The sequence below is a fragment of the Amblyomma maculatum genome, chromosome 4, assembly GCF_055883805.1.
Source record: "Amblyomma maculatum isolate TAMU_Amacu chromosome 4, ASM5588380v1, whole genome shotgun sequence".
NCBI classification, from domain to species: domain Eukaryota; kingdom Metazoa; phylum Arthropoda; class Arachnida; order Ixodida; family Ixodidae; genus Amblyomma; species Amblyomma maculatum.
The window spans coordinates 179,444,080-179,585,177 of NC_139347.1; the positions used below are offsets into that span (position 1 = coordinate 179,444,080).

At 48.0% G+C, this 141,098-nt stretch overlaps 1 protein-coding gene, 28 non-coding genes and 3 pseudogenes across 29 annotated transcripts in view; 1 reads left to right on the plus strand and 31 right to left on the minus strand.

Annotated features, from left to right (window-relative positions):
• Positions 1-8,203: 8,203 nt before the first annotated feature.
• TRNAL-CAA (transfer RNA leucine (anticodon CAA)) lies at positions 8,204-8,324 on the plus strand. The gene is made up of 2 exons: positions 8,204-8,241; positions 8,279-8,324. It is a non-coding gene; the product is annotated as a tRNA-Leu (tRNA).
• A 15,293-nt stretch (positions 8,325-23,617) lies between these two features.
• On the minus strand, positions 23,618-24,813 carry LOC146193647 (uncharacterized; annotated as a pseudogene).
• A 128-nt stretch (positions 24,814-24,941) lies between these two features.
• Positions 24,942-25,062, minus strand: TRNAL-CAA (transfer RNA leucine (anticodon CAA)). The gene is made up of 2 exons: positions 25,025-25,062; positions 24,942-24,987 (listed from the first exon to the last, which is right to left on the minus strand). It is a non-coding gene; the product is annotated as a tRNA-Leu (tRNA).
• Positions 25,063-30,063: 5,001 nt separating this feature from the next.
• Positions 30,064-30,184, minus strand: TRNAL-CAA (transfer RNA leucine (anticodon CAA)). Its single transcript has 2 exons — positions 30,147-30,184; positions 30,064-30,109 (listed from the first exon to the last, which is right to left on the minus strand). It is a non-coding gene; the product is annotated as a tRNA-Leu (tRNA).
• A 5,098-nt stretch (positions 30,185-35,282) lies between these two features.
• TRNAL-CAA (transfer RNA leucine (anticodon CAA)) lies at positions 35,283-35,403 on the minus strand. Its single transcript has 2 exons — positions 35,366-35,403; positions 35,283-35,328 (listed from the first exon to the last, which is right to left on the minus strand). It is a non-coding gene; the product is annotated as a tRNA-Leu (tRNA).
• A 65-nt stretch (positions 35,404-35,468) lies between these two features.
• TRNAL-CAA (transfer RNA leucine (anticodon CAA)) lies at positions 35,469-35,589 on the minus strand. Its single transcript has 2 exons — positions 35,552-35,589; positions 35,469-35,514 (listed from the first exon to the last, which is right to left on the minus strand). It is a non-coding gene; the product is annotated as a tRNA-Leu (tRNA).
• Positions 35,590-35,654: 65 nt separating this feature from the next.
• TRNAL-CAA (transfer RNA leucine (anticodon CAA)) lies at positions 35,655-35,775 on the minus strand. The gene is made up of 2 exons: positions 35,738-35,775; positions 35,655-35,700 (listed from the first exon to the last, which is right to left on the minus strand). It is a non-coding gene; the product is annotated as a tRNA-Leu (tRNA).
• A 5,235-nt stretch (positions 35,776-41,010) lies between these two features.
• TRNAL-CAA (transfer RNA leucine (anticodon CAA)) lies at positions 41,011-41,131 on the minus strand. Its single transcript has 2 exons — positions 41,094-41,131; positions 41,011-41,056 (listed from the first exon to the last, which is right to left on the minus strand). It is a non-coding gene; the product is annotated as a tRNA-Leu (tRNA).
• Positions 41,132-44,908: 3,777 nt separating this feature from the next.
• LOC146193654 (uncharacterized) lies at positions 44,909-46,088 on the minus strand (annotated as a pseudogene).
• A 118-nt stretch (positions 46,089-46,206) lies between these two features.
• On the minus strand, positions 46,207-46,327 carry TRNAL-CAA (transfer RNA leucine (anticodon CAA)). The gene is made up of 2 exons: positions 46,290-46,327; positions 46,207-46,252 (listed from the first exon to the last, which is right to left on the minus strand). It is a non-coding gene; the product is annotated as a tRNA-Leu (tRNA).
• An 11,407-nt stretch (positions 46,328-57,734) lies between these two features.
• TRNAF-GAA (transfer RNA phenylalanine (anticodon GAA)) lies at positions 57,735-57,855 on the minus strand. The gene is made up of 2 exons: positions 57,818-57,855; positions 57,735-57,780 (listed from the first exon to the last, which is right to left on the minus strand). It is a non-coding gene; the product is annotated as a tRNA-Phe (tRNA).
• Positions 57,856-57,920: 65 nt separating this feature from the next.
• Positions 57,921-58,041, minus strand: TRNAL-CAA (transfer RNA leucine (anticodon CAA)). Its single transcript has 2 exons — positions 58,004-58,041; positions 57,921-57,966 (listed from the first exon to the last, which is right to left on the minus strand). It is a non-coding gene; the product is annotated as a tRNA-Leu (tRNA).
• Positions 58,042-58,106: 65 nt separating this feature from the next.
• Positions 58,107-58,227, minus strand: TRNAL-CAA (transfer RNA leucine (anticodon CAA)). Its single transcript has 2 exons — positions 58,190-58,227; positions 58,107-58,152 (listed from the first exon to the last, which is right to left on the minus strand). It is a non-coding gene; the product is annotated as a tRNA-Leu (tRNA).
• A 2,976-nt stretch (positions 58,228-61,203) lies between these two features.
• TRNAL-CAA (transfer RNA leucine (anticodon CAA)) lies at positions 61,204-61,324 on the minus strand. Its single transcript has 2 exons — positions 61,287-61,324; positions 61,204-61,249 (listed from the first exon to the last, which is right to left on the minus strand). It is a non-coding gene; the product is annotated as a tRNA-Leu (tRNA).
• Positions 61,325-66,643: 5,319 nt separating this feature from the next.
• Positions 66,644-66,764, minus strand: TRNAL-CAA (transfer RNA leucine (anticodon CAA)). The gene is made up of 2 exons: positions 66,727-66,764; positions 66,644-66,689 (listed from the first exon to the last, which is right to left on the minus strand). It is a non-coding gene; the product is annotated as a tRNA-Leu (tRNA).
• A 10,564-nt stretch (positions 66,765-77,328) lies between these two features.
• Positions 77,329-77,449, minus strand: TRNAL-CAA (transfer RNA leucine (anticodon CAA)). Its single transcript has 2 exons — positions 77,412-77,449; positions 77,329-77,374 (listed from the first exon to the last, which is right to left on the minus strand). It is a non-coding gene; the product is annotated as a tRNA-Leu (tRNA).
• Positions 77,450-77,514: 65 nt separating this feature from the next.
• TRNAL-CAA (transfer RNA leucine (anticodon CAA)) lies at positions 77,515-77,635 on the minus strand. Its single transcript has 2 exons — positions 77,598-77,635; positions 77,515-77,560 (listed from the first exon to the last, which is right to left on the minus strand). It is a non-coding gene; the product is annotated as a tRNA-Leu (tRNA).
• Positions 77,636-77,886: 251 nt separating this feature from the next.
• Positions 77,887-78,007, minus strand: TRNAL-CAA (transfer RNA leucine (anticodon CAA)). Its single transcript has 2 exons — positions 77,970-78,007; positions 77,887-77,932 (listed from the first exon to the last, which is right to left on the minus strand). It is a non-coding gene; the product is annotated as a tRNA-Leu (tRNA).
• A 65-nt stretch (positions 78,008-78,072) lies between these two features.
• Positions 78,073-78,193, minus strand: TRNAL-CAA (transfer RNA leucine (anticodon CAA)). The gene is made up of 2 exons: positions 78,156-78,193; positions 78,073-78,118 (listed from the first exon to the last, which is right to left on the minus strand). It is a non-coding gene; the product is annotated as a tRNA-Leu (tRNA).
• Positions 78,194-78,444: 251 nt separating this feature from the next.
• Positions 78,445-78,565, minus strand: TRNAL-CAA (transfer RNA leucine (anticodon CAA)). Its single transcript has 2 exons — positions 78,528-78,565; positions 78,445-78,490 (listed from the first exon to the last, which is right to left on the minus strand). It is a non-coding gene; the product is annotated as a tRNA-Leu (tRNA).
• A 12,558-nt stretch (positions 78,566-91,123) lies between these two features.
• Positions 91,124-91,244, minus strand: TRNAL-CAA (transfer RNA leucine (anticodon CAA)). The gene is made up of 2 exons: positions 91,207-91,244; positions 91,124-91,169 (listed from the first exon to the last, which is right to left on the minus strand). It is a non-coding gene; the product is annotated as a tRNA-Leu (tRNA).
• Positions 91,245-91,309: 65 nt separating this feature from the next.
• Positions 91,310-91,430, minus strand: TRNAL-CAA (transfer RNA leucine (anticodon CAA)). Its single transcript has 2 exons — positions 91,393-91,430; positions 91,310-91,355 (listed from the first exon to the last, which is right to left on the minus strand). It is a non-coding gene; the product is annotated as a tRNA-Leu (tRNA).
• Positions 91,431-91,495: 65 nt separating this feature from the next.
• Positions 91,496-91,616, minus strand: TRNAL-CAA (transfer RNA leucine (anticodon CAA)). The gene is made up of 2 exons: positions 91,579-91,616; positions 91,496-91,541 (listed from the first exon to the last, which is right to left on the minus strand). It is a non-coding gene; the product is annotated as a tRNA-Leu (tRNA).
• A 5,145-nt stretch (positions 91,617-96,761) lies between these two features.
• On the minus strand, positions 96,762-96,882 carry TRNAL-CAA (transfer RNA leucine (anticodon CAA)). Its single transcript has 2 exons — positions 96,845-96,882; positions 96,762-96,807 (listed from the first exon to the last, which is right to left on the minus strand). It is a non-coding gene; the product is annotated as a tRNA-Leu (tRNA).
• An 11,776-nt stretch (positions 96,883-108,658) lies between these two features.
• Positions 108,659-109,849, minus strand: LOC146193670 (uncharacterized; annotated as a pseudogene).
• A 15,630-nt stretch (positions 109,850-125,479) lies between these two features.
• Positions 125,480-125,600, minus strand: TRNAL-CAA (transfer RNA leucine (anticodon CAA)). The gene is made up of 2 exons: positions 125,563-125,600; positions 125,480-125,525 (listed from the first exon to the last, which is right to left on the minus strand). It is a non-coding gene; the product is annotated as a tRNA-Leu (tRNA).
• Positions 125,601-125,665: 65 nt separating this feature from the next.
• TRNAL-CAA (transfer RNA leucine (anticodon CAA)) lies at positions 125,666-125,786 on the minus strand. Its single transcript has 2 exons — positions 125,749-125,786; positions 125,666-125,711 (listed from the first exon to the last, which is right to left on the minus strand). It is a non-coding gene; the product is annotated as a tRNA-Leu (tRNA).
• Positions 125,787-129,045: 3,259 nt separating this feature from the next.
• Positions 129,046-130,308, minus strand: LOC146193673 (uncharacterized). The gene has a single exon (XM_084600589.1). It carries the CDS (start codon positions 130,279-130,281, stop codon positions 129,046-129,048), a length of 1,236 nt encoding a protein of 411 aa, XP_084456715.1. The 5' UTR covers positions 130,282-130,308.
• A 97-nt stretch (positions 130,309-130,405) lies between these two features.
• On the minus strand, positions 130,406-130,526 carry TRNAL-CAA (transfer RNA leucine (anticodon CAA)). The gene is made up of 2 exons: positions 130,489-130,526; positions 130,406-130,451 (listed from the first exon to the last, which is right to left on the minus strand). It is a non-coding gene; the product is annotated as a tRNA-Leu (tRNA).
• Positions 130,527-130,571: 45 nt separating this feature from the next.
• On the minus strand, positions 130,572-130,692 carry TRNAL-CAA (transfer RNA leucine (anticodon CAA)). Its single transcript has 2 exons — positions 130,655-130,692; positions 130,572-130,617 (listed from the first exon to the last, which is right to left on the minus strand). It is a non-coding gene; the product is annotated as a tRNA-Leu (tRNA).
• A 5,226-nt stretch (positions 130,693-135,918) lies between these two features.
• Positions 135,919-136,040, minus strand: TRNAL-CAA (transfer RNA leucine (anticodon CAA)). The gene is made up of 2 exons: positions 136,003-136,040; positions 135,919-135,964 (listed from the first exon to the last, which is right to left on the minus strand). It is a non-coding gene; the product is annotated as a tRNA-Leu (tRNA).
• Positions 136,041-141,024: 4,984 nt separating this feature from the next.
• TRNAL-CAA (transfer RNA leucine (anticodon CAA)) overlaps positions 141,025-141,098 on the minus strand; it is a 121-nt gene continuing 47 nt past the window's right edge. Inside the window, exon 2 of the tRNA in view lies at positions 141,025-141,070. This is a non-coding gene — a tRNA (tRNA-Leu). The remainder of the gene's footprint in view (positions 141,071-141,098) is intronic.

The window sequence follows — 141,098 nt, forward strand, 5'->3', positions numbered from 1 at the left end:
CGCTGGATTTGATTCCTTCATGCAATGAATACCGAGTTGTGCCTATGCCATTCACGTATTACTGTTTGGTGCAGTGCTTATTCGGCACCAAAAACGAAGCAATGCATTTAGCTGGGAGTTATGGAAATTGAACAATAAATTGCTTAAGGATGATGCCTTTAGACGCGTGGTATTGAATAAATTGATTAAAGTGAGGCCAGGGACTTTGCTCGAAATCTGGAAACAGTGGGAGTTGTGCAAAGAACGGATTAAAATTAAAGCCATTGACAGATCCAGTTGCCTGCTGTACGAGAAGAAAAACAGAAACCCATCTGAAGGCTTTGCTCGCAAAACTACACGAACAGGAATGTAAGGCGCCCGGCAGATGGATAGAGGATATTCGAAAAATAAAAGAACAGATTAACCTGATAGAAGACAGATACCGAGGAGCGTTAGTCCGTGCAAGAGCGGAAAATTGGGCCATGGGCGAGACGCCATCGAAAAGGGCACTGGGAATCGAAAAGGCTCATGCCGAGAAAAACCGCATTGATGAGATCGAATGGGGCGGCGTGCTATCGTCGGAAGACGATCATATCACGCATGGTTTCTTCCAATATTATCAGGAACTGTTCAGAAAAAATGTGGTCGACATGAAGGCTTTCAAACAAAAGTTTCTTGCAGCTATGCCGCGACTAGACGAGGATAAGAAGGAAAGATTGGAGATGCCAATCACAGAAATCGAGGTAGAAAAAGCGATCGATGGTTTAAATATGGGAAAGTCGCCTGGGCCAGACGGCCTAAGTGCGGCTTTTTATAAAGAATTTAAGAACGAAGTAGTTCCAATATTGACAGCGCTCTTCCATGAAGCCTGTGCAATGAATAGATTGCCGCAATTTTTCCGACTATCTCATACTATTATTATTCCCAAGACAAATGACGAGGAAAACCTGAAGCAAGTCACAGCATATAGGCCAATTGCTTTGACAAACGTAGATTACAAAGTATTGATGAAAGTGTTAGCTAGAAGATTGCAGTCAGTTATTACAAATATTGTTGGTCCTCATCAAACGTGTGGTATAAAGGGGAGGTCAATTATGACAAACATACACACGGCAAGATTGGTGCTCGAGTGTAGTGAATTAATGGATAAATGTGTAGCCATCCTCCAACTGGACCTCGAAAAGGCTTTCGACTGTGTAGCCCACAAAATATTGCTGTGTATTCTGGATCACGTGAACCTGGGTTCAGTAATCAGAGAGGGCCTGGCCATGGCGTACGGTGGATGCACTACTAGATTAATCATTAACAAGAGTCTGGGGGCCCCCATTCATGTGCAACGCTCGGTACGCCAGGGCTGCCCCCTCAGCCCACTTTTGTTTGCTATCTACATAGAGACACTATGTGTGAACATTATCCAAAACGAGGCAGTTAAAGGTTTTAAGTTGCAGGCAGCTGAAGTCAAGTTGCTCGCATACGCGGATGACCTAGCGGTCTGTGCTGTGGATCAGCATAATATACGCAAGGCAGTGCTGTGTGTCGACAGTTTCAGGAAGGCAACCGGAAGCAAAGTGAACTGGTCAAAGTGTCAGGGATTTTGGCATGCAATTGGCCATCGACCATGGCATCGGCCATGGCATGCAATTGGCCATCGAGCTTTTTGCAAATGTGCCCTGGGTAACAACCCCCACAAAATACTTAGGAGTTTCATTAAACAGCTACAGGGACAGTGATGCATACTGGAAAGGACAACTGAACGAAATACAGGAAAAAGCAGATAGATGGAAGGGGGCACAATTATCAATTATTGCAAGCGTGACGGTGTGCAATGTGTTCTTTTTAAGCAAACTCTGGTATGTCATGCAAGTGTTGCACTGTTCCCGGGTAAATGTACAGACGATACATCGTATTCTAGCTGTGTTTGTTTGGTCATCGAGCTGGGAACGGTGCAAGCGGACGAACTTGTTTCGGAGTGTTAAAGACAGTGGTCTCGGGCTGGGACATCTATTTCTCCGCCAGCTTGTCAATAGGTTTTTCTTCTTCCGAGATGTTAGTGACCCTTTCATAAGAACTGTGTGCCAACTAAGATTGAACCGTGCTTTGCCTGATTTTGTTGTGGGTACCAAGAGTTTACCAGGGAGAAACTTCGGTTATTTTAGAGAAGTAGCTGACAGCGTGAAATTTCTTACAGCGCCGTTTTCGACAGAATTCTTAAGTAAAGTGAAGCGGAAAAAGCTATACGGTGATCTGTGTGATGTTGTTTTTCCAGTGCCAGTGTACAGAGCCATGTACAATGGAGGCAACGGTGGGGACGTTTTGAAAAGAGTTAAAAGAATGCAAGTGCCGCCAGGAATAAAAACTTTCTTCTTCAAATTACATACACAAACACTACCAGTTAAAAAGTCCTTAGAGGGGAAAGGTTTATTTTTACCATGGGGTACGCATTGCCTAATATGTAAAGTGCCCGCAACAACTGATCATGTATTTCTTCACTGTTGGGAGGGGGGGTATCTTTGGGATGTTTTACAAAGAAGCATTAAAAAAGAGTATCCGCTTCATCCGTACGGCATCAGATTTTTGGCCATTCAAAATGAGGATGGTTTCCCGTTGGACCAAGTAACGCTCTGGGGCCTCCATAGTATATGGCGCTCCAGGATGGCGGGTTATTACTGTGACCCAGACGCGCGACCGGCCCGCATGTACTTTAAGGAGAATGTGCACAGATTCGTGCAAGTGGTGAGATCAAAATCATGTAACCCCGATTGGCTACCCAGGGTGGAAAATTTGGGCCTGCTCAAAGAATTTTAAACAAGACAAGGCCTGTCAAGCAGCTCTGGCAGGTTGCTGGTGTCAAGATGGAATGAAGTTTTTTTTTGAGTGTGTGCAGTGTTTGTCAAAGTATGGCAATAAAAAAATAAAAAAAGTCAGGATGGCCGTGTGGTCTAAGGCGCCACCCTACTGAAAAACCAAAAGTTCTACGGGGCAATAACCTCATAAAATCTCATTTAATCGCATAAAGTCTCATACGGTGCACATCATTATCATAAAATATCGTACATAATTTATAATAATGTACAAGAAACTATGAGAACTTATGCAATTATATGCGACTTGTACGTGATTTCTTATGTGAATTGAGTGAGATTGTGTGAGAAAATGTGACGTTATTGCCCCTTACAGTTTTTTCAGTAGGGAGACTCAAGGCTTATTACTTTGTTCGCTATGCGAACTAACCGAGGCTTCTGGTCCACGGATGTGGGCCTGGGTTCGAATCCCACTTCCGACACATTTATTTTTGCCATACTTCGAGAACGCAGTGTAGTGCAGCAACTAAAATTAGGCTAGAACAGTGTCAGGATGGCCGAGTGTTCATTCTACGTCCGGCTACCGTTCGGTGCGGACGCAGGATCACGGGCTCTACCGGAGCGCCGATAGCGGCCCAGGCTGGCCGCGGAAACAGATCCGACGCAAGTACTGATAGCGAGTATCAGATCGTTTTGCCTCAGCTGCCTACAGGACGTGTTGGGTTAAACACGATTCTTTTGCACGGAGATGTTAAAGCCCGAGTCGAGTCCCTTCCGAGTCGAGGATTTCCGCGATGCGCTCGCCGAGACGGACGCGCTCCCCGAGGTTGTCGCCTTGGGGGCGTATCATGTAAATCACGTATGGGCTGTCACTTTCAAGACCGCTGAAGCCACAAAGCGCATCTGTGCTTTGAAAGAGTTTAACGTTAAGAGGCGACAATGCATTATTTTCGACCCTCAAGACCAGCAAGTCCGCCTCCGACTTCACTGGATGCTCCACGGTGTCGCTGACGAAGATATTCGGACGGCTTTCGCCCCATTCGGCAACGTAACCGAAGTCACCCGTGAACGATGGCGCGTCTCGTGTGTAAACGAAAAAGGCTCCACAACACGGTCCGTACTCCTGAAGTTTAAGACAGGGATGAAATTGGATGACCTTCCCCATCAACTGAGGGTAGCAGGCGAGTTGGCCCTCGTCGTAGTGCCCGGAAGTCCTATGCAATGTCTACGTTGCCACGGCTTCGGACACGTGCCACGCGAGTGTAAAGTGCCGCGTTGCTCTCGATGCCGGCGCTTCGGACACGCGGAAGTGGAGTGTGTGCGCGCGTATGCGGCGGCAACGGTACCAGCTATGCGAGAGGAGACGCCCGAGGACATGATGGACGTTGCCGAGGCTGAAGAAGGAGCGAAGGGAACCCAAGACAACATGGGAGGTTCCGCCGTTCCAGATAATGTGGCGACATCGCATGGCACGGATAAAGAGGTGTGCGTGGACACCAGCACTCAAGAGCCAGCGTTGGCTGTATCGGAGTTGTCCTTGAAAGAGGACGTGTTCAGTCAAGGCGCCGCACAACAGGGACCAGCAATGAGTGTGAGTGCTATCACGGAAGTCGGAGCTCGGCCAACGGGCACCGCTTGAGCGCCAAAGCGTCCGCATGCCGAGGCCGGCAACTGTGCTGACAAAGGGAAGCCTAGCAACAACGAGGAGCCATCAGCGAAAGCGACACAGAGCCGACGACCATCAGGCCCAAACCTAATACCTCGGCAGACAGGAAAACCGCTGAAAAGCCTTCCCCGCAGCAAGTCGGGCCCACCACAAGTGATGGCGGTGGGACCTCTGGAACTGTCTAGCGGCATGCTAGACGTGAAAGGTAAGCGCCTTGCTCCCGGTGTCCTCCTTATGCATGAAAATGGCGATGAAACAGGCCCTGAGAGTAGCAACGCTTAACGTCCGTGGGTTGGCAGGGAGTCGAAAACAAATCCAAGTACACCGCCTTTTGACAGAGCTAGACATAGACGTGCTAGCGGTTCAAGAAACCAAAGTGGAAGGGGAGGAGGCGACTGGGAGCATGGTGCAGCGTTTCACGTCAAGGTATGACGTGGCTGTTAGTCACGCGGTGGATTCATCGGCTCGGTGCCTTCTGCTTGTTAGGCGGTTGCCAGGACTGACAGTGCAGGCCGTGACCTCATCCGCATCTGGAAGGCTCATTGTCTGCGACGTCGTTTTTCACAATAGCGAATGGCGCGTTCTGTGTGTGTATGCACCCAGTACTGTTGAAGAAAGGTTCAACTTCTTCACAAGCATGCAACGATATTTAAGTTCAGAGAGGAAACTCGTGGTGATGGGGGATTTTAACTGCGCGTTAAGCGCTAGAGATAAGACCTCAAACCGTGCCTACAAAGACGCAAGGACTGACTTTGTCCCAGATTGTTGAATTTTCGCTGGAAGACGTTGCGGAGTGTTTGGATGGTGCGCGCTGTGTGCTTTACACTCATTATCAGGGATCCAGTCATGCGCGACTCGATCGGATTTATGTATCGTTAGATGCGATACCAAACTGTCAAAATTATGCCGTTATCGCGATTTCGTTTTCCGATCACTGTCTTGTGAAGTGCAGTATTGTACCTAGAAATCAAAGCAAACATTTTCTCTGGGAACTCTGGAAGTTAAATTCTAAACTCTTAGATGACCAGATTTTACGTGATACTACATTAGAGAAGATAAAAGAAATAGAGAAGCGACCTAACAGTAACATTGGGGAGCAGTGGGAGCTATTTAAACAAGAAATAAAGATGAAAGCGATAGAAAGAGGTAGTTGCATTCGTCATAATGAAAAGCGAGAAGAGGCAGGACTAAGGTCAACACTAAACATGTTAGTTGCTCAGGAAAGCAAACAGCCGGGGGTGTATAAAGATGACATCAAAAATATTAAAAAGAAAATAGAGTTATTGGATGAGAAACGATATCGTGGAGCGATCGTTCGTGTAAGGTTTGAATGATTGAGAGCTGGCGAGGCCCCCACTAAGCGGGCCCTCCGTCTCGCAAAAGCACACGCTCGTCGAAACGAAATACTAGAAATAGAATGGAACGGCAGCCGTATGACGGATAAGGATGACATAGCACGTGCGTTCTATGATTACTATCAGCAGCTATTCGCAATAAGGGACATTGAGTTGCAGAAGTTTAAGGGGGTGTTTGTTTCTTCATTACCCCGACTGGACAACTGCACAAAAGAAAGACTACAGCAGGTAATTTCCGAGCAAGAAGTAGCACGAGCAATAGAAAACCTAAACCCAGGGAAGTCGCCTAGGCCGGACGGTTTGAGCGCAGCTTTCTACAAAGCATTTAAGGAAGAGCTATCCCCGCTTTTGGCAGAAGTTTTTAACGAAGGTTTCCACCTTAAAGTGTTGCCGCCTTCGTTTGCCACGTCACACACTGTGTTAATACCTAAATATAATGAAACGGAGAAATTAAGATTTGTGACATCATACAGGCCTATATCACTAAAAATGTTGATTACAAAATTCTAATGAAAGTTCTTGCGGCCAGGCTGCAGACAGTAATTCAAGAGATAGTCGGCACCCATCAGACTTGTGGCATCAATGGACGGTCCATAACTACTAATATACATAAGGCGAGGTGCGTGCTGGAGTGCTGCGACGCTGTTTGCGCTAGCGTCGCGGTTCTCCAGCTCGACTTGGAAAAGGCTTTTGATTGTGTTTCTCATGATGCATTGTTTTCAATTTTGGACTATATAAACGTAGGTTCTGTTATCACAGAGGGCGTGGCCCTGGCGTACCGAAATTGCACCACGAGATTGATTGTCAACAAGGAACTGGGCGATCCAATAAATGTGCAACGCTCGGTGCGCCAGGGCTGCCCCCTCAGCCCTCTTCTGTTCTGTATTTATATAGAAACTTTGTGCTTGTCTATTATACGAAGCGAATTTGTCCAGGGCTTCCAACTGCATATGTGCGAGGTGAAACTCTTGGCGTACGCAGAAGACGTAGCAGTTTTCTTCTTGGACAAAGAAAGTGTACTCAAGGCTGTTGAGATAGTGAAAGAATTCAGTGCGATCTCAGGAAGCCCAGTAAACTGGGGAAAGTGCTTAGGGTTCTGGCATGGGGAGTGGTCATCGACACCCAATGTTTTTGCCAACGTAACCTGGGTCACAACACCGGTGAAGTATTTGGGCGTACCTTTGGAATGCTATGAAGACAATGATTCATTCTGGCGTGCCCAAGCTCAAGAAATAAGCGAGAAAGTGGAAAGGGGCGCCGCATCTTCTTCGCACGAGCCGCTGTGTGCAATCTGTTTTTTGTCGCAAAGTTGTGGTATGTCATGCAGGTACTTCATTGTTCCAGGTTAAATGTACAAAAGCTTCATTGAGTTTTTTCAGTTCATATTTGGGCATCCAAATGGGAAAGGTGTAGCCGAGATAACTTGTTTCGCCGGGTTCGAGAAGGTGGGCTTGCTCATCTATTTGTACTCCAACTGGTTAATCGTTTTATTTTCCTCCGTGACGTCTGAGACCCTTTCTTACGTACTGCGTGCCAATAAGGCTCGTGCGGGCAGTGGCCGATTTTGTTGTCTCTACGAGAATTATTCCAGGACGAATTTCCAAGCTTTTTTTTAAGAAATTGTAAGCAGTGTCCGAATTTTAACTGCTCGGTTTTCGGTAGAATACTTGAGTACAGTCAAAAAGCAGAAACTGTTCAATGATATTTGTGACAACCTTTTTCCTCTTCCTATGTACAGAGCCTTGTACAGCGAGAGTCTAGGTCAAGACGTATTAAAACGGGTGAAAAGAATGCCAGTTTCTCCGGGGGTAAAGACGTTTTTTTTTAAGCTACATACAGGTACATTATCGGTGAAAACATTTTTCGAAGACAAGGGTTTTTACCTGCCTTGGGGTTCACAATGCCTAATATGTAAACAACCAGAGATAATAGACATGCTTTTCTGCACTGCTGAGAGGGAGTTTATTTTTGGGACATATTACAAAGAACCCTTAAAAAAGAATTACCTTTAGATCCACAAGGAATCAGGTTCCTGCCGACAGATAGTGAAGATGATGTACCCCTAGAAACCGTAATGTTGCTAGGATTACACAGTCTTTGGCGGTCCCGAATGGCGGGCTTCCACGTTGACCCTGAAGCTCGCCCTGCAAGGCTCTACTTTAGCGAGTGTATGTACACCTTTGTTGAAATGCACAAAGCGATGAGTGCAGTCCCAGCATGGGTGGTGAAAGTTGAACCATTGGTAGAGTTGAAAGAATTTTAACTCGACAACGTTAACCCCAATAGGGTCAACGGCTTTTTTTACCTGTGTCATATTTATGTGAACATCACGAGCTGGAGTGTTCAGTTCCATTTGTGTGTCAACCTTGGTTATGTGTATGACAGCCGCCAATAAAAAAAAAGTCAGGATGGCCGAGTGGTCTAAGGCGCCAGACTCAAGGTTTATTACTTTGTTCGCTATGCGAACTAACTGAGGCTTCTGGTCCACGGATGTGGGCGTGGGTTCGAATCCCACTTCTGACACATTTATTTTTGCCATACTTCGAGAATGCAGTGTAGTGCAGCAACTAAAATCAAACTAGAACAGTGTCAGGATGGCCGAGTGGTCTAAGGCGCCAGACTGAAGGTTTATTACTTTGTTCGCTATGCGAACTAACCGAGGCTTTATGTCCACGGATGTGGGCGTGGGTTCGAATTCCACTTGTGACACTGTACTGTGATAGTCATCGCCATCGACATGCACCTGTGCGTTGTGCGACGAAGAAGAAGTACGCTGGGCTCGCCGTTGCAAGGTCCTGTCCTCACAGCTCTCCACCTGAGCGTCAATAAACGCCCTATTACAATTGGTGGAGGTGCCGGAAACGATCCCACCCAAACTGGAACTGCGAAGCCGTACACTACCCTCTACGACCGCCATGCAAGACACTTCGACGCTGCCGGCCGTTCCACCCACGATCATGTGTGCTGGCGTCGTGCGCCAGCGTGACCCTTGCCTGTTCAGCGGCACGGCCGATCAAGATGTCGACGACTGGCTGTCATCCTATGAAAGAGTAAGCACCTACAACAAGTGGGATGACTCATACAAGCTCAGTAACGTCATATTCTATCTGACGGACGTGGCGAACCTCTGGTTTCGCAACCATGAGGCTGACCTGTCATCTTGGTCGACATTTAAAAAGAATTTCGCGGAAGTGTTCGGCCGCACGGCAGTGCGTAAGCTTCGTGCCGAACAACGTTTACACGATCGTGTTCAGCGCGCTGATGAGACCTTTACCAGCTACATAGAAGACGTCGTTGATCTCTGCAAACGAGTCGACCCGGCCATGCCGGAAGCAAACAAAATCCGCTACATCCTCGAGGGCATTTCTGAGGACGCCTTCCAGATGCTGGTAGCGAAAGATCCCACCAGCGTTAGTGAACTCGTGAAGCTTTGCCAGAGCTACGACGAGCTCCGCAAGCGGCGCGCTTCTAGGCGCCGCTCCAGTGTGTGCGACGAAGGCGTATCCGCATTAGCCCTGGGTGGTTCGCCAACTTCTGAAGGGAGCCCGCTGAATCAAAAGATCAAAGATTTTATTCGTGAAGAGGTCGCACGTCAAATCTCACTCCTTCCCCATTTTCAAGACTCGGGCCGCCTCGTTCCTGAACTGGCTCCATCTTTGGCCCCTGCTATACGCCGTGTCGTGCAAGAACACGTCGCTGATGCCTTGCCGTCCAACCCCGTGGTGCCGCCTGTGACGGCACCTCTCACGTATGCCCAAGTAACGGCTAGGCCACCACCTTCGCCCACGTCTGGCTCCTATGTGCAGGTCCCTGCCTACCGTTCACCGCCGCATGCTGAGCCTTCGTTTCAAGCCCCACCCTCAAGGTTCCGCCCACATCCTATGAAACCTTGGCGTACTACGGACAACCTTCCGATTTGCTATGCCTGCGGTCGGCCGGGCCATGTTGCGCGCCTTTGTCGCCAGCGCCTCCAACCTTCACAGCCTGACATTCGATTTTACCCGTACGATACCGACTCACGCTCGCAAATGATTCCGCCCGGTTCTCAATTTGTCCCACAAGATCGCCAAACCTATACCACTCGTCGATCACATTCTCCTCGGCGCCGATCGCTTTCTCCAATGCTGCGACGTTCTACCAGCACCGTTGAGGGAAACTAACAGTCGCAGTTCCGGGGGCAAGAACTGCGCTTGTTTCGAATTCCTCAAGTCCTCCATGCCGTCCCGCTAATGTTATCAAAGTTTCTGTAGAAGGCGCCACAGTTCTCGCTCTCGTCGATACCGGTGCAGCCGTCTCCGTCATCAGTGAAGCGCTCTGCCGTCGAATTCGCAAAGTGACCACTCCGATTTCCGACTTTTCGCTCCGCACCGCCTCATCACAGCACATTCACCCCTCCGCATCTTGCACAGCCCGTGTGCTCATTCAAGACGTCTTGTACCCCATCGAGTTTATTGTTCTGCCGAACTGCTCGCATGATATCATCCTCGGATACGATTTTCTATCGACTCATCAAGCCGTTATTGACTGTGCTCGTGCACAAATTGCCTTCGCCCCCCTCTGTGATGCCCCCTTCTGTGATACCCCTCCCCGCACTGCAAAACTTCTCGTCGCCCATGACACCGACATTCCTCCGTTCTCTGCTGCCCTCGTACCACTGTCTTGTGAGTGGGTAACTCCTTTGACTGCGATTTTTACACCTTCCGAAGCCACCTCCCGTCATCCCTGCCTCCTTTTTCCGTTCGCTGTTCTCGAAATTCAAGACGGCAAGAGTGCACTTTACGCCTCGAACCCATTTTCTTGCCCAGCAGTCCTGCTCCGTGGCGAATGCATTGGACGTCTTGAAGAGCTTGATCCCAGTCATATCACCACTCTTGCTGACTCAACCCCCTCCTTCGACGTTAGTCTGTGCTCTTGCGATGTTGCGACCGCTTCGACGCCCTCCGACGTTTTCCAACATGCTATTGATGCTGATCTTCCACTTGCGCAACGTGATCAACTTGTCGCCCTCTTGCAGAACTTCGCTTCTTCATTCGACTTTCCTCAAACTGACTTGGGCCGCACGTCTGTCGTAGAGCACACCATCGACACCGGTAAAACTGCACCTTTGCGCCAGCGCCCCTATCGCGTGTCGGCTTCGGAGCGCCAAGTAATTGCTGATCATGTGGACGACATGCTCCGTCGGGGTGTCATTCGGCCATCCCACAGTCCCTGGGCGTCTCCAGTTGTGTTGGTACCTAAGAAGGATGGCTCCTTCCGGTTTTGTGTCGACTACCGCCGGCTCAACAAGATCACGCGCAAGGACGTCTATCCTCTGCCACGCATCGATGACGCACTAGACTGCTTGCAGGGCGCCGAGTTTTTCTCCTCGTTGGATTTACGATCTGGCTACTGGCAGGTGCCAATGGCTGACGCCGACCGCTCTAAAACTGCCTTCATCACACCAGATGGATTATATGAATTCAACGTCATGCCCTTTGGGCTTTGCAACGCCCCGGCCACATTTGAACGCCTCATGGACACTGTGCTTCGTGGATTCAAGTGGCGAACCTGTCTTTGCTATCTCGATGATATCGTAGTCTTTTCAAACGATTTTCAATCCCACCTGCTCCGACTAAAGGACGTTCTCACTTGTCTCGCTACCGCCGGCCTCCAACTGAATCTGAAGAAGTGCCGCTTTGCTGCTCGCCGACTAACAATTCTAGGTCATGTCGTTTCTAAGGATGGCATTCTTCCCGATCCCACCAAACTTCGTGCAGTTGCCGAATTCCCACACCCAAAATCACTGAAGCAGCTACGAAGTTTCATTGGCCTATGCTCCTACTTTCGCCGCTTCATCTTAAATTTCGCCTCTATTAGTGCTCCTCTCATCCAGCTCCTCTCCGGTAGCTCCGACCTCTCCGCATGGACACCTGCTTGTGATGACGCCTTCAACACTTTACGCCGTCTTTTGGTTTCGCCTCCCATCCTCCGCCACTTCGACCCGAATGCGCCAACTGAGATTCACACTGACGCTAGCGGTATTGGGATAGGCGCCGTTCTCACCCAACGCAAACCTGGTATCCGAGACTATGTGGTGGCGTACGCAAGCCGCACCTTGACCAAGGCAGAGTCCAATTATTCTGTTACGGAAAGAGAATGCTTGGCCATTATTTGGGCCATCGGCAAATTCCGTCCGTATGTCTATGGCCGACCATTTTATGTGGTCACTGATCATCACGCTCTGTGCTGGCTGGCGTCCCTCAAGAACCCGTCCGGCCGCCTTGCTCGCTGGGCTCTTCGCCTCCAAGAGTATGACATTCGTGTCATATATCGCTCAGGCCTCAAGCATACTGACGCGGACGCTCTTTCGCGCTCACCGCTGCCTCCCTCTTCGTTGCCTGATGAGATCTGCGCCTACGATTTGTCTTCGCTTGCCACTATTGACATGGCCACGGAACAGCGGCGCGACCCGTGGATATCTACACTTCTGGACTTTCTTTCAAGTCACTCTCCAGGTCGTCTGTCTCGGGCGCTTGCCCGCCAAGCTCACCATTTTTCAATTCGTGACGGGCTGCTCTATCGCCGCAATTATCTTCACGACGGAAGGAAGTGGCTTTTAGTCATCCCCCGTCATCTCCGCGCCGAAATTTGTGCTGCTTTCCATACTGATCCCCAGTGCGCCCACGGCGGAGTGTTGAAAACCTACACGCGCTTGCGTCTACGCTTCTTCTGGCGTGGAATGTACCGCTTTGTCCGCCATTTTGTCCGCTCCTGCCAGTCTTGCCAACGCCGAAAAACTCCTCTCAAGTCCTCTGCTTCGTTGCAGCCGTTGCCCTGTCCTGCCCGTCCGTTTGATCGTGTCGGCATAGATCTATACGGTCCCCTTCCTACAACTTCAGCTGGCAACCGCTGGATTATCGTGGCAGTGGATCATCTAACCCGCTACACTGAGACATCATCATTGCCCTCTGCTTCCGCACGCGACGTGGCTGCCTTTATTCTGAAAAACCTGGTTCTTCGCCATGGTGCCCCTCGCGAACTGCTCAGTGACCGCGGACGCGTTTTCTTATCAGACGCTCTTGAGGCTCTCCTGAAAGAATGCCGCATCATACACCGCACCGCTACCTCGTACCACCCTCAGACGAATGGACTGACAGAACGTTTTAACCGCACTCTCGGTGACATGCTGGCTATGTACGTGAACACCGACCATTCCAATTGGGACCAAGTTCTACCGTTTGTTACTTACGCATATAACACCGCGACACAGGCCACTACTGGATTCTCTCCATTCTTTCTCCTTTACGGGCGCGAGCCACCCTGTACTATGGACACACTTTTTCCCTACCGCCCTGACGTTTCCGAATCTTCCCCGCTATCCGATGCCGTCACGTACGCAGAAGAATGCCGTCAGCTCGCCCGCTCTCTCACAACAGAAAATCGGTGGCAACAAAAATACCTCCGTGATACCGGCGAAGCTTCGCCATATCTCCCGGACACACTGGTGTGGCTCTGGGTGCCCTCCACAACCCCTGGCCTTTCAAAGAAGTTTCTTGCTCGCTACCACGGGCCATATAGGGTCCTCCAGCAAACATCTGCAGTCAACTACGTAGTTGAGCCCGTCACGCCCTCTGCGGACTTGCGTCGCCGTGGTCGTGAAACAGTTCACGTGAACCGATTGAAGCCATTCTATGACCCCGCTGTGCTTTCCGCGCCATAAGTCGCCAGGATGGCTCCTTTTTTTACCCGGGGGGAAAATGTACTGTGATAGTCATCGCCATCGACATGCACCTGTGCGTTGTGCGACGAAGAAGAAGTACGCTGGGCTCGCCGTTGCAAGGTCCTGTCCTCACAGCTCTCCACCTGAGCGTCAATAAACGCCCTATTACAACACATTTATTTTTACCATACTTCGAGAATGCATGTAGTACACCAACTATAATCAGGCTAGAACAGTGTCAGGATGGCCGATTCTTCTTCCGGCCACCGAGCGTGACGGACGTGTGTATCATGTGCTCCCAAGGAGCCGATTCAGCGGCCCAGCTGGGCCGTGGTATCAGCAGTACGGAAAGGCCTGCCAAGGATTATGAACTGGTTCTGCGGCATCTGCCTACACGTTCGAGTGTTTTGCATACTGTTTTTTTTCATGGCGACATAAATGCCAGGCCGTACCGGGTGGAGCACTTTCGAGACTCCCTCGCTCGTCTTTCACTGCTGCCGGAAGTGGTTGCTCTCGGGGAATATCAAATGAATCACGTATGGTCGGTAACGTTTAAAGATGAAGAGGGGAAAGCGAAGATTTTGCAAGCCGAAGCTTTTGAAGTCAAGGAGCACCGATGCGTGGTCATTTACCCCTGTAACCAAAGCATCAGGCTAAAACTTTTCTGGCTGCTTCACGGCGTGCACGAGCGGCGAGCGGCGTTGGCGGCTTTTGGAAAAGTTACGGAAATATCAAGAGAAAAGTGGAAAGTGCAAGGGTGTGTCGACAAGGCTTCAACGACTCGAACGGTCACGCTGAAGCTAAAAGGGGGCGTGACCATTGAGGACCTGCCGCATAAGCTTCGGGTCGCCGAGGACGTCGCACTCGTCCACGTCCCAGGCAGAGCCCCGCTTTGCCTCCGGTGCCGCGGGAAAGGACATATACGGCGTGAGTGTCGTGTGCCGCGCTGCAGGCTGTGTCGTCGCTACGGCCATGAAGAGTCCCAGTGTGTGCGCACGTATGCCAACGTTGCAGGCCCCGTGCCGAGTGAAGTGGCAGGCGAGCACTTGATGGACGCAGTGGACGCCGAGGAAGCGAGCAGTGGAATCACTGAGGAGGCAGAACCGAAACACCAATCCTCTGAGAAGACCCCTGCCCCTAAAGAACACTGTGAATCAGATTTGATTGTTCCGTTGTCGAATGTCGCTGGGACCGAGACACCCTCGAAAGAAAACGGCAATGCCAGTGCAGCAAGCCCAGCTTCGTCTACGCAACACAGTGAGGAACAGGGAGACAATGAAGCTGAGATGCCAGCTGCTTCTACCTTGCCTGTGAAGCGTGTGCACGAAGACAGTGTCAACGAGGGATCAACGCAAGGAGGAGCGGAAAACGGACAGCCTCCACTGAAGGCGCACCCCCTTCGCCGGTCGTCCTTCAAGCCAAGGCCAAACGTACCCCCAGACCGGAGAACTGTGTCGCCTGTGCCTCCGCCATAGCGGGGGTACCCTTTTCGGTCGAGATGTCGCAAGCCCGGTCCATGATCGGGAGCAGCGCTTGGAACGACGGACGGACTCGCCAAAAAGGAAGAATGGTCATCCCGTGCAACAGATCAACCGCAATGCTGTCTTTCTGCAAAAGCGATGTGAGTGATATATGGTTCGCGATTTATAATTTCTTAAGATGGCCACCAATTTATCCACTAGCTTGCGCGTAACCACGCTAAATGTGAGGGGGCTGTCAACGCGTCGGAGACAGCTGCAGCTGAACCGCATTCTGCTGTAAAATGAAATTGATGTGCTAGCAGTTCAAGAGAGCAAAATGGAAAGCGAACAACAAACAGAGAAAATGGCTGAAATATATCGTTCTAGATATAGGATTTGCGTTTGTCATGTTTTCATTCGAAATTGCATAGAATGCGTACAGTCTGTGTTCTCGTGTGAGAGTGGTCGGCTTTTATATGTGATTTCAGTTTTTCTGAATTGGACTGGAGAGTGATCTGTGTTTACGCGCCTACTAGAACGTCTGAGCGCGAAGAGTTTTTTCACTATATGAAATCCTTCCTAATACATGAGAGGCGTGTTCTCCTGCTTGGAGACTTCAACTGTGTCTGTAGACCGGTAGATAGAACAACAGACCTTGTCCTTCGTGACAAGAGTGCAGAGTTGCTTATTGACATTGTTAATGAGGCAGAGCTTGAAGATGCTGGCTGTATACTGACGCATGAAAGCCAAGCAATGTTCACGCACTTTCAAGGTAGCTGTCATGCAAGGTTGGACCGAATATATGTTCCTATTGATTTTGGGCCCTTGTGCTCGGAATATCAAACACTTCCCATGAGCTTTAGTGACCACTCCCTCGAATTGATTACTCTAGGCATGAAAAGCAAGGCAACAAAGTTCAATTGGGAGCTATGGAAATTTAATGAAAAGCTGCTGCTGGATGAAGAGTTTACCACTAAAGTGAAAGAATATATTACGCATATGTTGCAAAATGACTCTAATTTTATACAAGCATGGGAGCAGTTTAAGTGCGATATAAAGATAGCTGCTATTGACCGAGCATACACTCGCCGACGTAAAAAAAGAGAAGAAGAAAAAGAACTTCCAAGCACACTTGAATACATGCTTAGCATGGAGAGTGTTAAGCCTGGCTTGTTCGCCCAGTATATAAAAAAAGATAAAAACCAAACTTGAGGTGAACGAAGAGAAGTATCGCGGTGCAGTGATGAGGGCACGCAGCGAAAAATTGTGGCTCGGAGAGACGCTCACAAAAAGGGCACTTAGTGATGAAAAACGGTACGCAGTGTCAAAAGAGATAAAAGAAATCTGCTTTCAGAACGTAGTTACCCCGGAAAAGAAAACGATTGAACGGGCGTTTGTAGAGTTTTACAGGGAATTGTTTAGCCTGAAAACACCGGACATTGAACGCTTCAGAAAAGACTTTCTGTCGCTGATGCCAAGAGTAGAAGACGAAGTGCCGCAGACACTTGAAGCAAGTATTACTTCCGAGGAAATTGAGGACGTTATCGGGGAATTAAATTCCAACAAGTCACCCGGACCAGATGGTTTTGGTGCTGCCATATACAAGGCCTTTCCAACTAAAATGGCTGTTTTACTGGAAAGAGTTATTAGTGAATGCTACGAAAAGAACGTACCTCCTCCGTCTTTTCGAATGTCACACGTTGTACTAATCCCGAAAACAGATGACGCAGTTAAGCTTCAGTCTGTAGCGTCTTACCGCCCTATAAGTCTAACGAATGTTGACTATAAAATTTACATGAAAGTATTAGGGCGACGACTCCAACGTGTAATTACTTCTCTTGTAGGCCCACATCAGACATGCGGTATAAAAGGAAGGACCATTTTTACTAATACACACACGCAGCAAGGAGTGTTCTCGAATGTTGTGACGCGATGCATGACCACGTAGCCATGATGCAATTAGACCTCCACAAAGCATTTGACAAAGTGGTACATGAAATTTTGTTCTGTGTTTTAGAGTATGTCAATGCTGGTTCCGTGATTACAAATGGCGTGAAAATGGTTTACGAGTGCTGTTCAGCGAGACTGGTCGTGAATAAGCATTTAACTGATCGTATACCTGTCCAGTCGTCAGTAAGGCAGGGCTGTCCTCTGTCTCCCCTTTTGTTCGCGCTTTATCTGGAGCCTTTCTGTTTAAGATTGCTTACAAGGCCAAACATATGCAGTTATAGATTTTTCAAAGTGAAGATCGGGTTTTGGCATACGCGGACGATATTGCGGTTTTTTGTACTGACCATGAGAGCGTGCAAGAAGTTGTAAAAGAAACCACTGCTTTTTGCACTGCAAGTGGAAGTGAAATTAGTTGGGCAAAGTGTTTAGGATTTTGGCACGGAAACTGGCAATACGTGCCTGAACTGTTTTCCAGTATGCAATGGACAATAACGCCAGGAAATTACCGTGGTGTGCCACTAAAGCATTACCGTGAAAGTAAGGAATGTTGGGCCGGTGAAGTTGAGCAAGTGAAAACCCAATCAAACAAATGGGGAGGACATAATTTTTCTATGTTCGCAAGAGCTACCGTTTGCAATATGTTCCTAGTTGCAAAAATTTTTTACATGCTGCAAGCGTTATCTATGTCAAGAATCTCTGTTCAAAAACTGCATAGGGTATTTGCCACGTTTGTGTGGGCTTCAACATGGGAGCGTACCAGTCGATGTAATTTGTTTCATACCGTGCATAATGGTGGACTGGGATTGTCACATTTATACTTAAAGCAGATTGTAACCAGGTTCTTTTTTTTTTGCGCGAACAAAGCGATGTTTTTCTTAGAACGGTAATCCAAGTGCGACTGCGTGATTCACTGCCGGAATATGTAGTTTCGACTGTCTACAGGGACAATGGCTGTAAGTGCTTTTCTTCGCGAAGTTGTCGCGTCCTTCCAAATAGTGAAGGCGAGATTTTCAATTGAGTATATGTGTACTGCTACGCGAAAACGGCTGTACAAAGATTTATTGGAAACCTTTTTACCTGTGCCTCTTTATCGCGCTGTATATGCTTTGGGTCCGGAGCGGGACGTGTTGAAAAGAGTGAAAAGAATGCCCATCAGATCGTCCGCTAAATCTTTCTTTTTTCAATTGCATACCGGCACTCTTCCGGTGAAGCCATGGCTGGAAAGCAAAGGCCTTTTTGTGCCTTGGTCTGCTGACTGTTTAATTAGCAAAAAGCTGGAATCCATAGAGCATATTTTCCTTGATTGTCACGATGCGGTTTTTTTGTGGGACGTGCTACAGCGTACTATTAAAAAGGACTTACCAATAACGCCGTTTGGCATACGCTACCTTCCATGCGCCCAGCCAGGAGAAGTGCCCAGTGATTTATTAATGGTTTTGTGCATGCACAGCATATGGAGAACGCGGATGGATGTTCGCCATGAGCATGTTGTCGTACACCCAGCCCATCAGTATTTTGTTGAAAGTGTCATGTACACGCGTGATGTTTTCGGAGGGCAATCTGAACCCCCGGAATGGCTGCCAGTCTTGGACAAGCTCATGTCACCTTATCCATTCTATCACAAGAAACCTGTCAGAAAGTGACTTGTGTTTTTAATTCCATGCGACTTTTCATCGTTCTTTGTAGTTGCCAAGTCGGTAATAAAGAAAAAAAAAAGTCAGGATGGCCGAGTGGTCTAAGGCGCCAGACTCAAGGTTTATTACTTTGTTCGCTATGCGAACTAACCGAGGCTTCTGGTCCACGGATGTGGGCGTGGGTTCGACTCCCCCTAGCATAGCGAGTAAGGTACTAAACCTTGAGTCTGGCGCCTTAGACCACTCGGCCATCCTTTTTTTTCTTTATTGCCGACTTGGACATTCAAGACAAGCCGATTAACAATAAAACATGCCAACACACTTTCGCGTGACACGGCAGGTTAAAACTTTTTCAGTTTTACCAAACTGTCAAGCACATGAATCCATTGTGGCTGCTCGAGGAGTGTCATATGCACTTGCCTGAACCGCACAACACTGTGTATGAAATGTTCTCGTACAGAATTGACTTGTACATCTGCATTGTTAAACTGCATTCTGGTTTTCCACAAGCTGTGGATGCCCAGGAGCATTATTGTATCAAAGGGAAACTCCTCTGTATTAGGAAAAGGTAAAAGTCGTATGCCATATGCATCTAGAGGTAGCTCTTTTTTTAAAGTTCTCTGAAGCACATCCCAGAAAAAAATGACATCCCAACAGTCCAAAAACACGTGTTCTATCGTCTCAGGTCTGTTACACAAGAAACAGTTTGTTGACCAAGGGACGAAAAGGCCTTTAGCGTGCATCCATATTTTGACTGATAATGTGCTAGTGTGGAGTTAAAAGAAAAATGATTTGACTGGTGGTGATATTGGTATATTCTTAACTCTCTTGAGTACATTATCTCCTGGGCCTGGACAGTGTGACAAACGGTATATCGGTACAGGAAACATTGTGTCCACTAGGTCCGCATACAATTTTTTCCGCTTGACATTGCACAAATACGCCATGGAAAGCTCACATGCAGCAATCTGTTCGCGAGCACCACTTCTCGCAAGTACCCTCTAACTGTACCACCTACATTGAGACACGAACTGACAAGAAAATTAGGAAGGAGTCGACCAAGCCGAACTTGGATTACTGTTCTGAGGAAGACATCATTTTGGTCACGAAGGTACATGAAACGCGAGACAACTTGTCGCAAAAATAAATGCGCCAGACCAAGCCCTCCTTTTTGTACGGAGAGAAACAAATTTGTTCGGCTCGTCTTTTCCCAGGTCGACGCCCAAATGAAAACGGCAACAACACGGTGAAGTTTTTGTATGTTTGTCCTCGACGCACTGAGCACATTCATCACGTACCACACTTTAGCAGTAAGGAACAGATTACATATAGTGGCACGCGAGAACGTGGATAACTGCCTTCCTTTCCACGCATCACTTTTTTCATTGGCCCTCGATGCTTGGTCATGCCAGTACGGATCTGGGTGCCGGTAAGAATCAAGGGGCACTCCTAGATACAATGCTGGAGTGGTTGACCAGCGCATCCGAGAATAGTGTTCGGGTGTGACCTCCCAGCTACCATGCCAGAAACCGCAGCTTTTTTTCCAGTTTATCTGGGCACCTGTGCAGCTGCAAAATTTCTGTACTACATTAGTCACCTCACAAATACTTTCTCTATTTGCACAAAAGACAGCGATGTCGTCGGCATAAGCCAAGATTTTCACCTGCACTGATTGTAGTGTGAAGCCCGTTATGCATTTATTATTCCGAATGGCTAATCAAAGCGGTTCAAGGTAGGCTGCGAATAACAATGGCGACAGTGGACAACCCTGCCTCACAGAAGATCGCACTTGGAGGTTTTCAGTGAGTTCTCCATTTGCAACAATCCGTGTGGTACAGTTTTCGTATGCCATTCTAACGCCCTCTAATATTATTCGGCCGACATTTGCGTGATCTAATACGGCAAACAGAACATCGTGAGAAAGGCGGTCAAAGGCTTTTGCCAGGTCTAGTTGTATCATTGCCACTCGGTCATAAAATGAGTCACAGCATTCGAATATAGATCGTGCCACGTGTATGTTGGTGGCGATATTTCGCCCTTTTATGCCGCATGTTTGGTGCGTGCCTACGAGCGTTGTTATAACACCCCGCAATCGTTTCGCTAGCACCTCCATGAAAATTTTGTAGTCGACGTTGGTGAGGCTTATCGGGCGATAAGACCCCACCCACAGGCGCTTATCAGGGTCATCGGTTTTAGGAATAAGCACAATGTGGGATGTTGTGAAAGACAGCGGAACACGTTTTTTCTCATAGCTTTCGCCAACAACCTTCAGCAGAGCCTGGGCTATTGCAGGTTTGAACACTTTGTAGAAAGCGGCACCCAGTCCGTCAGGGCCAGGGGCTTTACCTGCTGACAGGGTATCTATTGCATCCTCAATTTCTTTCACGGAAATCAGCTGCTCAAGCCGTGTTTTAACTTCTTCCTCAAGTTTCGGCATAAATGGAAGGAATTCACTATAGAAGCCCCTTTCAGTTTTTCGCGACTGACAAATCATATCTGCAAAATGATCACAGATTGCGTTCTTGATTACATTACTGTCCGCCGAAATACCTGTGCTAGTTCTTAATTCTCGTATTTCCTTTCGGCACGCGTATCGTTTCTCGTCTGATAACGCAGGCTTTGTTGGTGTTTCCCCCGCCCACAGCTGTTCCGTCCGCGCCCGAATAACTGCCGCACTATACTTATCTGTGTCCATTTTTTCAAGCTGGGCTTTGACACCCCTGATCTCATTAAAGCATGCGCCTGATTGGGCGTTTTCTATACACGTCACAAATTCGAGCTGCTTACGAAGCTCTGCTTCTTTTTGCTTCTCTGAGTATATCTTAATTTCGTGCTTTTTTCAATCGCTCTCATTTTCACCCCCTGCTTAAAATCCTCCAATTTTGCAGCGAAGCTCAACGGTTTCGCTGAGTATATTTGTTTAATTCTTGATCTGTTTCGTTAAAAAAGCTCTCGTCCTCCAACAACTTATTATTAAGTTTCCATAAATGCCAATTAAACCGATTCTTGCTTTGTTTTCTTCCAAAGGTTGCAATCACTAAGGCATGATCACTGAAAGCCACAGGTCTAACTTCGTACAAGGTGCAAAGTGGTACAAGTTCAGCTGCGACATACAATCTGTCTAATCGAGCATGGCTGTTTGTCACCCGTTAATAATTATGAGGGGTTATTATTAACGATGCGCCCTTAACGGTGCGCACACTCCCAGAAACCCTTAGAGGAGATGCCCTCGACTTGCGTGGCAAGCTCAGCCGGAATTCAACTACCTTGTAGTGACAGAAGGGGGTGGTCGTTTGGTGCCCAGCGGTCGCCGGTTCAAGCCAGGGTAGGGATCGGAGTCAGAAGTAACAAACAAAACACAATTTATGCACAGCCAGAGACGATACAAAGGGATACACAAGATCACTTGAAATACAACAGACGAGAGGTTCACAGAATACAAACGCTAAGCATGCAACTACAGAATGATTAATAACACAGGCTTTACAACAGATCAAACACGAGAGAGTTACATAAACAAACACCAAATTGTTCACCGGGCACTGTCGCAGTCCGACGCCTCAAGAGTCACGATGTGGCCGCCATACGAGACGAGCGCCGCTCCCTTGAAAGTCCGTGGGCTTGCCAGCAGCGGGTGATCCCCGGGAGTCCAGGCGAGCACGTCGCAAAAAACTGACGAACTGACTGACTGACTCACAAGCGGCGCGGTCGCTTTAAATAGGGCGCGCCGCGTCTGTTTGTTAACTCGCGTCAAAGCTAGCGCGCACACACACCTAACTTCGCTGGTTATAGCTCCCTCTTCTCCTCCCGTCGAGCCGCGCGTCGTCATTGGCTAGGTCCCATAGAAGATGCTGGAATTTTCTGGCTGATTCCAGTCCGATGAACCACCGTCCTCCCCGGGCAATGGGAAAGAGGGTGACGGCAACGCGTACAAAGCTACGCGCTCTCCCGCGCGGGGAAGGGGGCTTTTCTCTACATGCTTTCCACGTAACGCAAGCGCGGGCCTCGCGCCGTACCGGCTTGATGAAAATGTGCGCCGATTTCGTGACACTGTTGCCCTGAAAATGGGTATACTGCGTATAGGTGCCATTAGTAATTAATTTCCAATATCTTCTAAATAATGGCTATTGACGATGTCATTCAAAACATCAGCACTTTTATCACGTACAATTGACGTTTTGACGCGATTTGAAGCTTGTCACACGCAATTGAAATCGCCCAGTAGGGTTATCACTTTGTCACTGTTTAAATATGACTCCAATTCTTCAAAAAATAATTTTCGCTCAGTCTCTGCGTTTGGTGCATATACACAAATAACTCGGAAATCAAGGCCGCAGTGAAAAAAATCAACGACAAGGAGACGGCCGCTTTGACACGAAAAAATCGACTGTACCATAATACCAAGATTATTGAGAAGAAAAAGTACACAACCACCAGAGGTACCTACAGAATGGCAGACACATGCATCAAAATGCGCACGGAAAGCGGACACCATTCGGTCTGTAGCAACTTGACTCTCAATTTTCGATTCTTGCACGGCGACTACATGTAGGTCGTTATCTAGAAGAAGGCGACTGAGCTGACATTGTCGCCTTCTTCCTCCAAGGCCTCTCACGTTAATAGATGCTACACGCAGTGCTTCACTTATTCTGATCGCCATATCGAAAAGAAAAGAAACGCCTTATAAAATGGTGTCTGCCCTTGCGCCACACAACAATACCCTTAGCCCAAAATGACACTTTGCACAACGAACTATTGCCCCGCCGGGGTGGCGCAGTGGTAAGACGCCCGACTACTGTGCCGGAGTTCCCGGGTTCGAACCCGACCTCGGCGGCTGCGTTTCGATGGAGGCGAAACGAAGTGGCGTCCGTGTGCTGTGCGATGTCAGCGCACGTTAAAGATCCCCAGGTGGTCGAAATTACTCCGTAGCCCTCCACTACGGCTCCCCCTTCTCTCTTTCCACTTTCACTCAAACCTTCCTCCCTTCCCTTACGGCGCGGTTCGGGTGTCCACAGAGCAAGTGTGACAGTTACCGCGCCTTTCCCTTCCAGTGAACCAATTTAACTTAACGAACTATGGAGGCGGTTTCCCGGCCTGCTTTGAATCGACCGAAATGTTCGGCCGCGGCTTCAGGGTAGACCGCCTCAAACCTGGAGTTTTGCGCGGCGGTCCGTCTCCCCCGCTGTGATCCTGTTGAAGCGTACCGCTGTCAACGGCGTCGTGGGGGCGTTTTCCGGCCACCAAGGTAGCCGCACCGGGAAGAATGTCCATGCCCTCAGAATCTGGAGGAATGCAAGGAGCCTCAGTGCCGACTGAAGATTTCGCCTCGCCCTCCGACTCGGGCCCGATGTCCTGGTGAGGCGCTGGTACACGTGTGGTGATATCGCCTCAACAACGGTTTTCTCCTGAGGCGGCACTCCCAGGGCAGTCTCCCTCTCACCCGCAGCGTTCTCAGTTGCAGCGGAAGATGTCTCTTCCATATCCGCCTCGTTCATGAACAAGGCGGAAGCGTCCTGAGCGTTCACAGCCCTGTCACTTTTGCGTAGGTCCGCTCGCACTGGCCCTCCTCGTGACCGAACCGTCGGCAGGCACCACACCTTGGTATACGGCACTCTCGGCGAATGTGGCCGGTGCCGCGGCAGCGTAGGCAGAGCAGAGCTCTCCCTGGCACGACCACAAGGGCCAGATCACCGGCGACGCTCACCTGGTGGGGGATGTCGTCGAGCTTAACTCCCGGCTTCAGATTCAGGGTCACATGCCGTGTAGTCGACCCTTTGTCCACCATGCCCGGCACGCGCCACCGCTCGCGGGCGACGTCGATGACCTTGCCAAATGCTGCAAATGCGAGCTTGACGTCTTCGTTCGGAATACTGTGTAAAGGCCAGTGCACTTTAATGCTTACAGCCTGGTAAGCTGGGTCGATGACAAGACACCGACACTTTTTCACCACCAGCTCACCAGAACTGACAATTTTCTTCACGGCGTCTTCATCCTTGAAAGTAACCGCCCACACACATGGTTCATCCTGTAGGCTCCGATGGCGATGACTTCCGGTAGGAGCGATAAATGCGCGAACGCATCGCGGAAATCTTCCACCCAGTAATGGCGGGCCCTGATATCACAGTGCAAAAAACTGTGTTCACAACAAAACGCCCTGTAGGCAAACTCGGTAAAACTACCTGGTATTCACCCCCTGCTGAAGAAACAGCGGCCAAAGACCTGTTACCGCAGCCCTGCTGGGCCGCTGAAGCCGTTCCGACGGAGCTCATTTCACACACGTCCGCTCGCTAGCGAAGCCGGAAGTGCACTCCCCACCACTCGCCCATCCTGACACTGTTCTAGCCTGATTTTAGTTGCTGCACTACACTGCATTCTCGGATTATGGCAAAAATAAATGTGTCAGAAGTGGGATTCGAACCCACGCCGACATCCGTGGACCAGAAGCCTCGGTTCGTTCGCATAGCGAGCAAAGTACTAAGCCTTGAGTCTGGCGCCTTAGACCACTCGGCCATCCTGACTTTTTTTTTTCTTTATTACCGACTTGGCAACTACAAAGAACGATGAAAAGTCGCATGGAATTAAAAACACAAGTCACTTTCTTACAGGTTTCTTGTGATAGAATGGATAAGGTGACATGAGCTTGTCCAAGACTGGCAGCCATTCCGGGGGTTCAGATTGCCCTCCGAAAACATCACGCGTGTACATTACACTTTCAACAAAATACTGATGGGCTGGGTGTACGACAACATGCTCATGGCGAACATCCATCCGCGTTCTCCATATGCTGTGCATACACAAGAACATCAATAAATCACTGGGCACTTCTCCTGGCTGGGCGCGTGGTAGGTAGCGTATGCCAAACGGCGTTATTGGTAAGTCCTTTTTAATAGTACGCTGTAGCACGTCCCACAAAAAAACCGCATCGTGACAATCAAGGAAAATATGCTCTATGGATTCCAGCTTTTTGCAAATTAAGCAGTCAGCAGACCAAGGCACGAAAAGGCATTTGCTTTCCATCCATGGCTTCACCGGAAGAGTGCCTGTATGCAATTGAAGAAAAAAAGATTTAGCGGACGATCTGATGGGCATTCTTTTCACTCTTTTCAACACGTCCCGCTCCGGACCCAAAGCATATACAGCGCGATAAAGAGGCACAGGGAAAAAGGTTTCCAATAAATCTTTGTACAGCCGTTTTCGCGTAACAGTACACATATACTCATTTGAAAATCTCGCCTTCACTATTTGGAAGGACGCGACAACTTCGCGAAGAAAAGCACTTACAGCCATTATCCCTGTAGACATAGTCGAAACTACATATTCCGGCAGTGAATCACGCAGTCGCACTTGGATTACCGTTCTAAGAAAACATCGCTTTGTTCGCGCAAAAAAAAAAAAGAACCTGGTTACAATCTGCTTTAGGTATAAATGTGACAATTCCAGTCCACCATTATGCACCGTATGAAACAAATTACATCGACTGGTACGCTCCCATGTTGAAGCCCACACAAACGTGGCAAATACCCTATGCAGTTTTTGAACAGAGATTCTTGACATAGATAACGCTTGCAGCATGTAAAAAATTTTTGTAACTAGGAACATATTGCAAACGGTAGCTCTTGCGAACATAGAAAAATTATGTCCTCCCCATTTGTTTGTTTGGGTTTTCACTTGCTCAACTTCACCGGCCCAACATTCCTTACTTTCACGGTAATGCTTTAGTGGCACACCAAGGTAATTTCCTGGCGTTATTGTCCATTGCATACTGGAGAACAGTTCAGGCGCGTATTGCCAGTTTCCGTGCCAAAATCCTAAACACTTTGCCCAACTAATTTCACTTCCACTTGCAGTGCAAAAAGCAGTGGCTTCTTTTACAACTTCTTGCCCGCTCTCATGGTCAGTACAAAAAACCGCAATATCGTCCGCGTATGCCAAGACCCGAACTTCACTTTGAAAAAATCTATAACCGCGTATGTTTGGCCTTGTAAGCAATCTTAAACAGAAAGACTCCAGATGAAGCGCAAACAAAAGGGGAGACAGAGGACAGCCCTGCCTTACTGACGACTGGACAGGTATACGATCGGTTAAATGCTTATTCGCGACCAGTCTCGCAGAACAGCACTCCTAAACCATTTTCACGCGATTTGTAATCACGGAACCAGCATTGACATACTCTAAAACAGAGAACAAAATTTCATGTACCACTTTGTCAAATGCTTGGTGGAGGTCTAATTGCATCATGGCTACGTGGTCATGCATCGCGTCACAACATTTGAGAACACTCCTTGCTGCGTGTATATTAGTAAAAATGGTCCTTCCTTTTATACCGCATGTCTGATGTGGGCCTACAAGAGAAGTAATTACACGTTGGAGTCGTCGCCCTAATACTTTCATGTAAATTTTATAGTCAACATTCGTTAGACTTATAGGACGGTAAGACGCTACAGACTGGAGCTTAACTGGGTCATCTGTTTTCGGGATTAGTACAACGTGTGACATTCCAAAAGACGGAGGAGGTACGTTCTTTTCGTAGCATTCACTAATAACTCTTTCCAGTAAAACAGCCATTTCAGTTCGAAAGGCCTTGTATATGGCAGCACCAAAACCATCTGGTCCGGGTGACTTATTGAAATTTAATTCCCCGATAACGGCCTGAATTTCCTCGGAAGTAATACTTGCTTCAAGTGTCTGCGCAACTTCGTCTTCCACTCTTGGCATCAGCGACAGAAAGTCTTTTCTGAAGCGTTCAATGCCCGGTGTTTTCAGGCTAAACAATTCCCTGTAAAATTCTACAAACGCCCGTTCAATCGTTTTCTTTTCCGAGGTAACTAGGTTCTGATAGCAGATTTCTTTTATCTCTTTTGACAATACGTACCGTTTTTCATCACTAAGTGCCCTTTTCGTGGGCGTCTCTCCGAGCCACAATTTTTCGTTGCGTGCCCTTATCATCGCACCGCGATACTTCTCTTCGTCTATCAGCTAAAGCTTGGTTTTTATCTTTTTTATATCTTGGGCGAACAAGCCAGGCGTAACGCTTTCCATGCTAAGCATGTATTAAAGTGTGCTTCGAAGTTATTTTTCTTGTTCTCTTTCTTTACATCGGAGAGTGCATGCTCGGTCAATAGCAGCTATCTTTATATCGCACTTAAACTGCTCCCATGCTTGTATAAAATTAGAGTCATTTTGTAACATATGCGTAATATATTCTTTCAATTTAGTGGTAAACTCTTCATCCAGCAGCAGCTTTTCATTAAATTTCCATAGCTCCCAATTGAACTTTGTTGCCTTACTTTTCATGCCTTGAGTAATCATTACGAGGGAGTGGTCACTAAATCTCATGGGAAGTGTTTGATATTCCGAGCACAAGGGCACACAATCAATAGGAACATATATTCGGTCCAACCTTGCATGACAGCTACCTTGAAAGTGCGTGAACATTGCTTGGCCTTCATGCGTCAGTATACAGCCAGCATCTTCAAGCTCTGCCTCATTAACAATGTCAGAGTAACTCTGCGCTCTTGTCACGAAGGACACGGTCTGTTGTTCTATCTTCCGGTCTACAGACACAGTTGAAGTCTCCAAGCAGGAGAACACGCCTCTCATGTATTAGGAAGGATTTCATATAGTGAAAAAACTCTTCGCGCTCAGACGTTCTAGTAGGCGCATAAACACAGATCACTCTCCAGTCCAATCCAGAAAAACTGAAATCACATATCAAAAGCCGACCACTCTCACACGAGAACACAGACTGTACGCACTCTATGCAATTTCGAATGAAAATGACACCCCCCCCCCCCCCCCCGATCTTCCGACCGCATGACAAACGCAAACACTATATCTAGAACGATATATTTCAGCCATTTTATCTGTTTGTTGTTCGCTTTCCACTTTGCTTTCTTGAACTGCTAGCACACCAATTTCATTTTCCAGCAGAAGGCGGTTCAGCTGTTGTTGTCTCCGACACGTTGACAGCCCTCTCACATTTAGCGTGGCTACGCGCAAGCTAGTGGATAAATTGGTCGCCATCTCAAGAAATTATAAATCGCGAAACATTTCACTCACATCTCTTCTGCAGAAAGACAGCATTGCGGTTCATATGTTGCATGGGTTCACCATTCTTCCGTTTTGGCGAGTCTGTCCTTTGTTCCAAGCGCTCCTCCCGATCATGGACCGGGCTTGCGACGTCTCGACCGAGAAGGGTACCCCCGCTATGGCGGGGGCACAGGTGACACAGTTCTCCGGTCTGGAGGCACGTTTCGCCTTGGCTTGAAGGACGACCGGGGAAGGGGGGCCGCCTTCAGTGGAGGCTGTCCGTTTTCCGCTGCTCCTTGCGTTGATCCGTCGTTGACACTGTCTTCGTGCACACGCTTCACAGGCAAGGGAGAAGCAGCTGGCGTCTTAGCTTCAGTGTCTCCCTGTTCCTCACAGTGCTGCGTAGACGAAGCTGGGCTTGCACCACTGGCATTGCCGTTTTCTTTCGTGGGTGTCTCGGTCCCAGCGACATTCGACAACGGAACTATCAATTCTGATTCACATTGTTCTTTAGGGGCAGGGGTCTTTTCAGAGGACTGTTCGTTCTGTTCTGCCTCCTCAGTGTTTCCACTGCTCGCTTCCTCGGAGTCCACTGCGTCCATCACGTGCTCGCCTGCCACTTCACTCGGCACGGGGCCTGCAACGTTGGCATACGTGCGAACACACTGGGACTCGTCATGGCCGTAGCGACGACACAGCCCGCAGCGCGGCACACGACACTCACGCCATATATGACCTTTCCCGCGGCACCGGAGGCAAAGCGGGGCTCTGCCTGGGACGTGGACGAGTGCGACGTCCTCGGCGACCCGAAGCTGATGCGGCAGGTCCTCAATGGTAACGCCCACTTTGAGCTTCAGCGTGACCGTTCGTGTCGTTGAAGCCTTGTCGACAAACCCTTGCACTCTCCACTTGTCTCTTGAAACTTCCGTAACTTTTCCATAAGCCGCCAACGCCGCTCGCACCTCATCGTCGTGCACGCCGTGAAGCAGCCAGAAAAGTTTTAGCCTGATGCCTTGGTTGCAGGGGTCAATGACCACGCATCGGTGCTCTTTCACTTCAAAAGCTTCGGCTTGCAAAATCTTCGCTTTCCCCTCTTCACCTTTAAACGTTACCGCCCATACATGATTCATTTGATATGCCCCGAGGGCAACCACTTCCGGCAAAAGTGAAAGACGAGCGAGGGAGTCTCGAAAGTGCTCCACCCGGTACGGCCTGGCATTTATGTCGCCATGCAAAAAAACAGTATGCAAAACACTCGAACCTGTAGGCAGATGCGGCAGAACCAGTTCATAATCCTTGGCAGGCCTATCCGTACTCCTGATACCACGGCCCAGCTGGGCCGCTGAATCCGCTCCTTGGGATAACATGATACACACGTCCGTAACGCTCGGTGGCCGGAAGTAGAATCCTCTCGGCCATCCTGACACTGTTCTACCCTGATTTTAGTTGCTGCACTACACTGCATTCTCGAATTATGGCAAAAATAAATGTGTCAGAAGTGGGATTCGAACCCACGCCCACATCCGTGGGCCAGAAGCCTCGGTTCGTTCGCATAGCGAGCAAAGTACTAAGCCTTGAGTCTGGCGCCTTAGACCACTCGGCCATCCTGACACTGTTCTACCCTGATTTTAGTTGCTGCACTACACTGCATTCTCGAATTATGGCAAAAATAAATGTGTCAGAAGTGGGATTCGAACCCACGCCCACATCCGTGGACCAGAAGCCCCGGTTCGTTCGCATAGCGAGCAAAGTACTAAGCATTGAGTCTGGCGCCTTAGACCACTCGGCCATATTTTTTTTTCTTTATTGCCGGTCCTCGGCTTTCACAAAACAAAGATAAAAAAATATGTACACAGTTAAACAAGAAGCGAAATCCCCAAGAGAGGACCACGCTTTGTCACATTAAAATTCTCTGAGTGTTGTCAAAGGCTCTAGCCTTTAGAGCCACTCAGGGACAGGATTCCGTATCTTCTGTATTTCTACAAACTTGCAGATGCTCTCTCGAAAACATATACGCGCTGGACGCGCTTCGGGGTCACAGTAGTACCCGGCCATACGAGAGCGCCATATACTGTGGAGGCCCACCAGCATGACTAAATCGAACGGGATCCCACCCTCATTTTTTGTTGGCAAGTACCTAATTCCGTGTGAATGCAGCGGGAGCTGTTTCTTCATGGTCCTCTGTAGCACGTCCCAAAAATAAACCCCTTCCCAACAGTGCAAAAAAACATGGTCTATGGTCTCCGGTTGCTTGCAGATTAAGCAGTTTGGCCCCCCGGTAGAAACATCTCTTTTTCCTCCAAAAAAGATTTGACGGGTAAAGTTCCAGTGTGCACTTTAAAGAAAAAACTCTTGACTTCCGGCGATACATTCATTTTTTTAACCCTTTGCAACACATTACCGCCGAGGCCTCCACAGTACAAGGCCCTGTACAACGGCACTGGAAAGATAACATCGCACACATCTCTGTACAACGTTTTCCTTGTTACGCTGCTCAAATATTCCTTTGAAAACCGAGTAGTTAAGAACCTGACGCTGGTTACTATCTCTCGGAAATAACCAAAAATGCCTTCTGTCATGCATTTTGTTGCAACTACATACTCTGGCAAGGCTCGCCCTAGCCTTACTTGGCACACTGTGCGCAGGAAAGGATCTTCAACATCACGGAAAAACAAAAATCTGTTTTCCAGTTGCCTCACAAATAAGTGCCTAGGCCTCCGTCTTTGACCCGTCTGAACAAGTTTGTCCGCATGCACCTTTCCCAGCTAGAGGCCCATACAAAAACCGCAAAAATTCGATGTACCTTTTGTATGTTAATTCGCGAGCAGTGGAGCACTTGCATCACATACCACAGTTTACTAATAAAAAACAGGTTACACACAGTGGCTCTTGCAAACACGGATAAATGGGTACATTTCCACTTTTCTGCTTTTTCTTGTCTCTCTTGTGCCTGCCCCTTCCAATACTGTTCAGTATATCTGTAAAATTCCAACGGGACTCCAAGGTACTTTACAGGGGTCGTACACCAGGACACATTAGCGAAAGTGTGAGGAGTATCCGGCCATTCTCGTGCCAGAACCCCACGCACTTTCCCCAGTTCACCTTGCTTCTCGTGACCAAACTAAATCTTTTAACACCTTCTACCGCACTGATAATGCTATCCTTTGTGACACAAAAAATTGCTACATCATCTGCATATGCTAGGACTTTCACTTCCGCTGCATGCAGCCGAAAACCATGAACAGCATTATTCTGTATTATGTGCAAGCACAAAGTTTCAACATACATACAAAACAAGAGTGGACTGAGGGGGCAACCCTGACGCACCGAACGTTCCACGTTAATGGGGGCCCCCAACGATTTATTAACAATCAACTTTGCAGTGCCGTGTCGGTACGCCATGGCCACTGCCTCAGTGATAATAGAACCCACATTGATATGATCTAAGATAGAAAACAAAATCTCATGAGCAACACAGTCAAACGCTTTTTCAAGATCTAGCTGGAGAATTGCCACAGGTACCCCAGTGACGTCGCTACACTCCAGCACACACCTTGCCTTATGAATATTGTAAGCAATAGACCTGTTCTTTATGCCACATGTTTGATGAGGGCCAACAATTTCTTTAATAACGCTCTGAAGCCTCGCCGCCAACACTTTCATGAATATTTTATAATCGACGTTTGTTAGTGAAATCGGCCTATATGCAGTAACCTGTCTGAGTTTTATAGGATCATCTGTATTAGGGATGAGGACGTTATGGGCCGCACCGTAAGACGGGGGCAACTCCTTACGATCATAGGCATCATTAAACAGCGAAGTCAAAAGTGGGGTTAATTCCATTTTAAACGCTTTGTAAAAAGCTGCACTTAACCCATCTGGGCCAGGAGACTTTCCCGACTTCAAGTTCTCTATTGCTCGTTCAACTTCTTTTTCACTAATTCGCCTCCCCAAGCTTTCCTTTCGGGATTCATCGAGCCTAGGCATAGCGCCGAGAAACTCGCCTTTAAATCTGTGCACGTCAACTTCATGTTGTGCGAACAACGCCTGGTAGTAATCAAAGAAAGCATGATGGATGCGATCGCTATCGGTCACTACCCCACCCGCTCCTTCGATCTCCTGAATTTCGTTGCGTCGAGCGTGCGCTTTTTCCATTCCTAAAGCCCGCTTAGTGGGCGTCTCCCCTGCAACCAATTCTTCCGCTCTCGCCCTCACTCTCGCCCCTCGATATCGGTCTTCCTCGTTAAGTTCAAGCTTTTGCTTTGTTTTCTTAATATCTTCCTTACCTATGCCGGGCGTTTTACATTCCTGCGCCAACAATTTTTCAAGTATATCTCTCAGCTGTTTTTCCTGTAATCTTTCCTGGTGCTTTAGCAAAGTAGACCGCTCAATGGCCTTCATCTTAAATTCTTCTTTGACTAGTACCCACTGGAGCCCGATTTCGTTTTTTGGTAATTTTTTCCGTCACATACTCAGTGAAAATTTGGTCTTTTAGCAGTTTACAATTTAATTTCCACAGCTCCCATGAAAAACCACTGGCTCGCTTCCTTTTGCCTAGAGTGCATATCACTGCACAGTGATCTGAAAAGGCCACTGGTAAAACTCGGTATTTTTGACACATTGGTATTAAGTCCAGTGACATGTAAATCCTGTCGAGGCGAGCATGACTAATACCTTGAAAGTGGGTGTATTGCACACTACCTTCACCGTCTAAACACTCCGCCACATCATCGAATGCATATTCATCTATCAGTTGTGACAAAAAGTCTGTACTTCTGTCCCTGAAGGCTCGGGTGCTGCTTTTATTGCGAGCCGCCAGAACACAATTGAAATCGCCCATGAGCACTATCTGTTTCTCACTAGTGCAGTAATATTTCACGGTCTCAAAAAAGGAAAACCTATCTTCCAATTCATTAGGTGCATAAACACAGATAACCCGCCATTCTATATTCACAAAACCGAAATCACAAATCACGTATCGTCCTGTCTCTCCGGAAGCATAAGTCTGCACGTTAAGTCCAGGCAACTTTTTTACAAGAAGGACGCACCCGGCAGAAGTTCCAACTGCATGACTCACAACGGCATAATACTTCGACGTGAAGCGCTGCACCATGCTCCCGGTCTCTTCCTCTCCCTCGACTTTGGTCTCTTGAACGGCTAGCACATCGATGTCTCTGTTCGTTATAAGGCGCAACACCTGGCTCTGCTTTTTCTTCGTTGCTAACCCTCTAACATTAAGCGTCCCGAATGTCAGAGCAGGGGTTGGATCCATTTTATTATAGAGTGAAGAGACCGAGAGCATTTGCGCTCACCTTTCGCGTCTAGCACCCGGCTAGACGCCTTTGTTTCCGCCGCAGCCCTCCGGTGCGGCTGCATGGTCTTGCAGCGGCGGTGGCTTATCGCTGGCCCGCTTGCCCCCAGAAAGTTCGGCTTCGGTCTGAGAGAGGACCGCCGGGACTGGACCGTTTTCGTAGGCGGCTCCTCAACGCTTCACGCTGTTGTTTTGTCCTCTCCATCACCAGTCTGGGCGTGAGGCCGTTTGGCCGAGACATTGCCCGCACGAACATTGCACTGTTGCTGTTGCTCCTCACTGCTCGTCGAGGCCATCATCGCGGATTCCGTAGCTGCCAAAAAGCTATCCTCCTTCTCCTCAGTATCAGCCCAGGCCGCTGCCGAGTCTTTTTCTTCAGGTTGCCTCTCTGCCTCACTTGACACGTTTGTGTTTCTGCTAGAAGTCCCAGAAGAGACAATCGCCGCTTCCGGCTTGCCTACTTCCTCGACTCCTTTCGCCGCTTCCTCCGCCTCTGATACGTCCATCTGGTGTTCAGCTATCTCCTCCCTCGATGCGAGCCCCGTGGCCACCGCATATGTGCGGACACATTCACTGTCGACGTGGCCGTAACGCCTGCATTTCGAACACCGGGGCACCTTGCATTCACGTCTAACGTGTCCGCTACCGCGGCAGCGCAGGCACTGCATAGGCCGCCCAGGCACCACAACAAGGGCCAACTCACCGGCGACTCGCAGCTGGTGAGGTAGGTCATCGGTCTTAATACCGGGTTTCAGTTTCAGGAGAACTGTTCTCGTTGTTGACCCCTTCTCTTTGACGCCTTGGACGCGCCACCGCTCCCGGGTCACCTCGGTTACGTTACCGAAAGCAGCAAAGGCCGTCCGGATGTCGTCGTCGGCCACACCGTGCAACATCCAGTGCAGCCGCAGCTTCACCTGTTGGTCCTCTGGGTCGATGATGATGCAGCGACGTCCCTTTACTTCTACTTGTTTCAACGCAGCCAGCTTCTTCGTTGCTTCAGCGCTGCTGAGCGTGACAGCCCAAACGTGGTTAATCTGGTGCGCCCCCAACGCCACAACATCGGGGAGCGCACCAACGTTGGCGAGGGCATCGCGAAAATCTTCCACTTTGTACGGCCTATTGCGCACGTCGCCGTGCAAAAACACGGTGTTTAAAACAACACGTCCTGTAGGCAGCGTCGGCAAAATCAACTCATAGTCCTTATCGTCCGTATCAAGATTCCTGTTTCCGCGGCCGGCAAGGGCCGCTGTCGCCGCTCCGCTGGAGCTCATGATTCTGCGACCGTCACGCTCGGTGGCCGGAAGTAGAATGGAGACCACTCGGACATCCTGACACTGTTCTAGCCTGATTTTAGTTGCTGCACTACACTGCATTCTCGAAGTATGTCAAAAATAAATGTGTCAGAAGTAGGATTCGAACCCACGCCCACATCCGTGAACCAGAAGCCTCGGTTCGTTCGCATAGCGAGCAAAGTACTAAGCCTTGAGTCTGGCGCCTTAGACCACTCGGCCATCCTGACACTGTTCTACCCTGATTTTAGTTGCTGCACTACACTGCATTCTCTAATTATGGCAAAAATAAATGTGTCAGAAGTGGGATTCGAACCCACGCCCACATCCGTGGACCAGAAGCCTCGGTTCGTTCTCATAGCGAGCAAAGTACTAAGCCTTGAGTCTGGCGCCTTAGACCACTCGGCCATCCTGACACTGTTCTACCCTGATTTTAGTTGCTGCACTACACTGCATTCTCGAATTATGGCAAAAATAAATCTGTCAGAAGCGGGATTCGAACCCACGCCCACATCCGTGGACCAGAAGCCTCGGTTCTTTCGCATAGCGAGCAAAGTACTAAGCCTTGAGTCTGGCGCCTTAGACCACTCGGCCATCCTGACACTGTTCTAGCCTGATTTTAGTTGCTGCACTACACTGCATTCTCGAAGTATGTCAAAAATACTTGTGTCAGAAGTGGGATTCGAACCCACGCCCACATCCGTGGACCAGAAGCCTCGGTTCGTTCGCATAGCGAGCAAAGCACTAAGCCTTGAGTCTGGCGCCTTAGACCACTCGGCCATCCTTTTTTTTTTCTTTATTGCCTGGACAACATAAATACATATGTAACACTACCACAGTACAATGGTTAATAAAAGACGTCCAGCCTTCTTGGACAGTACGTCGCTTAAAAGGGCTTCAAGTTGACTAGCTTGTCCATTTCCGTTAGCCATTCACGTGGATCACCTCGGCTTTTCAACACTTGTTTGATGTAGACCACATTTTCCATAAAGTACTCTCGCGCAGGACGGACATGTTCATCAGCATTTCTCACAGCCATACGGGTCTTCCATAGACTGTGCAGGCCCAGTAGAATAATCATATCGAGGGGTAACCCCCCTTCATCAGCTGCCGGGAGGAAGCGGATACCCCGAGGGGAAATTGGAAGCTGCTTTTTGAGCGTGCGCTGCAGAATATCCCAAAGGAATATCGCGTCCCAACATTCAAGAAAAATATGCTCAACGGTTTCAGGCTTTCGACAGATTATACAGTTCACTGACCAAGGGACAAATATTCCCTTATCCTCCAGCCACGGTTTAACCGGCAGTGTTCTGCTGTGTAGTAGAAAAAAAAAAGTCTTTGTTGACGAGCGCATGGGCATTTTCTTTACCCTTTTCAGAACGTTCATTCCTGGGCCTGCATCGTATATGGTGCGATACATTGGGACCGGGAGCATTACATCTAGTAAATCTTTGTACAGTTGTTTCGTTGTTATTGAAGACAGGTATTCTTTGGAAAATCTAACATTTAACATTCGGAAACTCAGTACGACTTCACGCAAAAACCCACGAATACTTGTTCGCCTTAATTCAGAAGAAGACACAACAAATCCTGGTAACTCGTGCCAGAGACGCACCTGTATCACAGTGCGCAATAATGGATGGCTCTGTGTACGCAGAAACATAAAGCGAGACACAATCTGTCTCAGAAACAAGTGAGTAAGACCGAGTCCCCCTTCTCTAACCGGACGGAAGAGATTGGTACGACTTGTTCTTTCCCACACTGAACCCCACAAAAAAAGCAGCAAAAACTCTGTGTAGCTTTTGAATACTGACTCGCGACATGCACAACACTTGAAGAACATACCAAACTTTAGCAACAATAAACAAATTACACACAGTTGAACGGGCGAACATGGAGAGCTCCCTTCCGCCCCACCCTAGTGTTTTCTCCCGAGAACGTTCAGTCTCTTGCACCCAATAATCATTTGCGTCTTTGTAATGTTCAAGTGGGACCCCTAGATATTTCACTGGTAGTGTCGAGAATTTTATGTTTTCGAGGGATTCAGGAGTGGAATCCCAACTGCCATTCCAAAAGCCCATACATTTGTCCCAGTTTATTGAACTACCCGACATCCGACAAAACTTCTTTGCTAAGTGCACTGTTTGACTAATACTTTCCTTGTCTTGACAAAAGACAGCAATGTCATCGGCGTACGCCAAAATTTTAACTTCGCTAGCCATCAGTCTGAATCCGTGTATACGTTCACAGTGAATGGTCTTTTGGCAAAAGGGCTCGAGGTAAATCGCAAATAGCAAGGGCGATAGTGGGCAGCCTTGTCTAACTGATGACATCACTGGAATATTTTTCGTTAGTTGCTTTTTTACAACAACCTTAGTATAACATTCGTTGTAAGCCATTTTTATTCCATCTAATAAAATAGATCCAATTTTAATATGTTCTAGTATTTGAAAAAGTATGCCATGATCAACAAGGTCGAAGGCTTTCTCAAGGCCTATCTGGAGCATTGCAACGTGGTCACCCCAAGCGTCACAACACTCCAGAATGCTTCTAGCTACATGAAGGTTTACACTTATTGTTCGGCCTTTAATACCACACGTCTGATGATGCCCTACTATTTCCTTAATGACCCTCTGTAACCTACTCGCAAGAACCTTCATAAAAATTTTATAGTCAACGTTAGACAGACTGATTGGACGATATGATGTTACAGATAAGAGCTTTAAAGGATCGTCACTTTTTGGAACCAGTACAACGTGTGTTTGACGAAAGGACGGAGGGATGCAGTTTTCTTCATACGCCTGCAAAATCACTCGGTGCAAGGCGGTTGCGATTTCGCTCTTAAACAACTTGTACAATGCTGCACCAACACCGTCTGGACCAGGTGTTTTCCCATGGCTTAGTTCCTCAATAGCTTTTTCAATCTCATTTACAGTTATTGGCGCTTCCAGACCTGCTGTAACAATTGCGTCCAATGCTGGGATTAATGCAAGAAATTCTTGTTCGAAACCTTCTTCCACTGGACGTTGGCGCCCTATCAGGTTGCGATAGTGCTCAAAAAAGGCCATTTTTATTTCCTCGCCGTCACTAGTAACCGTATCTCCGTATCTTATCTGTCTTATTTCGTTTCGTTTCGCGTATCGCTTTTCATCACTTATCGAGCGTTTCGTCGGCGCTTCACCCATGAGCAACCTTTCCGCCCGGGCTCGTACTATTGCTCCCATGTATTTTTCTTTATCTGCACATTCTAACTGCGCTTTCAGTTTTCTGATCTGTGCGGTATATTTTCCGGGCTGCAGATTTTCCAAGCTTAAAACGAAACTTAACTCGCACTGCAGTTCTTTTTCTTTCTTCCTTTCTTCCTGTCTCAGGACGGTGCTCCTTTCTATAGCGCCTATTTTAATTTCTTGCTTGAATATTTCCCACGCCGAGATAGATTTCGAAGGCTCACTTTCAAGCAATCGCTGTATCTTCATTTTGACCTCATTTACAAAAACTTCATCATCAAGGAGCTTAAGGTTAAACTTCCATAGGTCCCAGCAAAATTTCGATTTTTTATGCTTTGTGCCGATAGTAAAAGCCACTAAGCTATGGTCGCTGAATGAAACATGTTTAACTTTATAATACGAACACCTTGGTAGCACAGCCAAAGAGACATAGGCACGATCCAGTCTGGCGTGACTTGCACGTTGGAAACGCGTAAAGTGTGGGGAAGAGCTGCAAGCCAAAACATGACCAACATCTTCCATTTCGCATTCTTGCATTAACGTGCTCAGTAGGAGAGCACTTCTGTCTCGCACCGACCTCTTGCCTGACCTGTCCTCGGCATAGCAGACACAGTTGAAATCGCCGAGTAGAATGACGCTCTTTGGACATTTCAAGTAGACACCGATTCGCTCAAAGAAACTACGCCGATCATTCTCTCTGTTAGGCGCATACACGCACATGACACGCCACTGTACACCCGTCAAAGAGAAATCGCAGACAACGAATTGGCCATTATCACTCACAGTTACTGCTTCTACTAAAATGCCCAAAGAATTGCGCAAGAACTGCGCACAGCCACCCGAGGTACCAACCGCATGGCACACGCAAATATTATAGCGAGCAGAGAAGGGCTCGACCATGCGGCTCGTTTGCTCATCGCTCTCCACATTCGTTTCTTGTACCGCTATTATGTCTATATCGTTATCTAACAATAGACGGCTGACTTGGTACTGTTTTCGCCTGGCTGACAACCCTCGCACATTAAGCGAGGCTACACGTAGAGCTACTTCTGGTTCAACCGCCATGCTGAAAATGAATTAAACGAGCCGCACGATCTTACCTGGTACATTGGGGTCAGGAGCGGACAAACTGTGCAGTACAGGCTGACATGACTGAAAAACAATGCTCCAAGGTGGCATCACTGGTTCATGCTGGTGAAGTTGAAACAGAGCGACGCTGCATTTGTCGCCGCTCCGGGCCGCATCAGGAATCCTTCAGCCCCAGAAGCGGCCCGAGCAGCCACGTACTCGGGGCTCCTTCATGCGAAGGCTGCATGCCTGGCGGGTTCCGGTTAGGCGGAATAGTGGGCTTTGGCTTGAAAGCTGGCCGACGTAGAGGGGCCGCTTTGTGGGGCGGTTCCTCTTGATCGGTCTTGTTGGGGGCGCCCGCTGCGTCGGTTACGTCGCGCGTGCGTTTCGTGGTCGCACTATTACTTGTACTTTCGCGCGTGTCCATCGGTGCCTGTTCCTTTGAAGACGTTGACGTAAACTTACCACTGGCACCGATAGCAGCAACACTTGCTTCGGTGGCCTCGCCCGCAGCGCTCTTTTCCTGTTGAAGGGCTTCTTGTCGCTCAGAATTTCCCTCGAGTTGAGGGGGCTGGTTTGTTCTCTCCTTTGAGTCTTTTGCTCTCGCACCATCTTCCGCACCGGTAACTTCCGCGACGTCCACCTCGTCCATGAGGTTTTCTGAGAAGTCGTCGGTTCTTGCAGGCCCTGTTGCACTGGCGTATGTTTTGACACACTGCTCATCCGTGTGGCCGAAGCGACGACAAAGGCTGGATTTCGGCACTTTACAATCCCGCCTAATATGTCCTGTGGCCTCGCACCTCAAACAGAGCGGCGCCCTTCCCGGAACAACAAGAAGTGCGGGCTCACCTGCTATCTTGAGCTGGTGCGGAATGTCATCCCTTGAAATTCCATTTTTCAACTTGAGGGCCACTGTTCTCGTAGTGGACCCTTTGTCTGCGACATCGAAGGCTCTCCGACGCTCTTTGGACACGTCAGTCACTGTTCTGTACGGCAGCAAGGCAGCACGGACATCGTCGTCACTAACGCCATGCAAAACCGAGTGGATTTTCAGGCGCACATCCTGGTTATTAGGGTCAATCAGTAGACACGGCCGGTTCTTCACCTTCACATCAGTAGCCGCCAGTAGTTTTCTCGTTGTCTCGGCACTCTTGAGCGTAACGGCCCAGACATGGTTCATCTGATACGCCCCAAAGCAAGCACTTCAGGGAGCGCACCAAGATGAACCAAAGTATATCTGAAGTCCTTGATGCGATACGGTTTATCCGCTGGGCCTGCGTGCATAAAAATTGTGTTCAACACAATTCTTTCTGTCGGCAAAGTTGGCAGTATGACCTGGTAATCTTCATCGACGGCAGACAAAAACCTGTTTCCGCAGCCAGACTGGCCCTCTGATACTGCTCCGACGGAGCACATTATTAAAGGTCCGTTCGTTTCGGCGCCCGGAAGTGGAATCCGACCACTCGGCCATCCTGACACTGTTCTAGCCTGATTTTAGTTGCTGCGCTACACTGCATTCTCGAAGTATGGCAAAAATAAATGTGTCAGAAGTGGGATTCGAACCCACGCTCACATCCGTGGACCAGAAGCCTCGGTTCGTTCGTATAGCGAGCAAAGTACTAAACCTTGAGTCTGGCGCCTTAGACCACTCGGCCATCCTGACACTGTTCTAGCCTGATTTTAGTTGCTGCACTACGCTGCATTCTCGAAGTATGGCAAAAATAAATATGTCAGAAGTTGGATTCGAACCCATGCCTACATCCGTGGACCAGAAGCCTCGGTTCGTTCGCATAGCGAGCAAAGTACTAAACCTTGAGTCTGGCGCCTTAGACCACTCGGCCATCCTGACTTTTTTTTTCTTTATTGCCGGCTTCGACACACAATACACAACATACAAAAGTGATAAAACGTGTCAGCAAACCTTTTAGCGGACACGACGCGTTAAAATTTATTCATCTCTACCAAGTTGTTGAGCTGGTCTATCCATTATGGTGGTTCGGGGTGTGTTCGATACACTTCACTCAAACGTACAACACTTTTTATAAAATGATCCCGCACAGGGCGCACATCAACATCTGCATTGTTGAACTGCATTCGCGTTTTCCACAAGCTGTGGAGGCCAAGGAGCATAATCGTATCCAGTGGACTATTATCAGCTTGTAAAACCCGAAGGAATCTTATGCCGTACATATCTAGGGGTAATTCTTTTTTCAAAGTCCTTTGAAGCACATCCCAGAAAAAGATGGGATCCCAACAATCCAGGAATACGTGTTCTATGGTTTCAGCTTTTTTACATAGGTAACAGTTAGTTGTCCAGGGTACAATAAGACCTTTTTCATGAAGCCATGTTTTACTGATAACGTGTTAGTAGGAAGTTTAAAGAAAAAGGATTTGACCGAGGTTAACACCGGCATTCTCTTCACTCTGTGCAAAACATCTCCTCCTGGGCCTCCACATAATGGCAAACGGTAAAGTGTAACCGGAATCATTGCATCCAATAAATCTAAGTACAATTTTTTCCGCGTGACATCACTCAAGTATTGCATCGAAAATCGCGCATGCAGCATCCCGTATGCAAGTACCACTTCGCGTAGGTACCCTCTCACATCCCCACCCATAGCATGACAAGAGCATACCACATATCCTGGAAGGAGTCTGCACAGTCGGAGTTGCACAACTGTGCGCAGGAACATGTCATTTTGATTTCGCAGAAAAATAAATCGTGAGACGACTTGCCTCAAAAACAAATGTGCAAGGCCCAGCCCACCCTTTTTTGCAGACAGGAACAAGTTTGTCCGACTGGTTCTTTCCCACGTCGATGCCCAAATAAAAACGGCGAAAACACGGTGCAGTTTTTGAATGCTGATCCGAGAGGCACTGAGCACATTCATGACATACCATATTTTTGCAGTGAGAAATAAATTGCACACGGTAGCCCGCGAAAATACAGATAATTGCCTTCCTTGCCACGCATCAGCCTTTTCTTTTGCATTTAAAGTTTCATCTCTCCAATACGAATCAGGGTCCCGGTATGCTTGGAGAGGTACACCTAGATACATTGTAGGAATCGTTGACCACTGAAGTCGAGAGTAGAACTCTGGCGTGTCTTCCCAACTGCCGTGCCAGAAGCCATAGCTCTTTTCCCAGTTTATTAACGCCCCCGTAGACTGACCATATTTGTGGACTACATTTGTGGCTTCACAGATGCTATCTTTATCTGAACAGAAAACCGCAATATCATCGGCATAGGCCAATATTTTAACATGCGCTGACTGTAGCCTGAAGCCCGTTACGCTCTCATTATTTGGGATAGCCAAGCAAAGAGGCTCAAGGTAGAGTGCAAACAACAGGGGCGACATGGGACAGCCCTGCCTAACTGACGACCGCACTTGCAGGCTTTCGGTCAGTTCTCCGTTCACTATAATTCGCGTTGTGCAGTTCGCATACGCCATTCTGACGCCGTCTGTTATTAAATTACCAACATTGGAGTGATCCAATATGGCAAATAGCACATCATGCGACACCCGGTCAAATGCTTTTGCGAGATCCAGTTGGATCATTGCCACACGGTCACCAAGTGCGTCACAACATTCTAGTACGCTTCGCGCTACGTGAATGTTCGTGGCGATGCTCCGTCCCTTTATGCCACAAGTCTGATGCGTGCCAACCAGCTTTGCTATCACACATTGCAGTCGTCTTGCCAACACTTTCATAAATATTTTATAATCAACGTTGGTGAGGCTTATCGGGCGATAAGACCCCACCAACAAACGCGTTTCCGGCTCCTCAGTTTTCGGAATCAGTGTGATATGAGAAGTTCTGAAGGACAGTGGAACATGGTTTTGCTCATAAGCTTCATTGATAACCTTCAGGAGGAGGTGAGCTATCATTGGCTTAAACATTTTATAAAAGGACGCCCCTAATCCGTCAGGGCACGGTGCTTTACCAGCTGTCAGAGCGTCAATTGCGTCCTCTATTTCTTCGACGCAAATTGGCATTTCTAGTCGCTCCTTTTCTTCATCATCAAGCTTGGGCATTAGAGACAAAAAATCTGCTTCAAAATCCCCTACCATTTTTCGCGGCTGACCAAGTAGGTCTTTGAAATGACCGGCAATTACATGTTTGATAACACTGCCGTCCGACGAAACATCATTCCCACTTCGTATTTTCAGTATTTCCTTACGGCTCGTGTATCGCTTTTCGTCCGATAAAGCACGCTTTGTAGGTGCTTCAGCGGCCCACAGCTTCTCAGACCGTGCGCGAATAATCGCCGCTCTGTACTTATCCGTATCTAATCTTTCCAACTGTATCTTGATGCTCCTTAGTTCTTTGGAAAATGTACCTGGTTGAGCGAATTCTATACCAGTAAGGAATTCTAGTTGCTCACACAGGTGTTTTTCGTTTTGTTTCTGTTCAAATCGCAGTTTACTACTTTTTTCAATTGCCTTCAGTTTAACTGCCTGTTTAAATTCTTCCCAGCCCACGGCAACACTTATCGGCGTCTCTGCGAGCAACTTTTTTAGCTCCTCCTCAACGTCCTTAACATAACCCTCGTCCTCCAACAATTTCGTGTTGAGTTTCCGTAGGTCCCAATTAAAGCTGTTTTTGCTTTGATTTCTGCCGAAGTTTGCAATCACTAGACAGTGATCACTAAAGCACACTGGTCTAACCTCATACGATGTACACAGCGGCACTAATTCAAGCGATACATACAACCGATCAAGTCGTGCGTGGCTACTGCCTTGAAAATGAGTGAATTGCAGCTGAGTAGCATTTGCAAACACACTTCCAACATCTTCCAAGTTGTGACCGTGAATAACTGAATTCTGGATCTCCGTACTCTTATCCTTCACTGTCAAGCATTTTACACGGTCTTCAGCGCGACAAACACAGTTGAAATCCCCCAACAAAACTATGACCTTTTCACAATCTAGGTACGTCTGGAAACGTTCAAAAAACATTATTCTCTCGGAAGCTATATTAGGTGCATACACACACATAACTCTGAAGTTTACATCGTAATGTGAAAAATCAACAATCAGGAGCCGGCCACTTTGACACGAAAACAGCGACTGCACATTTATACCAACATTGTTACGTATGAAAAGGGCACAGCCGCCAGAGGAACCAACTGAATGATACACACAAACGTCGAAATGCAGTCTGAAAGCGGACACTATTCGATCTGTCGCTTCTTGGCTATCAATTTTGGTTTCTTGAACAGCTACTACGTGCAGATCGTTCTCAATGAAAAGGCGGTTAAGCTGGCAATGTCGCCTTCTTGCTCCGAGGCCCCGTACGTTTATTGTAGCTACACGTAGCGCTTCAGGGAGGTTGATTGCCATGTCGAAGAAAGGAAGGGACCCTATCTCATGGTGTCTACATAAACGACAAACTCCGGAACCCCATGCCACCTCTGTATGGCATGAACTACACAAAACTACGGAGGCGGTTTACCCGCCTGCTGTGATCCTACAGGAATGTTCGGACGCGGCTTCAAGGTCTAACGCCTGATACCTGATGTTTTAGTCGGCGGCTCGTCTCCGCCACTGGCACCAAGTTGGGGCACATTCGGAGCAAGTTGCTCGTGCGGCCGTTTTCCGACCGTTTGGCTGACCGCTGTACCGAGAGCGTTCATGGGCTGGGTGTCGCTAACCACAGTCAGATAATGTCACAGCCGCACCATTCGACACGACGGCGACGGCCGATGCAGACTCTGGGGAAGACTTCTCGGGCGTTGCGCCTGCGACAGGTTGACACTCCAGTTGTTCCGTCTGTGGGGCGCCCACCGTGGTCTCTTGCAGCAACGATACAGTAGCCGCTCTCGATGCCTCCTCCGCGTCGGCTTCATCCATGAGCAGTTCGGCAGCGTCTCCGCTGCTCACGGGCCCGGCGACGCTGGCGTACGTCCGAGAACACTGGTTCTCGTCATGTCCGAAGCGACGGCAGGAACCGCACCGTGGAATGCGGCAGTCGCGGCGAATGTGGCCCGTGCCTCGACACCGCAGACAGAGGGGAGCCCTGCCCGCAACGACCACAAGGGCCAGCTCTCCAGCGACGTTCACCTGGTGGGGCAGGTCGTCCAGCTTCACGCCGGCATTCAACTTCAACGTCACCAGCCTCGTGGTCAAACCCTTATCCGCAACACCCTGTGCGCGCCACCGCTCCTTAGATATGTCGGTCACTTTGCCGAACGGCGCGTAAGCGAGCCGCACGTCCTCGTCCGGTACGCTGGGCAGCAGCCAATGTAGCTTCATTCGGATGTCTCGGTTCGCCGGGTCAATCACGACGCATCGAGCAGATTTCACTTTCAGCTCACCCATTTGCAGAATCTTCTTTACGCCCACGTCGTCCTTAAAGGTTACGGCCCAAACGTAGCTCATGCGGTACGCCCCGAGGGCGATAACTTCCGGCAGGAGCGATAGGAGAGCGAGCGCATCCCGAAAATCTTCCACCCGGTATGGGCGGACCCTGATGTCTCCATGCAAGAAAACAGTGTTTAGAACGAATCGTCCTGTAGGCAAACTAGGCAATACGACCTGGTATTCTCCACCCGATGCAGAAATCCTGTCACCGCGGCTCGACATGGCCGCTGTAGCTGCTCCAACGGAGCTCGTCATAACACGTCCGTCACGCTCGGTGGCCGGAAGTGGACCCACTCGGCCATCCTGACACTGTTCTAGCCAGATTTTAGTTGCTGCACTACACTGCGCTCTCGAAGTACGGCAAAAATAAACGTGTCAGAAGTGGGATTCGAGCCCACGCCCACATTCGTGGTCCAGAAGCCTCGGTTAGTTCGCATAGCGAGTAAGGTACTAAACCTTGAGTCTGGCGCCTTAGACCACTCGGCCATCCTGACTTTTTTTATTTATTTATTGCCGGCTGTCATACACATAACCAAGGTTGACACACACATTGAACTGAACACTCCAGCTCGTGATGTTCACATAAATATGAAACAGGTAAAAAAGCCGTTGACCCTATTGGGGTTGACGTTGTCGAGTTAAAATTCTTTCAACTCTACCAATGGTTCAACTTTCACCACCCATGCTGGGACTGAACTCATCGCTTTGTGCATTTCAACAAAGGTGTACATACACTCGCAAAAGTAGAGCCTTGCAGGGCGAGCTTCAGGGTCAACGTGGAAGCCCGCCATTCGGGACCGCCAAAGACTGTAATCCTAGCAACATTACGGTGTGTAAGGGTACATCATCTTCATTATCTGTCGGCAGGAACCTGATTCCGTGTGGATCTAAAGGTAATTCTTTTTTAAGTGTTCTTTGTAATACGTCCCAAAAATAAACCCCCTCCCAACAGTGCAGAAAAACATGGTCTATTGTCTCTGGTTGTTTACATATTAGGCATTGTGAACCCCAAGGTAGATAAAAACCCTTGTCTTCGAAAAATGTTTTCACCGATAATGTACCTGTATGTAGCTTAAAGAAAAACGTCTTTACCCCCGGAGAAACTGGCATTCTTTTCACGCGTTTTAATACGTCTTGACCTAGACTCTCGCTGTTCAAGGCTCTGTACATAGGAAGAGGAAAAAGATTGTCACAAATATCATTGTACAGTTTCTTCTTTTTGACTGTACTCAAGTATTCTACCGAAAAACGAGCAGTTAAAATTCGGACACTGCTAACTATTTCTTGAAAAAACTTGGAAATTCGCCCTGGAATACTTCTCGTAGAGACAACAAAATTGGGCACTGCCCGCACGAGCCTTACTTGGCACGCAGTACGTAAGAAAGGGTCTGAGACGTCACGGAGGAAAATAAACCAACTAACCAGTTGGCGTACAAATAGATGAGCAAGCCCAAGTCCACCTTCTTGAACCCTGCGAAACAAGTTATCTCGGCTACACCTTTCCCATTTGGATGCCCAAATAAAAACTGAAAAAACTCGATGAAGCTTTTGTACATTTAACCTGGAACAATGAAGTACCTGCATGACATACCACAACTTTGCCACAAAAAACAGACTGCACACAGTGGCTCGTGCGAAGATAGATAGCGGCCCCCCCCTTCCACTTGTCGACCTTCTCGCTTATTTCTTGAGTTTGGGCACGCCAGAATTAATCACTGTCTTCATAGCATTCCAAAGGTACGCCCAAATACTTCACCGGTGTTGTGACCCAGGTTACCTTGGCAAAAACATTGGGTGTCGATGACCACTCCCCATGCCAGAACCCTAAGCACTTTCCCCAGATTACTGGGCTTCCTGAAATCGCACTGAATTCTTTCACTATATCAACAGCCTTGAGTACATTGTCCAAGCAGAAAACTGCTACGTCATCGTCGTACGCCAAGAGTTTCACCTCGCACATATGCAGTTGGAAGCCCTGGACAAATTCGCTTCGTATAATAGACAAGCACAAAGTTTCTATATAAATACAGAACAGAAGAGGGCTGAGGGGGCAGCCCTGGCGCACCGAGCGTTGCACATTTATTGGATCGCCCAGTTCCTTGTTGACAATCAATCTCGTGGTGCAGTTTCGGTACGCCAGGGCCACGCCCTCTCTGATAACAGAACCCACGTGATATAATCCAAAATAGAAAAAAAGCATCATGAGAAACACAATCAAAAGCATTTTCCAAGTCGAGCTGGAGAACCGCGACCCTAGCGCAAACAGCGTCGCAGCACTCCAGCACGCACCTCGCCTTATGTATATTAGTAGTTATGGACCGTCCTTTGATTCCACAAGTCTGATAGGTGCCGACTATCTCTTGAATTACTGTCTGCAGCCTGGCCGCAAGAACTTTCATTAGAATTTTCTAATCAACATTTGTTAGTGATATAGGCCTGTACGATGTCACAAATCTTAATTTCTCCGTTTCATTAGTTTTAGGTATTAACACAGTGTGTGACGTGGCAAACGAACGCGGCAACACTTTAAGGTGGAAACCTTCGTTAAAAACTTCTGCCAACAGCGGGGATAGCTCTTCCTTATATGCTTTGTAGAAAGCTGCGCTCAAACCGTCAGGCCCAGGCGACTTCCCTGGGTTTAGGTTTTCTATTGCTCGTGCTACTTCTTGCTCGGAAATTACCTGCTCTAGTCTTTCTTTTGTGCAGTTGTCCAGTCGGGGTAATAAAGAAACAAACACCCCCTTAAACATCTCCAACTCAATGTCCCTTATTGCGAATAGCTGCTGATAGTAATCATAGAACACACGTGCTATGTCATCCTTATCCGTCATACGGCTGCCGTTCCATTCTATTTATAGTATTTCGTTTCGACGAGCGTGGGCTTTTTCGAGACTGAGGGCCCGCTTAGTGGGGGCCTCGCCAGCTGTCAATCTTTGAAACCTTGCACGAACGATCGTTCCGCGATATCGTTCCTCATCCATTTTACTCTATTTTCTTTTTAATATTTTTGATGTCATCTTTATACACCCCCGGCTGTTTGTTTTCCCGAGCAACTAACATGTTTAGTGTTGACCTTAGTCCTGCCTCTTCTCGCTTTTCATTATGCCGAATGCGACTACCTCTTTCTATAGCTTTCATCTTTATTTCTTGTTTAAATAGCTCCCACTGCTCCCCAATGTTACTGTTAAGTCGCTTCACTATTTCTTTTATCTTCTCTAATATAGTATCACGTAAAATCTGGTCATCTAAGAGTTTAGAATTTAACTTCCAGACTTCCCAGAGAAAATGTTTGCTTTGATTTCTAGGTCTAATACTGCACTACACAAGACAGTGATCGGAAAACGAAATCGCGATAACGGCATAATTTTGACAGTTTGGTATCGCATCCAACGATACATAAATCCGATCGAGTCGCGCATGACAGGATCCCTGGAAATGAGTGTAAAGCACACTGCGCGCACCATCCAAACACTGCGCAACGTCTTCCAGCGAAAATTCACCAATCATCTGAGACAAACAGTCAGTGCTTGCGTCTTTGTAGGCACGGTTTGAGGTCTTATCTCTAGCGCTTAACACGCAGTTAAAATCCCCCATCACCACGAGTTTCCTCTCTGAACTTAAATATCGTTGCATGCTTGTGAAGAAGTTGAACCTCTCTTCAACAGTATTGGGTGCATACACACACAGAACGCGCCATTCGCTATTGTGAAAAACGACGTCGCAGACAATGAGCCTTCCACATGCGGACGATGTTACGGCCTGCACTGTCAGTCCTGGCAACCGCCTAACAAGCAGAAGGCACCCAGCCGATGAACCCATCACGTGACTAACAGCCACATCATACCTTGACGTGAAACGCTGCACCATGCTCCCAGTCGCCTCCTCCCCTTCCACTTTGGTTTCTTGAACCGCTAGCACGTCTATGTCTAGCTCTGTCAAAAGGCGCTGTACTTGGATTTGTTTTCGTCTCCCGGCCAACCCACGGATGTTAAGCGTTGCTACGCTCAGAGCCTGTTTCATCGCCATTATCATGCATAAGGAGGACACCGGGAGCAAGGCGCTTACCTTTCACGTCTAGCGTGCCGCTAGACAGTTCCAGAGCTCCCACCGCCATCACTTCTGGTGCACCCGACTTGCTGCGGGGAAGGCTTTTCAGCGGTTTTCCTGTCTGCCGAGGTATTAGGTTTGGGCCTGAACGGTGGTCGTCGGCTCTGTGTCGCTTTCGCTGGTGGCTCCTTGTTGTTGCTCGGGTTCCCTTTGTCAGCACAGTTGCCGGCTTCGGCATGCGGACGCTTTGGCGCACAAGCGGTGCCCGTTGGCCGAGCTCCGACTTCCGTGATAACACTCACACTCATTGCTGGACCCTGTTGTGCGGCGCCTTGACTGAACACGTCCTCTTTCAAGAACAACTCCGGTACAGCCGACGCTGGCTCTTGAGTGCTGGTGTCCACGCACACCTCTTTATCCGTGCCATGCGATGTCGCCACATTATCTGGCACTGCGGAACCTCCCGTGTTGTCTTGGGTTCCCTTGGCTGCTTCTTGAGCCTCGGCAACGTCCATCATGTCCTCGGGCGTCTCCTCTCTCATAGCTGGTACCGTTGCCGCCGCGTACGTGCGCACACACTCCACTTCCGCGTGTCCGAAGCGCCGGCAGCGAGAGCAACGCGGCAATTTACACTCGCGTCGCACGTGTCCTGAGCCGTGGCAACGTAGACATTGCATAGGCCTTCCGGGCACTACGACGAGGGCAAACTCGCCTGCTACCCTCAGTTGATGGGGAAGGTCATCCAATTTCATCCCTGTCTTCAACTTCAGGAGTACGGACCGTGTTGTGGAGCCTTTTTCTTTTACACGCGAGACGCGCCACCGTTCACAGGTGACTTCGGTTACGTGTCCGAATGGGGCGAAAGCCGTCCGAATATCTTCGTCAGCGACACCGTGGAGCATCCAGTGAAGTCGGAGGCGGACTTGCTGGTCTTGAGGGTCGAAAATAATGCATCGTCGCCCCTTAACATTAAGCTCTTTCAAAGCACAGATGCGCTTTGTGGCTTCAGCGGTCTTGAAAGTAACAGCCCATACGTGATTTACCTGATATGCCCCACAGGCGACAACCTCGGGGAGCGCGTCCGTCTCGGCGAGCGCATCGCGGAAATCCTCGACTCTGAAGGGTCTAGCTTTAACCTCTCCGTGTAAAAAAAAGCGTGTTTAACGCAGCACGTCCTGTAGGCAGCTGAGGCAAAACGATCTGATTACCGCTATCAGTACTTGCGTTGGACCTGTTTCCGCGGCCAGCCTGGGCCGCTATTGCCGCTCCGGTGGAGCCCATGATCCAGCGTCCGCACCGAACGGTAGCCGGAAGTAGAATGCACTCGGCCATCCTGACAATGTTCTAGCCAGATTTTAGTTGCTGCACTACACTGCGTTCTCGAAGTACGGCAAAACTAAACGTGTCAGAAGTGGGATTCCAACCCACGCCCATATTCGTGGACCAGAAGCCTCGGTTAGTTCGCATAGCGAGTAAGGTACTAAACCTCGAGTCTGGCGCCTTAGACGACTCGGCCATCCTGACACTGTTCTAGCCAGAATTTAGTTTCTGCACTACACTGCGTTCTCGAAGTATGGCAAAAATAAACTTGCCAGAAGTGTTATTCGAACCCACGCCCACATTCGTGGACCAGAAGCCTCGGTTAGTTCGCATAGCGAGTAAGGTACTAAACCTTGGGTCTGGCGCCTTAGACCACTCGGCCGTCCTGACACTGTTCTAGCCAGATTTTAATTTCTGCACTACACTGCGTTCTCGAAGTACGGCAAAAATGAACGTGTCAGAAGTGTTATTCGAACCCCCACCCACATTCGTGGACCAGAAGCCTCGGTTAGTTCGCATAGCGAGTAAGGTACTAAACCTTGGGTCTGGCGCCATAGACCTCTCGGCCTTCCTGACAATGTTTTAGCCAGATTTTAGTTGCTGCACTACACTGCGTTCTCGAAATACGGCAAAAATAAACGTGTCAGAAGTGTTATTTGAACCCACGCCCACATTCGTGGACCAGAAGCCTCGGTTAGTTCGCATAGCGAGTAAGGTACTAAACCTTGGGTCTAGCGCCTTAGACCACTCGGCCATCCTGACACTGTTTTAGCCAGATTTTAGTTGCTGCACTACACTGCGTTCTCGAAGTACGGCAAAAATAGACGTGTCAGAAGTGGGATTCGAACCCACGCCCACATCCGTAGACCAGAAGCCTCGGTTAGTTCGCATAGCGAGTAAGGTACTAAACCTTGAGGCGGGCGCCTTAGACCACTCGGCCATCCTTTTTTTTTCTTTATTGCCGTGAAACACAAAACAAAAATACACATGAAAAAACACGTCAACTACACTTGAGCTAACGCGTACGAGGCTAAAATCTTTTCAAGTGCACCAACTCATCCAACAGAGAATGCCTTTGTGGCGGATCCTGCTGCATCCTGAAAGTTTCGCGTATATACGCAACACTTTCAATAAAGTTTTCACGCGCAGATATTGTATCTATATCTGCATGACGCACCTGCGTTCGTGTTTTCCACAAACTATGGAGGCCAAGAAGCATAATTAAATCATAAGGTGCATCATCGTTCTGCACTGGTAGGAATCTTATACCGTAAGGAGTTAATGGAAGTTCCTTTTTAATTGTCCTTTGGATGACGTCCCATAGAAAGACCGCATCCCAACACTGTAAGAAAACGTGTTCAATTGTTTCCGGTTTTTTGCACAACAGGCAATTTGTTGTCCATGGGACGAAGATACCTTTTTCATTCAGCCAGGTTTTAACAGGGAGCGTATTAGAGTGAAGTTTGAAAAGGAACGTTTTAGCAGATGGCCTCACGGGCATCTTCTTAACTCTTTTCAAAACGTCCTGCCCTGAGCCTCCACAGTGTAATGCCCGGTAAAAAGGCACCGGCAGCATCACGTCAATGAGATCATTATACATTTTTTTTCTGGGAACATTGTAAAGGTAATCAAAAGAAAACCGCACTTCCAGCAACTTGCACGAAAAAACAACCTCGCGCAGGTAGCCAGTCACAGTACCAGGCATGTTTTCACATGACACAATCCATTCAGGGAGCAGCCTCTGCAATCGCACTTGCATCACAGTTCTTAGAAAGGTATCTTTTTGATCACGGAGGAATGTAAATCGCGAAACCACCTGACGCAAGAACAGATGTGGGAGGCCAAGTCCGCCCCTTTTAACAGATATAAACAAATTCGTCCGGGCGGTTTTTTCCCATGTGGATGCCGAAATAAAAACAGCAAAAATATGGTGCATTTTCTGAATTGAGGTTCGTGAGATACACAACACATTTATGAGGTACCACATCCTCGAAATAAGAAAAACATTGCAAATAGAAGCGCGCGAAAACATTGACAGTTGCCTTCCTTGCCACGCATCCGCTTTTTCTTTCACTCTGGATGTTTCTTCCACCCAGTGCACGTTGGGATCTTGATAACAATCTAAAGCCACGCCTAGATATCGTGTTGGGAGAGCAGACCATCGCAGCTTACAGAAGAAATCAGGTGTCACGTCCCAATCACCGTGACAAAACCCAGAGCTTTTCTCCCAATTGGTCTTGCATCCGGTTTAGTCACAAAATGTTTGGACGACACCCGTGACTTCACAGATGCTCTTTCTAGTTGCACAAAACACTGCTATGTCATCAGCATATGCTAGCATTTTCACGTGTGCTGATTGCAGCTTGAACCCTAAAATGCGATCGCTATCAATGACAGCCAAGCAAAGTGGCTCTAAATACAGTGCAAAAAGCAGGGGTGAGAGCGGGCAGCCCCGCCTTACCGATGAACGTACTGCGATGCTGTCAGTCAGTTCACCATTCACTATAATACGGGTCGCGCAGTTCGCATACGCCATTTTAACACCCTCCACTATGACTTCACCAAGGTTAGAATGGTCCAAAATCGAAAAAAGAATTTCGTGAGAAACACGGTCAAAGGCTTTCACCAAATCTAACTGCATCATGGCTATCTGACCACCGAGTGCATCAACACATTCTAGTACGGTTCTTGCGACATGTATATTCGTGGCAATGGATCAACCCTTGATGCCGTACGTTTCATGAGACCCAACCAATTTCTTTATTACGCTTTGCAGTCGTTTTGCTAAAACCTCCATGTACACCATGTAGTGAACATTGGTGAGGCTACTCGGTCGATTTGACCCCACCAAAAGTCGTTTCTCCGGATCATCTGTCTTGGGTATTAGAACAATTTGCGATGTAGAGAACGACAATGGAACAGTATTACGTTCATAAGCTTCAGTGATTACACAGAGCATAAACTGAGCCGCATACTGCTGAAACGTTTTAAAGAATGCGGCGCTTAGACCATCCGGCCCAGGGGCCTTCCCAGGTGTCAGGTCATCTATTGCAGATACTATCTCCTGCAACGTTATCGGTGTTTCTAGGCGCGCTTTACTTTCGTCATCCAGTGCAGGCATCAGTCTTAGACATTTTCTTCGAAAGTCGCCTACAGTCTCAAGCTCACGCCATTTGTGATCACGGAACCAGCATTGACAAACTCTAAAACAGAGAACAAAATTTCATGTACCACTTTGTCAAATGCTTTGTGGAGGTCTAATTGCATCATGGCTACGTGGTCATGCATCGCGTCACAACATTCGAGAACACTCCTTGCTGCGTGTATATTAGTAAAAATGGTCCTTCCTTTTATACCGAATGTCTGACGTGGGCCTACAAGAGAAGTAATTACACGTTGGAGTCGTCGCCCTAATACTTTCATGTAAATTTTATAGTCAACATTCGTTAGACTTATGGGACGGTAAGACGCTACAGACTGAAGTTTAACTGGGTCATCTGTTTTCGGGATTAGTACAACGTGTGACACTCGAAAAGACGGAGGAGGTACGTTCTTTTCGTAGCATTCACTAATAACTCTTTCCAGTAAAACAGCCATTACAGTTGGAAAGGCCTTGTATATGGCAGCACCAAGACCATCTGGTCCGAGTGACTTATTGGAATTTAATTCCCCGGTAACGGCCTCAATTTCCTCGGAAGTAATACTAGCTTCAAGTGTCTGCGCCACTTCGTCTTCTACTCTCGGCATCAGCGACAGAAAGACTTCTGAAGCGTTCAATGTCCGGTGTTTTCAGGCTAAACAATTCGCTGTAAAATTCTACAAACGCTCGTTCAATCGTTTTTTTTTTCCCGAGGTAACTACGTTCTGATAGCAGATTTCTTGTATCTCTTTTGACACTGCGTACCTTTTTTCGTCACTAAGTGCCCTTTTCGTGGGCGTCTCTCCGAGCCACAATTTTTCACTGCGTGCCCTTATCACCGCACCGCGATACTTCTCTTCGTCTATCACCTCAAGTTTGGTTTTTATCTTTTTTATATCTTGGGCGAACAAGCCAGGCTGAACGCTCTCCATGCTAAGCATGTATTCAAGTGTGCTTCGAAGTTCTTTTTCTTGTTCTCTTTCTTTACGTCGGAGAGTGCATGCTCGGTCAATAGCAGCTATCTTCATATCGCACTAAACTGCTCCCATGCTTGTATAAAATTAGAGTCATTTTGCAACATATGCGTAATATATTCTTTCACTTTAGTGGTAAACTCTTCATCCAGCAGCAGCTTTTCATTAAATTTCCATAGCTCCCAATTGAACTTTGTTGCCTTACTTTTCATGCCTAGAGTAATCATTACGATGGAGTGGTCACTAAAGCACATGGGAAGTGTTTGATATTCCGAGCACAAGGGCACACAATCAATAGGAACATATATTCGGTCCAACCTTGCATGACAGCTACCTTGAAAGTGCGTGAACATTGCTTGGCCTTCATGCGTCAGTATACAGCCATCATCTTCAAGCTCTGCCTCATTAACAATGTCAATAAGTAACTCTGCGCCCTTGTCACGAAGGACACGGTCTGTTGTTCTATCTTCCTGTCTACAGACACAGTTGAAGTCTCCAAGCAGGAGAACACGCCTCTCATGTATTAGGAAGGATTTCATATAGTGAAAAAACTCTCCGCGCTCAGACGTTCTAGTAGGCGCATAAACACAGATCACTTTCCAGTCCAATCCAGAAAAACTGAAATCACATATCAAAAGCCGACCACTCTCACACGAGAACACAGACTGTACGCACTCTATGCAATTTCGAATGAAAATGACACATCCCCCCGATCTTCCAACCGCATGACAAACGCAAACTCTATATCTAGAACGATATATTTCAGCCATTTTATCTGTTTGTTGTTCGCTTTCCATTTTGCTCTCTTGAACTGCTAGCACATCAATTTCATTTTCCAGCAGAAGGCGGTTCAGCTGCTGTTGTTTCCGACGCGTTGACAGCCCTCTCACATTTAGCGTGGCTACGCGCAAGCTAGTCGATAAATTGGTCGCCATCTCAAGAAATTATAAATCGCGAAACATTTCACTCACATCTCTTCTGCAGAAAGACAGCATTGCGGTTCAACTGTTGCATGGGTTCACCATTCTTCCGTTTTGGCGAGTCTGTCCATTGTTCCAAGCGCTCCTCCCGATCATGGACCGGGCTTGCGACGTCTCGACCGAAAAGGGTACCCCCGCTATGGCGGGGGCACAGGTGACACAGTTCTCCGGTCTGGAGGCACGTTTGGCCTTGGCTTGAAGGACGACCGGCGAAGGGGGGCCGCCTTCAGTGGAGGCTGTTCGTTTTCCGCTCCTCCTTGCGTTGACTCCTCGTTTACACTTTCTTCGTGCACACGCTTCACAGGAAAGGTAGAAGCAGCTGGCATCTCAGCTTCAGTGTCTCCCTGTTCCTCACAGTGTTGCGTAGACGAAGCTGGGCTTGCACCACTGGCATTGCCGTTTTCTTTCGTGGGTGTCTCGGTCCCAGCGACATTTGACAACGGAACTATCAATTCTGATTCACATTATTCTTTAGGGGCAGGGGTCTTCTCAGAGGACTGTTCGTTCTGTTCTTCCTCCTCAGTGTTTCCACTGCTCGCTTCCTCGGCGTCCATCAAGTGCTCGCCTGCCACTACACTCGGCACGGGGCCTGCAACGTTGGCATACGTGCGCACACACTGGGACTCGTCATGGCCGTAGCGACGACTCAGCCCGCAGCGCGGCACACGACACTCACGCCGTATATGACCTTTCCCGCGGCACCGGAGGCAAAGCGGGGCTCTGCCTGGGACGTGGACGAGTGCGACGTCCTCGGCGACCCGAAGCTGATGCGGCAGGTCCTCTATGGTAACGCCCACTTTGAGCTTCAGCGCGACCGTTCGTGTCGTTGAAGCCTTATCGACACACCCTTGCACTCTCCACTTGTCTCTTGAAATTTCCGTAACTTTTCCATAAGCCGCCAACGCCGCTCGCACATCATCGTCGTGCACGCCGTGAAGCGGCCAGAAAAGTTTTAGCCTGATGCCTTGGTTGCAGGGGTCAATGACCACGCATCGGTGCTCTTTCACTTCAAAAGCTTCGGCATGCAAAATCTTCGCTTTCCCCTCTTCACCTTTAAACGTTACCGCCCATACGTGATTCATTTTATATGCCCCGAGGGCAACCACTTCCGGCAGCAGTGAAAGACGAGCGAGGGAGTCTCTAAAGTGCTCCACCCGGTACGGCCTGGCTTTTATGTCGCCGTGCAAAAAAACAGTATGCAAAACACTCGAACCTGTAGGAAGATGCGGTAGAACCAGTTCATAATCCTTGGCAGGCCTTTCCGTGTTCCTGATACCACGGCCCAGCTGGGCCGCTGAGTCCGCTCCTTGGGAGCCCATGATAATCACGTCCGTCACGCTCGGTGGCCGGAAGTGGAATCCCTCGGCCATCCTGACACTGTTCTAGCCTGATTTTAGTTGCTGCACTACACTGCATTCTCGAAGTATGTCAAAAATAAATATGTCAGACGTGGGATTCGAACCCACGCCCACATCCGTGGACCAGAAGCGTCGGTTCGTTCGCATAGCGAGCAAAGTACTAAACCTTCAGTCTGGCGCCTTAGACCACTCGGCCATCCTGACACTGTTCTACCCTGATTTTATTTGCTGCACTACGCTGCATTCTCGAATTATGGCAAAAATAAATGTGTCAGAAGTGGGATTCGAACCCACGCGCACATCCGTTCACCAGAAGCGTCGGTTCGTTCGCATAGCGAGCACAGTACTAAACCTTGAGTCTGGCGCCTTAGACCACTTGGCCATCCTGACACTGTTCTAGCCTGATTTTAGTTGCTGCATTACACTGCATTCTCGAAGTATGTCAAAAATAAATGTGTCAGAAGTGGGATTCGAACCCACGCCCACATCCGTGGACCAGAAGCCTCGGTTCGTTCGCATAGCGAGCGAAGTACTAAGCCTTGAGTCTGGCGCCTTAGACCACTCGGCCATCCTGACACTGTTCTACCCTGATTTTATTTGCTGCACTACACTGCATTCTCGAATTATGGCAAAAATAAATGTGTCAGAAGTGGGATTCGAACCCACGCCCACATCCGTGGACGAGAAGCCTCGGTTCGTTCGCATCGCAAGCAAAGTACTAAACCTTGAGTCTGGCGCCTTAGACCAGTCGGCCATCCTGTTTTTTTTTTCGTTATTGCCGGGCTCTGTCTACTAACTCAGTTCATCACGATACACTATATACAAACACAAGCAAAACGTGGAACAAAAAGAAAACGCTGTCAGTTTTGTACTGACATTGTCACTTAAAAATCATTTAGCCCTGCCAAGGCTTCCACCCTTGGCAGCCACTGCGGCACACACTCAAGTGTCTTCTGCACTTCAACGAAGCGGGAAATGCTCTCCCGAAAATACAACCTTGCAGGCCTCGCATCAGGATCACAATAGAAGCCGGCCATGTGGGAGCGCCATACAGAGTGGAGGCCAGCCAACATTACGAGATCGAAAGGAAAACAATCTTTGTTATCTATCGCTAAATATCTGATCCCGTGTGGATCTAGAGGGAAATCCTTTTTCACTGTTCTCTGCAGAACATTTCAGAAATACACTCCTTCCCAGCAGTGAAGAAAAACATAATCTATAGTTACGGGTAGCTTGCAGATTAGACAATTAGTTCCGCATGGCAAAAAAAAACCTCGTTGTTCAAGGAATGTTTTGACTGGAAGTGCTTCAGTATGAAGTTTAAAAAAAGGACTTCATGCCTGGTGTCACCTGCATTTTCTTCGCCCGTTTTAACAAATTCTGGCCCGGCCCTGCACTGTTCATGGCTCTGAACATCGGTACAGGAAGTATGCTGTCGCACACATCTTTGTAGAGTGTTTTCCTTTTCACCGAGGACAAATAATCGTTAGAAAATCTTACTGTCAAGAAACATACGCTCATCACCACCTCCTTGAAAAAGCTCCTAATTGGCCCTGGCATTTCATTCGTGCCGATCACAAAGTTTGGCAACGCCCGTCTTAAACTCATCTGGCACACCGTTCGTAAGAAAGAGTCTTTTGTGTCCCGCAAAAACAGAAACCTGTTAATAAGCTGTCGCACAAAGAGGTGCGCCAGAGCAATACCACCGTTCTCCACCTATCTGAACAAATTTGTTCGGCTGCACCTTTCCCACTGCGATGCCCAAATAAAGGTGGCAAACACTCTGTGCAGCTTTTGCACATTTAGCCTCGAGCAATGCAAAACCTGCATTAGATACCATAATTTGCTTATAAAAAAAAGATTACACACAGTTGCCTTGGCAAAAAACGAGAGAGGAACCCCCTTCAATCTATCTGCTTTCTCGCGTATTTCATGCGCCTGGCTTCTCCAGAGGTCATCATTGCTTTCGTAGTATTGCAGAGGGACACCCAGGTACTTCACTGGGGTCTTCACCCACGTTACGCCTGCAAACGTGTCTGGGGTTGACGCCCCTTCTCCATGCCAAAATCCCAGGCATTTTTCCCAATTGATCAAACTCCCTGTGATGTCCCGAAAACATTTTATCTCTTCGACCACTGCTATAATACTTTCTTTATCAATACAACACACTCCGACGTCATCGGCATATGCTAAGAGCTTCACTTCGGCAGCTTGGAGTCGAAAACCGTGAACAGCAAGCATAGTGATTCAATGTACAGACAAAATAAAAGTGGGCTGAGGGGCAGCCTTGGCGTACCGCACGCTGCACGGCAATGGGGGCCCCCAGTGACTTGTTTACAATAAGCCGCGTTGAGCAATTCCTGTACGCCATGGCCACACACTCTCTGATAACCGAACCGACATTAATATGGTCAAGAATGGCGAACAGGATAACATGTGATACACAGTCGAAGGCCTTCTCTAGGTCGAGCTGCAAAACCGCGACGCCAGATTGCACGACATCACAGCACTCAAGCACGCACCGCATCTTGTGTATGTTGCTTACTATAGACCTTCCCTTGATTCCACATGTCTGGTGGCACCCTAGTATGTCCTTAATCACTGTATGGAGCCTAGTTGCTAAGACTGTCATTAATATTTTATAGTCAACATTGGTTGAAGAGATGGGCCTGTAACTCGTTACAAGGCGAAGTCTTTCTGTATCGTCAGTTTTTGGTATGAGAACAGTGTGTGACGTACTATATGACGGTGGTAGTTCTTTCAGTTGGTATGCCTCATTGAATACAGCTGTAAGCACTGCAGACAACTGAAAAACTTGTAGAACGCGGCACTCAAGCCATCGGGCCCAGGGAGCTGTCCGTCGTTCAAGTTTTCAATTGCTCGGCACACTTCTCTTTCAGTTATTGGCCGCTCCAAAACTTCTTTTACCTTGTCGGCCAGTCGCGGCATCTGACCCAGATACATCTTTTTGAAACTGTCTAAGTCAGCTTCATGAAACGCGAATAACGCCTGATAATGCTCAAAGAACTCACGCCTAATGCCGTCGTTATCTGACACCACAACGCCGTTCCGCTCTATCTCGCATACGTGGTTTCGTTGGCCGTTCGTTTTTTCCAAACCTAAAGCCCGCTTCGTAGGTACTTCGCCCGCTTTTAGTGCATTTGTTCTAGCTCGCACCAGCGCGCCCCGATAACGCTCTTCTCCGATCAGCTGTAAGTGCTGTTTTATAATCCTCACGTCATCTTTGAAAAACCCTGGCTTTTTGCATTCCTCTGTTATTAATATCTTTAAAGTTTTCTGCAGTTCGTGTTCTTTAATTTTATCGTGAAATCGAATCGAACTGGCCCTATCAGTCGCTGTGATTTTGATTTGTCTTTGCATAGTTCCCACTGCTGTCCCACCTTGCAGTAATCGTTCATATTTATTCTGTTGGTTTCTTCTGTCACTTTCGCTACAAAATATTCGTCGTCCACTCGGCCATCCTGACACTGTTCTAGCCTGATTTTAGTTGCTGCACTACACTGCATTCTCAAAGTATGGCAAAAATAGGTGTGTCAGAAGTGGGATTCGAACCCACGCCCACATCCGTGGACTAGAAGCCTCGGTTCGTTCGCATAGCGAACAAAAAAATAAACCTTGAGTCTGGCGCCTTAGACCACTCGGCCATCCTGACACTGTTCTACCCTGATTTTAGTTGCTGCAATACACTGCATTCTCGAATTATGGCAAAAATAAATGTGTCAGAAGTGGGATTCGAACCCAAGCCAACATCCGTGGACCAGAAGCCTCGGTTCGATCGCAGAGCAAGCAAAGTACTAAACCTTGAGTCTGGCGCCTTAGACCACTCGGCCATCCTGACTTTTATTTTTCCTTTATTGCCTGGCTTTGACACAAATACACCGCACTGGAACTCAAAACAACAGGAAAAAAAGAATAATATATGTACACAAAGGTAGCTAGCGTTGCCTAATACCCACTGAGGGGCAGGCATTGTCATGTTAAAGTTCCTTGAGCACCGTCAAAGGTTCGAGCTTTGACAGCCACTCAGGAGCACATGGTTGCAATTAAACACGTCGAGCCATCGCTGCACACTTTCACGGAAATACATGCGGGCTGGCCGTGCATCTGAATCGCAGTGATAACCAGCCATTCGTGCGCGCCATATACTGTGGAGGCACATTAACATAACCTGGTCTAAAGGCATATCGTCGTGGTTATCCAATGGCAAATACCTAATGCCATGGGAATCAAGTGGCAACTGTTTTTTTATTGTCCTTTGCTGAACACCCCACAAATATACCCCCTCCCAGCAATGCAAAAACACGTGATCTATTGTCTCTGGCTGTTTGCAGATGAGACATTGGGCCCCCCACGGTAGGAACATACCCTTCTCCTCCATAAATGATTTTACACTCAAAGTACCGGTATGTAGCATAAAGAAAAACGTTTTAGCTCCCGGAGCAACTTGCATTTTCTTTACGCGTTTTAATACATTACTTCCTGTGCCTCCATAGTATAAAGCTCGGTACAAGGGCACCGGGAACACCACTTCACAAACGTCCTTGTATAATGTTCTCCTGTTAACATTACTTAAATACTCTTTCGAAAAACGTGCGCTTAAGAATTTCACGCTCAAAACAATTTCTCTAAAGAATCCGAACAGAGAACCAGGCATACATTGAGTATAAACTACGAAATCAGGCAACGCTCGACCAAGTCTTTGTTGACACACTGTGCGCAGGAATGGATCGCTGGCATCCCTAAAAAACATAAACCGGTTGACAATCTGTCGCACAAACAAATGACCCAGACCAAGCCCCCCATGCTTCACCTGCCGGAACAAATTTGTCCGACTGCACCTCTCCCAACTCGAGGCCCAAACAAACACCGCAAAAACTCGATGCAATTTTTGCACATTTACACGGGAGCAATGGAACACTTGCATAACATACCATAACTTACAAATTAAAAACAGGCTGCAAACTGCGGCTCTTGGAAATATTGATAATTGAGCGCTTTTCCATTTCTCCGCTTTTTCACTGGTTTCTTAGACCTGCTCTAGCCAGTATGGCTCGCTTTCCTTGTAAAATTTCAAGGGCACACCCAAGTACTTTGCAGGCGTTGTAACCCACGACACATCAGCGAAAGTGTCGGGGGTCAGCTGCCATTCTCCGTGCCGAAATCCCAGGCACTTACCCCAGTTAACTTTACTCCCTGTGACTTTGCTAAAATGTTTTACCACATCCACTGTCCTCTTTATACTCTCCTTATTTACACAAAAAACCGCAACGTCGTCTGCGTAAGCCAGCAATTTGACTTCTGACTCCTGCAGTCGAAAACCATCAATGTCATTGTTTTGTAGCATGCTTAAACACAACGTTTCAATATAAATGCCGAACAAAAGAGGGCTGAGGGGGCAACCTTGGCGCACCGAACGTCGTACGTTGATGGGGGCCCCCAGTGACTTATTGACATATAATCTCGTAGTGCAGTTACGGTACGCCAAAGCCACTCCCTCTCGAATAACAGAGCCGACAATAACATAGTCTAATATACTGAACAAAATAGTATGTGCCACACAATCAAAAGCTTTCTCCAAGTCCAACTGCAGTAACGCAACACATGCATGAGTTGCATCGCAGCATTCGAGCACACTTCGCGCTTTGTGAATGTTCTGAAAGATAGATCGCCCTTTGATACCGCACGTTTGGTGAGGGCCCACTAGTTCGCATATAACCGTTTGTAGTCTGCCAGCAAGCACCTTCATATAAATCTTGTAATCAACGTTTGTCAGAGCAATGGGCCTGTAAGACGACAACTGCCTAAGCTTATCTGGTTGGTCCGTTTTCGGAATAAGTACTGTGTGCGACGATCCGAAAGACGCAGGCAGTGCCTTCAGTTGATACGCTTCATTAAATAAGGCACACAACAAAGGAGATAGCTGTTCCTTGAACGCTTTATAAAAAGCCGCACTCAGGCCATCAGGCCCGGGTGATTTCCCTGGGTTTAAATTTTCTATTGCCTGCTGCACTTCTTTTTCGCTTATTGGCCGCTCCAGTCTTTCTTTTTGTTCCTCGTCAATTTTTGGCATCGCGTCAAGAAAGGATTCTTTAAAACGGTCCAAATAAACCTCTCGGGACGAAAATAGATCTTCATAATACTCCCGGAACGCTTTCGCGATTCCTTCGTTATCGGTTTCTGTGCGTCCTGCCCAATCTACCTCTGCCACGTGATTTCGCCTTGCATTTGCTTTTTCTATTCCCAACGATATTTTTGTCGGCGTCTCATCCATGGCCAATTTTTCCGCTCTTGCACGCACTAACGCTCCTTGGTATCTGTCTTCTTCTATCAAGTTAATCTGTTCTTTTATTTTTCGAATATCCTCTATCCATCTGCCGGGTGCCTTACAATCCTGTTCCTGTAGTTTTGCAAGCAAAGCCTTAAGCTGGGTTTCTGTCATTTTCTTCTCGTACACCAGGCAACTTGATCTGTCAATGGCTTTAATTTTAATCTGTTCCTTGCACAACTCCCACTGTTTCCAGATTTCGAGCAAAGTCCCTGGCCTCACTTTAACCAATTCATTCAATACCACGCGTCTAAAGGCATCATCATTAAGAAATTTATTGTTCAATTTCCATAACTCCCAGCTAAATGCATTGCTTCGTTTTTTGGTGCCGAATAAGCATTGCACCAAACAGTGATCCGTGAATGTCATAGGCACAACTCGGTATTCATTGCATGAATGAATCAAATCCAGCGACGCGTAAATTCTGTCCAGACGCGCGTGGCTAGAACTTTGGAAGTGCGTGTACTGAACGGCACGCGGTCCTTCCAAGCAATCAGCCACATCCTCCATATTCCATTCGCTTATTAACTGGCTTAACATTTCAGTGCTCTTGTCTCTGAATCCGCGTGTGCTGGTTTTGTCTCGAGCATTCAGTACACAATTAAAATCGCCCAGCAATACTACCTGCCTTTCCGTACTTAACTGCTGCATAACATTCTCGAAAAACACTGTTCTTTCCTCCACACAGTTAGGAACGTACACACAAATAATGCGCCACTCAACACCGCTGTATACACAATCAGCCACTACACACCGTCCAGAAGAGCCTGAGGAGTAGCCCTTTACAACCAGACCAAGCACCTTTTTGACAAACAATACACACCCGGCCGATGTCCCAACTGCGTAGCTAACAATGGCGTAAAATCTAGCCGTGAAACGTCGCACCATGCTCCCGGTCTCTTCCTCCCCGTCAACCTTAGTTTCTTGCACGGCAAGCACGTCAATATCATTGTAAATTAAGAGCTGGTGCACCTGGCTCTGCTTCTTTTTGCCTGCCAGTCCCCTGTAATTTAACGTGGCTACTCTTAAGGTGGTTTCGGGCTCCATTTTGATCAAGGGTGAAGAGACCGAAAGCATGGTGCTTACCTTTCCCGTCTAGCGCGTTGCTAGACGTCGTCGTTGGATCCATCCCCGTCCGGTGCGAGCGGCTGACCCGGCAGCGGGGGCACTTTATCCGCTGCCCGTCTCTCTGCTGATATGTTTGGCCGCGGACGTAGCGTGGACCGCCGGGATTGCCCTGTTTTTGCTGGTGGCTCGTCGACGCTGGGGGCTGACGCCTGGTTACCTTCGGGTTCGGACTGTGTGTGGGATCGCTTGGCTGGGGCTGGGACGCCTGGCTTACGAACACCGCTGGTGTCCGAGTGCTCCTCCCCATTATCCTGTTCCATACCGTTTGCCGGCTCAAGTGACGTGCCTTCCTCATTGCTAGGGAGCTCAGGTGCAGAGTCCGCTCTCCCCACATCCCTCGCAGCATTGCCGCTTTCTGCCGAGTCCACCGACGAATCAGTCTCCCGTGTCTGCGTTCGCACCTCTCCGGCACCCTTCGCCGCCTCCTCCGCCTCGACCACGTCCATGGTGAGCTCCGCCGACCGTTCCGCAGTTCCATGTCCCGCGGCCGAAGCGTACGAAAGCACACAGGCAGCCTCGTCATGTCCGTAGCGTCTACACTTTGGACAACGCGGTACCTTACATTCTCGTCGAACGTGACCGGTGCCGCGGCAGCGCAGGCACTGCATCGCTCGCCCAGGCACCACGACAAGGGCTAGCTCTCCGGCAACTCGCAGCTGGTGAGGTAAGTCGTCGACCTTAATGCCGGGTTTCAATTTCAGGAGCACAGTGCTCGTGGTGGACCCCTTCTCCTTGACTCCTTGAACTCCCCACCTTTCCCGGGTCACCTCGGTCACATTCCCAAACGCAGCAAAAGCCGTCCGGATGTCGTCGTCTGCCACACCGTGCAACATGCAGTGAAGTCGCAGCTTCACCTGTTGGTCTTCGGGATCGATAATAAGGCAACGGCGTCCCTTAACTTCGAGTTCCTTAAAAGCCGCCAATTTCTTCGTTGCTTCTGTGCTGCTTAACGTGACCGCCCAAACATGGTTGATCTGATACGCCCCCAACGCCACAACGTCGGAGAGCGCACCAGCCTTGACCAGAGCGTCGCGGAAATCCTCGACCCTGTATGGCCTGACTCGCACATCGCCGTGCAAAAAAAGCGTGTTAAAAACAACGCGTCCCGTGGGCAAAGTTGGCAGAATAATCTGATACTCCCTATCGTCCATGTCGTCAAGCCTGTTTCCGCGGCTGGAAAGGGCCGCTATCGCCGCTCCGCTGGAGCACATGATTCTGCGACCGTTAACTACGGTGGCCGGAAGTAGAATCACGCGGCCATCCTGACACTGCTCTAGCGTGATTTTAGTTGCTGCACTACACTGCATTCTCGAAGTATGGCAAAAATAAATGTGTCAGAAGTGGGATTCCAACCCACGCCCACATCCGCGGACCAGAAGCCTCGGTTCGTTCGCATAGCGAGCAAAGTACTAAGCCTTGAGTCTGGCGCCTTAGACCACTCGGCCATCCTGACACTGTTCTACCCTGATTCTAGTTGCTGCACTACACTGCATTCTCGAATTATGGCAAAAATAAATGTGTCAGAAGTGGGATTCGAACCCACGCCCACATCCGCGGACCAGAAGCCTCGGTTCGTTCGCATAGCGAGCAAAGTACTAAGCCTTGAGTCTGGCGCCTTAGACCACTCGGCCATCCTGACACTGTTCTACCCTGATTTTAGTTACTGCACTACACTCCATTCTCGAATTATGGCAAAAATAAACGTGTCAGAAGTGGGATTCGAACCCACGCCCACATCCGTGGACCAGAAGCCTCGGTTCGTTCGCATAGCGAGCAAAGTACTAAGCCTTGACTCTGGCGCCATAGACCACTCGGCCACCCTGACCCTGTGTTTCCCTTATTTTAGTTGCTGCACTACACTGCATTCTCGAATTATGGCAAAAATAAATGTGTCAGAAGTGGGATTCGAACCCACGCCCACATCCGTGGACCAGAAGCCTCTGTTCGTTCGCATAGCGAGCAAAGTACTAAACCTTGAGTCTGGCCCTTAGACCGCTCGGCCATCCTGTTTTTTTTTTTTTCTTTTTTGCCTGCTTTGACAAATACACTGCAAATATATACAGATAAAACACGGTGATCATTCCGTGGTCAGCGTGAATGCTTAAAACTTCTTAAAATGAACAAGTTCATCTAGGACGCCAATCCAGTCGGGAGGTTCTGGCAATATACAGTAAAGATCTCGTAAGTACATAATGCTTTCAATGAAATTCTCCCTGTCTGGACGGACGCTTACATCGGCGTGCCTAACAGCCGTCCTTGTTCGCCATATGCTGTGGAGCCCCGGATCTATGATCGGGTCATAAGGAAGGTCTCCATCGTTTTCAATTGGTAGAAAACGGATTCCGTATGGTGTTATTGGTTTGGTCTTTCTTTAAAGTCCTTTCCAAGATGTCCCAGTAGAAGACTGGATCCCAGCAATCAATAAATACATGATCTACTGTTTCTGGTTTCTTGCATAATATACAGTTAGTTGTCCATGGAACGAATATTCCCTTTTCCTCTAACCAAGTCTTAACTGGGAGCGTCCCTGTATGAAGTTTAAAGAAGAAAGTTTTAATGCTGGGCTTATTCATCTTTTTAACTCTCTTTAAGACATCATTTCCTGGGCGTCCACAGTACATTGTTCGATACCTGGGTTTGGCAACATTGTATCCAGTAGGTCTCTGTACAGTTTTTTTTTCTTTGCACTGAACTTAAGTACTCAAGGGAAAATTGAGCCTTTAAGATTTGGAATGCAAGTACAACTTCTCGCCAAAACCCAGTTACTACGCGTCCACCGTCATTGCATGATGAAACAATAAATTCAGGTAAGGTATTGCCTAAAGGCACTTGCTCTTAGGCAATGCAAAAATGCGCAAAAATGATTCTTTCTGGTCCCGCAGAAAAATAAATCGCGACACGATTTGTCTTAGAAACCATTACAAACAGAATGAAACAAATTCGTCCTACTAGTACGTTCCCAACTTGCCCCCCAAATGAAAACCGCGAACACTCTGTGAATTTTTTGCAGATTTCTGCGTTTCATGAACAAAAATTGGAGTACGAACCACACCTTGGATATCAATAAAAGATTGCAGACAGTCGCGCGGGCAAACATAGACAAATTACGGACTTGCCAGCCTTGCGTCTTTTTCCTGACCCTTTCTGTCTCTTGACGCCAGTACTGCTCGCTATCTTGATAGCTGTCAAGTGGCATACCTAGACACTTCGTAGGCAACGATGTCCATCGCATGTTTTCAAACCTTTCCGGTCTTTCGTTCCAGTCACCATGCCAAAAGCCAGCCGATTTATCCCAGTTAATCTCACAGCTAGTTGCAGTGCAAAAACCGCCAGCAACCTCGACTGCCTCACTTACGCTTTGTCGGTTCACACAGAAAATGGCTATATCATCCGCGTACGCAAGTACTTTCACTTCGGACGCTTGTAGCTTGAATCCATGGATTCTTTCATTATTAATCAGGCCTAAACAAAAGGGCTCTAGATACAAGGCAAATAGAAGGGGGGACAATGGACATCCTTGCCTCACTGACGATCGCACGGCTATTGCGTCAGTAAGACTTTTATTTACAATAATACGGGTAGAGCACCCAGCGTATGCCATTTTGACTCCATCTACGATAACACTCCCGATATTGACATGCTCTAAAATGGTGAAAAGGACGTCATGTGAAACGTTGTCAAATGCTTTTGACAAGTCAAGCTGTATCATTGCTACATGTCTTCCGTCTGCATCGCAACACTCTAAAACGCATCCTACTGTGTGTACATTCGTACAGATGGTGCAGCCCTTAATGCCGCACGTTTGGTGTGGACCTACCAACTGTTTAATGACACCTTGCACCCTCCTTGCCAACACTTTCATAAGCAATTTATAATCCACATTTGTGAGGCTTATAGGCCGATAGGACCCCACCGATAGAAGTTTGACTGCATCATCTGATTTCGGAATTTAGGAATGTGAAGCTTTGAAAGATGGCGGCGTTTGTTTAACATGGTATGCTTCCTTTATTACGCAATACAGTGCCCTGCTGGCTTCTGATTTGAATTTCTTGTAAAAAGCAGCCCCTAATCCGTCAGGACCGAGTGATTTTCCAGCGCTTATTTCTTCTATAGCCTGCTCAATTTCAAGTACACTGATTGGTTGCTCAAGCCTGGCTTTAACTTCATCCTCAAGCCTGGGCATGGTCTGCAAAAACTGACTTTCGAATTGTTCTTTGCTTTGCTTAGCCCGCCCAAGTAGCTCACTATAGTACTCTACAAACGCTTCTTTGATAACCTCGTATTCTGTTGCAACTTCGTTATGGTAAACTATCTTTTGAATTTTGCTTTTTTCCGCGTATCTTTTCTCGTCACCGAGTGAGCGCTTGTTTGGTGTCTCGCCAACCCATAATCCCTCTGCTCGTGCTCGCACAATAGCTCCCCTACATCTTTCTTCATCGATAAGCTCAAGTTTATTTTTAACTTCTTTTATCTGCTTCGACCACAATCCAGGCGTCCCGCTATCTAGGTTCAGCAACAAGTTGAGTTGACGGTGCAGATCTTTCTCGTTCTCTTTACTGACATGTCATAAAATGGTTGCTCTTTCTATTGCTTTCATTTTTATATTGTTCTTAAAATTTTCCCACTCTCATCCAGTCCCCTGATTTGGTCGCAAACAGTGCGTTGAACATTTCCTTTACTTCGTTCACATAGCTCTCATCATCTAAAAGTTTAGAATTAAATTTCCAAAGCTCCCAGTTTAATTTAGATTTATTTTCCTTTGCTCCTATGCAAAAAAAACTACTAGGCTGTGATATGTAAAAGACACGTGCTTGACGTCATAACTTCGGCACAGAGGCGCGAGTTCTAGGGAAATGTATGCACGATCTAGCCTCGCATGGCTTTCTCTTTGGAAATAGGTACACTGGCATTGTCCATTAGGTGATAGAAGCCAACCAACATCTTCTAGATGATACTCTGTGGTTAACGTTCTTAATAAGTGTGCGCTAGTGTCCTTCACAGGCTGAAGTTTTACGCGATTTTCAGGCATACATACACAATTGAAGTCACCCCCCATAACAACACATCTTTCACCCTTCAAATGCTGTTCGAGCTGCTCGAAGAACAACCTACGCTCCCCTTCCTTATTAGGTGCATAGACGCATATCATGCGCCATTTCAAATTACAGAAGGAAAAGTCAACGACAATCAGGCGTCCAGAAGGGCACACAGTGACTGCCTCCTCGACAATGCCCAGACTGTTGCGAATAAAAATAACACGCCCTGCCGAATTGCCAACAGCATGACACACACATACATTGTACCTATCTCTGAATGGTTGCACCATGCGGTCCGTTTGTTCTTCGCTTTCTACCTTCGTTTCTTGTATAGCGACCAAGTCCAATTCGTTTTCAAGAAATAGCCGACTAACTTGATATTGCCGCCGCCTCGCTGTCATTCCGCGAACGTTTAAGGTTGCTACATGTAACGCAGACTGGAGGTTTACTGCCATTTAATTGCAAAACAAAAGGACCGCACAGCGCTTACCTCGGTAGTCTGGGAAGCAGTTGAGCATGTGCACTTCCTTTTTTGGTTGAGCCCGTAGCCACTGCGAAGAGGCCTTGCCTCTCGGTCGAAGCACCTTGAAGTTATTTATGCAAAAACTTCACAATCCCTCTTTGCTAGGAGGGCGGTGTCCCGACCGTATTCCGGTCGAGGGAGATGTTTGGCTTCTGTCTGAAGCTAGGTCGCCGTGACATGACGGCTTTGGGGGGCGGTCCCTCGTTGTTAGTGTAGTCAAGGCCGTCTCCTGCTCCCACGCTGTCCCCGTGCGTTCTTTTTGAGTTCACAGTTAATTCCATCGGCTCCCGCTGACTTCCATTGCCTGAGGCTGACGCTGCTCTTCGGTCACTACAAGACGCAGCCTTCATAACTTCAGGTGGCTGCATGCCGTCCTGGGTGTGTTCGTCTCGCTGGCCCTCCGACAAGGTGCTCTCGGAGGACTTCTCAGCAGCATCCGAAGGCGTCTTTACTTGTGTAGCAAGTGACTCGCTTTTCGTGTCACGGCTTGCGGCCTGCGTGGAGCCTTCAGAATTTTCGGAAGACGCGTTAGGGCATCGCGTGGACAATTCCAGCCTCCCTTTCGCTGCTTCCTCGGCGTCGGCTTCATCCATAATGAGGCCTGAAGCGTCCTCTTGTTGCAGTGGTCCAGTAACACTCGCGTAAGTTTTAACTCACATGTCCTCCCGATAACCAAAGCGCCTGCATCGGGTGCAACGAGGAACACGACACTCGCGTGTAATGTGCCCCGCAGTCCGGCACCGGAGACAAAGCGGAGCTCTGCCCGGCACTACCACCAGAGCCAACTCGCCTGCTACGCGGAGCTGGTGCTGGAGGTCGTCCACCGAAACTCTGGATTTCAGCTTGAGCCCAATCACTCTTGTCGCTGATGCTTTGTCCGCAACGGCACTGACCCGCCACTTTTCCTTCGAAATGTCCGTTACCTTCCCAAAAGGTGCCAGCGCAGATCACACGTCGTCGTCATGGACACCGTAGACAAGCCAGTGCAACTTCAGCCTCACGTCCTGGTTCATTGGATCAATGATGACGCATCGTCGTTCCTTCACCTTGAAATCACGCAGGGCCAACATTTTCTTCATTCCGTCTCCGCTCTTGAATGTAAGCGCCCAGACGTGATTCATCTGGTACGCCCCCAAGGCAATCACCTCGGGGAGCATATTAAGACTATCCAACGCATCGCGGAAGTCTTCCACGCGATACAGCCGACATCTCACATCAGCATGCAGAAAAACAGCATTTAAAACATTCCGACCTGATGGCAGTTAAGGCAAAATGACCTGATAATCCTGTTCCGGTAAGTCCGCAATCCTGTATCCGCGACCGAGCTGGGCCGCTGTTACCGCTCCGTCGGAGCACATGATGGCACGTCCGTTCGCCTCGGCGGCCGGAAGTAGAATGCACCACTCGGCCATCCTGACACTGTTCTAGCCTAATTTTAGTTGCTGCACTACACTGCATTCTCGAAGTATGGCAAAAATAAATATGTCAGAAGTGGGATTCGAACCCACGCCCACATCCGTGGACCAGAAGCCTCAGTTCGTTCGCACAGCGAGCAAAGTACTAAACATTGAGTCTGGCGCCTTAGACCACTCGGCCATCCTTTTTTTTTCTTTATTGCCGTGATACACAAAATAAAAATACACATGATAAAACACGTCAACTACACTCGAGCTAACGCGTACGTGGCTAAAATCTTTTCAAGTGCACCAACTCATCAAACAGGCAATGCCATTGTAGTGGATCCTGCTGCATCCTGAACGTTTCGCGTATGTACACCGCACTTTCAATGAAGTTTTCACGCGCAGGTCGCGTATCTATATCTGCATGACGCACCTGCATTCGTATTTTCCACCAACTATGGAGGCCAAGGAGCATAATTAAATCATACGGTGCATCATCTTCTGCACTGGTAGGAATCTGATACCTTACGGAGTTAAGGGAAGTTCCTTTTTAATTGTCCTTTGCAGGACGTCCCTTAGAAATACCGCATCCCAACACTAAGAAAACGTGCTCAATTGTTTCCGGTTTTTTGCACAACAGGCAAATTGTTGTCCATGGGACGAAGATACCTTTATCATTCAGCCAGGTTTTAACAGGGAGCGTATTAGAGTGAAGTTTGAAAAGGAACGTTTTAGCAGATGGCCTCACGGGCATCTTCTTGACTCTTTTCAAAATGCCCTGCCCTGGGTCTCCACAGTGTAATCCCCGGTAAAAAGGCACCGGCAGCATCACGTCTATGAGGTCTTTATACAGTTTTTTTCTGGGAACATTATAAAGGTGATCAAAAGAAAACCGCACTTCCAGCAACTTGCACGAAAAACAACCTCGCGCAGGTAGCCAGTCACAGTACCAGGCATGTTATCACATGACACAATCCATTCAGGGGGCAGCCTCTGGAATCGCACTTGCATCACATTTCTTAGAAAGGTATCTTTTTGATCATACAGGAATATAAATCGCGAAACCACTTGCCGCAAGAACAAATGGGCAAGGCCAAGCCCGCCCCTTTTAACAGAAATAAACAAATTCGTCCGGGTGGTTTTTTCCCATATGGATGCCCAAATAAATACGGCAAAAACGCGGTGCATTTTCTGAATTGAGGTTCGTGAGACACACAACACATTCATGAGGTACCACAGCCTCGAAATAAGAAAAACACTGCAAATATAAGCGCGCGAAAACATTGACAGTTGCCTTCCTTGCCACGCATCCGCTTTTTCTTCCGCTATGGATATTTCTGCCATCCAGTGCACGTTGGGATCTCGATAACAATCTAAAGGCACGCCTAGATATCGCGTTGGGAGAACAGACCATCGCAGCTTACAGAAGAAATCAGGTGCCACGTCCCAATCACCGTGCCAAAACCCAGAGCTTTTCTCCCAATTGATCTTACATCCGGTTTGATCACAAAATGTTTGGACGACACTCGTGACTTCACAGATGCTCTTTCTGGTTGCACAAAAGACTGCAATGTCACCAGCCTATGCTAGCATTTTCACGTGTTCTGATTGCAGCTTGAATCCTAAAATGCGATCGCTGTTAATGATAGCCAAGCAAAGTGGCTCTAAATACAATGCAAAAAGCAGTGGTGAGAGCGGGCAGCGCTGCCTTACCGATTACCGTACTGCGATGCTGTCAGTCAGTTCACCATCCACAATAATACGGGTCGTGCAGTTCGCATAAGCCATTTTAACACCCACCACTATGACTTCACCAAGGTTAGAATGCTCCAAAATGCAAAAAAGAATTTCGTGCGAAACACGGTCAAAGGCTTTCGACAAATCTAAATGCATCATGGCTATCTGACCACCGAGAGCATCAACACATTCTAATACGGTTCTAGCCACATGTATATTCGTGGCAATGAATCGACCCTTGATGCCGCACGTTTGATGAGGCGCAACCAATTTTTTTCTTACGCTTTGCAGTGTTTTTGATAAAACCTTCATGTACACCTTGTAGTCAACATTGGTGAGGCTAATCGGGCGATATGACCCCACCAACAGTCGTTTCTCCGGATCATCTGTCTTGGGTATTAGCACAGTGTGGGATGTAGAGAAAGACAATGGAACAGTATTACGTTCATAAGCTTCAGTTATTACATCGAGCATAAACTGAGCCGCATACTGCTGAAAAGTTTTAAAGAAGGCAGCGCTTAGACCATCCGGCCCAGGGGCTTTCCCAGGTGTCAGGTCATCTATTGCAGATTCTATCTCCTGCAACGTTATCGGTGTTTCTAGGCGCGCTTTACTTTCGTCATCCAGTGCAGGCATTAGTCTTAGAAAATCTGTTCGAAAGCCGCCTACAGTCTCAAGCTTAGCGCTAAGCAGTTCTTCGATGTGCTCTGTTACCGCACGCTGAATATCTTTAGCATCTTCAGTGATATGGCCGGCATATCTTATACTCCTTATTTCTTTCTGGCAGGCGTATCTTTTCTCGTCTGCTAGCGCTCATTTTCTCGGTACTTCTCCAGCACAAAGTTTTTCAGCCCTTGCACGTATAACAGCTGCTGTGTATCTTTCACTGTCGATTGTTTCCAACTCACTTTTAATCTCTCGTATTTTAGTGGCGAAATGCACTGGCACAGTACTTTCCATGCTAAAAAAAAACTCAAGTTGTTCATTGAGTTCTTTTTCTTTCTCTTTATGCCGCATCTTACTGCTCCTTTCTATGGATTTCAATTTGACCCACTCTTTGAAGCTGCCCCATTCCGCTGCAAAACTTACTGGTCGCATAGCGAGACGATTTTCAAACTCGGTCTTAACTTCCTTACGGAACTCTTCATCGGCGAGAAGTTTGGCATTCAGTTTCCATAGGTACCACTTAAAGCGCGATTTCTTTCCTGCCCTGCCGAACACTGCACTCACGAGACAATGATCACTGAAAGACACAGGTTTGACCTCATATGCAGTACATAGGGAAAGAAGATCAACCGAGGCATACACCCTGTCCAATCTAGCATGGCTATCTCGCTGAAAGTGCGTGAACTCTGGCTGGTTTCCAGTGGAGAACACACTACCAACATCCTGAAGGCCGTATTCATGCACAAGTGCATTCAAAAGCTCAGAGCTTCTGTCTCTTCGAGGTTTACACTTCGCCGCTCGGTCCACAGCTGCTCACACACAGTTGTAAGCGCCAAGAACAAGTAAGATTTTGTCGACCTTCAACCACAATTCAATAGACTCAAAAAACAATTCACGTTCGCATTCTGAATTTCGAGCATACACACAAACAACACGCCAGCATAATTTACAGTAGGTAAAATCAGTAAGCAAAAGCCGACCACATGGACAGGTAAAAACGAACTCTACACTTACTCCCAGCGTGTTACGTATAAATGAAAGGCATCCACCTGATACACCAACAGAATGGCATACACACACATAAAGGTTTGTTTGAAAAGATGCCACCATACGGTCAGTGCTTTCTTGGCTCTCAATCTTTGACGCATGCACAGCTGCTATATCTATATCATTATCCACAAGCAGCGACTGAGCTGGCATTCTCGCCTTCTCCCTCCCAGCCCTCTGACATTCAAAGTAGCTAGATGTAACGCCGAATTAAGCTTGAGAGTCATGTGTTAGAAAGGGATGCCAGTACCCGCATGGTGCCTACCATCATTATTGCAATGCCTCCGCTTCTGAAGAACAGCGCCATATGTGTGCATGTATTGTCCTCGCAGCAGAACGTCGGCTGCATTCAAACGAAGTCCAAGCACGTATGTCATTTTTTTCACAAACGCCCCGCTTGGTTTCAGAATGTTCCTGACGCTGGTCGGTAGGCAGCCGACCCACAAATCGTTCAGGACATCACAAAAAGTACGGAGGCGGTTTCCTCGCCTGCCGCGTGTCAGCCGAGAAGCTCGGCTTCGGTCTTAACGTTGCTCTACGGATGCCCGAAGTTTTCGGCGGCGGCTCACCACAAACACCACCTGGCAGCTGAGTCCCCTCGACGCTGTCCTCGTGTAGACGTTTCGCGGCAATAAAGGATGCTGTCTCCGGCACAGCCTCCACGGCATCAGTAAAGGGAGGCTCAGTACTGAGATGCTCCTCAGCGTCAGAAAAATTGATTACATCTTCTGATGCTTCCTTTGGCGCGCCTTCATGGTCCTGTGACGGATCTTGCAATGCTTGCCGAGTTTCATTCTCTTGACTGGGCACCGTCACCTTATCCTTTGTTAACACAGCCTTGGAAGGCGCGTCCTGTTTTGTTGACTGACCTCTAATGTCAGCAGCCTCCTCCGCATCCACCTCGTCCTTTATTAACTCTGACGAGTGTTCGCTGGTCCCAGGTCCGGCAATGCTAGCGTAGGTACGAGCACACTGGCTGTCTTCATGCCCGAACCGTCGACAGGTTCCGCAGCGAGGAACCCGGCACTCTTTGCGGATGTGACGCGTACTCCGGAAGCGTAGGCACAACGGGGGTCTGCCTGGCACAATAACGAGCGCGAGCTCACCTCTAACATTCAGCTGATGCGGTAGGTCGTCGAGCTTCATGCCAGCTTTCAGCTTCAGCGTGACGAGTCTAGTAGTTGAGCCCTTTTCTAACATACCTTTAACTCGCCAGGGCTCCCGTGTAACTTCGGATACCTTTCCGTACGGCGCAAAGGCAGCGCGAACATCCTCGTCTGGCACGTTGTGAAGCAGCCAGTGAAGTTTCAGCCGCACATCCTGGTTCGCCGGGTCTATCTTTAAGCAGCGACCATTTTTCACACAAAGCCCACCTACACTCACAATCTTGGTTACTGCTTCAGTACCCTTGAGAGTGACGGCCCAGACGTGGCTCATCCGATACGCCCCCATTGCAATAACATCTGGTACTAGTGAGTACTGCGCTAACGCATCCCGGAAATCATCCACCCGGTACGGGCGGGCCCTGATATCGGCGTGCAAAAAAACGGTATTCAAAACAAACCGACCTGTTGGCAGTGCAGGCAAAACAACCTGGTAAGTATTGTCCTGTTCAGCAATCCTGTTACCGCGGCCTGAGATTGCCGCTGAAGCCTCTCCTGAGGAGCCCTGCATCCTGCGTCCGTTCACTGGCGTGGCCGGAAGCAGAATCCCACTCGGCCATCCTGACACTGTTCAAGCCTGATTTTAGTTGCTGCTCTACACTGCATTCTCGAAGTATGGCAAAAATAAATGTGTCAGAAGTGGGATTCGAACCCACGCCCACATCCGTGGACCAGAAGCCTCGGTTAGTTCGCATAGCAAGCAAAGTACTAAACCTTGAATCTGGCGCCTTAGACCACTCGGCCATCCTGACACTGTTCTAGCCTGATTTTAGTTGCTCCACTACACTGCATTCTCGAAGTACGGCAAATATAAATGTGTCAGAAGTGGGATTCGAACCCACGCCCACATCCGTGGACCAGAAGCCTCCGTTAGTTCGCATAGCAAGCAAAGTACTAAACCTTGAGTCTGGCGCCTTAGACCACTCGGCCATCCTGACACTGTTCTAGCCTGAGTATAGTTGCTGCACTGCACTGCATTCTCGACGTACGGCAAAGATAAATGTGTCAGAAGCGGGTTTCGAACCCACGCCCACAATCGTGGACCAGAAGCCTCGGTTAGTTCGCATAGCAAGCAAAGTACTAGAACTTGAGTCTGGCCCCTTAGACCCCTCGGCCATCCTCACACTGTTCTAGCCTGATTTTAGTTGCTCCACTACACTGCATTCTCGAAGTACGGCAAAGATAAATGTGTCAGAAGTGGGATTCGAACCCACGCCCACATCCGTGGACCAGAAGCCTCGGTTAGTTCGCATAGCAAGCAAAGTACTAAACCTTGAATCTGGCGCCTTAGACCACTCGGCCATCCTGACACTGTTCTAGCCTGATTTTAGTTGCTCCACTACACTGCATTCTCGAAGTACGGCAAAGATAAATGTGTCAGAAGTGGGATTCGAACCCACGCCCACATCCGTGGACCAGAAGCCTCCGTTAGTTCGCATAGCAAGCAAAGTACTAAACCTTGAGTCTGGCGCCTTAGACCACTCGGCCATCCTGACACTGTTCTAGCCTGAGTATAGTTGCTGCACTGCACTGCATTCTCGACGTACGGCAAAGATAAATGTGTCAGAAGCGGGTTTCGAACCCACGCCCACAATCGTGGACCAGAAGCCTCGGTTAGTTCGCATAGCAAGCAAAGTACTAGAACTTGAGTCTGGCCCCTTAGACCCCTCGGCCATCCTCACACTGTTCTAGCCTGATTTTAGTTGCTCCACTACACTGCATTCTCGAAGTACGGCAAAGATAAATGTGTCAGAAGTGGGATTCGAACCCACGCCCACATCCGTGGACCAGAAGCCTCGGTTAGTTCGCATAGCAAGCAAAGTACTAAACCTTGAATCTGGCGCCTTAGACCACTCGGCCATCCTGACACTGTTCTAGCCTGATTTTAGTTGCTCCACTACACTGCATTCTCGAAGTACGGCAAAGATAAACGTGTCAGAAGTGGGATTCGAACCCACGCACACAACCGTGGACCAGAAGCCTCGGTTAGTTCGCATAGCGAACAAAGTAATAAACCTTGAGTCTGGCGCCTTAGACCACTTCATCCTGACTTTTTTTTTCTTTACTTTGACACAAATACACCGCACTGGAACTCAAAACAACAGGAACAAAGGAATAATATATGTACACAAAGCTAGTTCGCGTTGCCTAACATCCACTTAGGGGCAGGCATTGTCATGTTAAAATTCCTTGAGCACCGTCAAAGCTTCCAGCATTGACAGCCACTCAGGAGCACATGGTTGCAATTTAAGCACGTTGAACCATCGCTGCACACTTTCATGGAAATACATGCGGGCAGGCCGTACATCTGGATCGCAGTGATAACCAGCGATTCGTGCGCGCCATATACATTGCATGCGCAGGCACATTAACATAACCTGGTCTAACGACATATCATCGTGGTTATCCAATGGCAAATACCTAATGGCATGAAAATCAAGTGGCAACTGTTTTTATTGTCCTTTGCAGAACATCCGACAAATATACCCCCTCCCAGCAATGCAAAAACACGTGATCTATTGTCTCTGGCTGTTTGCAGATGAGACATTGGGCCCCCCACGGTAGGAACATACCATTTTCCTCCATAAATGATTTTACACACAAAGTACCGGTATGTAGCATAAAGAAAAACGTTTTAGCTACCGTGGCAACTTGCATTTTCTTTACGCGTTTTAATACATTACTTCCTGTGCCTCCATAGTATAAAGATCTGTACGAGTGCACCGGGAACACCACTTCACAAACATCCTTGTATGTTCTCCTGTTAACATTACTTAAACACTCTTTCGAAAAACGCGCGCTTAGGAATTTTACGCGCACAAGAATTTCCCCAAATTATCCAAAAAGAGAACCTGGCATACACTGAGTATAAACTACGAAATCAGGCAACGATCGACCAAGTCTTTGTTGACACACTGTGCGCAGGAATGGATCGCTGGCATCCCTACAAAACATAAACCGGTTGACAATCTGTCGCACAAACAAATGACCCAGATCAAGCCCCCCATGCTTCACCTGCCGGAACAAATTTGTCCGACTGCACCTCTCCCAACTCGAGGCCCAAACACCGCAAAAACTCGATGCAATTTTTGCACATTTACACGGGAGCAATGGAACACTTGCATTACATACCATAACTTACTAATTAAAAACAGGTTGCAAACTGCGGCTCTTGCAAATATTGATAATTGAGCGCTTTTGCATTTCTCCGCTTTTACACGGGTTTCTTTGACCTGCTCTAGCCAGTATGGCTCGCTTTCCTTGTAAAATTCCCAGGGCACACCCAAGTACTATGCAGGCGTTGTAACCCACGACACATTAGCGAAAGTGTCGGGGGTCAGCTGCCATTCTCCGTGCCAAAATCCCAGGCTCTTACCCCAGTCAACTTTACTCCCTGTGACTTTGCTAAAAGGTTTTACCACATCCACTGTCCTCTTTATACTCTCCTTATTTACACAAAAAACCGCAACATCGTCTGCGTAAGCCAGCAATTTGACTTCTGACTCCTGCAGTCGAAAACGATCAATGTCATTGTTTTGTAGGATGCTTAAACACAGTGTTTCAATATAAATGCCGAACAAAAGAGGGCTGAGGGGGCAACCTTGGCGCACCGAACGTCGTACGTTGATAGGGGCCCCCAGTGACTTATTGACAATTAATCTCGTAGTGCAGTTACGGTACGCCAAGGCCACTTCCTCTCGAATAACAGAGCCGACATTAACATAGTCTAATATACTGAACAGAATAGTATGTGCCACACAATCAAAAGCTTTCTCCAAGTCCAACTGCAGTAACGCAACACATGCATGAGTTGCATCGCAGCATTCGAGCACACTTCTCGCATTGTGAATGTTCTGAAAGATAGATCGCCCTTTGATACCGCACGCTTGGTGAGGGCCCACTGGCTCGCATATAACCGTTTGTAGTCTACCAGCAAGCACCTTCATATAAATCTTGTAATCAACGTTTGTCAGAGCAATGGGCCCGTAAGACGACAACTGCCTAACCTTACCTGGTTTGTAGTCTACCAGCAAGCACCTTCATATAAATCTTGTAATCAACGTTTGTCAGAGCAATGCGCCCGTAAGACGACAACTGCCTAAGCTTATCTGGTTGGTCAGTTTTCGGAATAAGTACTGTGTGCGACGATCCGAAAGACGCAGGCAGTGCCTTCAGTTCATACGCTTCATTAAATAAGGCACACAACAAAGGAGATAGCTGTTCCTTGAACGCTTTATAAAAAGCCGCACTCAGGCCATCAGGCCCCGGTGATTTCCCTGGGTTTAAATTTTCTATTGCCTGCTGCACTTCTTTTTCGCTTGTTGGCCGCTCCAGTCTTTCTTTTTGTTCGCCATCAATTTTTGGCATCGCGTCAAGAAAGGATTCTTTAAAACGGTCCAAATAAACCTCTCGGGACGAAAATAGCTCTTCATAATACTCCCGGAAAGCTTTCGCGATTCCTTCGTTATCGGTTTCTGTGCGTCCTGCCCAATCTACCTCTGCCACGTGATTTCGCCTTGCATTTGCTTTTTCTATTCCCAACGATCTTTTTGTCGGCGTCTCATCCATGGCCAGTTTTTCCGCTCTCGCACGCACCAGTGCTCCGCGATAGCGGTCTTCGTCATTCAATTGAAGTCTTTGTTTTATTTTTCTAATATCGTCCAGGTATAACCCTAGCGTGTTACACTCCAGGGCTAACAATTTATCTAGCAAAGATCTTAAATGCATTTCATTTTGTTTTTCTTGAAACCTCATGCAGCTGGCCTTTTCTATAGCTTTGATTTTTATTTGTTGCTTACACAGTTCCCATTCTTGTCCCAGTTCGTGGGTGTCCTCCTGACAAATCTTACCAATTTCTTCTACTAGTCTGGTGAATTGGTGGTCATTCAGCAGTTTATTATTTAACTTCCACAATTCCCAACTAAAACCGCTACCTCTCTTTCTTGTTCCAATTGTACAGTGAACCATGCAGTGATCTGAGTACGTTACCGCCAAAACATAATCATCCTGGCATTTTGAAGCCAGTTCTGCGGCCACATAAATTTTGTCAAGGCGGGCGTGGCTAGCACCCTGAAAATGCGTATACTGAACCCGTCGCTCGCTCTTGAGACACTCTGCAACGTCTACCAGTACAAACTCGTCAATCAAGCGCGAAAGTACCTCTGTGCTACGATCCCTAAATGTACGATGGCTATTTTTGTCACCGGAGCTCAGTACACAATTGAAATCTCCCAGAAAGACAAGTTGCTTATCCGTGTTTAAATAATCTTCAACAAAATCAAACAAAGCAGACCTCTCATCAACTACCGTAGGTGCATATATACAAACAGCACGCCACTCAGCCGAGCAAAAACTAAAATCGACGACCATGCCCCGACCCGACGGAAAGAAGCATGCGACTGCACTACAAGACCCGGCAACTTCTTCACAAACAGGACGCATCCAACAGAAGTACCGACTGCATGGCTGACAACTGCGTAAAACCGCGACGTGAAACGTTGCACCATGCTCTCGGTCTCTTGTTCACCCTCGACTTTTGTCTCTTGAACTCCAAGTATATCGATGTCATTTTCACTTAAAAGGCGCAGGACCTGGCTCTGCTTCGTTTTCGCTGCTAGACCTCTCACGTTAAGGGTCGCAACCTTTAGTGACAGTTCATAAGCCATTTTCTTAGAAAGAAAGAAGGCCAAGAGCATGGTGCTTACCTTTCACGTCTAGCATGGGGCTAGACGTTTTCGTTCACGCCAGAGCCATGAGGTTGGACTGGCAGACCTTGTGACGGGGGCAGCTTTTCGGCAGCTCTCCTGTCCGTCGAGACATTCGGTCTTGGTTTGAAGGTCGCCCTCCTCCCTATTGGCGTTTTTATCGGCGGCTCGTCGTTGCTAGCTGCCTCTGCCTCGTTCGTCTCACTGGCGTTCCCGTCGTGGCCACGCTTCGCAGGGCCCTGGACGTTGGTCGCTCGGCCCCTGCTCCCTTCGAGGGTCCCCCGTCTGCCCGCAGACTCCAGAAGTTCAATTTTTGAGCTCTCGGCATCGCTCACCCTTTCTTCCTCCGACGGTCCGTTGCTTGGCAGTGCCACTTCCCCGTCTGGTCCACCGAGCATCTCGTCACCACCCCCCGGGGACACTAACATACCTGTCGCTGCTGCCATCCTCTCATCCTCTCCGACCCCTTTTGCGGCCTCCTCCCTCTCTGCGACATCCATTCGGTGTTCCGTCATGTCCGCCCTCGCTGTTGGTGCAGTAGCCACTGCATACGTTCGTACGCAGTCTTCCCCCGAGTGGCCAAACCGCTTACACGTCGCACACCGCGGAATCTTACATTCCCGGCGCACATGACCGGTCCCGCGACAGCGCAGGCACTGCATGGGCCGCCCAGGCACCACAACAAGGGCCAACTCCCCTGCTACTCTTATCTGGTGAGGCAGGTCTTCTATCTTCATCCCAGGCTTCAACTTCAGAAGCACGGTTCTCGTTGTTGAGCCCTATTCGTGAACACCCTGGACTCGCCACCTCTCGGTCACCTCACCGAAAGCCGCAAAAGCAGTTCGGATATCCTCATCCGCCACGCCGTGCAACATCCAGTGGAGCCGTAGCTTCACCTGTTGGTCCTCCGGGTCAATGACGATACACCGTCGACCTTTCACTTGAAGCTCCTTGAAGGCTAGCAGCCGCTTGGTTGCTTCTGTGCTGTTCAAAGTCACCGCCCAGACATGGTTTATTTGGTAAGCACACAAGGCCACCACGTCTGGGAGCTTACCAATCTTGGCCAGGGCGTCCCGGCAATCTTCAACACTGAAGAGTCGCACTCGTACGTCACCGTGCAAAAAAACTGTGTTGAAAACAACACGTCCGGTGGGCAGATGCGGCAAAATGATCTGATATTCCTTATCGCTGTTTTCGTCAATCCTGTTACCGCGGCCAGCCTGGGCCGCAATCGCCGCTCCGCCGGAGCTCATGCTTCTGCGTCCGCACCGAACGGTAGCCGGAATTAGAATCACTCGGCCATCCTGACACTGTTCTAGCCTGATTTTAGTTGCTGCACTACACTGCATTCTCGAAGTGCGGCAAAAATAAACGTGTCAGATGTGGGATTCGAACCCACGCCCACATTCGTGGACCAGAAGCCTCGGTTAGTTCGCTTAGCGAGTAAGGTACTAAACTTTGAGTCTGGCGCCTTAGACCACTCCGCCATCCTTTTTTTTTCTTTATTGCCGTGAAACACAAACCAAAAATACACATCACAAAACACGTCAACTACACTTGAGCTAACGCGTACGCGGCTAAAATCTTTTCAAGTCCACCAACTCATCAAACAGAGAATGCCATTGTGGCGGATCCTGCTGCATCCTGAAAGTTTCGCGTATATACATTGCACTTTCAATAAAGTTTTCACGCGCAGATCGTGTATCTATATCTGCATGACGCACCTGCAATCGTGTTTTCCACAAACTATGGAGGCCAAGAAGCATAAATAAATCATAAGGTGCATCATCGTTCTGCACTGGTAGGAATCTTATACCGTAAGGATTTAAGGGAAGTTCCTTTTTAATTGTCCTTTGGAGGACGTCCCATAGAAAGACAGCATCCCAACACTGTAACAAAACGTGTTCAATTGTTTTCGGTTTTTCGCACAACAGGCAGTTTGTTGTCCATGGGACGAAGATACCTTTTTCATTAAACCAGGTTTTAACAGGGAGCGTATTGGAGTCGAGTTTGAAAAGGAACGTTTTAGCTGATGGCCTCACGGGCACCTTCTTAACTCTTTTCAAAACGTCCTGCCCTGGGCCTCCACAGCGTAATGCCCGGTAAAAAGGCACCGGCAGCATCACGTCAATGAGATCTTTATACAGTTTTTTTCTGGGAACATTGGAAATATAATCAAAAGAAAACCGCACTTGTAGCAACTTGCACGAAAAAACAACCTTGCTCAGGAAGCCAGTCACAGTACCAGGCATGTTTTCACATGACACAATCCATTCAGGGAGCAGCCTCTGCAATCGCACTTGCATCACAGTTCTTAGAAAGGTATCTTTTTGATCCCGGAGGAATATAAATCGCGAGACCACCTGACGCAAGAAGAGATGGGCAAGGCCAAGCCCGCCCCTTTTAACAGAAATAAAAAAAATTCGTCCGGGCGGTTTTTTCCCATGTGGATGCCCAAATAAAAACAGCAAAAACGTGGTGCATTTTCTGAATTGAGGTTCGTGAGATCCACAACACATTTATGAGGTACCACAGCCTGGAAATAAGAAAAACATTGCAAATAGAAGTGCGCGAAAACATTGACAGTTGCCTTCCTTGCCACGCATCCGCTTTTTCTTTCGCTCTGGATGTTTCTTCCACCCAGTGCACGTTGGGATCTCGATAACAATCTAAAGGCACGCCTAGATATCGTGTTGGGAGAGCAGACCATCGCAGCTTACAGAAGAAATCAGGTGTCACGTCCCAATCACCGTTCCAAAACCCAGAGCTTTTCTCACAATTGATCTTGCATCCGGCTTGATCACAAAATGTTTGGACGACACTCGTGACTTCACAGATGCTCTTTCTAGTTGCACAAAAGACTGCAATGTCATCAGCGTATGCTAGCATTTTCACGTGTGCTGATTGCAGCTTGAATCCTAAAATGCGATGGCTATCAATGATAGCCAAGCAAAGTGGCTCTAAATACAGTGCAAAAACCAGGGGTGAGAGCGGGCAGCCCTGCCTTACTGATGACCGTACTGCGATGCTGTCAGTCAGTTCACCATTCACAATAATACGGGTCGTGCAGTTCGCATATGCCATTTTAACACCCTCCACTATAACGTCACCAAGGTTACAATGCTCCAAAATGGAAAAAAGAATTTCGTGAGAAACACGGTCAAAGGCTTTCGCCAAATCTAATTGCATCATGGCTATCTGACCACCGAGTGCATCAACGCATTCTAATACGGTTCGTGCGACATGTATATTCGTGGCAATGGATCGACCCTTGATGCCGCACGTTTGATGAGGCCCAACCAATGTTTTTATTACGCTTTGCAGTCTTTTTGCTAAAACCTTCATGTGCACCTTATAGTCAACATTGGTGAGGCATATCGGTCGATATGACTCCACCAACTGTCGTTTCTCCGGATCATCTGTCTTGGGTATTAGAACAATGTGCGATGTAGAGAAAGACAATGGAATAGTATTACGTTCATAAGCTACAGTGATTACACAGAGCATAAACTGAGCCGCATACTGCTGAAAAGTTTTAAGGAATGCGGCGCTTAGACCATCCGGCCCAGGTGCCTTCCCAGGTGTCAGGTCATCTATTGCAGATAGTATCTCCTCCAACGTTACCGGTGTTTCTAGGCGCGCTTTACTTTCGTCATCCAGTGCAGGCATCAGTCTTATAAAATCTGTTCGAAAGCCGCCTACAGTCTCAAGCTTAGCGCTAAGCAGTTCTTCGAAGTGCTCTGTTACCGCACGCTGAATATCTTTAGCATCTTCAGTGATATGGCCGCATATCTTATACTCCGTATATCTTTCTGGCAGGCGTATCGTTTCTCGTCTGCTAGCGCTCGTTTTGTCGGTACTTCTCCAGCCCAAAGTTTTTCAGCCCTTGCACGTATAACAGCCGCTGTGTATCTTTCACTGTCGATTGTTTCCAACTCAATTTTTATATCTCGTATTTTACTGGCGAAAAGCCCTGGCACTGAACTTTCCATGCTCAAAAGAAACTGGAGTTGTTCATTCAGTTCTTTTTCTTTCTCTTTATGCCGCACCTTACTGCTCTTTTCTATGGATTTCAATTTGACCCACTCTTTGAAGCTGTCCCATTCCGCTGCAAAACTTACTGGTCGCATAGCCAGACGATTTTCAAACTCGGTCTTAACTTCCGTAAGGAACTCTTCATCGACGAGAAGCTTTTCATTCAGTTTCTATAGGTACCAGTTAAAGCGCGATTTCTTTCCTGCCCTGCCGAACACTGCACTCACGAGACAATGATCACTGAAAGTCACAGGCTTGACCTCATATGCAGTACATAGGGAAACAAGATCAACCGAGGCATACACCCTGTCCAATCTAGCATGGCTATCTCGCTGAAAGTGCGTAAACTCTGGCTGGTTTCCAGTGGAGAACACACTGCCGACATCCTCACGGCCGTATTCATGCACAAGTGCATTCAACAGGTCGGAGCTTCTGTCTGTTCGAGGTTTACACTTCGCCGCTCGGTCCACAGCTGAGCACACACAGTTGTAGTCACCAAGTACAAGCAAGATTTTGTCAGTCTTCAGCCACAATTCAATAGACTCAAAAAACGATTCACGTTCGCATTTTGAATTGGGAGCATACACACACATAACACGCCAGCATAAATTACAGTAGGTAAAATCAGTAACCAAAAGCCGACCACTTGGGCAGGCAAAACCGGACTCTACGCTTACTTCCAGCGTGTTACGTATAAATAAAAGGCATCCACCCGATACGCCAACAGAATGGCATACACACACATAAAAGTTTGCTTGAAAAGAAGCCACCATACGGTCAGTGCTTTCTTGGCTCTCAATCTTTGACTCTTGCACAGCTGCTATATCTATATCATTATCCAAAAGGAGGCGACTGAGCTGGCATTGTCGCCTTCTCGCTCCCAGCCCTCTGACATTCAAAGTAGCTACGTGTAACGGCAAATTAAGCTTAAGAGTCATGAATTAGAAAGGGACGCCCGTACCAGCATGGTGCCTACCTACATGGTTGCGTGGCCTCCGCTTCTGAAGATCAGTGGCATATGTGTGCATGTAATGTCCTCGCAGCAGAACATCGGGCTGCATTCAAACGAAGTCCAAGCACCGTCTTTCATTTTTTTTTCCACACACGCCCCTCATGGTTGCAGAATGTTCCTGACGCTGGTCGGTAGGCAGCCGACCCACATATCGTTCAGGACACCACAAAACTACGGAGGCGGTTTCCCCGCGTGTCGGCCGAGAAGTTCGGCTTCGGTCGCAAAGTTGCTCTACGGATGCCCGCAGTTTTCGGAGGCGGTTCACCACAAACACCGCCTGGCAGCTGAGTCTCCTAGACGATTTCTTCGTGCGGACGTTTCCCGGCAATTAAGGCTGCTGTCTCCGGTCCAATCTCCATGGCATCAGTACAGGAAGGCTCAGTAGTACTGAGATGGGCCTCAGCATCAGAAAATTTGATTACGTCTTCTGACGCTTCCTTTGACGCGCTTTCATGGTACTGGAATGGAACGTTCAAGCCATGCAGAGTTTCATTCTGTTCATTAGAAACCGTCACCTTATTCTTCTTTAAAACCGTCATGGAAGGCGCGTCCTGTTTCGTTGACTGACCTCTAATGTCAGCAGCCTCCTCCGCATTCGCTTCGTCCATAATTAACTCGGACGAGTCTTCACTAGTCCTAGGCCCAACAATGCTAGCGTAGGTTCGTGCACACTGGCTGCCTTCATGCCCGAACCGTCGACAGGTTTCGCAGCGAGGAACCCGGCACTCTTTGCGGATGTGACCCGTACTCCGGCAGCGTAGGCACAATGGGGGTCTGCCTGGCACAATCACTAGCGCCAGCTTGCCGCTAACGTTCAACTGATGCGGAAGGTCGTCGAGCTTCAAGCCAGCTTTCAGCTTCAGTGTGACGAGTCTAGTGGTGGAGCCCTTTTCTAGCATACCTTTAACACGCCAGCGCTCCCGGGAAACCTCCGACACCTTTCCGTACGGCGCAAATGCAGCACGAACGTCCTCGTCTGGCACGTTGTGTAGCAGCCAGTGAAGTTTGAGCCGCAACCTGGTTCGCCGGGTCAATCACCAAGCAGCGACCGTTTTTCACAGACAGCTCACCTACACTTACAATCTTGTTCACCGCTTCAGTATCTTTGAGAGTGACGGCCCAGACGTGGCTCATCCGATACGCCCCCATAGCGATAAATGTCGGGGATTAGCGAGTGTGTCGCCAAAGCATCCCGGAAATCTTCCACCCGGTACGGGCGGGCCCTGACATCGGCATGCAAAAAAACGGTATTCAGAACAAACCGACCTGTTGGCAGTGCAGGCAAAATAACCTTGTAAGTATTGTCCTGTTCCGCAGTCCTGTTACCGCGGCCTGACATGGCCGCTGAAGCCGCTCCTGAGGAGCCCTGCATCCTGCGTCCGTTCACTGGCGTGACCGGAAGCAGAATCCCACTCGGCCATCCTGACACTGTTCTAGCCTGATTTTAGTTGCTGCACCACACTGCATTCTCGAAGTGCGGCAAAAATAAATGTGCCAGAAGTAGGATTCGAATCCACGCCCACATCCGTGGACCAGAAGCCTCGGTTACTTCGCATAGCGAGTAAGGTACTAAACCTTGAGTCTGGCGCCTTAGACCACTCGGCCATCCTTTTTTTTCTTTATTGCCGGCTGTCATACACATAACCAAGGTTGACACACAAATTGAACTGAACACTCCAGCTCATGATGTTCACATAAATATGACACAGGTAAAAAAGGCGTTGACCCTATTGGGGTTGACGTTGTCGAGTTAAAATTCTCTCAACTCTACCAATGGTTCAACTTTCACCACCCATGCTGGGACTGCACTCATCGCTTTGTGCATTTCAACAAAGGTGTACATACACTCGCGAAAGTAGAGCCTTGCAGGGCGAGCTTCAGGGTCAACGTGGAAGCCCGCCATTCGGGACCGCCAAAGACTGTGTAATCCTAGCAACATTACGGTGTGTAAGGGTACATCATCTTCATTATCTGTCGGCAGGAACCTGATTCCGTGTGGATCTAAAGGTAATTCTTTTTTAAGTGTTCTTTGTAATACGTCCCAAAAATAAACCCCCTCCCAACAGTGCAGAAAAACATGGTCTATTGTCTCTGGTTGTTTACATATTAGGCATTGTGAACCCCAAGGTAGATAAAAACCCTTGTCTTCGAAAACGTTTTTCGCCGATAATGTACCTGTATGTAGCTTAAAGAAAAACGTCTTTAACCCCGGAGAAACTGGCATTCTTTTCACGCGTTCTAACACGTCTTGACCTAGATTCTCGCTGTACAAGGCTGTGTACATAGGAAGAGGAAAAATGTTGTCACAAATATCATTGTACAGTTTCTTCTTTTTGACTGCACTCAAGTATTCTACCGAAAAACGAGCAGTTAAAATTCGGACACTGCTTACTATTTCTTGAAAAAACTTGGAAATTCGCCCTGGAATAATTCTCGTAGAGACAACAAAATTGGGCACTGCCCGAACGAGCCTTACTTGGCACGCAGTACGTAAGAAAGGGTCTGAGACGTCACGGAGGAAAATAAAACGATTAACCAGTTGGCGTAAAAATAGATGAGCAAGCCCAAGTCCACCTTATCGAACCCTGCGAAACAAGTTATCTCGGCTACACCTTTCCCATTTGGATGCCCAAATAAAAACTGAAAAAACTCGATGAAGCTTTTGTACATTTAACCTGGAACAATGAAGTGCCTGCATGACATACCACAACTTTGCCACAAAAAACAGATTGCACACAGTGGCTCGCGCGAAGATAGATAGCGGCGCCCTTTTCCACTTGTCGACCTTCTCGCTTATTTATTGAGCTTGGGCACGCCAGAATGAATCACTGTCTTCATAGCATTCCAAAGGTACGCCCAAATACTTCACCGGTATTGTGACCCAGGTTACGTTGGCAAAAACATTGGGTGTCGATGACCACTCCCCATGCCAGAACCCTAAGCACTTTCCCCAGTTTACTGGGCTTCCTGAGATCGCCCTGAATTCTTTCACTATCTCAATAGCCTTGAGTACACTTTCTTTGTCCAAGCAGAAAACTGCTACGTCATCTGCGTACGCCAAGAGTTTCACCTCGCACATATGCAGTTGGAAGCCCTGGACAAATTCGCTTCGTATAACAGACAAGCACACAGTTTCTATATAAATACAGAACAGAAGAGGGCTGAGGGGGCAGCCCTGGCACACCAAGCGTTGCACATTTATTGGATCGCCCAGTTCCTTGTTGACAATCAATCTCGTGGTGCAGTTTCGGTACACCAGGGCCACGCCCTCTCTGATAACAGAACTCACGTTGATATAGTCCAAAATAGAAAACAAAGCATCATGAGAAACAAAAACAAAAGCCTTTTCCAAGTCGAGCTGGAGAACCGCGACCCTAGCGCAAACAGCGTCGCAGCACTCCAGCACGCACCTCGCCTTATGTATATTAGCAGTTATGGACCGTCCTTTGATGCCACAAGTCTGATGGGTGCCGACTATCTCTTGAATTACTGTCCGCAGCCTGGCCGCAAGAACCTTCATTAGAATTTTGTAATCAACATTTGTTAGTGATATAGGCCTGTATCATGTCACAAATATTAATTTCTCCGTTTCATTAGGGCCATCCTGACACTGTTCTAGCCTGATTTTAGTTGCTGCACTACACTGCATTCTCAAAGTGCGGCAAAAATAAACCTGTCAGAAGTGGGATTCGAACCCACGCCCACATCCGTGGACCAGAAGCTTCGGTTAGTTCGCCTAGCGAGTAACGTACTAAACCTTGAGTCTGGCGCCTTAGACCACTCGGCCATCCTGACACTGTTCTAGCCGGATTTTAGTTGCTGCACTACACTGCATTCTTGAAGTGCGGCAAAAATAAACGTGTAAGAAGTGGGATTCGAACCCACGCCCACATCCGTGGACCAGAAGCCTCGGTTAGTTCGCATAGCGAGTAAGGTACTAAACCTTGAGTCTGGCGCCTTAGACCACTCGGCCATCCTGACACTGTTCTAGCCTGATTTTAGTTGCTGCACTACACTGCATTCTCGAAGTGCTGCAAAAATAAACGTGTAAGAAGTGGGATTCGAACCCACGCCCACATCCGTGGACCAGAAGCCTCGGTTAGTTCGCATAGCGAGTAAGGTACTAAACCTTGAGTCTGGCGCCTTAGACCACTCGGCCATCCTGACACTGTTCTAGCCGGATTTTTGTTTCTGCACTACACTGCATTCTTGAAGTGCGGCAAAAATAAACGTGTAAGAAGTGGGATTCGAACCCACGCCCACATCCGTGGACCAGAAGCCTCGGTTAGTTCGCATAGCGAGTAAGGTACTAAACCTTGAGTCTGGCGCCTTAGACCACTCGGCCATCCTTTTTTTTTCTTTATTACCGACTTGGAAACTACAAAGAACGATGAAAAGTCGCATGGTATTAAAAACACAAGTCACTTTCTTCCAGGTTTCTTGTGATAGAATGCATTAGGTGACATGAGCTTGTTCAAGACTTGTAGCCAATCCGGGGGTTCAGATTGCCCTCCGAAAACATCACGCGTGTACATGACACTTTCAACAAAGAATTCATGGGCTGGGTGTACGACAACATGCTCATGGCGAACATCCATCCGCGTTCTCCATGTGCTGTGCATTCACAAGACCATTAATAAATCACTAGGCACTTCTCCTGGCTGGGCGCATGGAAGGTAGCGTATGCCAAACGGCGTTATTGGTAAGTCCTTTTTAATAGTACGCTGTAGCACGTCCCACAAAAAAACCGCATCGTGACAATCAAGGAAAATATGCTCTATGGATTCCAGCTTTTTCAAATTAAACAGTCAGCAGACCAAGGCACGAAAAGGCCTTTGCTTTCCAGCCATGGCTTCACCGGAAGAGTGCAGGTATGCAATTGAAAAAAAAAAAAAAGATTTACGGACGATCTGATGGGCTTTCTTTTCACTCTTTTAAACACGTCCCGCTCCGGACCCAAAGCATATACAGCGCGATAAAGAGGCACAGGTAAAAAGGTTTCCAATAAATCTTTGTAAAGCCGTTTTCGCGTAACAGTACACATATACTCATTTGAAAATCTCGCCTTCATTATTTGGGAAGACGCGACAACTTCGCAAAGAAAAGCACTTAGAGCCATTGGCCCTGAAGACATAGTCGAAACTACATATTTCGGCAGTGAATCACGCAATCGCACTTGGATTACCGTTCTAAAAAAAACATCGCTTTGTTCGCGCAAAAAAAAAGAACCTGGTTACAATCTGCTTTAAGTATAAATGTGACAATCCCAGTCCACCATTATGCACCGCATGAAAAAGATTGCATCGACTGGTACGCTCCCATGTTGAAGTCCACACAAACGTGTCAAATACCCTATGCAGTTTTTGAACAGAAATTCTTGACATAGACAACACTTGCAGCATGTAAAAAAATTTTGCAACCAGGAACATATTGCAAACAGTAGCTCTTGCGAACATAGAAAAGTTATGTCCTCCCCATTTGTTTGTTTGGGTTTTCACTTGCTCAACTTCACCGGCCCAACATTCCTTCCTTACACGGTAATGCTTTAGTGGCACACCAAGGTAATTGCCTGGCGTTATTGTCCATTGCATACTGGAGAACAGTTGAGGCGCGTGCTGCCAGTTTCCATGCCAAAATCCTAAACCCTTTGCCCAACTAATTTCACTTCCACTTCCAAAGCAGTGGCTTCTTTAACAACTTCTTGCACGCTCTCATGGTCAGTATAAAAAACCGCAATATCGTCCGCGTATGCCAAAACCCGAACTTTACTTTGAAAAAATCTATAACAGCGTATGTTTGGCCTTGTAAGCAATCTTAAACAGAAAGGCTCCAGATAAAGCGCAAACAAAAGGGGAGACAGAGGACAGCCCTGCCTTACTGACGACTGAACAGGTATACGATCAGTTAAACGCTTATTCACGACCAGACTCACTGAACAGCACTCGTAAACCATTTTCACGCCCTTTGTAATCACGGAACCAGCATTGGCATACTCTAAAACAGAGAACAAAATTTCATGTACCACTTTATCAAATGCTTTGTGGAGGTCTAATTGCATCATGGCTACGTGGTCATGCATCGCGTCACAACATTCGAGTACACTCCTTGCTGCGTGTATGTTAGTAAAAATGGTCCTTCCTTTTATACCGCATGTCTGATGTGGGCCTACAAGAGAAGTAATTACACGTTGGAGTCGTCGCCCTAGTACTTTCATGTAAATTTTATAGCCAACATTCGTTAGACTTATAGGACGGTAAGACGCTACAGACTGAAGCTTAACATGGTCGTCTGTTTTCGGGATTAGTACAATGTGTGACATTCGAAAAGACGGAAGAGGTACGTTCTTTTCGTAGCATTCACTAATAACTCTTTCCAGTAAAACAGCCATTTCAGTTGGAAAGGCCTTGTATATGGCAGCACCAAGACCATCTGGTTCGGGTGACTTATTGGAATTTAATTCCCCGATAGCGGCCTCAATTTCCTCGGAAGTAATACTTGCTTCAAGTGTCAGCGCCACTTCGTCTTCTACTCTTGGCAGCAGCGACAGAAAGTCTTTTCTGAAGCGTTCAATGTCCGGTGTTTCCAGGCTAAACAATTCGCTGTAAAATTCTACAAACGCCCGTTCAATCGTTTTTTTTCCCGAGGTAACTACGTTCTGATAGCAGATTTCTTTTATCTTTTTTGACACTGCGTACCTTTTTTCGTCACTAAGTGCCCTTTTCGTGGGCGTCTCTCCGAGCCACAATCTTTCGCTGCGTGCCCTTATCACCGCACCGCGATACTTCTCTTCGTCTATCACCTCAAGTTTGGTTTTTATCTTTTTTATATCTTGGGCGAACAAGCCAGGCTGAACGCTCTCCATGCTAAGCATGTATTCAAGTGTGCTACGAAGTTCTTTTTCTTGTTCTCTTTCTTTACGTCGGAGAGTGCATGCTCGGTCAATAGCAGCTATCTTTATATCGCACTTAAACTGCTCCCATGCTTGTACAAAATTAGAGTCATTTTGTAACATATGCTTAATATTTTCTTTAACTTTAGTGGTAAACTCTTCATCCAGCAGCAGTTTTTCATTAAATTTCCATAGCTCCCTATTGAACTTTGTTGCCTTACTTTTTATGCATAGAGTAATCATTACGAGAGAGTGTTCACTAAAGCCCATGGGAAGTGTTTGATATTCAGAGCACAAGGGCACACAATCAATGGGAACATATATTCGGTCCAACCTTGCATGACAGCTACCTTGAAAGTGCGTGAACTTTGCTTGGCCTTCATGCGTCATTATACAGCCAGCATCTTCAAGCTCTACCTCATTAACAATGTCAGCACTCTTGTCACGAAGGACACGGTCTGTTGTTCTATCTTCGGGTCTACAGACACAGTTGAAGTCTCGCAGCAGGAAAACACGCCTCTCATGTATTAGGAAGGATTTCATATAGTGAAAGAACTCTTCCCGCTCAAACGTTTTAGTCGGCGCATAAACGCAGATCACTCTTTAGTCCAATCCAGAAAAACAGAAATCACATATCAATAGCCGTCCACTCTCACACGAGAACACAGACTGTACACACTCTATGCAATTTCGGATGAAAATGACACATACCCCCGATCTTCCAACCGCATGACAAACGCAAACACTATATCTAGAACGATATATTTCAGCCATTTTCTCTGTTTGTTGTTCGCTTTCAATTTTGCTCTCTTGAACTGCTAGCACATCAATTTCATTTTCCAGCAGAATGCGGTTCAGCTGCAGTTGTCTCCGACGCGTTGACAGCCCCCTCACTTTTAGCGGGCTACGCGCAAGCTAGTGGATAATTAGGTCGCCATCTCAAGAAATTATAAATCGCGAAACATTTCACTCTCATCTCTTCTGCAGAAAGACAGCATTGCAGTTTAACTGTTGCATGAGATGACCAAGGCGAGTCTGTCCATTGTTCCAAGCGCTCCTCCCGATCATGGACCGGGTTTGTGACGTCTCGACCGAAAAGCGCACCCCCGCTATGGCGGAGGCACAGGTGACACAGCTCTCCGGTCTGGGGGCACGTTTGGCCTTGGCTTGAAGAACGCCCGGCGAAGGGGGGCCGCCTTCAGTGGAGGCTGACCGTTCCCCGCTCTTCCTTGGGTTGATTCCTCGTTTACACTGTCTTCGTGCACACGCTTCACAGGAAAGGTAGAAGCAGCTGGCATTTCAGCTTCAGTGTCTCCCTATTCTTCATTGTGTTGCGTAGCCGAAGCTGGGCTTGCAGCACTGGCATTGCCGTCTTCTTTCGTGGGTATCTCGGTCCCAGCAACATTCGGCAATGGAACAATCACATCTGACTCACAGTGTCCTTTAAGGGCAGGGGTCTTCTCAGAGGATTGCTCCTTCTGTTCTGCCTCCTCAGTGATTCCACTGCTCGCTTCCTCGGCGTCCACTGCGTCCATCAAGTGCTCGCCTGCCACTTCACTCGACACGGGGCCTGCAACGTTTGCATACGTGCGCACACACTGGGACTCGTCATGGCCGTAGCGACGACACAGCCCGCAGCGCGGCACACGACAATCACGCCGTATATGACCTTTTCCGCGGCACCGGAGGCAAAGCGGGGCTCTGCCTTGGACGTGGACGAGTGCGGCGTCCTCGGCGACCCGAAGCTGATGCGGCAGGTCCTCAAGGGTCACGCCCACTTTTAGCTTCAGCGTGACCGTTCGTGTCGTTGAAGCCTTGTCAACACACCCTTGCACTTTCCACTTGTCTCTCTAAATTTCAGTCACTTTTCCAAAAGCCGCCAACGCCGCTCGCACATCATCGTCTTGCACGCCGTGAAGCAGCCAGAAAAGCTTCAACCTGATGCCTTGGTTACAGGGGTCAATGACTACGCAGCGGTGTTCCTTCACTTCAATAGCTTGGGCTTGCAAAATCTTCGCTTTCGCCTCTTCACCTTTAAACGTTACCGCCCATACGTGATTCATTTGATATGCCCCGAGGGCAACCACTTCCGGCAGCAGTGAAAGACTAGCGAGGGAGTCTCGAAAGTGCTCCACCCGGTACGGCCTGGCTTTTATGTCGCCATGCAAAAAACAGTGTGCAAAACACTCGAACCTGTAGGCAGATGCGGTAGAACCAGTTCATAATCCTTGGTAGGCATTTCCGTGCTCCTGATACCACGGCCCAGCTGGTCCGCTGAATCCGCTCCTTGGGAGCCCATGATAATCACGTCCGTCACGCTCGGTGGCCGGAAGTGGAATCCCACTCGGCCATCCTGACACTGTTCTAGCCTGATTTTAGTTGCTGCACTACGCTGCATTCTCGAAGTACAGCAAAAATAAATCTGTCAGAAGTGGGATTCGAACCAACGCCCACATCCGTGGACCAGAAGCCTCGGTTAGTTCGCATAGCGAACAAAGTACTAAACCTTGAGTCTGGCGCCTTAGACCACTCGGCCATCCTGACGCTGTTCTAGCCTGATTTTAGTTGCTGCACTGCAGTGCATTCTCGAAGTACAGCAAAAATAAATTTGTCAGAAGTGGGATTCGAACCAACGCCCACATCCGTGGACCAGAAGCCTCGGTTAGTTCACATAGCGAACAAAGTACTAAACCTTGAGTCTGGCGCATTAGACCACTCGGCCATCCTGACTTTTTTTTTCTTTATTGCCGTGAAACACAAAACAAAAATACACATGATAAAACACGTCAACTACACTTGAGCTAACGCGTATGAGGCTAAAATCTTTTCAAGTGCACCAGCTCATCAAATAGACAATGCCATTGTGGTGGATCCTGCCGCATCCTGAAAGTTTCGCGTATGTACACCGCACTTTCAATGAAGTTTTCACGCGCAGATCGTGTATGTATATCTGCGTGTCGCGCCTGCATTCGTGTTTTCCACAAACTATGGAGGCCAAGAAGCATAATTAAATCACATGGTGCATCATCATTCTGCACTTGTAGGAATCTGATACCGTAAGGAGTTAAGGGAAGTTCCATTTTAATTGTCCTTTGGAGGACGTCCCATAGAAAGACAGCATCCCAAGACTAAAAAAACGTGTTCAATTGTTTCCGTTTTTTTCCACAACAGGCAATTTGTTGTCCATGGGACGGAGATACCTTTTTCATTCAACCAGGTTTTAACAGGGAGAGTATTAGACTGAAACTTGAAAAGGAACGTTTTAGCATCTTCTTCACTCTTTTCAAAACGTCCTGCCTTGGGCCTCCACAGTGTAATGCCCGGTAAAAGGCACCGGCAGCATCACGTCAATGAGAACCTTATACATATTTTTTTGTTTTTGTTTTTTTTTGGGGGGGGAGGGGAACATTGTAAAGGTAATCAAAAGAAAACCGCACTTCCAGCAACTTGCACGAAAAAACACCCTCGCGCAGCTAGCCAGTAACAGTACCAGGCATGTTTTCACATGACACAATCCATTCAGGGAGCAGCCTCTGCAATCGCACTTGCATCACAGTTCTTAGAAAGGTATCTTATTGATCACGGAGGAATATAAATCGCGAAACCACCTGACGCAAGAACAGATGTGCAAGGCCAAGCCCGCCCCTTTTAACAGAAATAAACAAATTCGTCCAGGCGGTTTTTTCCCATGTGGATGCCCAAATAAAAACAGCAAAAACGCGGTGCATTTTCTGAATTAAGGTTCGTGAGACACACATCACATTTATGAGGTACCACAGCCTCGAAATAAGAAAAGCATTGAAAATAGAAGCGCGCGAAAACATTGACAGTTGCCTTCCTTGCCACGCATCCACTTTTTCTTTCGCTCTGGATGTTTCTTCAATCCAGTGCACGTTGAGATCTCGATAACAATCTAAAGGCACGCCTAGATATAGTGTTGGGAGAGCAGACCATCGCAGCTTACAGAAGAAATCAGGTGTCACGTCCCAATCACCGTGCCAAAACCCAGAGCTTTTCTCCCAATTGATCTTACATCCGGTTTGATCACAAAATGTTTGGACGACACCCGTGACATCAAAGATGCTCTTTCTGGTTGCATAAAACACTGCTGTCATCAGCATATGCTAGCATTTTCACGTGTGCTGATTGCAGCTTGAACCCTAAAATGCGATCGTTATCAATGATAGCCAAGCAAAGTGGCTCTAAATACAGTGCAAAAAGCAGGGGTGAGAGCGGGCAGCCCTGCCTTACCGATGAACGTACTGCGATGCTGTCAGTCAGTTCACCATTATCTATAATACAGGTCGTGCAGTTCGCATAAGCCATTTTAACACCCTCCACTATGACTTCACCAAGGTTAGAATGCTCCAAAATAGAAAAAAAAATTTCGTGAGAAACACGGTCAAAGGCTTTCGCCAAATCTAACTGCGTCATGGCTATCTGACCACCGAGTGCATCAACACATTCTAGTACGGTTCTGGCGACATGTATATTCGTGGCAATGGATCGACCCTTGATGCCGCACGTTTGATGAGACCCAACTAATTTTTTTATTACACTTTGCATTCTTTTTGCTAAAACCTTCAGTACACCTTGTAGTCAACATTGGTGAGGCTAATCGGTCGATATGACCCCACCAACTGTCGTTTCTCCGGATCATAGGTCTTGGGTATTAGCACTATGTGCGATGTAGAGAAAGACAATCGAATAGTATTACGTTCATAAGCTTCAGTGATTACATCGAGCATAAACTGAGCCGCATACTGCTGAAAAGTTTTAAATAAGGCAGCGCTTAGACCATCCGGCCCAGGTGCTTTCCCAGGGGTCAGGTCATCGATTGCAGATTCTATCTCCTGCAACGTATCGCTGTTTCTAGGCGCGCTTTACTTTCGTCATCCAGTGCAGGCATCAGTCTTCGAAAATCTGTTTGAAAGCCGCCTACAGTCTCAAGCTTAGCGCTAAGCTGTTCTTCAAAGTGCTCTGCTACCGCACGCTGAATATCTTTAGCATCTTCAGTGATATGGCCGGCATACCTTATACTCCTTATTTCTTTCTGGCAGGCGTATCTTTTCTCGTCTGCTAGCGCTCGTTTTGTCGACACTTCTCCAGCCCAAAGGTTTTCAGCCCTTGCACATATGGCAGCCGCTGTGTATTTTTCGCTATCGATTGTTTCCAGCTCACTTTTAATCTCTCGTATTTTAGTGGCGAAATGCCCTGGCACAGTACTTTCCATGCTTTCCAAAACTCAAGTTGTTCATTCAGTTATTTTTCATTTTTTTTCTCTTGATGCCGCACCTTACTGCTCTTTTCTATGGCTTTCAATTTGACCCACTCTTTGAAGCTGTCCAATTCCGCTTCAAAACTTACTGGTCGCATAGCCAGACGATTTTCAAACTCGGTCTTAACTTCCGTAAGGAACTCTTCATCGGCGAGAAGTTTGGCATTCTGTTTCCATAGGTATCAGTTGAAGCGCGATTTCTTTCCTGCCCTGCCGAACACTGCACTCACGAGACAATGATCACTGAAAGACAGAGGTTTGACCTCATATGCAGAACATAGGGAAAGAAGATCAACCGAGGCATACACCCTGTCCAATCTAGCATGGCTATCTCGCTGAAAGTGCGTGAACTCTGGCTGGTTTCCAGTGGAGAACACACTGCCGACATCCTCAAGGCCATACTCATGCACAAGTGCATTCAACAGGTCGGAGCTTCTGTCTGTTCGAGGTTTACACTTCGCCGCTCGGTCCACAGCTGCGTACACACAGTTGTAGACACCAAGTACAAGCAAAATTTTGTCGACCTTCAACCACAATTCAATTGACTCAAAAAACAATTCACGTTCGCATTCTGAAATGGAGCATACACACACACAACACGCCAGCATAAATTACAGTAGGTAAAATCAGTAACCAAATGCCGACCACTTGGACAGGCAAAAACGAACTCTACGTTTACTCCCAGCCTGTTACGTATAAATAAAAGGCATCCACCCGATACACCAACAGAATGGCATACACACACATAAAAATTTGGAGGACGCTTAAGCTTCGCCTTCAAGAGTGGAACGCTATAGCTTTATTGCATCTCGTTCGCACCGACCACTCATTCGCTCGGTATGCTCTTGAATCACACAAAGATATTTTTTTATACTCAACACTTCGGAGCACCACGCAGAAGCATGATTCCTCGGAAGCAGCTCGGCACACATCGCAGGGGACGCTTTCCCAGCAGAAGCGCTCCGGCACAGCGACCACGTCAGAGGCGTCCGGCATCGGACGCTGCACCTAGCAATCGCGCTGTGAGCGGAAAGAGGAGCCGCGTCACCTAAACACCACTGTTCGAGTGACGCACGCTGGATGTTGGAATGGGAGAGAGCGAGAAAACTTATTAAACGCAAGGGTATTGGGGCATCCTCGCACCGGTACCCGCGCGGCCCGAAGGGGAGAAGCCGGTGAGCGAAGATAGTGATCTAAAGAAAGCAAAGACGCTTGATTCTACAACCCGTGAGGGTGCACGGCGAAACGTCAGGGGCGAGTGGCGCGCCACGTGTCGGGGCAGCGCCGCACATTGCGAGGAGGGGTTCTTCTGTGTTCGCCGCAAGATGGCTCTGCATGTGCGCAGAGCGCAGAAGAAATGTAGCGGAAACGTACTTCGCTACTCGTGGAAACGTACTTCGCTACTCGTGTAACTGCGACTTCTGTAAGTAGCATGATCATAATTACCGATATACACCGCAGTATAACGTTCTACGGCACGTTTTTAAGGCAACACCGCATTCACTAGAAGCGCTTTTGTACCGCTTTCAAGCATCGAACTCGTGGCTGAGTGGGCTCGGTAATCGTGGAGGGAGTGAGAATGGCGTACGCAAACTGCTCTACGCGTATTATAGTTAATGGCGATCTCACTGACAGTCTCGCAGTGCGTTCTTCGATGAGGCAAGGATGCCCACTCTTTCCTCTGCTTTTTGCAGCCTATCTCGAGCCATTATGCTTGGCCATACTCAATAATGAATGCATCTCGGGTTCCAAGCTTCAGTCGGCGCATGTGAAGCTACTTGCATACGCGGACGACATTGCAGTATTTTGTAAAAACAAAGAGAGCATTTGTGAAGTGGTTAACGTTGTTGAAAATTTCTCCCGATTGCAGTGGTCTTCCTTGCCAATGCAGTATCTGGGTGTGCCCCTACAATGTTATCGCGATCCTAGCTTACACTGGAAGGAAGAAACAAATAGAGTGCGAGAGAAAGCGCAAGCATGGCAGGGAAGGCAACTGTCAATCTTTTCACACGCGTTCATCTGCAATGTGTTTTTGATTTGAAAGATATGGTATGTAATGAATGTTCTATGTGCGTCACGAACTGCCATTCAAAAAATTCATCGTGTGTTTCCGGTTTTTCGTTGGGCTTCGACCTGGGAAAAGACGAGGCGTACAAATTTATTTCTTTCTTTAAAAAGCGGAGGAGTCGCTTTGATTCATTTGTTTCTGCGCCAAGTGGTATCGCGCTTTTTTTTTCTTCGCGACCAAAATGACACCTTTTTAAGAACAGTCATGCAAGTGCGGCTGCAAAGGCTGTTAGCCGGATTTGTTGTCTCCTCAAGTGAAAACATGCGTGGTGCTGTCACAGGATATTTGCGCGAGGTAGTTCTCTCTTACAAGTTGTTAGAAGTGCGTTTTTCCCTTGAATATTTGTACAGTGTTGGCAAGAAAAAGCTGTATAAGGACCTAGTGGAAATCGTGCTGCCGCCACCTTTGTATCGGTAGCCTTACCGTGGAGGCCCAGGGCAGGATATTTTAAAACGAGTGAAGAGGATGCCAGTTCGATCGGCTGCCAAAACGTTCTTTTTTAAGTTGCACTCGAACACTCTACCCGTCAAAACCTGGCTTCACGAAAAAGGAATCTATGTCCCTTGGACGACAAACTGCCAGCTTTGCAAGAAGCCAGAGACAATCGAACACATATTCTTTGACTGCTGGGATGCAGTATTTCATTGGGACGTGCTACAAAGAACAATTAAAAAAGAGCTGCCACTAAACCCTTATGGCATCCAGTCTTTACCGGTGGAGAACGAAGACGTACCCTATGATTTAATAATGCTTCTGGGCCTCCACAGCTTGTGGAGAACACGAATGCAAGTAAGGCATGAAGATATTAACATTCGCAGTGTACGTGAAAATTTTGTTGAAAGTGCTGTTTATCTACGGGAATGTATCTGCGCGCTCCCTGACCCACCACAGTGGGCAGAAGTTCTGGTAGACCTGGTAAAATTGAAGAATTTTAACCTCACACGCGTCAGCTCAAGGGCAGCTGAAGTATTTTATTAAGTGTGACCATTTGTTGTTCATGTATACTTCGGAAATAAAGAAGAAAAAAACTCGTGGCTTAGTGGTAGCGTCTCCGTCTCACACTCCGGAGACCCTGGTTCGATTCCCACTCAGCCCATCTTGGAAGTTGCTTTTAATTTATGAAGTGCATGCCGGGATTTATCGCTCACGGCTAACGCCGCCGACGCCGACGACACCGGCTTTTCTGCGACACGAGCTCCTTAACGCTGCCGCGTTAAAAGATTGTTTGAAAAGAAGCCACCATTCGGTCAGTGCTTTCTTGGCTCTCAATCTTTGACTCTTGCACAGCTGCTACATTTATATCATTATCGATAAGGAGGCGACTGAGCTGAAATTGTCGCCTTCTCGCTCCGAGCCCTCTGACATTCAAAGTAGCGACGTGTAACGGCGAGTTATGCTTGAAAGTCATGTGTTAGAAAGGGACGCCCGTACCCGCACGGTGCCTATCTTCATGCTTGCGTGGCCTCCGCTTCTGAAGAACAGCGGCGTATGTGTCCATGTAATGTCCTCCCAGCGGAACGTCGGGCTGCATTCAAACGAAGTCCAAGCACCGTCTTTCATTTTTTTTCTCGCACACGCCCCGCTTGGTTTCAGAATGTTCCTGACGATTGTCGGTAGGCAGCCCACCCACAAATCGTTCAGGACACCACAAAAAACTACGGAGGCGGTTTCCCCGCCTGCCGCGTGTCGGCCGAGAAGTTCGGCTTCGGTCTCAAAGTTGATCTTCGGATGCCCGCAGATTTCGGCGGTGGCTCGTCACAAACGCCGCCTGGCAGCTGAGTATCCTCGAAGCTTTCCTCGTGTGGACATTTCGCGGCAATTAAGGCCGCTGTCTCCGGCCCAACTTCCATGGCATCAGTACAAGGAGGCTCAGTACTGAGATGCTCCTCAGCGTCAGAAAACTTGATTACGTCTTCTTTCATGGTCCGGGGATGGAACGTTCGACACATGCAGAGTTTCATTTTTTTCACTTGAGACCATCACCTTATTCTTTGCTAAAACCGTCATGGAAGGCGCGTCCTGTTTTGTTGAATGTCCTCTAATGTCCGCCGCCTCCTCCGCATCCACCTCATCCATTATTAACTTGGACGAGTCTTCGCTGGTCCCAGGTCCGGCAATGCTTGCGTAGGTACGTGTACACTGGCTGTCTTCATGCCCGAACCGTCGACAGGTTCCGCAGTGAGGAACACGGCACTCTTTGCGGATGTGACCCGTACTCCGACAGCGTAGGCACAAGGGATGTCTGCCTGGCACCACAACTAGCGCCAGCTCACCGCTAACGTTCAACTGATGTGGCAGGTCACCCAGCTACACGCCAGCTTTCAACTTCAGCGTGACGAGTCTAGTAGTGAAGCCCTTTTCTATCCTACTTTTCACACACCAGCGCTCCCGTGTAACTTCAGACACCTTTCCGTACGGCGCAAAGGCCGCACGAACACCCTCGTCTGGCCCGTTGCCTAGCAACCAATGAAGTTTCAGTCGCACGTCCTGGTTGGCCGGGTCAATCACCTAGCAGCGACCGTTCTTCACACACAATTCGCCTACACTAACAAGCCTGGTCACCGCTTCAGAATTCTTGAAAGTGAGCTCAGACGTGACTCATCCGATACGCCCCCATTGCAATAACATCGGGGATCAGCGAATGCTGTGCCAGCGCGTCGCGGAAATCTTCCACCCGGTACGGGCGGGCCCTGATATCGGCGTGCAAAAAAACTCTACTCAGAACAAACCGACCTGTTGGCAGTGCAGGCAACACAACCTGGTAAATATTTTCCTGTTCAGAAGTCCTGTTACCGCGGCCTGACATGGCCGCTGAAGCCGCTCCTGAGGAGCCCTGCGTCCTGCGTCCGTTCACTGGCGTGGCCGGAAGCAGAATTCACTCGGCCATCCTGACACTTTTCTAGCATGATTTTAGTTGCTGCACTATACTGCATTCTCGAAGTACGGAAAAAATAAATCTGTCAGAAGTGGGATTCGAATCCACGCCCACATCCGTGGAACAGAAGCCTCGGTTAGTTCGAATAGCGAACAAAGTACTAAACCTTGAGTCTGGCGCCTTAGACCACTCGGCCATCCTGACACTGCTCTAGCCTGATTTTAGTTGCTGCACTACACTGCATTCTCGAAGTACAGCAAAAATAAATGTCACAAGTGGGATTCTAACCCACGCCCACATCCGTGGACCAGAAGCCTCGGTTAGCTCGCATAGCGAACAAAGTACTAAACCTTGAGTCTGGCGCCTTAGACCCCTCGGCCATCCTGACACCTTTTTTTTTCCTTTATTGCCGACTTTGACATTTGAAACTGAAATCAGAAATACAGTGCATAAAACGCGTAAGCCAGGCTTCGGCAAACACGGATTAAAATTCTCTCAGCGATACCAAAACATCACGGTAATCCCTTCTGGTGGATCAGGGAGTGATCGGTAACACTCTCTTAGTGAAACGACACTTTCAGCAAAATGCTCCCTAACAGGACGCACAACAATATCAGCATGTTCAAATTGCATCCTCGTTTTCCATATTGAGTGCAGGCCCAGAAGCATAATCAAATCATATGGTATATCATGTGATGTTTCTATCGGCAAGAACCTTATTCCATATGGATCGAGTGGTAACTGTTTCTTAAGTGTGCGCTGTAAAACATCCCAGTTAAATATTGGGACCCAGCAGGCAAGAAAAGCATACTCTATTGTTTCAGGTATTTTGCATAAAAAACAATTGGTAGTACAGGGTATGAAAATGCCTTCGCTATGAAGCCATGTCTTAACGGGTAGCATGTTAGTGTGCAATTTAAAGAAAAAAAGTTTTGACTGAAGATATTACCGGCATTGTTTTAACTCTTTTAAGGACGTCTTGTCAGGGGCCTCCACGGTATGGCAGACTGTACAATGGCTGGGGAAGCATGATGTCAGTGAAGTCTCTATAAAGTTTCTTCTTGGTGACATTGCACAGATACACATGAGAAAAACGCACATTTAACAACCTATAAGCAAGCATAACTTCACGCAGATATCCAGTCACGGCACCGCACATATTTTGACATGACGACACCACGAACCCTGGAAGTTGTCTCCTGAGCCTGACTTGAATCACTGTCCGGAGAAATGGATTGTTTTGGTCGCGTAGATAAATAAAGCGCGATAAAACCTGGCGCATAAATAAATGCACAAGCCCTAGTCCTTCTTTCTTGGCAGGAAGGAAAAGATTCGTTAGACTTGTTCTGTCCCATGTCGAAGCCCAAATGAACACAGCAAAAACACGATGAATTTTTTTACACTGATCCTAATGGCACCCAACACATTCATTACATACCAGATCTCAGATACAAGGAAGAAATTGCAGATTGTGGCTCGGGAAAACATCGACAATTGCCTTTCTTGCCACTTGTCAGCCTTTTCTTTTGCAAACAACGCTTGGTTAGCCCAGTATGGCTCTGGGTCGCGATAGGCATCAAGCGGTACACCAAGATAACGTTTTGAAACATATGACCAATTGAGCCGACAAAAATTGTCCGACGTGGCTTCCCAGTCTTCATGCCAAAAGCCGTGACTCTTTTTCCTGTTTATCTGGGCCCCGGTTCACTCACAAAATTGTTGTACAACAGTTGTGGCATGCTGAATACTGTCTCTGTCGGAGCAAAAAATGGCGATATCATCGGCGTAAGCCAAGATTTTAACATTGGCCGCCTGCAGTCTATAACCTGTTATAAGTTGGCTATTTGCAATGGCCAAACACAGTGGCTCGAGGTAAACAGCGAACAGCAAGGGTGACAGCGGACATCCTTGCCTCACGGACGACAAAACTGGCAGGCTGCCAGTGAGTTCTCTGTTTACTATGACTCGCGTTGAGCAGTTCGTGTAGGCCATTCTTACTCCCTCGGTTATAACAGTACCCACGTTCTAATGCTCCAAAACGCATAGCAGAACTTCGTGCGAGACACGGTCGAACGCCTTCGCCAGGTCGAGCTCCATCATAGCCACGCGGTCACCAAATGCATCGCAACACTCAAGAATACTTTGAGCAACATGGACATTAGTTGCTATACTTCTGCCTTTTATGCCACAAGTCTGGTGCGGTCCAACTAAAGTTGTTATCATTGACTGCAAGCGTTTGGCCAGAGCTTTCATAAAAAACTTGTAGTCTACGTTGATAAGAGTGATCGGACGATAGGACCCTACCTACAAACGCTTATACGCATCATCACTCTTTGGTATGAGCACAATGTGCGAAGTTGTAAAAGACAAGGGCGCTCTTTTTATTTCGTAAGCTTCATCCAGAACCTTATGCCACATGCGGGCTGCCTTCGTTCTGAAAACTTTGTAAAAAGCCGCTCTTAGACCGTCATGCCCGTGTGCTTTACCTAGGACGAGGGCATCGATTGCGCATTCTATTTCGCCCTCAGTAATTGGCTGCTCCAGTTGCTTCTTGACTGTTTCGTCCAGACGAGGCATAAGCGAAAGGAATTCCAGGAATCCGTCTTTTACCTCGCGTGAGCAACTAAACAGATCCTTAAAATGATCGGCAACCACTTTCTTGATAACGGTGTTATCCGATGTGATTGCGTTCCCGGTTGCTAACTGGCATATTTCTTTCTGACATGCATATCTTTTTTCGTCAGATAGCGCTCGCTTAGTTGGCGTTTCTCCTGCCCAGAGCTTCTCCGATCTAGCGCGTACAATCGCCGCTTTGTATTTTTTCGCATCCACACCTTCCAGCTGGCTTTTAACTTTCCGTATTTCTTTCGTATAATTACCAGGTTGAATGTTTTCCGTGCTTATCAAGAACTTCAGTTCTTGCTGAAGTTTTGTTTCGTTCTTTCTTTACTGATATGCTATGAGGCTGCTTCTTTCGATGGCTTTCATTTTAACTCGCTGTTTAACTTCCTCCCATTCGATTTCAAACCAGGGGGGCTGCATTTCAAGTAACTTTTCGAATTCTTCCGTTACTGCGTTAACGAAGACCTCATCCTCCAACAGCCTCACTTTTAATTTCCATAGGTCCCAGTTGAATCGAATATTCCTCTGTCTTTCCCCAAACGTTGCCATCACCAAGCAATGATCACTAAACTGGACGGGCTTGACTTCGTAGGCAGTACATAAGGACCCCAACTCATGTGATACATATAATCTGTGTAGTCTCGTGTGATTTTCACGTTGGAAATGAGTGTACTGCGGACGATTTCCGCCGGTCAGCACGCTTCCTATGTCTTCGAGATTGCATTCATGTACCACTGCATTTAGCACCTCTGCACTTTTGTCTCGGACACGTGCACGCTTAGCACGATCCCAAGCTGAGCGCACGCAGTTGAAATCTCTCAACAGTACTATCACTCTGTCACAGTGTATGTAAGCATCAAAACGCTCAAAGAAGTATCGACACTCTGTTTCAACATTCGGTGCATAGGCACAAATGACACGGAAAGACAGACCAGAATAGGTGAAATCAACGACTAAAAGGCGCCCAATTTGACAAGAAAGCACTCATTCCAAAGAAATCCCAATGTTATTGCGTATGAATAGGGCACAACCACCTGATCCACCATCTGCATGACATACACATACATGAAACTGCATACGGAAATTGGACACCATTCGATCAATCGCTTCTTCGTTTTCGATTTTTGTCTCCTGGACGGCAACTACATGTAGGTCATTGTCAAGAAGAACGCGACGAAGATGGCACTGCCATCTCCTTGCACAAAGCCCTCTTACGTTTAGAGTGGCTACCCGTAACGCTGTTTCAAGAATGCTTGCCATGGCAACACGAACGAATGGTGCCCATTACAATGAAACATGCTTCTCGTTTGATACATTTGCGATACCATGGGAACCGCATGCTTCCCAACCAAAATTCTTCCAAAGGAACGTAAACGCCATTATCCGGCATCCGTTCAAATACTAATTTATACAGTATTTCAGCCATTGTTGTCACCAATATCCCCCCCAACCCTTTTACGACCCTGACAGCAAAAAACTACGGAGGCGGCTTACCCGCCTGTCGAGCATCGGCGGGAATGCTCGGTCGCGGCTTGAAAGATGGTCGCCGCATCCCTGGTCCTGGCGTTTTCGCTGGTGGTTCGTCTCCACCAGTTCCTTCCTGATACAGTTGCTTGCTGTCGATATCATCGTTCGGCCGTTTCCCTGCCGGGAGGTTAGCCGCTCCGAACGCAGTGTCCATGCTGTCGGCGTCTGCTTGGCTGACGGCCCCGGCGGTGTCTGCAGGCTTTTCGTCCGTGCCCTTCGGCGTCTCCACGATGTCTCGTGAAGGCATTTGTAGCGGTTATTCAGCCACCGCTTCTTGCACAGTGTTGTCCCACACTTGCGGTATAGGTGTTTTCGACGTCGCCACAGTGGCTCGCGCACTTCCTGCAGCTGATGCTTCCTCCGCGTCTGCCTCGTCCATGAGCAGGTCAGACACATCCTCACTGCCCACGGGTCCGGTCACACTGGCATAGGTCCGCGAACATTGGCTGTCGTCGTGGCCGAAGCGACGACAGACACCGCACCGCGGGATACGGAACTCACGGCGAATATGGGCTGTGGCTCGGCAGCGAAGGCAGAGTGGAGCCCTGCCCGGCACAACAACAAGAGCTAGCTCACCGGACACGCTCAGTTGATGAGGTAGATCGTCAACCTTCCCACCGACGTTCTGCTTCAAGGTCGCGTTTCTTGTGGTAGAGCCTTTGTCTGTCACTCCTTGAACACGCCACCGCTCTCGAGAGATGTCACTGACCTTGCCGAAAGGAGCGAAGGCGAGACGCACGTCCTCGTCTGATACACTGTGCAGGAGCCAGTGCACATTCATGCGTATATCCCCGTTGGCCGGGTCAATGACGAGGCATCGCTACTTCTTCACTTGCAGTTCGCCAATGCTGACCACCTTCTTGACTGCTTCGGCATCCTTGAGTGTAGCGGCCCACACATGGCTCATTCGATAAGCCCCCAAAGCGATGACGTCGGGGAGCACCGAAAGCTGAGCGAGGGCGTCTCGAAAATCCTCAACCCTATACGGCCGGGCAGTTATGTCAGCGTGCAAAAATAGGGTATTTAAAACGAACCGACCTGTGGGAAGACTGGGCAAAACAACCTGCTAATCACTGTCAGAGGACAAAAACCTGTTACCGCGGCCCTGCTGGGCCGCTGACACGGCTACGTGGGAGCCCATGAATACACGTCCGCTCGCTAGCGAAGCCGGAAGTGGAATCCCACTCGGCCATCCTGACACTGTTCTAGACTGATTTTATTTGCTGCACTACACTGCATTCTCGAGGTACGGCAAAAATAAACGTGTCAGAAGTCGGATTCGAACCCACATCCATGGACCAGAAGCCCCGGTTAGTTCGCATAGCGAGTAAGGTACTAAACCTTGAGTCTGGCGCCTTAGACCACTCGGCCATCCTTACACTGTTCTTGACTGATTTTAGTTGCTGCACTACACTGCATTCTCGAAGTACCGAAAAAATAAACGTGTCAGAAGTGGGATTCGAACCCACGCCCACATCCATGGCCCAGAAGCCCCGGTTAGTTCGCATAGCGAGTAAGGTACTAAACCTTGAGTCTGGCGCCTTAGACCACACGGTCATCCTTTTCTTTTCTTTATTACCGACTTGGCAACTACAAAGAGCGATGAAAAGTCGCATGGAATTAAAAACACAAGTCACTTTCTACAGGTTTCTTGTGATAGAATGGATAAGGTGACATGAGCTTGTCCAAGACTGGCAGCCATTCCGGGGGTTCAGATTGCCCCCCGAAAACCTCACGCGTGTACATTACACTTTCAACAAAATACGGATGGGCTGGGTGTATGACAACATGCTCATGGCGAACATCCATCCGCGTTCTCCATATGCTGTGCATACACAAGACCATTAATAAATCACTGGGCACTTCTCCTGGCTGGGCGCATGGAAGGTAGCGTATGCCAAACGGCGTTATTGGTAAGTCCTTTTTAATAGTACGCTGTAGCACGTCCCACAAAAAAACCGCATCGTGACAATCAAGGAAAATATGCTCTATGGATTCCATCTTTTTGCAAATTAAAGAGTCAGCAGACCAAGGCACAAAAAGGCCTTTGCTTTCCAGCCATGGCTTCACCGGACGAGTGCTGGTATGCAATTGAAAAAAGAAAGATTTACGGACGATCTGATGGGCATTCTTTTCACTCTTTTCAACACGTCCCGCTCCGGACCCAAAGCATATACAGCGCGATAAAGAGGTACACGTAAAAAGGTTTCCAATAAATCTTTGTAAAGCCGTTTTCGCGTAACAGTACACATATACTCATTTGAAAATCTCGCCTTCATTATTTGGGAAGACGCGACAACTTCGCAAAGAAAAGCACTTAGAGCCATTGGCCCTGAAGACATAGTCGAAACTACATATTCCGGCAGTGAATCCCGCAATCGCACCTGGATTACCGTTCTAAGAAAAACATCGCTTTGTTCGCGCAAAAAAAAAGAACCTAGTTACAATCTTCTTTAAGTATAAATGTGACAATCCCAGTCCACCATTATGCACCGTATGAAAAAGATTGCATCGACTGGTACGCTCCCATGTTGAAGTACACACAAACGTGGCAAATACCCTATGCAGTTTTTGAACAGAAATTCTTGACATAGACAACACTTGCAGCATGTAAAAAATTTTTGCAACCAGGAACATATTGCAAACGGTAGCTCTTGCGAACATAGAAAAGTTATGTCCTCCCCATTTGTTTGTTTGGGTTTTCACTTGCTCAACTTCACCGGCCCAACATTCCTTGCTTACACCGTAATGCTTTAGTGGCACACCAAGGTAATTGCCTGGCGTTATTGTCCATTGCATACTGGAAAACAGTTCAGGCGCGTGCTGCCAGTTTCCATGCCAAAATCCTAAACCCTTTGCCCAACTAATTTCACTTCCACTTCCAAAGCAGTGGCTTCTTTAACAATTTCTTGCACGCTCTCATGGTCAGTATAAAAAACCGCAATATCGTCCGCGTATGCCAAAACCCGAACTTCACTTTGAAAAAATCTATAACCGCGTATGTTTGGCCTTGTAAGCAATCTTAAACAGAAAGGCTCCAGATAAAGCGCAAACAAAAGTGGAGACAGAGGACAGCCCTGCCTTACTGACGACTGAACAGGTATACAATCGGTTAAATGCTTATTCACGATCAGTCTCGCTGAACAGCACTCGTAAACCATTTTCACGCCCTTTGTAATCACGGAACCAGCATTGACATACTCTAAAACAGACACCAATATTTCATGTACCACTTTATCAAATGCTTTGTGGAGGTCTAATTGCATCATGACTACGTGGTCATGCATCGCGTCACAACATTCGAGTACACTCCTTGCTGCGTGTATGTTAGTAAAAATGGTCCTTCCTTTTATACCGCATGTCTGATGTGGTCCTACAAGAGAAGTAATTACACGTTGGAGTCGTCGCCCTAATACTTTCATGTAAATTTTATAGTCAACATTCGTTAGACTTATAGGACGGTAAGACGCTACAGACTGAAGCTTAACTGAGTCATCTGTTTTCGGGATTAGTACAACATGTGACATTCGAAAAGACGGAGGAGGTACGTTCTTTTCGTAGCATTCACTAATAACTCTTTCCAGTAAAACAGCCATTTTAGTTGGAAAGGCCTTGTATATGGCAGCACCAAAATGATCTGGTCCGGGAGACTAATTGGAATTTAATTCCCCGATAACTGCCTCAATTTCCTCGGAAGTAATACTTGCTTTAAGTGTCTGCGCAACTTCGTCTTCCACTCTTGACATCAGCGACAGAAAGTCTTTTCTGAAGCGTTCAATGTCCGGTGTTTTCAGGCTAAACAATTCCCTGTAAAATTCTACAAACGCCCGTTCAATCGTTTTCTTTTCCGAGGTAAATGCGTTCTGATAGCAGATTTCTTTTATCTCTTTTGGCACTGCGTACCTTTTTTCATCACTAAGTGCCCTTTTCGTGGGCGTCTCTCCGAGCCACAATTTTTCGCTGCGTGCCCTTATCACCGCACCGCGATACTTCTCCTCAAGTTTGGTTTTTATCTTTTTTATATCTTGGGCGAACAAGCCAGGGTAACGCTCTCCATGCTAATCATGTATTTAAGCGTGCTTCGAAGTTCTATTTCTTGTTCTCTTTCTTTACGTCGGAGAGTGCATGCTCGGTCAATACAGCTATCTTTATAGCGCACTTAAACTGCTCCCATGCTTGTATAAAATTAGAGACATTTTGCAACATATACGTAATATATTTTTTCACTTTAGTGGTAAACTCTTCATCCAGCAGCAGTTTTTCATTAAATTTTCATAGCTCCCAACTGAACTTTGTTGCCTTACTTTTCATACCTAGAGTAATCATTACGAGGGAGTGGTCACTAAAGCTCATGGGAAGTGTTTGATAATACGAGCACCAGGGCACACAATCCATGGGAACATATCTTCGGTCCAACCTTGCATGACAGCTACCTTGAAAGTGCGTGAACTTTGCTTGGCCTTCATGCGTCAGTATACAGCCAGCATCTTCAAGCTCTGCCTCATTAACAATGTCAATAAGTAACTCTGCACTCTTGTCACGAAGGACACGGTCTGTTGTTCCATCTTCCGGTCTACAGACACAGTTGAAGTCTCCAAGCAGGAGAACACGCCTCTCATGTATTAGGAAGGATTTCATATAGTGAAAAAACTCTTCGCGCTCAAACGTTCTAGTCGGCGCATAAACGCAGATCACTCTCCAGTCCAATCCAGAAAAACAGAAATCACATAGCAATAGCCGTCCACTCTCACACTGGAACACAGACTGTACACACTATGCAATTTCGGATGAAAATGACACATCCCCCCGATCTTCCAACCGCATGAAAAACGCAAACACTATATCTAGAACGATATATTTCAGCTATTTTATCTGTTTGTTGTTCGCTTTCCATTTTGCTCTCTTGAACTGCTAGCACATCAATTTCATTTTCCAGCAGAATGCGGTTCAGCTGCTGTTGTCTTCGACGCGTTGACATCCCCCGCACATTTAGCGTGGCTACGCGCAAGCTAGTGGATAAATTGGTCGCCATCTCAAGAAATTATAAATCGCGAAACATGTATCACTCACATCTCTTTTGCAGAAAGACAGCATTGCGGTTGATCTGTTGCACGGGATGACCATTCTTCCGTTTTGGCGAGTCTGTCCGTCGTTCCAAGCGCTGCTCCCCATCATGGACCGGGCTTGTAGCCTCTCGACCGAAAAGAGTACCCTCGCTATGGCGGAGGCACAGGTGACACAGTTCTTCGGTCTGGAGGCACGTTTGGCCTTGGCTTGAAGGCCGACCTGCGAAGGGGGGCCGCCTTCAGTGGAGGCTGACCGTTCCCCTCTCCTCCTTGTGTTGATCCCTCGTTGACACTGTCTTCGTGCACACGCTTCACAGGCAAGGTAGAAGCAGCTGGCATCTCAGCTTCAGTGTCTCCCTGTTCCTCACTGTGTTGCGTAGACGAAGCTGTGCTTGCAGCACTGGCATTGCTTTTTTCTTTCGTGGGTGTCACGGTCTCAGCAACATTCGACAACGGAACTATCAAATCTGATTCAGAATGTTCTTTAAGGGCAGGGGTCTTCTCAGAGGATTGGTCTTTCTGTTCTGCCTCCTCAGTGATTCCACTAATCGCTTCCTCGGCGTCCACTGCGTCCATCAAGTGCTCGCCTGCCACTTCACTCGGCACGGGGCCTGCCACGTTGGCATACGTGGGCACACACTGGGACTCGTCATGGCCGAAGCGACGACACAGCCCGCAGCGCGGCACATGACAATCACGCCGTATATGACCTTTCCCGCGGCACCGGAGGCAAAGCGGGGCTCTGCCTTGGACATGGACGAGTGCGACGTCCTCGGCGACCCGAAGCTGATGCGGCAGGTCCTCAATGGTCACGCCCACTATTAGCTTCAGCGTGACCGTTCGAGTCGTTGAAGCCTTGTCGATACACCCTTGCACTTTCCACTTTTCTCTTGATATTTCGGTCACTTTTCCAAAAGCCGCCAACGCCGCTCGCGCATCATCGTCGTGCACGCCGTGAAGCAGCCAGAAAAGTATTAACCTGATGCCTTGGTTACAGGGGTCAATGACCACGCATCGGTGCTCCTTCACTTCGAATGCTTCGGCTTCCAAAATCTTCGCTTTCGCCTCTTCCGCTTTAAACGTTACCGCCCACACATGATTCATCTGATATGCCCCGAGGGCAACCACTTCCGGCAAAAGTGAAAGACAAGCGAGGGAGTCTCGAAAGTGCTCCACCCAGTACGGCCTGGCTTTTATGTCGCCATGCAAAAAAACAGTGTGCAAAACACTCGAACCTGTAGGCAGATGCGGCACAACCAGTTCATAATCCTTGGCAGTCCTTTCCATACTCCTGATACCACGGCCCAGCTGGGCCGCTGAATCCGCTCCTTGGGAGCACATAATAAACACGTCCGTCACGCTCGGTGGCCGGAAGTGAAATCCTTCACTCGGCCATCATGACACTGTTCTAGCCTGATTTTAGTTGCTGCACTTCACTGCATTCTCGAAGTACCGCAAAAATAAACGTGTCAGAAGTGGGATTCGAACCCACGCCCACATCCGTGGACCAGAAGCCTCGGTCAGTTCGCATAGCGAGTAAGGTACAAAACCTTGAGTCTGGCGCCTTAGACCACTCGGCCATCCTTTTTTATTCTTTATTGCCGTGAAACACAAAACAAAATACACATGATAAAACACGTCAACTACACTTGAGCTAACGCATACGCGGCTAAAACCTTTCCAGGTGCACCAACTCATCAAACAGACATTGCCATTGTGGTGGATACTGCTGCATCCTTAAAGTATCGCGTATATACACCGCACTTTCAATAAAGTTTTCTCGCGCAGATCGTGTCTCTATATCTGCATGTCGCACCTGCATTCGTGTTTTCCACAAACTGTGGAGGCCAAGAAGCATAATTAAATCATGAGGTGCATTCGATCTGCACTGGTAGGAATCTTATACCGTAAGGAGTTAAGGGAAGTTCCTTTTTAATTGTCCTTTGGAGGACGTCCCATAGAAAGACAGCATCCCAACACTGTAACAAAACGTGTTCAATTGTCTCCGGTGTTTTGCACAACAGGCAATTTGTTGTCCATGGGACGAAGATACCTTTTTCATTCAGCCAGGTTTTAACAGGGAGCGTATTAGAGTGAAGTTTGAAAAGGAACGTTTTAGCAGATGGCCTCACGGGCATCTTTTCAACTCTTTTCAAAACCTCCTGCCCTGGGCCTCCATAGTGTAATGCCCGGTAAAAAGGCACCGGCAGCATCACGTCAATGAGATCTTTATACAGTTTTTTCCTGGGACCATTGAAAAGGTAATCAAAAGATAACCGCACTTCCAGCAACTTGCACGAAAAAACAACCTCGCGCAGGTAGCTAGTCACAGTACCAGGCATGTTTTCACATGACACAATCCATTCAGGGAGCAGCCTCTGAAATCGCACTTGCATCACAGTTCTTAGAAAGGTATCTTATTGATCACAGAGGAATATAAATCGCGAAACCACCTGACGCAAGAACAGATGTGCAAGGCCAAGCCCGCCCCTTTTAACAGAAATAAACAAATTCGTCCTGGCGGTTTTTCCCATGTGGATGCCGAAATAAAAACAGCAAAAACGCGGTGCATTTTCTGAATTGAGGTTCGTGAGACACACGTCACATTTATGAGGTACCACAGCCTCGAAATAAGAAAAACATTGCAAATAGAAGCGCGTGAAAACATTGACAGTTGCCTTCCTTGCCACGCATGCGCTTTTTCTTTCGCTCTGGATGTTTCTTGCATCCAGTGCACGCTGGCGTCTCGATAACAATCTAAAGGCACGCCTAGATATCGCGTTGGGAGAGCAGACCATCGCAGCTTACAGAAGAAATCAGGTGCCACGTCCCAATCACCGTGCCAAAACCCAGAGCTTTTCTCCCAATTGATTTTACATCCGGTTTCATCACAAAATGTTTGGACGACACCGTGACTTCACAGATGCTCTTTCTGGTTGCACAAAAGACTGCAATGTCATCAGCGAATGCTAGCATTTTCACGTGTGCTGATTGCAGCTTGAATCCTAAAATGCGATCGCTATCAATGATAGCCAAGCAAAGTGGCTCTAAATACCATGCAAAAAGCAGGGGTGAGAGCGGGCAGCCCTGCCTTACCGATGAACGTACTGCGATCCTGTCAGTCAGTTCACCATTCACTATAATACGGGTCGTGCACTTCGCATAAGCCATTTAACACCCTCCACTATGACTTCACCAAGGTTAGAATGCTCCAAAATGGAAAAAAGAATTTCGTGACAAACACGGTCAAAAGCTTTCGCCAAATCTAACTGCATCATGGCTGTCTGACCACCGAGTGCATCAACACATTCTAATACGGTTCTAGCGACATGTATATTCGTGGCAATGGATCGACCCTTGATGCCGCACGTTTGATGTGGCCCAACCAATTTTTTTAATACGCTTTGCAGTCTTTTTGCTAAAACCTTCATGTACACCTTGTAGTCAACATTGGTGAGGCTAATCGGTCGATACGACCCCACCAACAGTCGTTTCTCCGGATCATCTGTCTTGATTATTAGCACAGTGTGCGATGTACAGAAAGACAATGGAACAGTATTACGTTCATAAGCTTCAGTGATTACATCCAGCATAAACTGAGCCGCATACTGCTGGAAAGTTTTAAAGAAGGCAGCGCTTAGGCCATCCGGCCCAGGTGCTTTCCCAGGTGTCAAGTCATCTATTGCAGATTCTATCTCCTGCAACGTTATCGGTGTTTCTAGGCGCGCTCTACTTTCGTCATCCAGTGCAGGCATCAGTCTTAGAAAATCTGTTTGAAAGCCGCCTACAGTCTCAAGCTTAGCACTAAGCAGTTCTTCAAAGTGCTCTGCTACCGCAAGCTGAATATCTTTAGCATCTTCAGTGATATGGCCGGCATACCTTATACTCCTTATTTCTTTCTGGCAGGAGCATCTTTTTTCGTCTGCTAGGGCTCGCTTTGTCGGCACTTCTCCTGCCGAAAGTTTTTCAGCCCTTGCACGTATGACAGCCGCTGTGTATCTTTCACTGTCGATTGTTTCCAGCTCACTTTTAATCTCTCGTATTTTACTGGCGAAATGCCCTGGCACGGTACTTTCCATGCTCAAAAAAAAACTGAAGTTGTTCGTTCAGTTCTTTTTCTTTTTCTTTCTCTTTATGCCGCACCTTACTGCTCTTTTCTATGGATTTCAATTTGACCCACTCTTTGAAGCTGTCCCATTCCGCTGCAAAACTTACTGGTCGCATAGCCAGACGATTTTCAAACTCGGTCTTAACTTCCGTAAGGAACTCTTCATCGGCGAGAAGTTTGGCATTCAGTTTCCATAGGTACCAGTTGAAGCGCGATTTGTTTCCTGCCCTACCAAACACTGCACTCACGAGACAATGATCACTGAAAGACACAGCTTTGACCTCATATGCAGTACATAGGGAAAGAAGATCAACCGAGGCATACACCCTGTCCAATCTAGCATGGCTATCTCGCTGAAAGTGCGTGAACTCTGGCTGCTTTCCAGTTGAGAACACACTACCAACATCATCAAAGCCGTATTCATGCACAAGTGCATTCAACAGCTCAGAGCTTCTGTCTCTTCGAGATTTACACTTCGCCGCTCGGTCCACAGCTGCTCACACACAGTTGTAAGCGCCAAGAACAAGTAAGATTTTGTCGACCTTCAACCACAATTCAATAGACTCAAAAAACGATTCACGTTCGCATTCTGAATTGGGAGCATACACACACACAACACGCCATCATAAATTACAGTAGGTAAAATCAGTAACCAAAAGCCGACCACTTGGACAGGCAAAAACGAACTCTACACTTACTCCCAGCGTGTTACGTATAAATAAAAGGCATCCACCCGATACACCAACAGAATGGCATACACACACATAAAAGTTTGTTTGAAAAGAAGCCACCATACGGTCAGTGCTTTCTTGGCTCTCAATCTTTGACTCTTGCACAGATGCTATATCAATATAATTATCCATAAGGAGGCGACTGAGCTGGCATTGTCGTCTTCTCGCTCCCAGCCCTCTGACATTCAAAGTACCTACGTGTAACGCCGAATTAAGCTTGAGAGTCATGTGTTAGAAAGGGACGCCCGTACCCGCATGGTGCCTACCTTCATGTTTGCGTGGCCTCCGCTTCTGAAGAACAGCGGCATATGTGTGCATGTATTGTCCTCCCAGCAGAACGTCGGGCTGCATTCAAACGAAGTCCAAGGCCGTCTTTCATTTTTTTTCCACACACGCCCCGCTCGGTTGCAGAATGTTCCTGACGCTGGTCGGTAGGCAGCCGACCCACAAATCGTTCAATACACCACAAAACCTACGGAGGCGGTTTCCCCGCCTGCCGCGTGTCGGTCGAGAGGTTCGGCTTCGGTCTCAAAGTTGCTCTTCGGATGCCCGCAGTTTTCGGCGGCGGCTCACCACAAACACCGCCTGGCAGCTGAGTCTCCTCGAAGCTTTTCTCGTGTGGACGTTTCGCGGCAATTAAGGCCGCTGTCACCGGCCCAACTCCATGGCATCAGTACAAGGAGGCTCAGTACTGAGATGCTCCTCAGCATCAGAAAACTTGATTACGTCTTCTGACGCTTCCTTTGACGCGCTTTCGTAGTCCTGCTGGTCCTGCGATTGGACGTGCAAGGCGTGCCGAGTTTCATTCTTTTCACTTGAGACCGTCACCTTATGCTTAGTTAAAACCGTCATGGAAGGCGCGTCCTGTTTCGTTGACTGTCCTCTAATGTTGGCCGCCTCCTCCGCATCCACCTCATCCATTATCAACTCGGACGAGTCTTCGCTGGTCCCAGGTCCAGCAATCCTTGCGTAGGTACATGCACACTGGCTCTCTTCATGCCTGAACCGTCGACAGGTTCCGCAGCGAGGAACCCGGCACTCTTTGCGGATGTGTCCCGTACTCCGACAGCGTAGGCACAAGGGAGGTCTGCCTCGCGCAACAACGAGCGCTAGCTCACCGCTAACGTTCAGCTGATGTGGCAGGTCGTCCAGCTTCACGCCAGCTTTCAACTTAAGCGTGACAAGTCTAGTAGTTGAGCCCTTTTCTACCATACCTTTCACACGCCAGCGCTCCCTCGTAACTTCCAAAACCTTTCCATACGGCGTAAAGGCAGCACGCACATCCTCGTCGGGCACGTTGTGTAAAAGCCAGTGAAGTTTCAGTCGCACATTCTGGTTGGCCGGGTCAATTACCAAGCAGCGACCGTTTTTCACACACAACTCACCGACACTAACAAGCTTGGTCACAGCTTCATAATCCTTGAGAGTGACAGCCCAGATGTGGCTCATCCGATACGCCCCCATCGCAACAACATCGGGGATCAGCGAATGCTGTGCCAACGCGTCGCGGAAATCTGCCACCCGGTACGGGCGGGCCCTGAATCGGCGTGCAAAAAAAACAATATTCAAAACAAACCGACCTGTTGGCAGTGCGGGCAAAACAACTTGATAAGTACTATCCTCTTCAGCAGTCCTGTTACCGCGGCCTGACATGGCCGCTGAAGCCGCTCCTGAGGAGCCCTGCATCCTGCGACCGTTCACTGGCGTGGCTGGAAGCAGAATCCCACTCGGCCGTCCTGACACAGTTCTAGACTGATTTTAGTTGCTGCACTACACTGCATTCTCAAAGTACGGCAAAAATAAACGTGTCAGAAGTGGGATTGGAACCCACGCCCACATTCGTTGACCAGAAGCCTCGGTTAGTTAGCATAGCGAGTAAGGTACTAAACCTTGAGTGTGGCGCCTTAGACCACTCGGCCATCCTGACTTTTTTTTTGTTTACTTTGACACAAATACACCGCACTGGAACTCAAAACAACAGGAACAAAGGAATAATATATGTACACAAAGCTAGTTCGCGTTGCCTAACACCCACTGAGGTGCAAGCATTGTCATGTTAAAATTCCTTGAGCACCGTCAAAGGTTCCAGCTTTGACAGCCACTCAGGAGCACATGGTTGCAATTTAAGCACTTCGCGCCATCGCTGCACACTTTCACGGAAATACATGCGGGCTGGCCGCGCATCTGCATCGCAGTGATAACCAGCCATTCGTGCGCGCCATATACTGTGGAGGCACTTTAACATAACCTGGTCTAACGGCATATCATCGTGGTTATCGAATGGCAAATATCTAATGCCATGGGAATCAAGTGGCAACTGTTTTTTTATTGTCCTTTGCAGAACATCCCACAAATATACTCCTTCCCAGCAATGCAAAAACACGTGATCTATTGTCTCTGGCTGTTTGCAGATGAGACATTGGGCCCCCCACGGTAGGAACATACCCTTTTCCTCCATAAATGATTTTACACACAAAGTACCGGTATGTAGCATAAAGAAAAACGTTTTTGCTCCCGTAGCAACTTGCATTTTCTTAACGCGTTTTAATACATTACTTCCTGTGCCTCCATAGTATAAAGCTCTGTACAAGGGCACCGGGAACACCACTTCACAAACATCCTTGTATAATGTTCTCCTGTTAACAATACTTAAATACTCTTTCGAAAAACGTGCGCTTAAGAATTTCACACTCACAACAATTTTCCTAAAGAATCCAAAAAGAGAACCCGGCATACATTGAGCATAAACTACGAAATCAGGCAACGCTCGACCTAGTCTTTGTTGACACACTGTGCGCAGGAATGGATCGCTGACATCCCTAAAAAATATAAACCGGTTGACAATCTGTCGCACAAACAAATGACCCAGACCAAGGCCCCCATGCTTCACCTGCCGGAACAAATTTGTCCGACTGCACCTCTCCCAACTCGAGGCCCAAACAAACACCGTAAAAACTCGATGCAATTTTTACACATTTACACGGGAGCGATGCAACACTTGCATTACATACCATAACTTACTAATTAAAAACAGGTTGCAAACTGCGGCTCTTGCAAATATTGATAATAAAGCGCTTTTCCATTTCTCCGCTTTTTCACGGGTTTCTTTGACCTGTTCTAGCCAGTATAGCTCGCTTTCCTTGTAAAATTCCAAGGGCACACCCAAGTACTTTGCAGGCGTTGTAACCCACGACACATTAGCGAAAGTGTCGGGGGTCAGCTGCCATTCTCCGTGCCAAAATCCCAGGCACTTACCCCAGTTAACTTTACTCCCTGTGACTTTGCTAAAATGTTTTACCACATCCACTGTCATCTTTATACTCTCCTTATTTACACAAAAAACGCAACGTCGTCTGCGTAAGCCAGTAATTTCACTTCGACTCCTGCAACCATCAATGTCATTGTTTTGTAGGATGCTTAAACACAATGTTTCAATATAAATGCCGAACAAAAGAGGGCTGAGGGGGCAACCTTGGCGCACCGAACGTCGTACGTTGATGGGGGCCCCCAGTGACTTATTGACAATTAATCTCGTAGTGCAGTTACGGTACGCTAAGGCCACTCCCTCTCGAATAACAGAGCCGACATTAACATAGTCTAATATACTGAATAGAATGGTATGTGTCACACAATCAAAAGCTTTCTCCAAGTCCAACTGCAGTAACACAACACATGCATGAGTTGCATCGCAGCATTCGGGCACACTTCTCGCTTTGTGAATGTTCTGATAGATGGATCGCCCTTTGATACCGCACGTTTGGTGAGGGCCCACTAGTTCGCATATAACCGTTTGTAGTCTGCCAGCAAGCACCTTCATATAAATCTTGTAATCAACGTTTGTCAGAGCAATGGGCCTGTAAGACGACAACTGTCTAAGCTTATCTGGTTGGTCAGTTTTCGGAATAAGTACTGTGTGCGACGATCCCAAAGACGCAGGCAGTGCCTTCAGTTCATACGCTTCATTAAATAAGGCACACAACAAAGGAGATAGCTGTTCCTTGAACGCTTTATAAAAAGCCGCACTCAGGCCATCAGGCCCGGGTGATTTCCCTGGGTTTAAATTTTCTATTGCCTGCTGCACTTCTTTTTCGCTTATTGGCCGCTCCAGTCTTTCTTTTTGTTCCTCGTCAATTTTTGGCATCGCGTCAAGAAAGGATTCTTTAAAACGGTCCAAATAAACCTCTCGGGACGAAAATAGCTCTTCATAATACTCCCGGAAAGCTTTCGCGATTCCTCCGTTATCGGTTTCTGTGCGTCCTGCCCAATCTACCTCTGCCACGTGATTTCGCCTTGCATTTGCTTTTTCTATTCCCAACAATCTTTTTGTCGGCGTCTCATCCATGGCCAATTTTTCCGCTCTCGCACGCACCAGTGCTCCGCGATAACGGTCTTCGTCATTCAGTTGAACTCTTTGTTTTATTTTTCTAACGTCGTCCATGTATAACCCTGGCGTGTTACACTCCAGGGCTAACAATTTATCTACCATAGATCTTAAATGCATTTCATTTTGTTTTTCTTGAAACCGTATGCAGCTGGCCTTTTCAATAGCTTTGATTTTAATGTGTTGCTTACATAGTTCTGATTCTTGACCCAGTTCGTGGGTGTCCGCCTGACAAATCTTACCAATTTCTTCTTCTACTAGTCTGGTGAATTGCTCGTCATTCAGCAGTTTATTATTTAACTTCCAAAATCCCCAATTAAAACCGCTACCTCCCTTTCTTGTTCCCATTGTACACTGAACCATGCAGTGATCTGAGTACGTTACCGCCAAAACGTAATAATCCTGGCATTTTGGGGCCAGTTCTGCGGACACACAAATCCTGTCAAGGCGGGCGTGGCTAGAACCCTGAAAATGAGTATACTGAACCCGTCGCTCGCTCGTGAGACACTCTGCAACGTCTCCAGTGCAAACTCGTCAATCAAGCGCGAAAGTACCTCTGTGCTACGATCCCTAAATGTTCGATGGCTAGTTTTGTCACCGGAGCTCAGTACACAATTGAAATCTCCCAGAAAGACAAGTTGCTTATCCGTGTTTAAATACCCTTCAACAAAATCAAATAAAGCATGCCCTCTCATCAACTACAGTAGGTGCATATTACAAACAGCACGCCACTCAGCCGAGCAAAAACTAAAATCGAGGACCACACCCCGACCCGACGGAAAAGAAGCAGCGACCGCACTACAAGACCCGGCAACTTCTTCACAAACAGGACGCATCCAGCAGAAGTACCGACTGCATGGCTGACAACTGCGTAAAACCGCGACGTGAAAAGTGGCACCATGCTCTCGGTCTCTTGTTCACCCTCGACTTTTGTCTCTTGAACTCCAAGTATATCGATGTCATTTTCATTTAAAAGGCGCAGGACTTGGCTCTGCTTCCTTTTCACTGCTAGACCTCTCACGTTAAGGGTCGCAATCTTTAGTGACAGTTCATAAGCCATTTTCTTAGAGTGAAAAGAGGCCAAGAGCATGGTGCTTACCCTTCACGTCTAACATGGCGCTAGACGCTTTCGTTGACGCCAGAGCCATGAGGTTGGACTGGCAGACCTTGTGACAGGGGCGGCTTTTCGGCAGCTCTCCTGTCCGCCGAGACGTTCGGTCTTGGTTTGAAGGTCGCCCTGCTCCCTATTGGCGTTTTTATTGGCGGCTCGTCGTTGCTAGCTGCATCTGCCTTGCTTGTCTCACTTGCGCTCTCGTCGTGGGCACGCTTCGCAGGGCCTTGGACGTTGGTCGCTCGGCCGCTGCTCTTTTCAAGGGTTTCCTGTTGGCTCGCAGACTCCGGAAGTTCAGTTTTTGAGCTCTCGGCATCGGTCACCCTTTCTTCCTCTGACGGTCCGTTGTTCGGTAGCGTGACTTCCTTGTCTGGCCTACTGAGTATATCGTCACCACCCCCCGGGGGCACTAACATGCCTGTCGTTGCTGCTAGCTTTTCAGCTTCTCCGACCCTTTTTGCGGCCTCTTCTGTCTCTGCCACATCCATTTGGTGCTCAGTCATGTCCGCCCTCGCTGTTGGTGCAGTGGCCACTGCATACGTTCGCACGCAATCTTCCTCGGCGTGACCAAAACGCTTACATGTCGAGCAACGCGGAATCTTACATTCCCGGCGCACATGACCGGTCCCGCGGCAGCGCAGGCACTGCATTGGCCGCCCAGGCACCACAACAAGGGCCTACTCCCCTGCTACTCTTATCTGGTGAGGCATGTCATCTATCTTAATCCCGGGCTTCAACTTCAGGAGCACGGTTCGCGTTGTGGAGCCCTTTTCGTGCACGCCCTGGACTCGCCACCGCTCACGGGTCACTTCGGTCACCTCACCGAAAGCCGCAAAAGCAGTTCGGATATCCTCATCCGCCACGCCATGCAACATCCAGTGGAGCCGTAGCTTCTCCTGTTGATCCTCCCAGTCAATGATGATGCACCATCGACCTTTCACTTGAAGCTCCTTGAAGGCTAGCAGCCGCTTGGTTGCTTCAGTGCTGCTCAGAGTCACCGTCCAGACATGGTTTATTTGGTAGGCCCCCAAGGCCACCACGTCTGGGAGCGTACCAGTGTTGGCCAGGGCGTCCCGGAAATCTTCAACCCTGAAGGGTCGCACTCATACGTCGCCGTGCAAAAAACCTGTGTTGAAAACAACATGTCCGGAGGGCAGATGCGGCAAAATGAGCTGATATTCCTTATCATCATTTGCGTTAAGCCTGTTACCGCGGCCAGCCTGGGCCGCAATCGCCGCTCCGCCGGAGCTCATGATTCTGCGTCCGTACACGCCAGTGGCCGGAAGTAGAATCACTCGGCCATCCTGACACTGTTCTAGCCTGATTTTAGTTGCTGCACTGCCCTGCATTCTCGAAGTACGGCAAAAATAAACGTGTCAGAAGTGGGATTCGAACCCACGCCCACATCCGTGGACCAGAAGCCTCGGTTAGTTCGCATAGCGAGTAAGGTACTAAACCTTGAGTCTGGCGCCTTAGACCACTCGGCCATCCTGACACTGTTCTAGCCAGAATTTAGTTGCTGCACTACACTGCGTTCTCCAGGTACGGCAAAAATAAACGTGTCAGAAGTGGGATTCGAACCCACGCTCACATCCGTGGACCAGAAGCCTCGGTTAGTTCGCATACCGAGTAAGGTACTAAACCTTGAGTCTGGCGCCTTAGACCACTCGGCCATCCTGACACAGTTCTAGCCAGACTTTAGTTGCTGCACTACACTGCGTTCTCGAAGTACGGCAAAAACAAACGTGCCAGAAGTGGGATTCGAACCCACGCCCACATCCGTGGAACAGAAGCCTCGGTTAGTTCGCATAGCGAGAACTTAAACCTTGAGTCTGGCGCCTTAGGCCACTCGGCCATCCTTTTTTTTCTTTATTGCCGGGCTCCGACAACCAACTCAGTACATCACGATACACTATATACAAACTCAAGCAAGACGTGGAACAAAAAGGAAACGCTGTCAATTTTGTTCTGACATTGTCACTTAAAATTCATTTAGCCCTGCCAAGGCTTCCAGCCTTGGCAGCCACTGCGGCACACATTCAAGTGTCTTCTGCACCTCCACGAAGCGGGAAATGCTCTCCCGAAAATACAACCGTGCAGGCCTCGCATCAGGATCACAATAGAAGCCGGCCATGCGGGAGCGCCATACAGAGTGGAGGCCAGCCAACATTACGAGATCGAAAGGAAAACCATCTTCGTTATCTGTCGCCAAATATCTGATCCCGTGTGGATCTAGAGGGAAATCCTTTTTCACTGTTCTCTGCAGAACATCCCAGAAATACACTCCTTCCCAGCAGTGAAGAAAAACATGATCTATAGTTTCGGGTATCTTGCAGATTAGACAGTTAGTTCCCCATGGCAAGAAAAAACCTCGTTGTTCAAGGAATGTTTTGACTGGAAGTGTTTCAGTATGAAGTTTAAAAAAAAAAGGACTTCATGCCTGGTGTCACCTGCATTTTCTTCACCCGTTTTAACACATTCTGGCCCGGCTCTCCACTGTGCATGGCTCTGTACATCGGTATAAGAAGTATGCTGTCGCACACATCTTTGTACAGTGTTTTCCTTTTCACCGCAGACAAATAATCGTTGGAAAATCGTACTGTCAAGAAACATACGCTCATCACCACCTCCTTGAAAAAGCCCTTAATTGGCCCTGGCATTTCATTCGTGCCGATCACAAAGTTTGGCAACGCCCGTCTTAATCTCATTTGGCACACCGTTCGTAAGAAAGAGTCTTTTGTGACCACTGCTATAATACTTTCTTTATCAATACCACACACTGCGACGTCATCGGCATATGCTAAGAGCTTCACTTCAGCAGCTTGGAGTCGAAAACCGTGAACAGAATCATTCTTAATAATAATCAAGCATAGTGATTCATTGTACAGACAAAATAAAAGTGGGCTGAGGGGGCAGCCTTGGCGTACCGCACGCTGCATGGCAATGGGGGCCCCCAGTGACTTCTTTACAATAAGCCGCGTTAAGCAATTCCTGTACGCCATGGCCACACCCTCTCTGATAACCGAACCGACATTAATATGGTCAAGAATGGTGAACAGGATAACAAGTGATACACAGTCAAAGGCCTTCTCTAGGTCGAGCTGCAAAACCGCGACGCCAGATTGCATGACATCACAGCACTCAAGCACGCACCGCATCTTGTGTATGTTGCTTACTATAGACCTTCCCTTGATTCCACATGTCACATGGCACCCTACTATGTCCTTAATCACTGTCTGGAGCCTAGTTGCTAAGACTTTCATTAATATTTTTAGTCAACATTGGTTAAAGAGATGGGCCGGTAACTCGTTACAAGGCAAAGTCTTTCTGTATCTTCAGTTTTTGTTATGAGAACAGTATGTGACGTACTATATGACGGTGGTAATTCTTTCAGTTGGTATGCCTCATTGAATACAGCTGCAAGCACTGCAGACAACTTATCTTTGAAAAACTTGTAGAACACGGCACTCAAGTCATCGGGCCCAGGCGACATTCTGTCGTTCAAGTTTTCAATTGCTCGGCACAATTCTCTTTCAGTTATTGGCTGCTCCAAAACTTCTTTTACCTCGTCGGCCAGTCGCGGCATCTGACACAGATACATGTTTTTGAAACCGTCTGAGTCAGCTTCATGAAACGCGAATAAAGCCTGATAATGCTCAAAGAACTCTCGCCCATTGCCGTCGTTATCTGACGCCACAACGCCGTCCCGCTCTATCTCGCATACGTGCTTTCGTTGGCCGTTCGTTTTTTCCAAACCTAAAGCCCGCTTCGTGGGTACTTCGCCCGCTTTTAGTGCATTTGTTCTAGCTCGCACCAGCGCGCCCCGATAACGCTCTTCTTCGATCAGCTGTAATTGCTGTTTTATAGTCCTCACGTCATCTTTGAAAACACCTGGCCTTTTGCATTCCTCTGTTATTAACATCTTTAGTGTTTTCTCCAGTTCGTTTTCTTTAATTTTCTCGTGAAATCGAATCGAACTGGCCCTATCAATCGCTGTGATTTTGATTTGCTCTTTGCATAGTTCCCACTGTTGTCCCACCTTACAGTAATCGTTCATATTTATTCTGTTGGTTTCTTCTGTCACTTTTGCTACAAAATATTCGTCGTTGAGAAGCTTAACGTTCATTTTCCACATATCCCAAGCAAACTTCCTAACTTCTTTCTTTGTTCCTATTACGCACTTAACCAGACAGTGGTCAGTAAAACACAGCGGTAGCACGTTGTAAGTGCGGCATTTTGAGATCAAGTCGAGTGCTACATAAACCCGGTCTAGGCGTGCGTGGCTTGTCCCCTGGAAATGAGTGTACTTCACTGCCTGTCCACTCTCTAGGACTTCGGCCACGTCGATTAACTCGGCTGCGGTAACAATATCGGCTAATAAATCTGTGCTCTTATCTCGGAAAGCCGTGCCGCTGGTTTTGTCTGTAGAATTCAGTACACAGTTATAGTCCCCCAAAATAATGAGGCATTTTTCAGGGTCCACATATTGCTGAACCATACCGAAAAAATTATATCTCTCATCCACTGCATTTGGTGCGTATATGCAAATAACCCGATATTCTCTTTGGCAATAACTAAAATCACAAATAACGAGTCTTCCAGAGGACCCTGATGTGATGCTCTGCACAGTAAGACCCGGTAACTTTTTGACAAAGAGTACGCATCCTGCCGACAACCCAACAGCGTGGCTAACCACAGCGTAGTACCTTGAGGTAAAACGCAGCACCATGCTCCCAGTCTCCTCTTCTCCCTCGACTTTTGTCTCCTGAACAGCTAGTACGTCAATGTCATTATCTGTTATCAGCCGATACAATTGACTTTGTTTTCTTTTGCTCGCTAGTCCTCTGACATTCAACGTGGCTACACTTAGAGACGGTTCAGGTGCCATTGTTGCTCTAATCATGAGGTAGGCCCAGGAGCATGGTGCTTACCTTTAACGTCTAGCAAGCCGCTAGACGCCTCCGGAGCCGCCCGGCTGGCCGGTCTCGCTTTTCGGCGGGGGTGGCTTGTCGACAGGTTTTCGTTCCGTTGCAAATGTTAGGTCGCGGCTTGAAGGACGACCGCCGACCCTGCACCGCTTTCACAGGCGGCTCGTCCACACTGCTTGTATACGGCATGTCGTCGAGATCGCCGGCTGCGTCGTGGGGGCGTTTAGTTGCAGTTCCGGCACCCACTGAACTTACATTGCCATTGCCTGTGGGCTCCTGACCCTTCACTGCTGCTGGCTGTTGCGCTTGACTGGATCCATCTTCGTTGATGTCCGACGCTGCCGATGATGGGTTTTCCACCATTTCACTTGCCCTGTCCGTGCTTTTATCCTGGGCTCCTTCGCTAAGGAGAGGCATTTCTGCTCCCGAAGCAGTCGCTATCTCACCAGTCCCCTCCGCAGCGTCCTCCGCCTCAACCTCGTCCATGAGGTGCTCGGTGTCATCACTCGCCGCCGTTCTCGTTGCCGCGGCGTAGGTACGGACGCACTGCGAGTCCTCATGCCCAAATCGCCTGCAGATCGAGCAACGCGGCACCTTGCACTCTCTTCTCACGTCGCCCGAGCCATGGCATCGCAGGCACTGCATCGGGCGACCAGGTGCGACAACTAGTGCCAGTTCACCACCGACCCGTAACTGGTGCGGCAGGTCTTCTATTTTCATGCCGTTCTTCAGCTTTAAAAGCACTGACCTTGTTGTGGAGCCCTTGTCACTCACACCCTGCACTCGCCAGCGCTCTCGTCTGACATCCATTACAGTCCCAAAGGCCGCGAGTGCGGACCGGACGTCCTCGTCCGCCACTCCATGCAATAGCCAGTGAAGCTTCAGCTTCACCTGCTGTTCCTGCGGGTCGATGATAACACAGCGTCGCCTCTTCACCATTAGCTCCTTCACACCAAGCAGCCGTTTTGTAGCCTCGGAACCTTTAAGGGTGACTGCCCAAACGTGGTTAACCTGGTAGGCTCCCAGGGCCACCACATCCGGCAGTAAGCCTGTAGGCAAGAGCGCATCTCGTAAATCTTCAACCCTGTAGGGCCTTGCTCGCACGTCGCCGTGCAAAAACACGGTGTTCTGAACGATGCGTCCGGTTGGCAGCTGAGGCAGAATAAGCTGATAATCGCTGTCTTCGCTATCTGAGATCCTGTTTCCGCGGCCGGTAAAAGCCGCAATCGCCGCTCCGTCGGAGCACATGATTCCGCGTCCGTACACGGTGGTGGCCGGAAGTAGAATGACCACTCGTCCATCCTGACACGGTTCTAGCCAGATTTTAAGTGCTGCACTACACTGCGTTCTCCAAGTACGGCAAAAATAAACGTGTCAGAAGTGGGATTCGAACCCATGCCCACATCCGTGCACCAGAAGCCTCGGTTAGTTCGCATAGCGAGTAAGGTACTAAACCTTGAGTCTGGCGCCTTAGACCACTCGGCCATCCTGACACAGTTCTAGCCAGATTTTAGTTGCTGCACTACACTGTCAGAACGTGTCAGAAGTGGGATTCGAACCCACGATCACATCCGTGGACCAGAAGCCTCGGTTAGTTCGCATAGCGAGTAAGGTACTAAACCTTGAGTCTGGCGCCTTAGACCACTCGGCCATCCTGACACAGTTCTAGCCAGATTTTAGTTGCTGCACTACACTGCGCTCTCGAAGTACGGCAAAAACAAACGTGTCAGAAGTAGCATTCGAACCCACGCCCACATCCGTGGACCAGAAGCCTCGGTTAGTTCGCATAGCGAGTAAGGTACTAAACCTTGAGTCTGGCGCCTTAGACCACTCGGCCATCCTGACTTTTTTTCTTTATTGCCGTGAAACACAAAACAAAAATACACATGATAAAACACGTCAACTACACTTGAGCTAACGCGTACGCGGCTAAAATCTTTTCAGGTTCACCAACTCATCAAATAGACATTGCCATTGTGGTGGATCCTGCTGCATCCTGAAAGTTTCGCGTATATAAACCGCACTTTCAATGAAGTTTTCACGCGCAGATCGTGTATTTATATCTGCGTGACGCACCTGCATTCGTGTTTTCCACAAACTACGGAGGCCAAGAAGCATAATTAAATCATAAGGTGCATCATCGTTCTGCACTGGTAGGAATCTGATACCGTACGGAGTTAGGGGAAGTTCCTTTTTAATTGTCCTTTGGAGGACGTCCCATAGAAAAACAGCATCCCAACACTGTAAGAAGACGTGTTCAATTGTCTCCGGTTTTTTGCACAACAGGCAATTTGTTGTCCATGGGACGAAGATACCTTTTTCATTCAGCCAGGTTTTAACAGGGGGCGTATTAGAGTGAAGTTTGGAAAGGAACGTTTTAGCAGATGGCCTCACGGGCATCTTCTCGACTCTTTTCAAAACGTCCTGCCCTGGGCCTCCACAGTGTAATGCCCGTTAAAAAGGCACCGGCAGTATCACGTCAATGAGATCTTTATACAGTTTTTTTCTGGGAACATTGAAAAGGTAATCAAAAGAAAACCGCACTTCCAGCAACTTGCACGAAAAAACAACCTCGCGCAGGTAGCCAGTCACAGTACCAGGCATGCTTTCACATGACACAATCCATTCAGGGAGCAGCCTCTGCAATCGCACTTGCATCACAGTTCTTAGAAATGTATCTTTTTGATCACGCAGGAATATAAATCGCGAAACCACTTGACGCAAGAACAAATGGGCAAGGCCAAGTCCGCCCCTTTTAACAGAAATAAACAAATTCGTCCGGGCGGTTTTTTCCCATGTGGATGCCCAAATAAAAACAGCAAAAACGCAGTGCATTTTCTGAATTGAGGTTCGTGAGACACACAACACATTCATGAGGTACCACAGCCTCGAAATAAGAAAAACATTGCAAAAAGAAGCGCGCGAAAACATTGAGAGAATGCCTTCCTTGCCACGCATCCGCTTTTTCTTTCGTTCTGGATGTTTCTTCCATCCAGTGCACGTTGGGATCTCGATAACAATCTAAAGGCACGCCTAGATATCGCGTTGGGAGAGCAGACCATCGCAGCTTACAGAAGAAATCAGGTGTCACGTCCCAATCACCGTGCCAAAACCCAGAGCTTTTCTCCCAATTGATCTTACATCCGGTTTGATCACAAAATGTTTGGACGACACCCGCAACTTCACAGATGCTCTTTCTAGTTGCACAAAACACTGCTATGTCATCAGCATCTGCTAGCATTTTCACGTGTGCTGATTGCAGCTTGAACCCTAAAATGCGATCGCTATCAATGATAGCCAAGCAAAGTGGCTCTAAATACAGTGCAAAAAGCAGGGGTGAGAGCGGGCAGCCCTGCCTTACCGATGAACGTAGTGCGATGCTGTCAGTCAGTTCACCATTAACTATAATACAGGTCGTGCAGTTCGCATAAGCCATTTTAACACCCTCCACTATGACTTCACCAAGGTTAGAATGCTCCAAAATAGAAAAAAGAATTTCGTGAGAAACGCGGTCAAAGGCTTTCGCCAAATCCAACTGCATCATGGCTATCTGACCACCGAGTGCATCAACACATTCTAGTACGGTTCTTGCGACATGTATATTCGTGACAATGGATCGACCCTTGATGCCGCACGTTTGATGAGACCCAACCAGTTTTTTTATTACGCTTTGCAGTCTTTTTGCTAAAACCTTCATATACACCTTGTAGTCAACATTGGTGAGGCTAATCGGTCGATATGACCCCACCAACAGTCGTTTCTCCGGATCATCTGTCTTGGGTATTAGCACAATGTGCGATGTAGCGAAAGACAATGGAACAGTATTACGTTCATAAGCTTCAGTGATTACATCGAGCATAAACTGAGCCGCATACTGCTGAAAAGTTTCAAAGAAGGCAGCGCTTAGACCATCCGGCCCAGGTGCTTTCCCAGGTGTCAGGTCATCTATTGCAGATTCTATCTCCTGCAACGTTATCGGTGTTTCTAGGCGCGCTTTACTTTCGTCATCCAGTGCAGGCATCAGTCTTACAAAATCTGTTTGAAAGCCGCCTACAGTCTCAAGCTTAGCGCTAAGCAGTTCTTCGAAGTGCTCTGCTACCGCACGCTGAATATCTTTAGCATCTTCAGTGATATGGCCGGCATACCTTATACTCCTTATTTCTTTCTGGCAGGCGCATCTTTTTTCGTCTGCTAGGGCTCGCTTTTTCGGCACTTCTCCTGCCCAAAGTTTTTCAGCCCTTGCACGTATGACAGCCGCTGTGTACCTTTCGCTGTCGATTGTTTCCAACTCACTTTTTATCTCTCGTATTTTACCGGCGAAATGCCCTGGCACAGTACTTTTCAGTACTTTCATTCAGTTCCTTTTCTTTTTCTTTCTCTTTATGCCGCACCTTACTGCTCTTTTCTATGGATTTCAATTTGACACACTCTTTGAAGCTGTCCCATTCCGCTGCAAAACTTACTGGTCGCAAAGCCAGACGATCTTCAAACTCGGTCTTAACTTCAGTAAGGAACTCTTCATCGGCGAGAAGTTTGGCATTCAGTTTCCATAGGTACCAGTTAAAGCGCGATTTCTTTCCTGCCCTACCGAACACTGCACTCACGAGACAATGATCGCTGAAAGACACAGGTTTGACCTCATATGCAGTACATAGGGACACAAGATCAACCGAGGCATACACCCTGTCCAATATAGCATGGCTATCTCGCTGAAAGTGCGTGAACTCTGGTTGGTTTCCAGTGGAGAACACACTACCAACATCCTCAAGGCCGTATTCATGCACAAGTGCATTCATGAGCTCAGAGCTTCTGTCTCTTCGAGGTTTACACTTCGCCGCTCGGTCCACAGCTGCGCACACACAGTTGTAATCGCCAAGTACAAGCAAGATTTTGTCGACCTTCAACCACAATTCAGTAGACTCAAAAAATGATTCACGGTCGCATTCTGAATTGGGAGCATACACACACACAACACGCCAGCATAAATTACAGTAGGTAAAATCAGTAACCAAAAGCCGACCACTTGGACAGGCAAAAACGAACTCTACACTTACTCCCAGCGTGTTACGTATAAATAAAAGGCATCCACCCGATACACCAACAGAATGACATACATACACATAAAAGTTTGTTTGAAAAGAAGCCACCATACGGTCAGTGCTTTCTTGGTTCTCAATCTTTGATCTTGCACAGCTGCTATATCTATATCATTATCCATAAGGAGGCGACTGAGCTGGCATTGTCGCCTTTTCGCTCCCAGCCCTCTGACATTCAAAGTAGCTGCGTGTAACGCCGAATTAAGCTTGAGAGTCATGTGTTAGAAAGGGACGCCCGTACCCGCATGGTGCCTACCTTCATGTTTGCGTGGCCTCCGCTTCTGAAGAACAGCGGCATATGTGTGCTTGTATTGTCCTCCCAGCAGAACGTCGGGCTGCATTCAAACGAAGTCCAAGACCGTCATTCATTTTTTTTTCCGCACACGCCCCGCTTGGTTGCAGAATGTTCCTGACGCTGGTCGGTAGGCAGCCGACCCACAAATCGTCCAGGACACCACAAAACCTACGGAGGCGGTTTCCCCGCCTGCCGCGTGTCGGCCGAGAAGTTCGGCTTCGGTCTCAAAGTTGCTCTTCGGATGCCCGCAATTTTCGGCGGCGGCTCACCACAAACACCGCCTGGCAGCTGAGTCTCCTCGAAGCTTTCCTCGTGTGGACGTTTCGCGGCAATTAAGGCCGCTGTCTCCGGCCCAACTTCCATGGCATCAGTACAAGGAGGCTCAGTACTGAGATGCTCCTCAGCATCAGAAAACTTGATTACGTCTTCTGACGCTTCCTTTGACGCGCTTTCGGAGTCCTGCTGGTCCTGCGATTGAACGTGCAAGGCGTGCCGATTTTCATTACTTTCACTTGAGACAGTCACCTTATGCTTAGTTAAAACCGTCATGGATGGCGCGTCCTGTTTCGTTGACTGTCCTCTAATGTCGGCCGCCTCCTCCGCATCCACCTCATCCATTATCAACTCGGACGAGTGTTCGCTGGTCCCAGGTCCAGCAAAGCTTGCGTAGGTACGTGCACACTGGCTCTCTTCATGCCTGAACCGTCTACAGGTTCCGCAGCGAGGAACCCGGCACTCCTTGCGGATGTGTCCCGTACTCCGACAGCGTAGGCACAAGGGACGTCTGCCTGGCACAACAACGAGCGCTAGCTCACCGCTAACGTTCAGCTGATGTGGCATGTCGTCCAGCTTCACGCCAGCTTTCAACTTAAGCGTGACAAGTCTAGTAGTTGAGCCCTTTTCTACCATACCTTTCACACGCCAGCGCTCCCTTGTAACTTCCAACGCCTTTCCATACGGCGTAAAGGCAGCACGCACATCCTCGTCTGGCACGTTGTGTAAAAGCCAGTGAAGTTTCAGTCGCACGTCCTGGTTGGCCGGGTCAATTACCAAGCAGCGACCGTTTTTCACACACAACTCACCTGCACTAACAAGCTTGGTCACCGCTTCAGGAGCCTTGAGAGTGACAGCCCAGACATGGCTCATCCGATACGCCCCCATCGCAACATCGGAGATCAGCGAAAGCTGTGCCAACGCGTCGCGGAAATCTTCCACCCGGTACGGGCGGGCCCTGATGCAAAAAAACAGTATTCAAAACAAACCGACCTGTTGGTAGTGCAGGCAAAACAACCTGATAAGTATTATCCTGTTCAGCAGTCCTGTTACCGCGGCCTGACATGGCCGCTAAAGCCGCTCCTGAGGAGCCCTGCATCCTGCGTCTGTTCACTGGCGTGGCCGGAAGCAGAATCCACTCGGCCATCCTGACACTGCCACCAGAGAGATTTCAAGGGAAGCACCATACTGCGAGCTCGAAATATACGAAGGAATAAAACGTGTCAGCAGTGGGATTCGAACCCACGCCCACACTCGTGGACCAGAAGTCTCGTTTAGCCCACATACTAGAGGCAAGGATTTAACCTTGAGTCTGGCGCCTTAGACCACTCGGCCATCCTGACTTTTTTTTCCTTTATTACCGACTTGGCAACCACAAAGAACGATGAAAAGTCGCATGGAATTAAAAACACAAGTCACTTTCTGACAGGTTTCTTGTGATAAAATGGATTAGGTGACATGAGCTTGTTCAAGACTGGCAGCCATTCCGGGGGTTAAGATTGCCCTCCGAAAACATCACGCGTGTACATTACACTTTCAACAAAATACTGATGGGCTGGGTGTACGACAACATGCTCATGGCGAACATCCATCCGCGTTCTCCATATGCTGTGCATAGACAAGACCATTAATAAATCACTGGGCACTTCTCCTGGCTGGGCGCATGGAAGGTAGCGTATGCCAAACGGCGTTATTGGTAAGTCCTTTTTAATAGTAAGCTGTAGCACGTCCCACAAAAAAACCGCATCGTGACAATCAAGGAAAATATGCTCTATGGATTCCAGCTTTTTCAAATTAAACAGTCAGCAGACCAAGGCACAAAAAGGCCTTTGCTTTCCAGCCATGGCTTCACCGGAAGAGTGCCGGTATGAAATTGAAAAAAGAAAAATTTAGCGGACGATCTGATGGGCATTCTTTTCACACTTTTCAACACGTCCCGCTCCGGACCCAAAGCATATACAGAGCGATAAAGAGGCACAGGTAAAAGGGTTTCCAATAAATCTTTGTAAAGCCGTTTTGGCGTAACAGTACACATATACTCATTTGAAAATCTCGCCTTCACTATTTGGAAGGACGCGACAACTTCGCAAAGAAAAGCACTTAGAGCCATTGTCCCTGTAGACATAGTCGAAACTACATATTTCGGCAGTGAATCCCGCAATCGCACCTGGATTACCGTTCTAAGAAAAGCATCGCTTTGTTCGCGCAAAAAAAAAGAACCTGGTTACAATCTGCTTGAAGTATAAATGAGACAATCCCAGTCCACCATTATGCACCGTATGAAACAGATTGCATCGACTGGTACGCTCCCATGTTGAAGCCCACACAAACGTGGCAAATACCCTATGCAGTTTTTGAACAGAGATTCTTGACATAGATAACACTTGCAGCATGTAAAAAATTTTTGCAACTAGGAACATATTGCAAACGGTAGCTATTGCGAACATAGAAAAGTTATGTCCTCCCCATTTGTTTGTTTGGGTTTTCACTTGCTCAACTTCACCGGCCCAACATTCCTTGCTTTCACGGTAATGCTTTAGTGGCACACCAAGGTAATTGCCTGGCGTTATTGTCCATTGCATACTGGAGAACAGTTCAGGCGCGTATTGCCAGTTTCCGTGCCAAAATCCTAAACACTTTGCCCAACTAATTTGACTTCCACTTGCAGTGCAAAAAGCAGTGGCTTCTTTTACAACTTTCTGCACGCTCTCATGGTCAGTATAAAAAACCGCAATATCGTCCGCGTATGCCAAAACCCGAACTTTACTTTGAAAAAATCTATAACCGCGTATGTTTGGCCTTGTAAGCAGTCTTAAACAGAAAGGGTCCAGATAAAGCGCAAACAAAAGGGGAGACAGAGGACAGCCCTGCCTTACTGACGACTGAACAGGTATACGATCAGTTAAACGCTTATTCACGACCAGTCTCGCTGAACAGCACTCGTAAACCATTTTTACGCCCTTTGTAATCACGGAACCAGCATTGACATACTCTAAAACAGAGAACAAAATTTCATGTACCACTTTATCAAATGCTTTGTGGAGGTCTAATTGCATCATGGCTACGTGGTCATGCATCGTGTCACAACATTCGAGTACACTCCTTGCTGCGTGTATGTTAGTAAAAATGGTCCTTCCTTTTATACCGCATGTCTGATGTGGGCCTACAAGAGAAGTAATTACACGTTGGAGTCGTCGCCCTAGTACTTTCATGTAAATTTTATAGCCAACATTCGTTAGACTTATAGGACGGTAAGACGCTACAGACTGAAGCTTAACATGGTCGTCTGTTTTCGGGATTAGTACAATGTGACATTCGAAAAGACGAAAGAGGTACGTTCTTTTCGTAGCATTCACTAATAACTCTTTCCAGTAAAACAGCCATTTCAGTTGGAAAGGCCTTGTATATGGCAGCACCAAGACCATCTGGTCCGGGTGACTTATTGGAATTTAATTCCCCGATAGCGGCCTCAATTTCCTCGGAAGTAATACTTGCTTCAAGTGTCTGCGCCACTTCGTCTTCTACTCTTGGCATCAGCGACAGAAAGTCTTTTCTGAAGCGTTCAATGTCCGGTGTTTTCAGGCTAAACAATTCGCTGTAAAATTCTACAAACGCCCGTTCAATCGTTTTTTTTTCCCGAGGTAATTACGTTCTGATAGCAGATTTCTTTTATCTTTTTTGACACTGCGTACCTTTTTTCGTCACTAAGTGCCCTTTTCGTGGGCGTCTCTCCGAGCCACAATTTTTCGCTGCGTGCCCTTATCACCGCACCGCGATACTTCTCTTCGTCTATCACCTCAAGTTTGGTTTTTATCTTTTTTATATCTTGGGCGAACAAGCCAGGCTGAACGCTCTCCATGCTAAGCATGTATTCAAGTGTGCTACGAAGTTCTTTTTCTTGTTCTCTTTCTTTACGTCGGAGAGTGCATGCTCGGTCAATAGCAGCTATCTTTATATCGCACTTAAACTGCTCCCATGCTTGTACAAAATTAGAGTCATTTTGTAACATATGCTTAATATTTTCTTTAACTTTAGTGGTAAACTCTTCATCCAGCAGCAGTTTTTCATTAAATTTCCATAGCTCCCTATTGAACTTTGTTGCCTTACTTTTTATGCATAGAGTAATCATTACGAGAGAGTGTTCACTAAAGCCCATGGGAAGTGTTTGATATTCCGAGCACAAGGGCACACAACCAATGGGAACATATATTCGGTCCAACCTTGCATGACAGCTACCTTGAAAGTGCGTGAACTTTGCTTGGCCTTCATGCGTCATTATACAGCCAGCATCTTCAAGCTCTACCTCATTAACAATGTCAATAAGTAACTCAGCACTCTTGTCACGAAGGACACGGTCTGTTGTTCTATCTTCCGGTCTACAGACACAGTTGAAGTCTCCAAGCAGGAGAACACGCCTCTCATGTATTAGGAAGGATTTCATATAGTGAAAGAACTCTTCCCGCTCAAACGTTTTAGTCGGCGCATAAACGCAGATCACTCTTTAGTCCAATCCAGAAAAACAGAAATCACCTATCAATAGCCGTCCACTCTCACACGAGAACACAGACTGTACACACTCTATGCAATTTCGGATGAAAATGACACACCCCCCTCGATCTTCCAACCGCATGACAAACGCAAACTCTATATCTAGAACGATATATTTCAGCCATTTTCTCTGTTTGTTGTTCGCTTTCAATTTTGCTCTCTTGAACTGCTAGCACATCAATTTCATTTTCCAGCAGAATGCGGTTCAGCTGCAGTTGTCTCCGACGCGTTGACAGCCCCCTCACATTTAGCGGGCTACGCGCAAGCTAGTGGATAATTAGGTCGCCATCTCAAGAAATTATAAATCGCGAAACATTTCACTCGCATCTCTTCTGCAGAAAGACAGCATTGCAGTTTAACTGTTGCATGAGATGACCATTCTTCCGTTTTGGCGAGTCTGTCCATTGTTCCAAGCGCTCCTCCCGATCATGGACCGGGCTTGTAACGTCTCGACCGGAAAGCGCACCTCCGCTATGGCGGAGGCACAGGTGACACAGTTCTCCGGTCTGGAGGCACGTTTGGCCTTGGCTTGACGACCGGCGAAAGGGGGCCGCCTTCAGTGGAGGCTGACCGTTCCCCTCTCCTCCTTGTGTTGATCCCTCGTTGACACTGTCTTCGTGCACACGCTTCACAGGGAAGGTAGAAGCAGCTGGCATCTCAGCTTCAGTGTCTCCCTATTCTTCATTGTGTTGCGTAGCCGAAGCTGGGCTTGCAGCACTGGCATTGCCGTTTTCTTTCGAGGGTGTCTCTGTCCCAGCAAAATTCGACAACGGAGCTATCAAATCTGACTCAGTGTTCTTTGAGGTCAGCGGTCTTCTCAGAGGATTGCTCCTTCTGTTCTGCCTCCTCAGTGATTCCACTGCTCGCTTCCTCGGCGTCCACTGCGTCCATCAAGTGCTCGCCTGCCACTTCACTCGACACGGGGCCTGCAACGTTTGCATACGTGCGCACACACTGGGACTCGTCATGGCCGTAGCGACGACACAGCCCGCAGCGCGGCACACGACAATCACGCCGTATATGACCTTTCCCGCGGCACCGGAGGCAAAGCGGGGCTCTGCCTTGGACGTGGACGAGTGCGACGTCCTCGGCGACCCGAAGCTGATGCGGCAGGTCCTCAAGGGTCACACCCACTTTTAGCTTCAGCGTGACCGTTCGTGTCGTTGAAGCCTTGTCAACACACCCTTGCACTTTCCACTTGTCTCTTGAAATTTCAGTCACTTTTCCAAAAGCCGCCAACGCCGCTCGCACATCATCGTCTTGCACGCCGTGAAGCAGCCAGAAAAGCTTCAACCTGATGCCTTGGTTACAGGGGTCAATGACTACGCAGCGGTGTTCCTTCACTTCAATAGCTTGGGCTTGCAAAATCTTCGCTTTCGCCTCTTCACCTTTAAACGTTACCGCCCATACGTGATTCATTTGATATGCCCCGAGGGCAACCACTTCCGGCAGCAGTGAAAGACGAGCGAGGGAGTCTCGAAAGTGCTCCACCCGGTACGGCCTGGCTTTTATGTCGCCATGCAAAAAACAGTGTGCAAAACACTCGAACCTGTAGGCAGATGCGGTAGAACCAGTTCATAATCCTTGGTAGGCATTTCCGTGCTCCTGATACCACGGCCCAGCTGGTCCGCTGAATCCGCTCCTTGGGAGCCCATGATAATCACGTCCGTCACGCTCGGTGGCCGGAAGTGGAATCCCACTCGGCCATCCTGACGCTGTTCTAGCCTGATTTTAGTTGCTGCACTGCAGTGCATTCTCGAAGTACAGCAAAAATAAATTTGTCAGAAGTGGGATTCGAACCCACGCCCACATCCGTGGACCAGAAGCCTCGGTTATTTCGCGTAGCGAACAAA

Bases quoted from the DNA above. Each gene is read 5' to 3' on its own strand.
- LOC146193673 (XM_084600589.1), bottom strand. From the start codon at position 130,281: ATGTGCTCCGACGGAGCGGCGATTGCGGCTTTTACCGGCCGCGGAAAC.